This window comes from Acomys russatus, chromosome 2 (genome assembly GCF_903995435.1).
Source record: "Acomys russatus chromosome 2, mAcoRus1.1, whole genome shotgun sequence".
NCBI lineage: Eukaryota > Metazoa > Chordata > Mammalia > Rodentia > Muridae > Acomys > Acomys russatus.
Genome location: NC_067138.1, coordinates 22,991,885 through 23,128,381, shown reverse-complemented (window position 1 = coordinate 23,128,381; position 136,497 = coordinate 22,991,885). Strand labels below are relative to the sequence as shown.

At 40.6% G+C, this 136,497-nt stretch overlaps 2 protein-coding genes, 1 non-coding gene and 1 pseudogene across 25 annotated transcripts; 1 reads left to right on the top strand and 3 right to left on the bottom strand.

Moving 5' to 3' along the window:
- Positions 1-21,293: 21,293 nt before the first annotated feature.
- Positions 21,294-35,172, bottom strand: Cops5 (COP9 signalosome subunit 5). Of its 2 annotated transcripts, none has more exons than XM_051159299.1 (8): positions 34,821-35,172; positions 32,101-32,335; positions 30,949-31,077; positions 29,130-29,195; positions 28,084-28,169; positions 25,204-25,315; positions 23,790-23,938; positions 21,294-21,529 (listed from the first exon to the last, which is right to left on the bottom strand). In XM_051159299.1, the coding sequence occupies exons 1-8, from the start codon at positions 34,961-34,963 to the stop codon at positions 21,445-21,447; spliced, it is 1,005 nt and encodes a 334-aa protein (XP_051015256.1). In that variant the 5' UTR covers positions 34,964-35,172; the 3' UTR covers positions 21,294-21,444. The 2 variants fall into 2 exon arrangements, with proteins under 2 accessions (XP_051015256.1, XP_051015263.1); XM_051159306.1 differs by having other exon boundaries at positions 34,813-34,961.
- Positions 35,173-35,335: 163 nt separating this feature from the next.
- Cspp1 (centrosome and spindle pole associated protein 1) lies at positions 35,336-134,520 on the top strand. 22 transcript variants are annotated; one of them, XM_051159130.1, is made up of 32 exons: positions 35,336-35,485; positions 43,757-43,865; positions 46,590-46,689; positions 61,858-61,961; positions 62,993-63,016; positions 67,865-67,945; positions 69,032-69,130; positions 72,075-72,487; positions 80,735-80,833; positions 82,905-82,975; positions 87,304-87,397; positions 88,958-89,015; positions 89,481-89,522; positions 91,534-91,742; positions 93,918-94,030; positions 94,659-94,737; positions 96,943-97,072; positions 102,817-102,964; positions 110,439-110,588; positions 114,117-114,229; positions 118,219-118,368; positions 119,006-119,152; positions 119,996-120,100; positions 122,150-122,216; positions 122,696-122,813; positions 125,798-125,937; positions 126,869-127,009; positions 128,965-129,011; positions 129,683-129,746; positions 130,429-130,538; positions 132,292-132,427; positions 134,196-134,520. In XM_051159130.1, exons 2-32 carry the CDS (start codon positions 43,767-43,769, stop codon positions 134,405-134,407), a joined length of 3,663 nt encoding a protein of 1,220 aa, XP_051015087.1. In that variant the 5' UTR covers positions 35,336-35,485; positions 43,757-43,766; the 3' UTR covers positions 134,408-134,520. The 22 variants fall into 22 exon arrangements, with proteins under 22 accessions (XP_051015087.1, XP_051015070.1, XP_051015113.1 ...); XM_051159113.1 differs by having other exon boundaries at positions 43,757-43,874; XM_051159139.1 differs by lacking the exon at positions 35,336-35,485 and adding an exon at positions 37,509-37,610.
- LOC127200850 (40S ribosomal protein S12-like) lies at positions 49,413-49,906 on the bottom strand (annotated as a pseudogene).
- Positions 99,981-100,083, bottom strand: LOC127208204 (U6 spliceosomal RNA). Its single transcript, XR_007833080.1, has one exon. It is a non-coding gene; the product is annotated as a U6 spliceosomal RNA (small nuclear RNA).
- Positions 134,521-136,497: the final 1,977 nt, after the last annotated feature.

The window sequence follows — 136,497 nt, the reverse complement described above, 5'->3', positions numbered from 1 at the left end:
TCCCAGAGAGTAAATCCAGGCTCGCTGAAGTATCCGCTGAGAATGGAGCCAGGTGTCTCACTGTTCATAGTAACTGCCGCTGTCTCTCCAAATCAGAACTCACGCAGTGTGAAAACTGAGTTACACACAGGATGATACAAAACACTTGCGATGGATCAGGCCTACATATTGTACACCATGCCAGAAAGTGGCAATGTAACACAGTTTTTTCCAAACGCAGACCTCACAGTTCAAATATTAGCCTCAAAATGCACTGAAAAAGCAGTCTTGAAGTATCTTGTATAATAGAGTTAAGGCGGTGAGGTGCATTGATGGGGACCTGCATTTGATCCCTCGCGCCACAAAAATAAATAAATGCAAAGTCAGACCTGTGTGGTGCACATGTGCGTGCGTGATGTGTGTGTATGTGTGTGAGAGAGAGAGACCAGCTGCCACCTCCCCTGAGGATTTACAGGCAATTCATGGTGTCCGGAGGAGGGAGGGGCTTTTCTTTTCCAGTGGCATAACCACTGCAGTGATGCCCGCGCTCTTATAAATAATCTCTCACTTATGGCCCTGTAATTAACTGGACAAGACAGTAGAAGAGGGACCAGCTGGAAAGAGAAAGGGGCAAAGTGGAGTGGGAGGAGACAGACGTGAGAGGGTGACGAGGGGGGTGGATGTGCTCAAACTACATTACGTATGTTTGTGAAAATATAACGAAACACATTGTGTAGACTATATGACACTAAAAAAATAAAAATGAAAAACAAACTTTAAAATACGTGACTTTCACTGGTGATACGTAAACTAAAGACAGTGCTATTAGTTCAAAAGGCCAGTGTGGAAAGGCATGCTGGATGTCCACCTGTGGCCTGCAGCCTGGCCTGCGTGCTCCCAGGGGAGCTATGAATGTGGAGCTGCCCAAAAGGGCAAACTTACTTCAAACAGTGTCATTTCTTTTTTATTTTATATTCTTTTGTAATCTGACTGTGTTGTTCTCAAGTGTGAACTTTGTAGGTGACAGGCCATGTTGCACTATCAGAAGGTTAGCTGTGCCTGGATGTTCTGGGCAGTGTCTGACGGCGGCCCAAGGTATTTGCTACTGTCATCATTATGACTCCATTGCTGTTTAGTCAGATGCGCATCTAACTTCGCCCTTCGGCCCTGAAAGCACCCGGACTAGTGAACAGGGCACATGCTGTCAAATAGAATATTACTTTATATAAGTTACTATATGTTATCCATAAATGTTTTTCCTGTCATCCTAAAAATACAGACATTTAACTGACAAATATTCCTTGATTCCCAAATCGTGCTTTATATTTTTGAACTAAAAGGGTAATCAAAAGTCCAATGTTAGAATGCATTATTAATTATTTCACTGTATCTGAAATTTTACCAAACAACCATTTCAATTTACATAATATTCTAGGGATGTGAGTTCAGTGCTTAGAAGGAAAAGTGAATTTGATACATGGTAAGTAAGTGTCCTTACAGTAAGCACATTACCCATTATCAGACAATATAAATTACTCATAATAAACAAATCTGAAGGTGCAGATTGCTCGTTAGTTTTCAGAATGTAAAATGCAGAACCTTCAGGACAAAAGGACATCCTTTATTTCTACTACATAGAGTTTTGAACTTTGCTTATATTTTTTATTACTTTATAACAAAATTTGAAATTGTTTTTCATAATGTCACTAAAAATAGACCTAAGCTTAACGCAATGGCTAATAAGCCTAATGTCTGTGAAGTGGATGCAGGAGAAACCAGGAGCTCAAGGCCAGCCACAGCTCCATTGAATTTTAGGCCAGTCTGGAATACATGAAACTTTGCTTCAAAAAACGTGTGTGTGTGTGTGTGTGTGTGTGTGTGTGTGTGTGTGTGTGTGTGTGTGTATGTGTTTCAAGACAGAGTATCTCAGTGTAGCCTTGACTGTTCTGGATTTACTTTGTAGACCAGGCTGGCCTCAAACTCACAGAGATCTGCCTGCCTCTGCCTCCAGAGTGCTGGGATTACAGGTGTGTGCCATCACGCCCAGATCACTTTGGTTATTCTTGATCATTAATTCTTCTATATAAATATTTAAAACTACTTTCTTATGTTGCATCAAAAATCGATTTCAGGATTCTGTTAGAAATTGCACTATATTTTTAATGATCTGTGAGTCTTCATAAAGCTCAAGATACGTACTTCTATACTGGATTGGAAAAGGTCTCCCAGGGTGTGAAATGTGAAAGGGTTTGGACTAGAGGAGTTGACAAAAGTGAAGATAAGGGTTAGTATAAAAACGGGGCTGTTTTGTTTTTATTATTTCTTTTTTTTCCCCTCAAGAGACAGGGTTCTCTGTGTAGCTTTGGCTATTCTGAACTCCCTTTGTAGACTAGGCTGGCCTCGAACTCACTGTGATCTGCCTGCCTCTGCTTCTGGAGCGCCACCATGCCTGGCTGTCTTGATTTTATAGTTGACTTGGTGGTAAGAATAATTCTTTTTCCTTCTTGAATAGGAAAAGGCTTTTCACAAGGAAGCAGGCAGGCTGGCAGGTCACTCACTGATCTCACACCTCCTGTGAATTCTAGTGTCTTTAAAATAGTGTGCCAGAGCAGCATATTTCAGAGTGGCATGTTCTTAATTCTTTCACCACCACAAATGAATTCTGTGTCTAAAGTTGGTGCCTCTCGAAATTAATCAGATGTGAAAAGAAAGGAGGCAGCTGAGCTGGTGACACACTCATAACACCAAACTTTAGAGGTAGGAGGAGGAGGTTCAAGGGTAGCTTTGGCTCCAAGTGAGTGTTAGGGTAGCCTGGGCTACATGAGACTGTTTGGAAAAGAAACAAACGTAAAAATATTTTTAAATCAAGAGATGGCCAATGAATATAATCAATAAACTATAGGAAGAATTTCCAAGGGCTTGAGTACAGAAAGGGAGGGACTCTCACCAACCCACAACATAACATATTAAATAATCAACTGTTTGGCATCAGTTCATGAAAATTGTTTTGTCAAAACACCACCATTCATTTTATTAAGACAGCACACTCAAACTTTACTGGTATTGTAGTTTCATTGTTTTAGAGAAATAATAAGCCCCAGGGGCTTAAACTGAATTTAGTAGTTGAATTTGTATATATCTTAGGACATTATAATAAAAACTAAGGTCAACATTTGTGGAGGTGTCCTTGGTTTTCTCTGAAAGAAATCGTTTCCCATAATATCGCCCACTAGATACCTATTATTTCGGCTCAATTGCTAGAAAGCATCTTCCTAGAAGAGGGAATTGCTTAGGGCTGCTTCAGGGTGCTCTGGGAATCCATCTTGATGGACCCTGGGCTGGCTCACCCCCAGGCTCTTGCCTGCTGGGTAGGACAGACAGTTTTGGGGTTTGGTTTCTACCTACTTTCCCTCTTAGGGAGCCGTTGAGCCCAGTGGCTTCCAGATTCATTAAGTGGGGCTTCAGCCCTCAGAACTTCTAAAAGCCTGGGTCCTGATCCCTCACCCCCTCCGCCCAGCCTCGGGCCTCTTGAGAGCTTCCAGCCTTGCCTGCTGGTCCAAACTAATCTTCCAGATTGTGTCTGGGATTCTAGATGTTTAGGGACAGGGCCGAGGGACCTGCATTTTAACCTGAGTTAAAAGTCCGCGCTCAGGGAGTGTTCCTGGCTAGGGTTTCAGGGGCGTCTCACCGCTCCCGGGTCCAGTCCAGTATGTAACTGGTTTGGTCAGTGTCCTTGAGCCAGGCTCCTCCAAAGCCGCGGACGGTTGCCAGGCGACCAAATGCTCCGAAACGCCCGGCAGGGGGAAGTCTCGCGACTCGCGACTTCCACGAAGAGGGCAGGGCTAGCCCGGTGGTTAACACAAGTCTGCTTGTTTGTGACACCGGACAGCAGGAGAGTTGACGTTGTGCACCGGTGGTCTTGAGAAAAGGCCAGCTAGCTTGGAAAGAACAAATTTGCAGGCTAGCATTTCCCTTCCTATCGTCTTTGTTTATTTTAGTGTTCAGTAACCACACCTGCCCTAGTAATAGAACCAAAAAAGCAATAGCCTGAAGGTACAGCCAGCATTCCACCATTTTTAAGGATAAAACCCCCAAATTTAGAGTGATATTCAAGGCCATTTGTCATGACTCTCCTTACAGCTAGCCGCCTGCCATCTTCAGGTCAGGAACCTTGGTTATGCTCTGTTTCACTCTCCAGATTTTGGGGGAAGCAATAGCACGGGGTTTTCTTCCCTCTTTTGTTTGTTTTTGTCTTTTGAGACAGGGTTTCTCTGTGTAGCCCTTCCAGTCTGCCCTGGAACTAGCTCTGTTGAACCAGGCTGGTCTCGAATGCAGAGAACTACTTACCTCTGCCTCCCAAGTGCTGGGATTAAAGACATGTCACCACGGTGTGGCCTCCATCCTGCGTTCTTATTCCCCCTTTATCTCACTTTCATCAGTGCAAACTCTCAGAAAGCCAGCGGGGCTCAGTGGCACCAACCTGTGATCCCAGCACTGGAGAGGTAGAAGCAGGTGGATCACTCAGTGAGTTTGAGGCCAGCCTGGTCTACAAAGCGAGCCCAGGATAGCCCAAGATACACAGAGAGACCCTGGCTCATAAAGACTAAAAACAAAAAGCAAGCAAACAAACAATAACTTTCAGAAAGCCTTAATGTTGTATCTTGTTATTTTTCTATTTTCCTCAACAACTAATACAAAGTTCTTATGTTTTTGGTTGTGAGCTTAGCCTTTAAGGGCTGAGCTATCTCTCCAGCCCTAGTATGAAATTCTTTAGCATAATAAGGATCTGTGTTACTCATGTCTCCCCAAACAAACAAACAAGTTGAGAACAAACATTTTTTTTAACCTCACCATTGCCAGTGGGTAGCAAGTGCTATATAAACTAGTACCTATTTGATAAATGTTTGTAAAAATGAATAACCTAAATGAAAGACAAGAATAAGGAAGACACTAACACAAGGAACCATTATTCACAGTGGCAAGGAGTCACTGGAGATGTAGTGGGGTAAGGAGACTGAATTTAAAGGACAGTGCACACTGGGAAAATGGCCAGTGCCAGTTGTGGTAAGGTTGTCATTGCCACTTCCTTAGCAGGAAGCTTAGAGCCCACAGGACAGTTTAGTCATCTTTTTTTTTTTTTTTCCAGACAAGAAATTTCCTGGTTCTAGAAAGAGAAAAGAAGACTGTTGGGGTTATACCCAGTGCAGCAGCAGGCACGGAGAACTTACTCTTGCTATACTGACTTCAAAGCCAGCTCCCCTCCCACCATAGGAGTAGCTTAGGAAGAAGTGGATGGGGGCAGAGGGGCCTTCATTCACCACAGTGTTGTTTTATTCAAGTTCGTTTGCTTAGACAGTCTTGGCCCAGTTTAGCTGAAGACAAATTGAGTGAAAATACATGAACCTGGGACATATCTTTAAACAATGTTTTTGCATTTACTTATTATGTGCGCATATGTACATACACACTGGAGGTCAGAGGACAGATTGAGGAAGTTGGGGGATCAAACTCAAGTGAACAGGCTTGGTGGCAAATACCTGTAGCCACTGAGTCATTTAATAGAGGTCATTTAGGAGAAAGAGAGGGGAGAAGTCAGGGGAGATGTTAATTACCCTAACATCCCAAGTGTTAGGAAAAAGATATAGTACTAGAGAAAGAATGACAAAGAGTGGGGGGGGGGGGGGGGAGCCGGGCAGTGGTGGTGCACACCTTTAATCCCAGCACTTGGGAAGCAGAGGCAGGTGGATCGCTGTGAGTTCCAGGACAGCCTGGTCTACAAAGCAAGTCCAGGACAGCCAAGGCTACACAGAGAAACCCTGTCTCAGGGGGTGCGGGGGGGGGGGGGGGGAAGACTGTAGGGGGAACTGGGAATGTTTGGTTTGTACTCTGTGCAGTGAGAGATGTTTTAGTAAAATATCCCTTATAAAAACTCATTGTTGGTCTTGGGAGATGGCTCAGAGGTTAAGAGGACCTCTGTTTTTTCAGAGGTCCTGAGTTCAATTCCCAGCCACCACATGGTGGCTCAAAACCATCTATCATGGGATCTGATGCCCTCTTCTGGCCTGCAGGTAGATATGTGGGCAGAGCAATGTATACATAATAATAAATAAACAAATGTTAAAAAAAAAACAAAACAAAACTAAGTCATTATTAAGCCAGGGCTATGTTACAACAGACTGTGGCTTCTGTAGCTGATTCCTCACAGCATTTGTGAGTTGTACTCTTTGGTAAAGCAAGCTATAATTTGGAAAGACCCATTGACAAGGAAGGACCTGAGGAAAGACACCAGCTGATAGCTTGTGAAAATGTGAGATGTTTGGGCCAATGAGAAAAAGGCATTGACCCAGTTGAACTTCACCTCTGGCAAACACATGAATATAGTCTTGTAAAAGACCCTGAAGCCAAGGACCAGGATTTCTAGTTCATGAGATCTTTACAATGGAAAATGTGGGACTAGAGATATGGCTCAGTGGGTGAGAGCACCGCCTGCTTTTCCAGAGACCCTGAGTTCAATTCTCAGCAACCACATGGTGGCTCGTAACTATCTATAATGTGGTCTGACGCCCTCTTCTGGCACACAGGTATACATGCAAATAAAGCACTCATACATTAAATAAATAAATTAACAAATAAATCTTTAAAAAATTAAAAAATAAAAATGTGTTGATTTAATTCACTAGGTTTTGGGGGTGATTTGGAAATGAAAATGCTTTTAGGGAGAGAAAGTATAACTGGAGAGTTGGGTTTTGAGTCTCACCATACAGGGCATTGTGAGTGCATGTTTAGAGAAGAGAAATGCAACTAATTACAGGAGGTGGTAGCTTACTTTAAACAAAAGATTTCCCAGTGACAGAAGCTGGAGACTACAGAGTTTCTTTTGGCTATGGAGGATACAGTTTCTATTTTTGATTTCTGTAACCCCCAAGATGATCATGTATTTGAGAGTCTCTGCAGAAGCCAAGTGCCTTCTTTTGGCATTATGCACAGTAACAACTGATTTATAAAGAACTTGACTTTGTAACTGATTTACAACTTATGTCATTTTTATTTTTTAAAACATTTATTTTATGTATACGAGTGCTCTATTTTCTATTTTCTTTTGTTTTTTTTTTTTTTCCTGAGTGTACACCTAGTCACCAGAAGAGGGCACCAGATCTCATTATAGATGGTTATGAGCTATAATGTGGTTGTTGGGAATTGAACTGAGGACCTCTAGAAGAGCAAGACAGTGCTCTTAACCTCTGAGCCATCTCTCCAGCCTGAGTGCTTCATTTTCAAACACATCAGAAGAGGAAATTAGATTCCATTATAGATGGTTGTGAGTCACTAGGTAGTTGCTTGGAATTGAACTTGGGACCTCTGGAAGAGTAGCCGGTGCTCTTAACCATTGGACCTTTATGTTGTTATTATATAATACAATCTATAAACAATGAATACATAGGTCAATATATAAAAAATATATATTTTTTACTGCACAGTATTTTTACTCTGCTTCTGACCTATGCGTCCAATTGACTTCTAAACTGTCAGCCCACCTAGGCATGCATGTTGTAGAGGCACTGACAATCCAGTTTCTCAAAGCTGCAACTCTTCCTTCCTAACACAAATGTGTTATGCTTCTTCAAGCATCTCTCTTGCCCTGAGTCCACCCTATGTCACCCAGCAGCTCTGACAACTTCCCGCCAGGCTCACAGTTTAGCACCTCCGTCAGATGCAGTTACCAAATCACATCCACTTTACCTCAGAATGACTTGGTCATGCTCTGCATTTTGTTTTCCCTGAGACAAGGTCTTTCTGTGTACTCCATGTAGCCTTGATTGTCCTGTAACTCACTCTGTAGACCAGGCTGGCCTCAAACTCACAGAGATCCACCTGCCTCTGCCTCCTGAGTGGCTCCAGCACTCAGGAGTGGCTACCAGAACTCAGGAGTGGCTCCAGCACCCAGGAGTGGCTCCCAGAACTCAGGAGTGGCTCTAGAACTCAGTAGTGGCTCCAGCACTGAGGAGTGGCTCCAGAACTCAGGAGTGGCTCCAGCACTGAGGAGTGGCTCCAGTGCTGAGGAGTGGCTCCAGCACTCAGGAGTGGCTCTAGCACTGAGGAGTGGCTCCAGAACTCAGGAGTGGCTCCAGCACTGAGGAGTGGCTCTAGCACTGAGGAGTGGCTCCAGAACTCAGGAGTGGCTCCAGCACTGAGGAGTGGCTCCAGTGCTGAGGAGTGGCTCCAGCACTGAGGAGTGGCTCCAGCACTGAGGAGTGGCTCCAGCACTGAGGAGTGGCTCCAGCACTGAGGAGTGGCTCTAGCACTGAGGAGTGGCTCCAGTGCTGAGGAGTGGCTCCAGCACTCAGGAGTGGCTCTAGCACTGAGGAGTGGCTCCCAGCACTCAGGAGCGAGCCATCACTGCCTGGCCACATTCTGCTTTTTTAAAGTTCTACTAATTTGAGTTGATAAAGATTTTCTGAAGGTCTGTTATGCTTAATATACTAGATTGTTTTCTAGGCTGGTTCCCTCTCACCCTGGGTCAAGCAGTAACAAACATTTATTTAATAGTACGAGATGTGGCTATAATAAAGGGTCTCATCTCAAAATCAGTGTCATCAATAAAAGATGCATTTGTGAGTTTTATAGTAAAGAAAAGGGATTCATAATTTTAAAAAAAGGTTAAGTTTATAAAATAAGAGTAACTTTAGGTCAAGTTTCAGAACAGACTTTTGCTTGTGTTTTAAGAACTGAAAACAGCCGGGCATGGTGGCTCATGCCTGTAATCCCAGCACTCAGGAGGAAGAGGCAGTTGGATCTCTGTGAGTTTGAGGCCAGCCTGGTCTACAAAGTGAGTTCCAGGACAGCCAGGACTACACAGAGAAACCCTGTCTTGAAAACAAAACAAAAGGAAACCAAAACACAAAACCAAAATCCTGAAAACAGCCTTTTATGCCAGAGATGAGAACTTTGCCTTCAGTAGAGATGCAAAGCATTCCTTGGGTTTCTCAGGCCAATACAAGTGTACTCACTTGGAAGCTAACCCTGAAACTCAGCAACATAATGTGCTTTCTCCACACTTGGTCCCTAAAGCAGTGGTTGAAGTGAAGCTATGTTCCTGTGCACTGCTGTTGTATTGCTGTGTTCTTGTTTTTTTGGTCTGTTTTCTTCAAAAGAGTTACATTCTACCAAGCTTGATTTTGAAAATCACTGGTGTTTTTTTTTTTGTATTAGTGTGAATCCTTTTGCATATTTTATAGTAATCTTTTACTCAAAAATGTTTTTACTCCTATAAAGTTTTGGGAGACAACATCATTTTATAATGATTTTACGGTGTGACAAAAGTCACAGTTCCACAAAAGAGATAAATATACTCAGTTTCATCCTAAGAACACTTTATACCTTTGTTTCTTTTTTTAAAAATTGAAAATGCCTAGTGTTTTGTTTTTCCAATGAGCAAATATTTATCTGCTATGTGAGCACCATTCAGAGGATAGAAGAGTGAGTTAGGTCGGATCCTCCCCTCCACGGTGACTGCATTCTATGAAGAGAGGCAGAAGGCTAGGAAACAAACCTGTGAGCAGGACAGTTTCAGGCTGAGTCAAGCCCTGTGCATGTGTGGGAAGCAGGTGTGGATGCATGGGGTGTGTTCCTGGTGTAGTCGTTGGGAGGAGGGAGCCCAGTGGGGGAAAGGGAGCCCAGGGAGGTCAGAGTGCAGCACAATGATAGTGTGTGAAAAAAGTCTCATTTTGAAACATGTTGCTGAAGGCAAACAAAAAATTAATAATGACAAACATGATTAGGAACCAGAATTCTGAGCAAAAACTCCAAGGAACAGGGAGTCAATATTTTGAGTCTTGCGTACGCTTTTAATCCCAGCACTCAGGAGACAAAGGCAGGCAGATCGCTGCGTGCTCGAAGCCAGCCTGGTCTACAAAGGGAGTCTAGGACAGCCAAGGCTACACAGAGAAATCCTGTCTCTAAAAAACAAAAGACAAAAAACAAAAACAAAACCAAAAACAAAAAAACCAAAAACAAAAATTTTGAGTCTCAGGAGCAGCCAGTATGAGGGGAGGGGGAAGGAAAGACACCGAAGACACAACTGCGAGAACAGACTGAGCGCAAACAGGAAGCAGATCTTGAGGGCCCTTAGGCCACAAAGAGCAATCTGAATTTTATTTACTTGATATTGGGATAAACCTAGGGCCTTGTACACATTAAGCAAGTGTTCTGCCACTGAGTGATTTTCTGAACTCTTTACATGCTTAAAGAAAATCAAGAGTCAGGCTTGATAATTTGAGGCTAGCCTTCCAAGTGTCTGGGCTTAGAGCTCTGGGTCTAGGCTCAGGTAGAAAGACAGTTTTGGTGTCTAGCTATTTTTAACCTCATAAAGGAAAAGATAAGCTTCCCCTCTGTCAGAGGAAAAACAAATATTGTATTTAAAATCTGGAGAGTTGCGGGGAGGGAAAGAAGGAGGGGAGGGGAGAAAGATAGCGCCACTTTATTATAAGTTGAAACTCAGCGTCCTGATAGGCGGTAATGTTTTTTTACAGTGTGGTATTTATGTAATGAATAATTACTGATGATGTCCTCAGCACTCTAATGATGCCCTGAAAATTAAAAAAATATTTCATATTGTTTTAAAATTATCGGTATTGGGCTGGAGAGATGGCTGAGTGGTTAAGAGCACTGGCTGCTCGTCCAGAGGTCATGAGTTCAATTCCCAGCAACCACATGGTGGCTCACAACCATCTATGATGTGATCTGATGCCCTCTTCTGGCCTAAAGGTGTACATGCAGGCAGAGCACTGTATACATAATAATAAATAAATAAATCTTTTTTAAAAAGTATCGGTATTATCCGTAGGCCTGGCTAGCAATCAATTAAGACAGACACTTGTTATATTTTAAAATAGGCTTAGTTAACCTGGGGCAGGACAGACATTAATCCTCTAAACTACTTCCCATAGTGGGGCAGGTATGTGATACTTGCCTCAATCCTATGCCATCTGTTTCTACCAATTTCTATCAAGCTACCTCCCATCCATAATCCCAAATACTTGTTAATGTTCTTTATCTGGGCCAAATTCCCCATCCACGCCTGGCATGTGTTTCTTCTCCATCTAACCCATGGCAGCCTTCTCCTCCTCCGATCTTTTTCCTTCTTCTTCGTGACAGTCTCTCTTCTTCTTCCCAGGATTCCTCTCTCTCCTCTTTCTGGAACCTTAGCCACACCTCTAGCTCCTCTGCCCTGCCCAGGTGGGATGGCTTTTTATTAATTAGCATCAAAATACATCATACCATTCCCCAACAATTTCATTTTAACTTACTCTAAATTCCTATATTCAACGCAGCTTTTCTCTTTAGTGAAATAGGCTAGGCACTTATTATTTTTAGATTTTTGAGACAACTAAAAGTGTTGATGAAGTGCCATGCGAATAGTTCTTAGTGAGTTTTAACTTCTGTGCTGTCTATTTTTTCTTTTAATTACTTTTATTGATTAGGTGGGAATCTCACATCATGCTTCCTGATTGCACTCACCTCCCAGTTTTCCCATCTCCGACCGCCCTCCACCTCCCCCCCCAAAAAAACCCTAAGTCCATTTTGTGTGATTCGTATGTTCACTGGGACATGGTCAGATTCCTAGGGGCCAGCCCCACAAAGGGCAGAGTCTTTCTCTAACTGTATGTTCATCACCTGTGCCGCAGTGCTGTGGGCAGGGAGGGATAGGGCCAGCTGTCCTGAGCCCAGGGACATTAGCTTGGCTTCAGGCCACAGTCCTAACCTCCAGCATCTGCAGGGGCCTTGGTGGTAACACCAGCTGTCAACATCAACATGGCCCTTGGCCATATCAGGACAGATTATGGGCCTCAACATGGTCTCAGGTGGTTACACCCGCCATTCGCATTAGCATGGCTCCTGAGGCAGCAAAACCCGAGGGCATCACTAATGCATAGGGCAGCAGCATAGACTGCATGTCCACAGGGATGTCAGGCTTCATCTCAGCCTGGGGCAGCAGCATGGACCACTGACACCAATACGTCCTCTGATGATTTCCATCACCATCATGTCTCCAGTTCTACCTCTCCCGAGAGCACACGTAGCTCTGTTTTTCTATCTTTCCCACCTCGCCATCATATATTTGTTCATTGTAGAGGTGCTTGGGTGTCTTCTGCCTGTCTGGGGATGCTGTCTCTAAAAAAATTTTTTTTAAAATATAGGGCCTCATGTACCCCAGGCTGACCACAAATTCTCCATGTAGTTAAGAATGACCTTAAACTTCTGATTCTCTTGTTGGGGTTACAGGTATATTTGGCCACATCCAGATTATAAGGTATGGGGATGCAACCCATGGCTTTATGTGCACCTTACCAACTGGGCCACATCCCTGCCATTTTTATTGTTGTATGTCCCCCGCCCCCGCCACTTTGGGGGTATGTGTGCCTCATTCACTATGTATGTTGTATGTCCCCCTCACTTTGTGTGTGTGTGTGCCTCATTCACTATGTAGGCAAGCTGGTTTTGAACTCTTAATCCTTGTGCTTTCATCTCTCTAGTGTTGGGATTGTAGGCATGTGCTACTATACTTGGCTTACACTGAAAGCTAATATTTAGCTTGAAAATATTTCCCTTAAAAAGTGGTTCTTAGCCAGGCATGGTGGTGCAAGCCTGTAATCCCAGCACTCAGGGAGGCAGAAGCAGGTGGATCTCTGTGAGTTCGAGGCCAGCCTGGTCTACAAATCAATTCCAGGACAGCTGAGGCTACACAGAGAAACTACCTGTCTTTGAAAACAAAAGCAAAAGAAACCAAAAAGTGGTTCTTAGTAGGGCTGAAGAGATGGCCCAGAAATTAAACACACTTGCTGTCGTTGCAGAGAACATGCTTTTTGTTTGTTTGTTTGTTTTTGTCCAGCAAGCACATGGTGACTCAAAACACTTTGTAACTCCAGACTCAAGGGACCTGTTGTCATCTTCTGGTGTGTGGGCACCTGACACACACATGATACACGTAGGCATATAAACACTCATACACATAAAATCAAAGTACTTGTTCTGTGTTCTCTGTAGTTCCAACATCATTTGTGTATCAAGTTAACTTCTCTGAATCTGCAGAGCATTCCAGATGCCTGTAGTTACATTAGGTTGTGTGTCCTCATACATAAACCCACAAAGTAACTTTATAGCCAAATTTTATGTTGTCATAAGTCCAGAAACATATTACCTCAGTTGTGCTAAAAAAAATCATGCAAGAAGTGATAGATGAATTTCATAAAGGGTAAAGTAAAAAAAATAAAGATAACATACATATCTGTTTAAAGGACACATTGAACTGAACGTGAGCAGGACTTATGGAGTAGCCAGTCAAAAGGGCAAAAGGGAACCAGAAATTCGACATTTACTTGGAGGTGAGTTTATGTCAACTACTTAATAAATAGGTGCACTGTCAATGGCAGGCATATACAGGGTTTCATGACAGATATTGGCACTCCTCTAAGATCCAACATAAAACTCCCTATATACAATATACTTCTTTATGCATATGCCTTTCAGATTTTGAAAGTACAACTGTAGTTCATCAAAATATGCCCCAAGGCACAATACCATGTTACTCAGTCATTAGAAAGTATAGCGTAATTGCTTAGTGTAATCCAAAGAAAATACGGATGCTGACATCAGGGACTCTCCGATTTATTAGACAATAGTTCCGCAGTTTTTGGCACCAAGATAATCCACATGTTGAAAAAGCAATTAATCACTGGTGTTAGTTAACACGCTATGATTTTAACTGTTTCCTCCCAAATTTGATCTAAATAACAGGGTTCTTGGTTTTATTTACTTATTTATTTATATTTATTTTTGGGTTTTCAAGACAGGGTTTCATTGTTTAGCTTTGGCTGTCCTGAAACTTGCTCTGTAGAGCAGGCTGTCCTGAAACTCATAGATCCACCTGCCTCTGCCTCCTGAGGGCTGGGATTAAAGGCATGCGCCTCCACTGCGTGGCTCTTTTTTTTTTTTTTTTTTTTTTTTTTTTAATTAAATAATCTGATTTCTGTGATCAAAATTTAAATATGCCAGTCTGGTAAAAGTTGGCCCAAATTCCATATTTGTTTTCTAAAATAAGACTCTATGTTTCTGTTTACAAAGATGGATGCTGTATTTGCTAATATTTGGACAAAGGTGTAGTAACCTTAGGGACTTCTGGAGGGAGCCACTCAGAAGTTACCTGGAGCCCTTAAACTAGCACTGTGGTCCATAAGAAGGCACATCTATTTGCTGATGGAACTTAATGAAAATAGGCCAAAAATGAGAGAATGCCAAACTGGATTTCCAATTTCCTAACCATTATTTTGTAATATAGACATACCAATTATTAAACCGTGAATGACAGTCACTTCATCATAACTTGAATGATTATCTGTTACTTACATCCCAAGGATGAGAAAAAAAACAAGAGCCATCATTCTGTGTAGTAAATGTTCCTGTCTTCAAATCAAAACAAACAGCCATCTTTCTCACCAATACATGTCTTAGGCTGTAATGAAAACATTCCAGAAACGCAGGCAAGACCTTGCAAACTCAACAGCTCCTGTTCAGTGACGTTTATTCAGCTACACAATGGATACAGTGCAGACGCAGGCATATAAACGAACCTTTCCCGAATGCCTGACTTGTGCGCCTGTGCCTCGTCACCCGCAGAACTATTCTGGAAATGTTGAGCCCCAAACATGCAGCCCTCTGATTTCTATACAGTGTCTCTGACTGATGTAAAGTTACTTATATACTTTGTTTATTTTTAAGTGGCTGTTCCACTGTTTATTATTCTAGTGTGCCATACAGTACTTTTCTTGAAGTCCTGAATACCAGGGAGCCACACTAATCTTTGCCAACAGTGTTCATATCTCTCAGCAGCAGTGAGGGACATTTGGTCCTGGGGATTCTTTTTTTTGAAATCAGAAACAAGGAGGCACATAAACTTTTTCTCTTAATAGCTCGTTTGTTCCTGTGGGTAGCGCTCATTTCACCAGCTTGTGTGGTGTGCTGTTGTTAATGAAGAAACATCAGAGGACAGTGTCACGTGAAAATAGTTCCAAGTGCCAAAAACTCTTAGCTACGCACGCGCACACACACACAAGCCACTTGTGTGCGTGTATGTTTGTCCTTGGTTTGGAAGTTGGACCTTCAGCCTTTAAAACAAGCTGGAATTGAAAAGGCCCTGACCCTGAGATCCCGCCGGGCTCCTGCTGGCTCCAGCCCCCAACTCCCTGTCCACTGGCTTCTCTCCCTGGCCCGTTCCTGTTCTGCTCTGGCTCATTTTATTACTTGGACATTGGGATTAAGTTTTTGTGAAGATTGACATTTCCTGTGTATTATCACTAAAGAGTTAGAGAAATTATCTCTGAAAACTGTGACGCTGTACAAGAACCAGACCCCACTTAGGAAAAATGGCTCTTTCAGTTCTTGAACAGTTCATGGCTGTAAGACAATACTTGGCAGGAAACAGTGAAAACTTCCATCTCATGGCTTAGTTTATGAAGAATGCTTGCAAATTGAGTCTGGATTTCTAAAAGCTTTTATAAGTTGGAACGCTTATGTAAGAAATGTAATCATGAAAACACGTTGAAACCTACAGATAGGAAAAAATAAAACCTTACACATGTGGCTATGATGGCACATATTGGTAATTGCAGCACTTCCGTGGCTGACGCAGGTGTGAGTTTTAGAATAACCTGGGCTACATAGCAAGAGCCTATCTCAAAAAACAAAGACAAATACCAACCAACCAACCAACCAACCAACCAACCAAAATTCAACTCACCCTACAAATAAACAGAAAGCGGGGATTGGAGAGATGGCTCACAGGTTAAGAGTACTGCCTGCTCTTCCAAAAGGACTGAGTTGAATTCCTAGCAACCATATGGTGGCTCACAGCCATCTATAATAAGATCTGGTGCCCTCTTCTGGTGTGCAGATGTACATGCAGGCAGAGCACTGTATATACAATAATCTTTTAAAAACAAACAAATAGCAGAAAGCTTTAAGGATAGGCTTCAAAACATGGCTATCTCTGTGGCATCTAGTGTGTGTAATCATGCAGTTTTGGTTTCTGACCCCTCCCAGGTTTAGGGGTAACCTGTTGTATATAGTTCTAGGTATGGGGTCATGACCCAGGCTATGCCAATCAGAGTGAAGTCAGCAACTTATTTCGATTCCAAGGAATGGCTCTTCCACCCCGAAGTGGTACCATACATAGCCAGCCAGTTTGGGGGAAATTAGTTTGAGGTTTAGGTCAACATGTGGAGGGCTGAGCTAAGAACTCTGCCAGGAAGTCTAATGCACAATATCTAAAACCAAATAGGCTCTGCCCTCTGGAATTTAGTGAAGCAAACACACTTTTTATTTAAACAAGTTATTTTTTGTTTTCTTTTTGTTACCGCCAAGGTATATTTATTACCGAGATTTCTAAAAAAAAAAAAAAAAAAAAAGTCTAGTAAAGTTATTACTGAAAACTTCCTTGTGGTTCTTTCAGCATAGACATTTTCTATTAGGTGGCCATGGAAAGCTAAATGTCAAAACTGTTCCTAAGTCTTGGCATGTAAGTGGATTTAAAAGTATCTTATTAGTATGTAGTTATTGTACACTGAAGAATTTCATTGAGTGTATGATGCATGTTGACCATGCTCACTCCTTACTCTCTTGTAGCTCCTTCCCCTTTCCAAAAAGTCCCTCTTAACTTTCATACCATAATTCATGTCTCTATATATAGTTAGTCATACATGTAATTATATGTACATGAGAGGAACCTTGTGATAGTTATCTTTGAGTCACGGTAACTTCAATTCCTTGTTCTCTTGTATCAAATGTTAAAAGAAAGTTTATGTACGTTGTGTGTGTACATGCACAAGTCAAGATGTGTGTGTGTGTGAATCTGCGTTTGTGTGCACATGCCTACGAGCATGTTCACACATGCATAGGTAAGAAGGCATCACTCAGGAATGGGCTCCCTCCATCTACCGTGTGTGGTCCAGGGGCTCGAACTCAAGTCAGAAATTGTAACAGTAAACCCCTTTATTTGATGAGTCATCTAATTGGATCTTGTGTCAAAATCTTTATTCATTACATCTGAGAAACCTCAACTAACTTGTCAGTGTTCTTAGCAGGGTGACAACGTGGTACCCACGTGGCTGAAATTGTGTTACTAAATACACATTTTTGCTGTACAAAATTTTTAATGACATAACATGGTGTCGAGAAATGGCATGGTGGGGCACACCTTTAATCTGGGCAGTTGGGAGACAGAGGCAGGTGGCTCTCTGAGTTGGAGGCCAGCCTGGAGTACAATGAGTTCCAGGACTGCCAGCCCTAAACAGAGAAACCCTGTCTCAAAAAACCAAGTAAATAAATAAATAAAAATAAATAAAATTGGAGGTGAGGCTAAGCCATGAAGTTCCATCTACTTCAAGGCATTGTTTAAAAAAAACAACAACAAAGAAAGCAAAACAAAACAAAACAAAACAAAAAAACCTGGGGGCTGGAGAGATGGCTCAGAGGTTAAGAGTACTGCTGCTTTTCCAAAGGTCCTGAGTTCAATTCCCAGCAACCACATGATGGCTAACAGCCATCTAGAATGAAATCTGGTGTCTCTTCTGGCCTGTAGGTGTTACATGCAGGGAAAAAGGTGTGGTGGCACACACCTTTCATCCCAGCACTTGGGAAGCAGAGGCAGGCAGATCCCTGTGAGGTTGAGGACAGCCTGGTCTACAGAGTGAGTTCCAGGACAGTGAAAACTATATAGAGAAACCCTGTCTCAAAACAACAACAACAACAACAACACAAACAAACAAAACCCCAAAACTCAAACAAACAAAATCCAAAAAACAAAACAGAACTGAGGAGGTGTGTGGATAATAAGTGTTTTGGAAACTAAGTTAATCAAACACTGCCTCACCGCTAAGGGCACCAGAACACTTGTGTGCTCAGTTTTACATTTTACTTTTTTACGTGTGTGTGTGTAAGAGCATGAGTGCCACAGTATATGTGTAGTCCTTGGTGGTTTGGATGAGAATGGCTCCTATAGGATCATAGGATTCAATTCTTGGTTCCATTTGGGAAGGATTAGGAGATGTGGAGATGTGACCTTGTTGAAGGAGGTATGGCACTGGTGGGCAAGAGACTTTGAGATTTCCAAAGACTGGTGCCAATTTTCATGTCTTTCTCCCTCTTGCTCTCTGCCTCCCACTTGTAGGCCAAGATATAAGCTCTCTGCAATCAGTAGAAGCACAGAGGATAGGTACAGAGTAAGGCACTAGAGGGACTAGAGAGATCTCATTAGAAAAGGGAAATAGAATAGACAATTATAGATTAGGGGATGTAACTAGTCTTTTGCTGCTTTGTGGGTTCTTTTTTTTTCCACCTTTTATTCCCTTGGTTTTACCCTCTACCACTAGATAGGGGAGAAAGGGAGGGAGAGGGAGGGAGGGAGAGAGAGAAGAAAGGAGAGAGGAGAGAGGAGAGAGGAGAGAGAGAGAGAGTGTGTGAGAGAGAGAGAGGGGGGGGGTTGATTCTTAAATTTAATTTCTTTCATTTTGTTTCTTTTTTGAGTACCACTATTAACTAACTGCAACCACCCTACCCCAAATGACGAACAACCACCGACCACACCTCTCCAGGCCCTAACATTTATATACCCTCTGACAAGTTCTCAGAACTCTAGATGTCAGTCCCACAATCACCGAAACTATCTGGAGCTGCCAAAACCATGCCTCTGCTAGAGAGGAAGCAAGCCATAGTCAGCTGCTGCACACAGTCCAAAGTAGTCCATAGCCACACACTTGGGATTAAAAGAAAAACATAACATTTTTGTGCTTTTTAAAGAAAAAATCCAGAATTGTCACTATGAGTGTGTGTGTGGGGGGAAGGGCTGGAATAGGAGGGCCAAGTAGGGGTAAGGGGGGGGGGGGGTTGAGGGAGGGAATATGGAGAGAGACAGCTAAAATTAAGAGACATTATATATATGCAATCTAAATGAAATGTCAAATAATGGAGTCCCTACTGGCTGGCTCTTGTCAGTAAACGAATCTTCCAGTACCAGTATTGAGTATTCCAGTACCAGTACCAGTAATTGAACTGGCCAAAGAGGTCGGGAATCCCCTGAACAACCCAGGGAGTTGTTAAGACAATAGGTTGCTCTCTGACAGCAAGGCCCATTGCATAGCACAACACCTGCAGAAGTAACTGAACATGGAGAAGGAAAGGTGGTGCCGACAGAGCCTTCACCACTATCCTAGTGTCTTTGGTTCAGGAATGTACTCTGCATGCTACCAAGAGAAACACAAAGCCAGCCATAAGCCCTCTGGTCTACAGTGGTGTCCTGCCTGCAAGATATGCTAGTGCAACGGTGGCACAAAGCTTGTGGGAGTAACCAGTATCTGATTTGACTTCAGGCCTACTCCACAAGATGGAATCTATACCCAATATTGCTCAGGTTACCAAGAACCAGAGACTAGATAGTCCAGGCACTTATGGTAAAACCAAGCACTACCGGTCCAAAAAAATGCAGTGATAAAAATGGCTCCTAATGCTATTCTAGTATTATAGATCAGTTCCTTGCTCAGCCATAACCAAAGAAACTTCGTCCTGCAGCAGATGGAACAAATACAGAGACCCAGAGTCAGACATTATGTAGAGAGGGACCTTGGAACACATAGTTCTAAATGGCAAGTTGCCATCAAATCCCTGTCCTCAGAATTGAGGCAAGAGTAGGGGAACCAGAGAGGACGTAGGACCCCAGAACAAGGTCTTCTAAATTAACTGAGCACAGATCACATGAACTCATAGACTGAGGCAGCATGCACAGGTCAACACCAGGTCATCTATATATATTTTATGACTTCCAGTTTAGTGTTTTTATGGGACTGCGGCGTGTGTGTTTGTGATTCTTGTGCCTTCTCTTGGAATCTTTTCCTTCTGTTTGCTGTGTCTAACTTCAATGTGATTGAAAAAAAAATCTTATACTTGATTATAAGCTTTTTTTTTTTTTAAAAAATCAGATGTGAGAAAAGAGTGTATTTTACGTAAAAGGATACAAAAACCCTGCTGCGATGGACCCTCTCAAACCATTAAGCCCAATTTGACCCTTTAATGAGTTGCCTTGGGCATGGTGTCAGGGTTCTTCTGCACTCCTTCGTGTGGTTCCACTAAGCTCTCTCGGGGAGCCAGACCTCTGGAAGGAGCCTTTTTTACCCACTGAGCTATCTCACTGGCCTCTAAAGGGTTCCTTATAATTTTTTTCCCCATTAATTTACTCACTTTACATCCCGATTTCAGCCCCCGCTTTCCTTCCAGTTCCACCCTCACACCACCTACCCCCCATAAGGGAAGCCTCCCCCAACAGGGGTACCAATCATCCCTGGTACATCAAGTTGCACTTACCAGACAAGGCAGCCCAGCTATAGGAAAGGGACTCAAAGACAGGCAAGAGTCATAGACAGCCCCCGACTCTAATTGTCATGAGACCCACATGATGACCAAGCTGCACATGTGCTACATATGTGTAGGGGGGTCTAGATCTGGCCCGTGCATGCTCTAATTGGGTTATTTGGTTTGTTGGTGTTTAATTTCTTGAGTTCTTTATATATTTTGGATATCAGCCCTTTGTCGAATATAGGGTTGGTGAAGATCTTTTCCCAGTCTGTAGGCTGCCATTTTGTTCTGTTGACAGTGTCCTTTGCCTTACAGAAGCTTTCAGTTTCACGAGGTCTCATTTATTGTTGATCTTAGAGCCTGAGCTATTGGTGTTCTGTCAGGAAGGTGTCTCCTGGGCCAGTGAGTTCTAGGCTCTTCCTAACTTTCTCTTCTATTAGATTCAGTGTCTCCAGTTTAATGTTGAGGTCTTTGACCCACTTGGACTTGGGTTTTGTGCAGGGTTTTCAGGAAAAGAAAACAGGATAGGCTTTGGTGTTGCTCATAGGAATGTGAAAATGACAATGAGGAGCGGTGGCATGTGTCTGTGATCCCAGCATCTGAGAGGCTGAGCAGGGGACTGCTGTGGGTTTGTAACCTGTGCTACACACCGAGACTCAGGCTAGTCAGGGCTCTGTAGTAAGATCCTATTTTATTAATGTTATTTTTTAAGTTAAATTATATTTTTACTAATAATTTGTCAAAGAGAAGGTACAAGAAAAACTGAAAAGTTTATGAGCATTGTGTGACTAAACGCTGAGATTCTCTGATGACTTTGATAGGCAAGACTAGAAACACACACAGGTCTAGTAAGCCTTTTCCTCACATAAGCAAGAGCACCAAAGGCAACCCTGCCCACAAAACCACAGAAGGACAAGTTCGTGTGATACTTTATTACAGTGCTAACACTCAGGACACTGCACAGCACCTTAGTCTTCTAATCGGAATCTTGGTAACTGGGTTAAAAGTGTTACTTGAGCTTTTTTCCCTTCCACATACCAGCTTCCAGGAAAAAGTACTCAGTGGTAGCTAAGCGACGTTAATTTGATTAAACAGTTTATCCTTAATAACCTGAGACATCAATCCATGGATGGCTTCTATGGTAGTTTTACAGCTGGAGAGAAGAAACACATAATACAATGTTACCAACTGAAGGCTGCTTCAAACATCACACCGTTCCCCGCATGCTCACCCTCTACGTCCAAGAAGGACTTGGTTCTATTCATATTCTTCAAATCCCACCGATTTTTCCCTTGACTTTTAAACATTCTGCTTTGCATGTTATATGTTTTTTTCATTACTGACTAGAGACTCTATAAAAAGGAATAACTGTATACCTTAATATAATTCATAAGTTAATTTTGCTGCTCTGGCTCTGGGAAAAATTCTGTTTTTGAAGGCAACTAAAACTACATTCATTATGGAATACATTTTAGCAATGTTCAATAGTGACACACTAATTCCAGTATTATATAAAAATGTATTATTTCTGGGGCTGGCAAGATGGCTCAGATGGGTAAAGGCTCTTGCTAATAAGCCTGACGACTTGAGTTAGATCCTCAAAATCCACGTGGTAGAAGGAGAGAACAGATTCTACATACAAGCTGTCCTCTGAACTCCACATGCGTGCAAAACAACTCACACACATGGGCAAATGCACACACACACAGGCACAAGCCGGTCCACACACATGCACACCTACACACTCCCATGCACATACCACATGTATAACATTATTTTACACTGACGTGTGTTGTGTGTTTTTAAAATGTTACTCCTTAGAATAATTTAAGCAATTTTAAAGGATTCTATGGTTCTTGAAAATAACTAAACATCCTACAGAGTTGATAGTCATGTCAGTGGATGGAGATTCCAGAAATGATTAAAAAAAAAAAAAAAAAAAAAACAAAAAAAATTGACAAAACTCCAATATTGAGAAGAGTTAACTTTTTATTAAAGTAATTCTCAAGAGGAAATTGTCTATTTCTATTACTGTCTTTGACCTCCCTACTTATTTTTTTTAAATAAAATTGAGAAATCCTGTGAGGAAAAAGAAAACAACAAAACATATAAACAAGCAAAGTCCTAAATGAATTGACAAAAACAAAGCAAAACTCCCCTTCTAAACCATAAAATAAAACAAACAAAAGCCAAAACAAAGAAACAAATCCATGTGTCCTGATGCTATGCCCAGCACTGAGAAAATAAAAGTAGGTAACAGTATGAATTTTAGACAGGCAGGCCAGATGGACACAGCTGGGCCATTCTACCTGCTGGAAGCATACAAGATGTTTCTTGAATTGGTTTGTGGTGCTAGGGTGAAGGCAGAGCCTGTGCACAATAGGTCAGAGTTCAGCCACTGAGCTCCATCTCACCACCAGGATGAGGTATTTCTACCATAAGTCGCCAAGATAAAGTTCACCTTCCCCCGTCCCTTTCTTCCTATGGGAACCATCTTTTTAAAATTTATTTTTATTTTATTTTTTATTTATTCATGCTCAAAGGCAATTGTATTAGAGTTTAGGGGAAAAAGATATGACAGGTAGAAATCTTGGAAGAGATCGAGGGAAAGTCATGTTTTTCAAGTTTGGCAGGGAAGAGAAACAGAAAGAGTATGAAAAAAGGAAAAACAAAACAAAACAAAAAACACTCCCCAAAATGGAAATGGGCTAGTGGCTGAAGAAAGAATCCCCAAAGCCCTATGTCAAAACAGACACCAATGAGTCAGCTTTTAGCTGTCCAAATGTTCTCTCTTCCTTTTGCTTGTATCACATTAAAACTCAAGTTTTTGTGGAGTAAAGTTATTAGTCGTTGCAACCCTTTATAGTATATGTGTCAGAGAGCCACATTATCATCTAAGTTATCAGAGACCACATCCCAAGGAAATACTTAGGAAGTAAAATATGCGATAATAAAATACTGTAGAAAGAATACTTATAGCACAAAGACTTAAGAGAAAGAATCTCTCCCATGATACTCTGGAATCTGAAAATTGGCAAATTAATCTTAATTTAATTCTTCAGAAAATATTGAGTTGAAGAAAAGGGTAAGCACGCCTTTGTAAGCCTTTCCCTCCAAAGAAAAGATCTAGTAAGAGACCACTTTCCTTGTACACCATGTGGCTGAGCCTAGGGAGGGTGACTTGGCACTTTCTATGCTAGTCCTAGGTCTCTGCCTTGAGCTTTCTGTTTTGTGTAATGTCCTCTAGGATTTCAAACTATGAACTGAGAATTTACATGTGACTTCTTAAAAGGGCTCAGCAGATAATGTCAGGCATCATTGTAAGCTGTACCACAAGGAATCAGAATCTACCATCTTCAAGTTCTAAGAGAGAGAGAGAGAGTCGGGGCAGAACCCCGCACACGGATTCTTACCTGTCTCTAGTAGCTTTGGCAAGTTTGTCTTCTGACTTCCGGTCATGTGTTTCTAAACCCAACATGAAACTCCCACGTCCCAGTTGGGCTTCTGACTGCTCTAACTTTTCAGACAAGTCAAACACCTGGCCAGTGGTATAGTCAGCATTCTGTGGAGAAAACAGTATGTTGTCATTTTACCACAGAAGGTTACCATTAAAAACAAAAAACAAAAAACAAAAAACAGGGTTAAGACTGCCTTCAGGGACCATGTACATATGAAGCAAGCAAGCACTCCATACAGTTGTACTCTCAGCCCTTCATAGTTGTTTTGACAGAGTCTTGCCCAAGTTGGCCTTACTGTTCTGAGTAGCTGGAACTACAGATGCACCACCCACATGTTCTGTACATGTTCTGTATGTGTACAAACACACACAAACACACACACACACACACACACACACACGTTTGTTTTTGAGACAGGGCCTCACTATGTAGTTAGTCCTAGCGGGCTTTGAACTCAGAGATCTTCCTGGCTCTGCTTCCCAGGGTTGGTCTTGTCTTCCGAACACCATGAGATGGGAAGTGAAAGCTGCCATCTGTGTTCACATGAAGCCTGTAAAGAAGGCTGTGACTTCATAACTGCACTTGCATGAGAACCTAAGTGTGCTAAGGAAAGCTCTGCTGCTCGACTGACTGACCCACAGTGTCTGCCCTTCGTTTGGTACCCTGTTAGTTTTAACTAGAGCAGTGGTTCTCAACCTCCCTACTACTTTAACCCTTTAATATAGTTCCACATGCTGTGATGACGTCCAACCAAAACTTCTTTCATTGCCCTTTCATGCTGCAGCACTGCTACTGTTATGAGTCATGCTGTAAATATCTGACACGCAGGGTGTCTCATGTGTGGCCCCTGTGGGGGTTGCAATCTACAGGCTGAGAACCACTGACCTAGAGTGTCACATGTCAGAGACCTACTTGCTATCTGAGGCAACAAAAACGGTATTTTGTTTTTTCCTCTATTTATCTCTTTAAGGCACAAGGAGACCTTATCCCATTTGGATTGCCTAGCATCCTCGTCTAGTTTGGCCTTGATGTGCCTTACTGTGAAAGGAATTTCAATTATTAAACAGCGTTAGTAGCTTGGCTAAAATTCTTATTAGTCAGGTATAATGTCACTTGCCTGTGATCCCAACAACCAAGCACCTGAAACCAGGGACTGTTAAGGTGGCTCTGTGTGTAAAGGAGCTTGCTGCTAAGCCTAAGCACCTAAGTTTGATCCCTGGGACCCACATAAAACACTGCTGGGCTGTCCTTTGATCTTCTTGTGTTTGAGTTGACCTGAGTTTGAGTCCAGCTTGGGCTTCAGAGTAAGGCTATCTCAAAAACAAAACAAAACAAAACAAAATACAAATGGAACAAGCACAGTACTTACAGTAAGCAAGCTAGAGGAACTCAGGGTATTCACCCAGTATTTATTCCACAAAAGCTCAAGCAGTTTACGATCCAAAGAGGATTTGAAATATGAGACTTCTAAGGCATAATATCTACAAAACAAGAGCACACATTTGACAAGTGAAGTGAATGTACTGCTACATTGGATACAAGTCTTGGCTACACTTAAGCAAATTTATATATTTCCTCTGTCTTCAGGTAGTATGGCTCTAAATCTGTCTAACTTTACTTGTTTTATAAATCTGTTTTTCCTTTTGTAGTGCTTCCAAATTTCCAAGGAGCTAGTAGCAGAAGGAACTCCTAAACGACACGTGTATATCTGTGTTACTGAGCTTATCAATTCTAGAGAAGAGGCTGAGCTCAGTGAGCTGCCCTCTAGGCTCAGCCTTTGTGAAACCACTAGAAATGACACAGAGCTCCCACTCCTTCCTTCTGTGTTAGGCCCTTGTGGTTTTTGAAAAGCATACCTCAACTAGTTCCTAAGGTGCCTTTCTACTGCTTTGAAAAGGTAGTTCAATAATCACAGAGACTCAAGGGATATTTAGATACATGTCTGAACATTTATTATTATTATCATCATTATTATTATTACTACTACTATTATTATTATTATTGAAAAACAGGGTCTTGATATACAGTCCTGGCTAGCCTGGGCTTGCTTTGTAGGCCAGGCTGCCCTCGATCATACAGAGATCCCCCTACCTCTGCCTCTCAAGTGCTGCGATTAAAGGTGTGCATGACCATGATATTTAAATATCTTAGTGGGTTCCATAAACCAGTGGATATAAGGAAGCACAAGAAAATTTCTCACTGAGAAACTCATCATTCAGACCAAAGTTAAATACAATAAAATATGCTCACTAGTAGTGACTGGTGCTACAATATATATACAAACCAGCCACTTGCCCCTATACTAGAGATAACAAGTTCTCTTAAGAGTAGAACTTGGGCTGGAGAGATGGCTCAGTGTTTAAGAACACCATCTTCTCTTCCAGAGGTCCTGAGTTCAATTCCCAGCAACCACATGGTGGCTCAGAACCATCCATAATGTAATCTGATGCCCTCTTTGGCAGATAAAGCACTTGTATGCAATAAATGAAAGAAATAAATCTTAAAATAAAAAAGGATTTGAGAGTAGAAGAACTCAGCCGGGTGGTGGTGGCACGTGCCTTTAATTCCAGCACCTGGGAGGCAGAGGCAGGCATATCTCTCTGTGTTTGAGGCCAGCTTTGTCTATGAGTGAGTTCCAGGATGGCCGGAGCTGTTTCAGAGAAAGTCTGTCTTGAAAAAAAGAGTAGAAGAACTCAATTGGTCATTTTGGAGCTAGAACTGCCTGAGAAGCCCCAAGGTAACACTTTTCAAAGTCTTTAATGTGCTGGTGAGGTGGCCCAGGCAAAGCCTGGAGATCTGAGTTCGAGCCCTGGGACCCAATTAAAACATAAAGGCAGAAAAAGAACAGACTCCACCAAAGTTGTCCTGTTGTTCCTCTCTACACCTGTGCCATGGCGTGCACACACACATAGAGGAGAAAAGCACATCAGTTTGGCTGGGCAATTAGTGAGAGCAGAATGATGTGAGGAAAAGCCAGGAAGCTGTGCTGTGGTCTTGTTTGTGTAAAACACTTATTTTGTTAAAAGCTAGTACATTAAACAAGAAACCCTCTGGTTTCTTGGGACTCCTGGAAGGTGTTTGTGCAGAGCAGTGATATAGTGAGAGGAGAGTTTTAGAGATCTGGCTGTGGCAGTACAATTGGGTGTTCAGAGAAACGGGAGGATGGAGACCCAGAAAGAAAGCCCACGGAGCAGGCAGACAGGAAGAAAAAACGGCTCAGACTCTGAGGCCATTTCCCTGGGGCTGAGTGGAATATTTTGTCACATGGGCACAATGTGGCTCTGGACCAAGGTTCAGCAGTGAGGAATAAAAAGTTGAAATCAGGAGCTAGAGAGATGGCTCAGAGGTCAAGAGCAATGGCTACTCTTCTAGAGGTCCTGAGTTCAATTCCTAGCCACTACATGGTGGCTCACAACCATCTATAGTGAGATCTGGTGACCTCTTCAGGCATCGATAGCACAAACCTTATCCCAGTACTCAGGTAGGCAGAGGCAGGTGGATCTCTGTGAGTTCGAGGCCAGCCTGGTCTACAGAGTGAGTCCAGGACAGCCAAGGCTACACAGAGACACCCTGCTTGAAAAAGCCAAAGGCCAAAACAAAATAAAAACGTATATTTATTTATTGTCTGTGTATGAATACCACCACATGGATGAATGTACCATGTGGAAGTCAGGGAGCAACTGGCAGGAATTAATTCTTAATTTCCCCTCATACATTTTTGGGGATTGAGCTTAGGTTGTCAGATGCTCCAGTGGCACAATCAGGTGAGTGTGTTTGGTACTTATACAAGAGTGAATTTAGGCTGTCAGCCTTGGCATCAAGAGACCTTTATTCACTGAGCCATCTCGCCATACTAAAATTGTGTATGTTAAGGGCAGCAAACATGTTACTGTCAACTGTACTTGCGTATATGTTTCAACTATTAATTTTGTTATGGACTAAATATCCTGTGCAATGAAAAAATGTTTATGGTTATCTGAAAGACAATGAGCTAGATTAATAATTGAGGAATAAATATAAGTAAAAGAGAAACATTATCCTAAATTTGTTTTTTTTTAACTACTATTTCAAAGGTACTATATATTATGAAATGCATTTTGTTTGAGTCTTTCTCATGTGTGAAATAAGTCTCGGACTAAATGATTTCTGAGTTTTGGTGCTGGGGTTGAACCCAGGGCCTTGGGAGTTATGGCCAAGCATTCTGTTGTTGTGCTGCAACTGTGGCCCTGACGACTGGTCAATTACTCACTGTTTGCAGTGCACACCAAAATCTTCTATTTTATTAAGTGGTATAGTCTGGTACTCAGAAGGTCCTTCATCTGGAGGTTTGTAGCCCTAACAAAAACAAACAGAAAAGCATCAATAACAGCTGGGCCTGGTGGCTCACACAGGTTAATGCTAATTTCAGTACTTGGGAGGCAGAGACAAAAGGACTGCAGCCACTGTGAGGGCAGCACATAGCCAGCTCCAGGTGAGCCTGGGTTATACAGAATGGGATTCTATCTTAAAAACCAAACCAAACAACAAGCCTAAGAAAGAAAAGCACATTGCTCCTACTCAAGTCCAATGCTGTTAGCTGCTCTAGGCCGGGTTTGGTTTATGGCTTCGTTTCTCTTGTTCTTAGGTGCCGTGTACCTACGCTAATAATATCTATTGCTGACTAAAGGAAGGAAATGGATTCAGCTTGTTTCTCTAGTACTTATCAAATTGCCAGGGGCACACAAATGCTTCTTAATAAATAGAACCCTTTGTCTGGCATGATTAATATATAACATAATGTGCTATCTTTTGATTTGAACTGTAGCAGTTTGAAATTTTGTATCTGAAAATCCTTCTACATTAATAAGTACCATACAGGTTTCATATATAGCTCAGGGAGAGTGTGCTTGCCTGAGACCCGGGAAGTAAACACAAAAAGCCAAACACTTGTGTATAAATGTGAGGAGCTAAATTGGGACCCCAAAACCGGCACAAAGCAGGGCTGGTTGGTGCACATCTGCATTTCCAGCTGTCTATAGTCAGATGGGAGGTGGGGACAGAATCCACAGAAGCCCGCTATTCAAACCTGTTAGCTTGTACACAGTGAAAAGTAAAAGGTCCTGTCTCAAACAAGGTGGAAGGCAATGACTCACAGCCAAGGCTGTCTTCCGACCGGCACACTATTCAGTGCCTGCGCTCATTAGCACACACCACCCCTGTAGTGACACACATCTGTATTCACAGTACTTCAGAGGGAAGTAATTTTGAGGCTCCGATACCCGAGACTGCCCCTCACAGCCCCTCCATACAAATTACCTTTGGATACGTCCTAAAGGCGCCAAGATTCACTTTTCCTGCAGAGATTGTTCTGGTTGGGTCAATCTACAAGAGATATATGCCTAATATTGGTTGACATAAACCATTGGCTCCACTGAGTCAGCATCAGGAACCCAAAGCAGACAAGTAAATATAGCACTGCACACACATACATGAACTAGCAAACAATCTGAAAAGGATAATCAAAACAACTAGAAAAGTTCAATGAAACAGGAATACTTCAGTTAACTGACTTAAGTTACTCTATCACCAAAGAATATTTAATTAGTATTATTTAAACTGTGCATGCTACTTGGCAAGAACATGTCTTTAAAATAACAAACAACCTGAGAAGCTACCCTCTCCTACCTACCCTCTTTAATAAATGAAAGGCTATTAGCTTCCTCCTTTAAAAAAAAAAAAAAAAAGACCCAGATTACATCTAAAGCACTCTGGACATAAAGAAGACAGGTCCAGCCACTTCCGCTTCTTCAGTTCTGTCAATCCTGATTGAATTGCCAAGGAAGAGCTGAGAAGGTGACATGGGTTCTATCAATTACCTTCATCTCACATGAGTGCAGTGTGAGGTGCAGGTTGTGTGTGTGTGTGTGTGTGTGTGTGTGTGTGTGTGTGTGTGTGTGTGTAAGAACTCCCTAGGGAGACTGACACTAGAGCTTTATCCTTTACTACACTGTTTTAATTTTCCAGTATTCTTTCTTTAGCAAATCTTCTTGAAGAACTCAATAAGAACTGCCTATAACAAAACAAAACAAGCTGGGTGGCATATGCCATTAATCTCAGTACTGGGGAGGCAGAAGCAGGTGGCTCTCTAGGAGTTCAAGGACAGCCTGGTCTACAGACCCAGTTCTAGGACAGTCAGAGCTACACAATAGAGAGACCCTGTGTCAAAAACAACTACAAAACCAAACCAAAGAAAACTAAAACCAAAACCAAACTTATATGGGTTGGAGGGATAGCTCAGCAGTTAAAGAGTACTTGCTGTTCTGGCAGAAAGACCTGGGTTTGGTTCCCAGCACCCACATGGTGGTCTCCAATTCTCTAACTCCAGTTAATAGGGCATCCAACACCCTCCTTGGCACTAGGCACATGTGAGGTACACATAGACACATGCAAACACTCATAACAGATAAAATTTTGGAAGTATTTACTACAGCTGGAGGACTGAGGATATAGTGGTAGAGAGAATTCTCGCTCACCTAGCGTATGCTAGGCTAGAGCCCAGACACCATATAAACAAAAACGAAACACAACAAACAAAAACGGAGCTGCTAAGATGGTCCTGTGGGTGGAAGTGCTTGCTGCCGAGACTGAGGGCCTGAGTTTGATCCCTAAGACCCATGTGGTGGAGGAAGGAACTGACCCCAGCAAGTTGTCTTCTCACCTCTATACATGGTCATAGCATGTGCATATCTCTCCCCCAGCTCCAGAGACAAACACATAAAAACAAAGAGACACAAAATAGCAATGTAAAATAAAAAGAGGAGAAAACAGATGTGCTGGTGTACACTTATAATCCTAGCACTTAGAACACAGGGACAGGAGGTCAGGAGTTCAACTTGGTTACACAAGGAGGTAAAGGCCAGCCCGGGATGCACAAGCCCCCGCTTTGCACTGCCACTTATGACTGCCTCAGTGCATGTCTTGCTGAGGAGCACATCAGATACTCTGGACCTGGAGTTACAGATGGTTATGAACCTCCATGTCGGTAACAGGAATCAAAACAGGGTCCTTTGCTAAAGCAAAGACATGTTTCTTAAAAAAAAAAAAACAAAAAAACAAAAAAAAAACAAAAACTTACCACCACTGCTACGAACGGTTCCTGGAACTGCTGGTTGAGCATCTGTGTGCTAACGTCAATCCCAGAGAGCCAGCAGCCGTAACCAGGGTGGCTATGGTACCAGCCAATTGCATTTTCAAGGCGGCCAACCTAACACACCAAAGGAAAAGCTTGCCTGAGGTATGGTTTAATCTCAGATATTGTCATTTGCAGGTTTTATGAAGCACTGTGGTCCAGTAAGAGTGTGACACACATGATGCTTTGAAGTTAAGGAATTTCTGAATAGATGATACATGCATACAGTGTAAAATTATCAAGGTACAAGAACAAGGCTATCCAGGCTCCTCCTGTTTTCCCTCACCTATCTGTTTCTTAGCCCAGACACTATCGCTTACATCTTATACACCCTCACAGAGATACTCTGTAGATTAACAAACACATCTGCAGCAGCGAGTGGTAGCGCACACCTTTAATTCCAGCGCTTGGGAGGCAGAGGCAGGCAGATCTCTTGAGCTCCAGTCCAGCCTGGTCTATAGAGTGAGTCCAGGACAGCCAGGGATACACAGAAAAATCATATCTTAAAAAACCAGAAAAACTCCAAATACCTCAAAAAACACATCTGTGCATAGCTGCACACCACACACAACATTTTATACTTAAACAAAAAAATCTGAACAATCAATTCTGGAGCTTGTTCCATATAAGTAAATAAATAGGTAAGAAAAGAAGAAGAAGAAGAAACAGCACAAAAACAACCAAAAAAGACTGCCTATATTGTCCATTAACAGATGCACTCTATTCAGGAATAGTTAATTCCTAAATTCCTTCTTTTTTTTTTTCTGAGGGATGCTGGAGACTCTGAACTCTGGGCTTATGAATGCTAAGTGTGAGCTCTACCACAAACTTATATCTCCAGCCTATAATTTTTTGATTTTTAAACACAACAGTGACTATGACAATTTATTTGGGAAGGATCGCCCCCTCCTGCCACTCTAACACCATATCTCACAAGCCTTTTAATGCTTTACATAAAAACTGTTCAATTTAAAGTGTCAGATTTAATGTGAAAAGGGCAGTTTTAAGTTCAGAAACCCAGAAGGCATCCTGAGACTCTTAAGCGTTATTAAGCTTTAAGAAACAATGTAATAAAAGAAAAAGAACCAATGCTTTTACCTGTTTGGCATTTTCTATGTATGCAGCCATATACTCATAGGCGGCAGCCTGAGCATTTACTCGGGTTTCAGTGCCCTCTACAGGCAAAGCAAAGCTGTCCATGATGATCATGGTCTCACCATCCACTTTCCCCAGCATCAGACCCATCACTTCCAAGTTGCCACCTGATCTGGCATGCATCACCATTTTCAGTAGAGCCAACGCTGAGATTTTGCAGTATTTAAAGTAATGGTGACTACAAAACAAAATCACAGCATGATTAAGGTACACTTTCAAAAGACGTCTTCTTGTGAAAATAAATAAGTACCGAGGGCTTTAGGGTGATGAAAGGGGAGTGTAAGTGTGGGAAGAGAAAGAAAGCAGTAAGTACAAGGTGCTTGGAAATAACATCACAAGTCATTATGTGTCCCTTGGGGAAAGTGAAGAGTCTGAGGTAAATTTAATTATACTATTGAAGTGAAGTGGGGAAATAATATGACCAGCTCCATAGGTCTATTTTCTCTATTAACATGGAACTACCATTGCTCTGATTATCTTCTCAGTTCTAACTTTCTGACCTAAATTTATTGATTTGTTAAATAAGTTACTTATTGTATGTGGTACATGGTTATCAGTGTGAGATGACAGGGGGTTGTTGGGTGTCTTCCTCTTCTTTTTTTTTTTTTTTTTTTTTTTGATACAGGATTTTTCTGTATATCCATGGCTGTCCTGGAACTCTTATCTATACACAGGCTGGTCTCAGCACACCCACCTCACTCTCCTCTATGTTACTGGCACTTTAATCCCTTGAGACAGTCTCTCACTAACTGGGAACTTATTGTTTTGGCTAGGCTGGCTGACTAGCTTGCAGAAAGCTGTTTTCCTTCCATCTAATGCTGTTACACACACACACACACACAGACACACACAGATGCAGGGGATTTAAACTCAGGTCTACTTGCTTGATAGCAAGCACTCTTGCCCTCTGAGTCAGAGGACCTAATTTTACAAAGTGGCCTCTGAGATTGGCCTGCTCAGGTTTGCTTTTTGATACTGACACTGATATGCCCTAATTGAGGCATCAGGACCACTTAATGTCTATGCCAGATTACATTGCTATAAATAGGTATTTCACAGTTAGTATGAAAAAAATACATCAAGTGTTTAGCTCAGTCCCTGAATAACTAAAACCCAAGGTGCTGTTATGAGCTTTATTAACCTGCCTTTTAAGATACTCTCAAAGAAACAGCGTGTCAAAATGTGTTGCTTCCTTCTATTATCATCTTGCAAATTAGAAAGTAGATTTAATATCCTTACTTCTCCTGTGACGGAATCATTGTGTGTGATTAAACTCTTGAACATACACATTGGAAAAACACTGAGGTAGCCAATATGTCAGAACTAACATTAGAGCCGTATGGTGACAAAAGTGGACAGTTTACATCAACCTCAAAAGAGCAGCTTGCTTTAGGTACAGCCAGGTAATCTATGCAGGTCACTCAGTGTTTCGGGCGCCTGCCCACAGAAAGCAACCAAGTGCGACTCCCAGTTTTTGCTAAATTTCAACCACAAGCTGAAAGATACTGAGGCCGTCTTGGAAATCAAGACATAAATTAAAAATTTGGGTACTCTGTTTACTGGAGGAAAAGAGAAAGACAACCATCACTGTGCTCTCATTACATATGGTTCATCCAGAAGTTTAAAATTACTTCATCTAATCCCATGACATCATCAATAGCTAGGTTTACTCTTATCTTACAGATAAGCTTAGATATTTTAGTTTCCTAATGCTAGTCAATGTTTGTATTGTGAGACTTGCTTTTTCAGTCTGTTGCTCCTGAGTTCACTGCTGTAGTATGATCATGAGGTGACTTTCTGAAAGTATTTGCTCATTTTCCTATTTACAGGATAGGAATGAAAGTTCAGTACTGGATTGCCGTGATTATTAAATGACATGAAGATCTTCAAGCCAGTGCCAGGCCACAGTAACTACTCAAGAATATTATGAAAATTGAATACTGTCAGTTAAAGCCAGCTTTGCTAACAAAACAAAATACCTGAAAATAGTGAGGCAGATAAGACAGCATCCTTCTGTGATTTTTTTTTTTTCCTTCACCCTCCTTAACACAATCTGCTCTATAATCTTTTGACTTGTAGTCAGTCCCCAAGAAACATGGGTTTGGCTAGGGGGCAAATAGCACTTAAGCTCTATTTTTTAATAGGACTTACATGACTTGTAGTACTATTTTAGAGGACTAACGGTAAGACTTGGTATGTCTCTAAAATAGTTACAGGAAAATAAATCTCTTAAAGAGTTTTGTTTTGTTTTTGTTTTTTGTCAGTGGCCTGCTCATTCGCTTTCTGAAAATGTCCACACGCCTCAGTTTGGGATCCACTGAACCTGCCACAAGGTGCATGAAGCTACTAGGTTCAAGGCAGAGCGTGTGTGAATTATGAAAATAATCAGATTGAGAAAGTGACATCCTAAATCTGCCCCTTAGATTCCCTGGAGGCAAGTCGGCTAAAGAAATTTTCTGAAAGCGGAAAGGAAGCAGGCCCTAGAAGAGGGGTTAGGCTCTACCGACTCGGATAATGCAGACTAAAAAACCACTGTGGCCAGTATTCTGTCAAGGGCCCTCAGAAAGCGAAGCTCTCCACCCATTTCAACTCCCATCCCTCGAGGGTCTCTTAAACTCCCGCCATCCCTTCCCTCCCCTGCATCTCGCCAGGGACCTCCTCACTCCTTAGTCCAGGGTTTCGCTGCCAGGATTTCTTGCTGTTGTTTTTTGTCATATTTGTAGATTTCATCGATACTCTGGGCTTCCTGCATGTTGTTGGCCAATTCCCAGGTTTTCTGGGCCATACCGCTCCCGGAAGCTGCCATGGCCGAGGGACCGGAGAAGCTGTCGCCTCCACAATCAAGTTGCAACTTTACTTTGCTGGGGCTCCGCGTGCGGGCTTGCACCTTCCCCACCGCGGGCGCACACTCACTAGACTCTCAAGGCAGCCATGACACTTAAGACCGGAGGTGACGTTGGTCCAGACCATTCGCCTGCCTGGGGCGCGGCGGCGGCGGCACCGATATAGAAAGCACTTCCTAAGGGTCGGGTGAGCTAAGAATAGTCTTGCGGATGAAAAGAGAACATGCTGGCTCGGCAAGCTGTACGCGTGAACTGCGAGGGACGCAAAGTGTCGGTGTGAGAATGGTACAGCCTTTCGCGCCGGAAGGACTTGTTGACCTGCCAGAAAGGGATGAGCCGTCTCGGCTCGTTCTGCGCAGACTCGGACCCCGCCATATTGCGTGTAGGCGGAGACTCGGCTTGGGTACTATGTTTTTTTGTGAGCGTAGGTTCTTCAGATGAAGTAAATTATCTGCAATACTAAATGTCTCTAGAGAAACAGAGGCGTAAGTAGCTCTGGATATTGATTTTGGAGGGGAAGATCACGTGACAGACTCTTTTACGCTAATTCTTCGCGCAGCGTCAAGCCTCACGGGTTTGTGGTTGAGGTTTCGCTTTTGTGTTTTCGCTACTGTTGCGAGGAGGCAAGCAAAACTCACCGGTTGCTAAGGTTAACTTTTTCGAGGTGTTTAGAGGGTAACATTTATATAAGTGTTAGGAGCTATGAGTGCATTAGTGCTCTTTTTAAAGTTTGTCTTCAGTGCTGCGAACATAATTTGTTTCAGTGTAGAATTAATCTGGACAATGTTTCTTTTAGCAGTCAAGGCGAAACTTGTTTCAGTCCTCAGTGTTTTTAGGTTTTATCCCCTTTATTCTCATGCCCAGATGCTCACTAGATTGTAAAAGTTAAGCATGAAATTTATGTTTTTTTATTTAATACGAATATAAATTATATATATATTATATTGCTTGGGGGAAAAAGGATTATAGCTCTTCATAACACGATTCCTACAGATTTCTCCAGCTTCATCATCTCATTTGAGTAGTAGGAGTGTTTGAACAAGTGTATTAGCAGTTCTATATAGCCAAAGCTATCCTGACCCAGCTTTTCATTCTATTTGTACTTTTTCCTTGCCTTAGCAATATAATTAGTTGTTTAGCATCGCTTGAAAGGCACTTCGTGACATTTCTTGTTCAGAGCACACATTAGTATTTAAAGCCAGGCACAGTGGCGCGAGCCTGTAATCCCAGCGCTTGTGAGGCAAAGGCAGGTGGATCTCTGTGAGCTCGAGGCTAGCCTCGCCTACAAAGAGCGTTCAGGATAGCCAAGCCAGCCCGGTCTGTCTACAAAGCGAGTCCAGGATAGCCAAGGCTACACAAGAAACCGTGTCTTGGAAAAACAAAAAAATACAGCTCAGGGATGCCTTCCATTAACTCTTTGACAGTAACCTCTCCCTCCATAGGAAGGCTCTGTAACTGCTTTACATGGACGTTTTGTTTTTCCCAGTAAGCACGGTGATGTAACCTCCTATTATTATTTATTTATTTATTTTTGAGACAGGGTTTTGCTGTGTAGACCAAGCTGGCCTCAAACTCAAGAGATCTGCTTGTCCCCGCCTCCTAAATGCTGGGATTAAAGACTGTGCAAGACCACCACCAGGTGGCTGTATCCTCTTTTAAGGAGGTGCTTAGCAGACAAGTTAGCTAAAAACAAAAACATAATTTTAACTCTTAACCACAGCTGTTGTTTTTTGACATTGGTTTCAGAAGTTCCAAAAAAAAAAAAAAAAAAAAAAAATTGCCCTTTAACTACCTTATAAAGTTGAACCTGGTGACACTTGCCCTTAATCCTAGGAGTTAGGAGGTGGAGGCAGGAGGATGAATTCAAGGAAAGCCTCCCACACTTAGCGATTTGAGGTTAGCTTGGACTACTGGAGATCCTGTCTCAAAAAGTCTAGGACACAAAACAAAGCAAGAATCACACAAACTAGATGGGACCTTGCTCCACTTTTATAATTTTAGTACTTGGAAGGTGGAGGCTGGAGGATCAAGAGTTCGAACTGCCCCCGCTTCCCCCCACCCCGGAGTATTTGAGCCTCTGTGTCAAAATGAAATAAACAAACAACAAACCCCCAAATTAAAATAGAACCCTCATTACAGCCTAATTTAGGACACACTAGGCACCTTAGAGTATTCCTGAGGCACTCAGAACGTACACACGGTAGCATGTCATGGTAATGAAAGCCCGGGACACAGAGTTGACCAGACTGCTGGGCAGGGAGTAATTAAGGCCAGTGAGAGCGATGCTGAGAGTCCTCAGACAGCCTCACTACCATCCTTGCTTGGGTGGCTAGCATAGATTTAGCCCCGGAGAGTGGCAACCACATTACACCAATCCCCAATCCCTGGGGCGCTGGAGCTGGTGCACCGTGTGGCCTCCGGGTCTGCAGGGGGCGCCCTCGGCTGCGCAGCTCCGTCAGCTCCCCACGGGGGCGGGGCCGCGGTTGGCGGAGGGCGGGCGGAGGGCTGGGCTGAGAGGCGGAGTCCAGGGGCGGGCGACCGATAATTTGGTCTGCGCCGGGCGTCGCCTGCACCTCCGACTGTGGAGCCTGCGGGCGGCGTGACTCCCGGGTAAGTCGGTGAGCAGCGGGTGTGGGAGGCTGCGGGACGCGTCGGCGCGCCCGGGTCGCCGGGGCGGGGGATCGAGCCTGCCGGGCGGAGCTGGGGATCCTCAGGGTGTCACGGGGGGAAGTGCGGAGGTGCGGGGTGCGGGTCCCGGTTTGGGAGGCACGGGTCGCGAGGCGGTGGCCCGATTCGATCCGGGGCGCTGGTCTCGCGGCTGCCAGGCTGGGGGCGGTGCCCTGCACACGCGCGGCAGACTCCCGGGTGGCCTCCGGGCCTGTGGGTTGCCTGACAACGCGTTGACGCTTTCCTAGGCATTTGCTACTGGCATCTCCCGAGAGACCTTAGTGGCTCTCCCGCGCCTTCTCTGCTGCTGGCGCGCCAAGCTGCGCTAAGCCTCACTGCGTGCTTGCACCTGAGGGGTGGGGGGTTTCGTTAATGTTTTGCACTTTGCAAGTCAAGTTAATGTTCTCCATAGCCCTATGAAACCTCGTGTGTGTGTGTGTGTGTCACTGTAGTTGCTTGATGGGATAGACCCTTCCCTCTCTGTCTTGATTTTATTATTTTTATTTGGAATTTAAAATCTGGTTTGAGAAAATGTTGTGTATGTATGCACGTATATGAATACATGCGCAGGGCATAACATGCATACAGAGGTCAGAGGACGAAACTTGAATTTAGTTCTCTCTCTTTCCGCAGAGTCCAGGGTATCAAACTCGGTCATCAGGCATGGTTGCAAGTGCCTGTACTTTTTGAGCCATTTTGCCAGCTCGGAATCAAGTTTTCATTAAATGTTAGCAGTGGGACTCATCTTCCGAGCCCTAAAGATAATAGGATTAAGAAGCCCATCTAGGAGTTTTGTTAAGACCTAGTTTTCAAAGTTTGTACAATGTAAGGTCTTGTTCCCCCCCCCCCCCCACCCCCGAGACAGGGTTTCTCTGTGTAGCCTTGACTGTCCTAGACTCACTTTGTAGACCAGGCTGGCCTCGAACTCACTGCGATCCTCCCGCTTCTGCCTCCCGAGTGCTGGGATTAAAGGCCTGCGCCACCACGCCCGGCTGCAATGTAAGGTTTTAAAAGCAATCAATAGAAATTTATAGCTGAGTGTGACAGCACATGCATTTAATCCCAGCACTCTACAGACAGAGGCAGGCACATCTCTGAGTTCTAGGTCAACCAGGCCTACGTAGGGAGACTCTGTCTCTAGGGGAAAAAAAGCTTAAAAGAAAGCCAGTTATGGGCTGGAGAGATGGTTAAGAGCAGTGGCTGCTATTTCGAAAAGGTTGAGTTCAATTCCCAGCAATCACGTGGTGGCTCACAACCATCTATAATGAGATCTGGTGCCCTCTTCTGGTATGTGGGTGTACATGGAGGCAGAACACTATATATATAGTAAATAAATCTTAAAAAAAAAAAAAAAAAAAAGCCAGTTGTGCTAAGAAGCTGTTTTATGTGGAAGAATGGCTTGTCACATTAAGCAAAAAGGAGCCCCAAAAGAAAGTAGGGAGATGTTGTCTTTTCCCCCTTACTTTTCTGTGAACTTTCTGGTGTTGTATTTGCTGACATGTTCCTATAGAGAGGATCTTTTCCATCTACTGCCCAAGGATGGTCTGGGAAGGGAGCAGGCAGGGTTAGATGAGGCAGATGGGAAAGGGTGCTTTCAGGGTACTTTTTCTCATATGGTTTTCAGAAAAGTGTGGCTTAACAATTACAAAGTTAAGCAAATTCCACAGCCTTTTTGGTTGTGAGCCTAGCCTTTAATGGCTGAGCCATCTCACCAATTTTCAATACTATCTTTTAAACATCACTCAGAATGTGCTGTGCTGTGCTGTGCCTCCTGAGTGGTAGACAGAAGTGATTGAGCAAGTGTATTAGCACTTCTGCATAGACAAAGCACCTTAACCTCACGTATGCGTATGCCTGCCTTTTCTGTTAATGGTATGCTGATGATAGTTGCTCAGGCTTTAAATGCTTTCATATATGTTCACTCCCAATTTTGTACGCTGTTCTCCAACATCATGCTCTTACCTCAGCAACATAGTATATGTGCTTCTTAGCACAATTCACAGTGATTTGTCAAAATTTGGATGTACCCAGAGTCAGTTCCTCATGTGAGTGTCTTCTGTAAAGGAGAAAAAGCCTGTGCTACCCTTCCTGGGTGGATTACTGAGAAACTTCATCTTCCCCTCTGATGTCTACGGCTTCCTCAGGTGCCTGTCCTCACTTCCTGCCTACATCTTATCATTTCTCCCTGACAGTCTGTCTTTAGTCCTTTGTCTTGCTGTGGAGTAATTTTCTGCAGGCAGCTACCTCCTATAGTTTAACTTTTGGGGGGTATGATATTTTTGAGATAGGGTTTCGCTATGTAGCCTCAGCTGCCTCTGATGCTTCACTTTTCCAAGTACTGGGGTTATACGTATGAACCTCCATACTAAATAGAAATCAGCTCTTCCACCAGGTGTTTGGGATTGAATCTAGTGTTTCACACCTGCTAGGCAGTGATTTCCTACTAAGGTACAACCCCAACCCAATAACAAATAAACACACACATATATAGCCCTCTATATCCCAAGGTCAATGACAATAATATATTGCCATTTTTGAGACAGTGTCTTGCCATATAGTATGCTCAAGCTATCCTGGAACTTACTATCTATATAGTTGATGAAAGTCCTAGACATTTAAATTGTTGGTGACTTTACTGACTCCTTTAGAGCTATCTCATATTTCCCCCCGAATCCTAGACTGATTAGGTTGTCACTGTGGCAGGGGATATGGTCTAAATATTCAGGCAAGGATCATGTGCTATTTATCTACCCTCCTCGCAAGTCCTAGCACCCCTTGCAGTCTAGAATAATACTCTGGTTAACATGGAGAATCATGTTGCATTTCTCATTTTTCCGTATTGGCGAGAATATGTGCTCTGCCCTACTTGAGAGAGAAAAGGACAGAGGTAACATTTCCCCTTGTGCTGACTTGGATCATGACAGCCAAGTATCGATTAATGATTTAAATCTCAACACACTTTAAATCTAGAGGCTTTCCCACCATTCTTCTCTTACTCCCTCCCCCTTTAAAATTTTTTTCTTTTTCTTTTTCTTTACTTTTTTGTGTGTCTGGGGGCGGGGGTTAGAGTCAGTCTTTCTTTTATTTTGGAAATTGATTCAGAGTCTTATGCAGGTTAAGTACATGTTTTGTTTCTGAGATGTACCTCCAGCCTGGATGCTTTTAAGAAGTGAGTGTTAATTTATACAAAGACTATGAAAATACAGTGACAGTTAATAAAGTAACTGTTATTCTCTGTTACATATGTGATGCATTATTCTTAATAACTCTGTAGTAAGTAGTATTTCCATTTATAAATGAAGACTCCTAGACATAGATTAAAGAGCGTATTTTACATAAACTAGAATCAGAAAACAGTGGACAGTCAGGTCTTATGATAAAACTTTCCTTGAAAACTCTGATCTATATTCTCTGCTTGTAGCTACTAGGGAAAAGTACCTACCCGATAATAATACCATGAAAAATGTAATTGTATATTTTATAGAGTGTCCAGACAATGCAGAATCCCATTTAGCTTTCTTTCAGCTTATTTTGGGTGGGGCAATTTAATCCTTACATTGTAAACAGTCTTACTGTATTTGCATCTAGGCCTTGCCCATCGACCAGCCTTTATTATCCACTAAATAATTTGTGCATAATTTTGTGGTTGAAATGCTATTATGTAAACTGTTGCACACTTTTAGGAATAAAGAGAAAAGCAGCTATGACTACAAGTATTATATGGTTTATGCCTTTGTGTCTTGTTGACAATAAACAATTTTGAATATCAACGTCATATAACCTGCTTATGTGCATAAGAGCAAAACCATGCCTTGTAGAAACAGATCCCCAAGATTGGAATGAGTGTTGCTTCTTTACCTGAAACAGTAACTTTCATTTGCCTGTATCAGCTGTTGTCCTGGAAGCTTCTAGCCTCCGTACAATCTAACCTAGGCCTAGACTGTCTTCAGCCTCTGAGACTTACTGCTTAATAAGCTCACCCTTTCTAGTTCTTACTGAGCTCATAGCTGGCTGGTTCAGTTCAGGTGTTCTGGCTCAAACTCCTCTCAGCTAATTTATACAATCTGGCTTTTCTCTTGGTCCCTGAATTGCTTTGCCTGGCTTCAAACCAACTCCAGCAATCTTCTCTAATCTTCTGGCTCCTTTTCATTCTTTGGCTTGTTTTGTCTTCACCTGTGTCCAACTTATTCTCTCTTTCAGCCTCTCTGTAAAACTGTCCTTTCTCCTTTCATTGCTCTTTAAATAGCTTCCTTTTCCTCTCTCTTCTTTTAAGAGTTGGGCATAGCTTATTCTGTCAAAATTTTCTCTGATTTGTCACTTTTTCTGCTACTCAATTAAACATCACTTCCAAACATAGGTGCTTCCGTCTATGAACTTTTACCTTCATTGTTTAGGATTGAAAGTGTGTACCACCATGCCTGGGCCTAAGCTTTTCTTTACCTGATACTTGCTCAATACCAGGCTGGCCTTCAGCTCAAATCTGCTTGCCTCTGTCTCCTGGATTAAAGCCTTATTTGCATTCCAGTTACATCACACAGACCTAGAAGGTCTTTGGATGTGATTTCTTGCCAGAGCAGCCATGTTCTGAATTCAAGTTCCTCTACATTTACCAGTTGCATTTTTATCTCTTGCTATAGTTAAGATTTATTAAAATGTCCAGCCATAAAATTTTCCCACTTCCTGATGGCAAAGTTCTGTTTTCTTATACCCTCCTGTAAGTCACTGAGCTCAAGCTCCAGTCATATGATTCTTTTCTGATCCTCTCTTACTAAGAAGCTCAGGGGTTGCCTTTGGTGTTTCCATTTATGTGAAACTTCAAAGTTAGACAAAATTATAGAGACAGATAAGAGATGATTAGTTCTCTGGGCTCAGGGGAAGAATGACAGTAGAGGGGCATGGGAAAGCCTCCTGGACAGAGACATAGTGTTTCAGACACAGCTTGTTCTTATAGTTAAGCATAAGGGAGGCAGCCTGGGGGAAGCATAACTGATGCCAAGTCCAGAAAAACATACTCAGCTTTATAGCATCAGCAGGGACCTTTGCTTCCTGTTCTTATCGCACGGAGTTAGGTTAAGGCTCTCTTGCATCGTGACTCTTTTTTTTTTTTTTTTTTGGTGGTGTTTTTTTGTTTTTTGTTTTTTGTTTTTTGTTTTTTTGTGGGGATGGGAGGAGCTTCACCGTGTAACCTTGGCTGGCCTGGAACTCACTGTGCAATAGGCTGTTTGGTTGAACTTACAGAGATGACACTTACCTCTGCCTCCAAGTGTTGGGATCCAATGTTAGGTGTGCACTCACTCCTAGCCTTCATCAGGGTTGGTTTTTCCAGCAGTGTCTCATTACCATGTTAAGTCTATACCTGGGGCATGTGACTTTTTAGTATTTGAATAAGACAAATGTTATTCTGTGCCCATTTTATGCATGTATTTGCCCTTACTATCTGAGAAATCATTGTTTAGGGCAAGCTAAGCCAGTCAGATTTAGGGTATCAAATAAAGATTATACTATTATTTTTCATTAATATATAAATTATGTATAGTATTTCTTTTTTTATTTTTCAAGACAGGGTTTCTCTGTGTAATCCTGGCTGCCCTGGAACTCACTCTATAGACCAGGCTGGTCTTGAACTCACAGAGGTCCACCTGCCTGTGCCTCTAGAGTGCTGGAATTACAGGCATGTGCCACCATTGCCCAGCTCAAAATTAATTTCAAATAGTTTTTCAGAGAAAAATGTTTTAAAGATTTAAGTTTTTATTTCCTTTTTTTGTTTTTCGAATGTGTGAATATGGATTATGGTTGTGGCTGTTGATCTCATTTGTTGTAATGTCTTTTTGGTTATCATATAATTATATAGAATGTTTCATTGTGAGATTCCCAAGCATGCATATAAAGTACTTTGACCACTTTAACCTGTGTGAAAGACTTTTCTGGGGAATTGAAGAGGAAGAGACAGATGGTTCATGCTTAAGTGTGAAGTTAACAATGTGATAATTGAGATTAAATACTAAATGTGGACCAAGACTTTGTCTTAATACTTTAGCTAAAACCACTACAATATAGTTGTGCTCATTGAAGACTGTTCTTTTTTTCAGACTCTACAAAATGGCAGATAGCTTGGATGAATTTATTGAAGAGCAAAAAGCGAAACTGGCCAAAGACAAAGCACAATTGGCGAGTGACCCACCTTACATGGAGATGAAGGCAAGACTAGTAATTATTTTTCAACTTGCTTTATTAAATTGGATCTGGTGACACATGAGAGGCAGAGGCAGGTGGATTGCTGTGAGTTCAAGACCAGCCTGATCTATATAGCAAGAATTCCAGGCCAGTCAGAGCTACACAGTGAGACCCTGCCTAAAAACCAACCAACGAAACAGCCAACAACCAACCAATCAACAAACTGACCCAATCATCCCCTCCAGACCCTACCAAACACGTTTCACTGAGACTGTTCTGAGGATTACGCAGTGAGAATCTTCTGCTTCATACTTTAGTTTGATGGGGACACCCGTGTGCTGATTGTGAGAGCCTGACTCTAGACATGAATTGCCAGATTTTGAGTGCACTTTTAGTGGGGTCACGATCTCCTCTCTTGTTGGAGCTCTAATACTTGATAAAGTATTTAACACGATGAGGAGGGGTGAGAGGCCCGGAGGTTAAGCAGAACAGATAGAAAAGCAAGTTCTCAGATTAAATGAATAAAAAATGTTTTAAAAATATATTAGTAAATTTATTGGAATGATTTATTTTGTACTATTTGCTTTTTAGAACAAGTATTTTAATATATTTGTTTGTGAAAAGCAGTGTCTGGAAAGTTTTGTTAAATTGCTTTTATTTTGATGTAAGAGTGATTGATTTATTCCATTTAGCAAATATTGAGATTGTAATAGGAGCCATGCTGGGCTCTGGGAACAGTGCGCTGATGGAGACAGATGCCATCTTTCAGGCTCAGTGTGTGTTAACAAGACACAGTCTGTACCATATGTTCTACTATAATGAGATTATCTGTATACAATGGCTTGCACAAATCAATTTGGGCTTACCTGGTTCTCACTGTCTCATTTGGTTTAGCATCTGTCCCACACAGATAACAAAATTGTGATGATAATCATGACATTCTTTGTTTTTTTTTTTAAGATTTATTTATTACGTATACAGTGATCTCCCTGCATGTACACCCACTAGCCAGAAGAGGGCATCAGATTTCATTGTAGATGGTTGTGAGGCACCATGTGGTTGCTGGGAATTGAACTCAGGACCTTTGGAAGAGCAGCCAGTGCCCTTAATCTCTGAGCCATCTCTCCAGCCCACTCCCCACCCTCCACCCCCCTTTCTTTTTTCAAGACAGGGTGTCTCTGTGTAGCCTTGGCTGTCCTAGACTCACTTTGTAGACCAGGCTGGCCTCGAACTCACTGTGATCTGCCTGCCTCTGCCTCCCGAGTGCTGGGATTAAAGGTGTGTGCCATCACACCCACCTAATCCTGACATTCTAACCATACATTTTATTTATATAGCTAAACGTAGGAGTTCTTAAATGCAAGTAGAACATAACCTTAAAAGGCTATATTTCAATGCACCTCTTACTATAATTTTCAGGTAGTACAGTGAGGCATTGGGAAGTTAAATACTGAGACTAAGATGCCAGAGTTGGTGATAGGCTTTGATTCCTGACACTGGCTAAGTGCTTGTCTTTTTAAATATTGGCCATGGTTGTCTTCCTCCCAAACAGTCTGTGTAAAAGGAGTTATGGCCAGAGCTTTCTGTGTAGTGTTTCCTCTAGTCATAATATCTTTATGAAGTAGGGGCGTTTTGTTTTTTGTTTTATTTTAGAGATCAAGAAAATGAGACCCAAAGGAGTTAAGTAGTTTGTTCAAGTAGACACAGGGATGGATTCAGATTGATACTCTCATCCAGTGGCAGGGCATGCTCATAATTGCTTGATACCCAGGGTGAGTGTGCATGTTTGAGCGTATTACTGTATACAACTTTATGTTTCACCACTTAAGGATTCTCTGCTCACTGAGGCCTTGTAGTCCCTCCCTCACCATCTCTGGGTCTTTTAATCTTGCTCTATCTTTTGTCTTCCTAGTCCTTCCCTGTAAGTGTGTGTGTGTGTCTGTGTGTGTGTATTGTATATGTTCGTGTAGGTGTGTCCACAGGTGCATGTGGTTTGAGTATGTGTGGAAGGAAGCCTCATGTCTACATTAGGTGTCTTCCTTGATTGCTGCTACCTTCTTTTTTGAGGTGTGTGTGTGTGTATGTGAGTGTGTGAGATGTATATGTTCATATGGATGTGTCTACACATACATGTGGTTTATGTGTGTGTAAGGGAAGCCTGATGTCCACATTAGGTGTCTTCCTTGATGCCACCTTCTCTTTTGAGATCCTCTCACTCTCCTTGGAGTTTATAGGATTTGCTGTGCTACCTGGCCAGTGATCGTCACACTCTGTCTCTGATCCCTCAGAGCTTGGGTTACAGACACATGCTGCTGGGCCTGGCTTTTACATGGGTATTGGGAATCCAAACTCAGGTCCTCAAACTTGCCGAGGGTGCTTCATTGACTGAGCCACCTCATCTGCACTCTTTCCGTGTCATGCAAATGTAAATATTACATGTAAACAACATTATATAACTAAGAATTATATTTATTTTGTGTCCTCTAGCTGTGTATAAGCTCTATAGCAGAAGCTTCTCAATTTTTTATTTTACTTTTAGTTTCTAGTGTCTGGCACAATGCATTTAATAGAAACTCAATTATAAGGCGTCAGAAGAGCTGTTACAGTATGTAGCTGATTTGGTTAATTTCCGAAACTTTATACTAAAATCTGTGCCAAATTATTTAGTGTGTTAAATAAGTTTTGAGAAGAATTGTATATTTTATGGAGTTCTCCCCTTTGATTTGTAAATGTTCATGTCTTTTCCAGGGAAAGGCATCGGAAAAACTCTCTGAAAACAGTAAAATATTGATCTCTATGGCTAAGGAGAACATACCACCAAACAGCCAACAGCCCAAGGGGTCCTTAGGTATGGTACTACATGTGTGGAACTGACTTTAAGATCTCCTTTGCAGGGCATTGTGAAAGACGTTTGTTTCTTCTTTGATTTTTTTTTTTTTTTAAATTTATTTATTTTGTGTATATGAGTGCTCTATCTGCATGCCCACCAGAAGAGGGCGTTAGAGGGTATAGATGCTTGTGAGCCACTATGTAGTTGCTGGGAATTGAACTCAGGACCTCTGGAAGAGCAGAGAGTGCTCTTAACTGCTGAGCCATCTTAAGGTTTATTTCTTGAGGAAAGAAGAATTCTTTGGAACTTTACTTTGGAATCTTACATATGATATGTGGACTGCATATGAAATATAACTCGGAGAACTCTGTACTATTTCATTGATATTGTCTGAGTGTGGTTGATGGAATTAGACACTGTGTGACAGTAACATCCTGTAAGTGGTGGAGGAATGTATGTCTTTGTACAGTGACTAAAATAAATACCAGAAACTGGGTATGTGACACTTTGTGATCCATAGGTAAGCATAGTGGTGTGTGTCTGTAATCTCAGCACTCGAGAGCAGGACAGAAATGCCAAGCAGGGCTCAACCCAGGCGAGACAGCAACCCAGGCAAGAATCCTTTTTAGTTAAGACTGAGTGGAACGCTCATGCTTTGTCACTCCAAAACAGGGAGAAGATTTCAAATCTCCTTCAGCTTCCAGACACATGTGGTTTTGTACAGGTCCCACAGATTATCTTTCAGAACATGCACCAGGCTACTTTTATGATTACACTTAAGTAATTACTTGGTTATTCCAATATTTTTAGGGCTGACCAAAGTACCAGGCATGGTTTGAAGTACTTGGGACAGACCAGGGAAGAAATTGTACAAGTTACCATCTCCTTTTAAGTATATAATACACGAAACCCACCCTGGCAATTGATATTGTTCAACATATTTTTACGAGTTGGTCTCAGTGTTTGAAAACAGAAAACACTCCAGCTATGGCTAGTTTAGGTAGTCTGGGAGGGATCATTAGTGTCTTTGCCTGATGTCACTGAACATGTATGTTTCTCATAACGTGCTTACTCTCTGAGGATTCCTGGGACAAAATATGCGAAGGAAAATTGCTGTTGAGCCACTGTATATGCACAGCTCCATAGCAAGTTCTCTGTGGTGCTAATACCATATTAGTAGGTTAGGCTAATTATTTAGCGTGTGACATGGTATGAAGGAAAATTTAGAAAATTTAGAGTTAATATATGTGTTCCTATATAATAAAATTTGTCAGTTGTGTACCTCACAGAGGCAGTACCCACGTACTTTATTCACCTATAATATGATGGCTTGCTCTGCTGCAAGCTGTTTCTGAACTGCTGGCATTTATTATATAGCCAGACCATAACAGGGATCATAGAAATAAGGTATAACAGAGATAATTAACTTCAGAGATATGTGTGTAGTCATTAGAATATTAATATATTTTGGACTTAAAAAAAACCTGTGTGTGACATAACTAAAAATTAGTTACAAAAGAGCCCCCCCAACCCCCCACCCCCCCATTTTTTTCCCTTTGGTTTTTGAGACAGGGTTTCTATGTGTAGCCTTGGCTGCCCTGGACTCTGTTTGTAGACCAGGTTAGTCTCAAACTCACAGAGATCTGTCTGCCTCTGCCTCCCCGAGTGCTAGCAATAGGGGTGTGTGCCACCATGCCCAGCTTAATTTTAAAAGTTTTGAGTGTGTTTATGCATGTGTGTACATGAGAAAGCTTGTTTTTGTTTATTAAGAGCAGTAGATGTGCTCTTGTTTAAAATTCAAAGTGCCTGGCAAGATGGCTCAGCTAGTAAAGATGCTTGTCACCAAGCCGGAGGAGCTGAGCCTGATCCCCAGGACCCATGTGGTATACAAATACGTTCAACAAGAAGGAGTCAAGGATATAAAAAGTATATAAAGTATATACAAAGTTATTTTGGTAAGGACTTTTTTGTGTGTATGTGCATGCACATATGCACATGTGCATAGACATGTGGAGGCCAGAGGCTGTCCTTGGGTGTGGTTCCTCGGAGAGGCCCACTTTTTGTGACAGGGTCATCACTCCTTCACTGTTAGCTGATTTTGCCAGTTAGACTATGCTTGCCGTTGGTGCTGCAGAGGTTGGGTCCCCCTGTTTCTGTTACATGCCCAGTGTGTGCCAGCACACCCTGTCCTCTACATAGGTGCTGGGGACTGAGCACAGGCCTTGTTCTTATGGCAGCTCTTTACCTGTTGAGCTCTCCACAGCCCAGGGGCTGGCCTCCTATTGGAGCTATAAGGTTAATACTGCTGCCATACTGCTTGTTAAAATTATGTCTTAGTATGAAGATTTGGAAACCTTTCTAAGAACTACACACATGTATATTATCAATAGTATCTATCTTGTGTGACTCATTGATGGTGATTGAAATATTTTCACAAAAAGTAAGTCAAATATAATGAATCCTTTTGATTCAGTCATTGTTTTCACTGGACTAGTTAGTTCATGATCACAGGTATATTCTTTGTACCTGCTTTGCTTTTAATATATCAGTGGATCAGAAGGGAGGCTAGCTAAGAGATAGAATAGCTAATGGGTTTTTTACTTTCTTATTAGACAAACAGCCCAAAATGATTGCCCTACTATCAGTATCAGGTATAAAGATAACTCATTTTGATTCTTGCAAATAATAATAATAACAACAACAACAACAACAATATAGTGTTATATTATATATATTATTATTATTTTGAATTATCTTTCTTTTTTTTTTTAAATGAGCAAAAAATTTATTTATTCATTTCTTGCATTTGAAGTACTCCTCGATGACATCCTTGGCCTGAGATTCTTTGCCATAGTCCTTAACCACTACACAACTGCAACCAACCACTTTCCGTGGCTTTCCCTCTTGAGATTTTACAGAGGCCTACCCCTTCCCCCAGTTTCTTGTTGTCATCAACCTTAATCAGGTTGGTCTGGTGCTCAGCACACGGTGCCTCCACCAGCTTGACAAACACGGGTTCATTGCAGTAGGATGCCAGCACACAAAGGTGGGCCTGGTGCTTGTCTAAGGTTTTGGCAGCTTTGCGTAGGCCACGTGCTAGGCCATCGTGGATGAGGGCGGTCTTCAGCACCTCTTGAAGAGCAGTGTTGACGTCCATTACACCTCCAGCAGCAATGCCTTTCTCGGCCATGGCAGTGGATTACGGGTGAGGCCGAATCTTGAACACACCTGAGCCTCTGCCTCTGCACCACTTGCGGCGGCAGGGGAAAAAGCTATTTTGGATTTTCAAGACAGGGTTTTTCTGTGTGACAGTCCTGGCTGTCCTAGAAATGACTTTGTAGACCAGGCTGGCCTGGTCTGAACTCAGAGATCCATCTGCCTCTGCCTCCTGAGGCTGGGATTAAAGGTGTGTGCCCCACGCCTGGCAATACTTGCAAATTATTAGCTAATAATGCAACTTTAGGGAAATGAGATATTATATTTAGTAAAGTTTCTTAATCTCTAAACTCTTTAGTTTCTTTAACTATAAGATAAGTTAGATAGTACTGGGGACTGGCGAGATGGCTCAGCAGAGGACAAGGGTTCAATTCCCAAGACCCATACAGTAGCTTATAGCTGCCTGCCTGTAACACCCTTTTCAGGGGCTCTGATGACCTCTTCTGACATTCTTAGGGACCAAGTACACATGAGTTGAACAGATATATATGCAGGCAAAACATTCATATAATAAAAATAAAATATGCTAGATTATTTTTAATTTAAAATTTGTATGAATTAAAACTAATCCTAAGGGATAATTAAAAATTAATAATAGTAGATTCTTTTAGATACTAAGTCATTAAGTTTAGGTTAAATTACTGAAATTCTAGGGCTCACTTTGTCTTGGTTGGGTTGCCATGTCTTTGTGATGTGGCATGCTTGTTTTAAGTTTGTGTTAAAAGTAGTTGATGCTGAGCCATGCTTGAAATACCAGCATTCGGAGAGGCAGAGGCAGATGGATCTCTAAGTTTGAGGCTAGCCTGGTCTACATAGTAGGTTCCAGGACAGCCAAGACTACACAGAGAAACCCTGTCTCAAAACAAAACAAAAATTATCCTAAACAGTTTTCAACAGAAACTTTCATATTATATTTTTAAATGAATTGCATATGCACATATACCTTAAACAAGGGTTGAGTCATATATACAGTTTTGTTGTCAAATATAACCTTACATTTCTCTCAATATAAAAAAATACATACCATCTAAAATATTTGAGACTTGTTGCTTAGTTTAAAAGGAGATACAATAATTTATCCTTTTCCTATTAAGGAAATACAATAACCCATCCTTATTTGTCTTTACATTTCTATATTCCCCCTTTTCTCACCCCCCCCCCAGCACTAGATAGAGAAAGGATAGAGGGGAGAAAGGGAGAAAGAGAAAGATATCCCTGAATCTGGCCTTCTTTACTTTGTTCCCTCCCTAACCATGGCACATAACTATTTGTAGCCCCCCCCCCCCCCCCCGTGATGACAGCAATCCATAGCCCACTGAATGGCCACTAGCCACCCACCCCACCTCTGGGGAATGAGGGTGTTGTTATCTTAAATTGCTTCCTGCTGTCCGGGGCAATGGTGTTTTTTGGGGACCCTAAGAAAATTGAGATATTGGCCAAGTCCTGGGAGAGCTGGCTGTTTGACTTGCTGTCTAGTCTGTGTGATGGGAAGGTTCAGGGATTAACTCAAGTCGTGGCTGAAGGAGGCAGTGAGGCTGGACCATCTGAGGCCACCCACTTTGAAGCTGTCTTGGATGCACGTTTTGAAGAAACAGCAAATTAGGCAGTCTGGAGGTTGGATCACCTGGGCTACTTGTTTTGTCTTCACTGATGTTTGGTCCTTTTGCTCTGAAAACACATTAAAAAAAATAGGTACATTTCTGTATAAACATATGTGTAGAATGTGTGGTATGCACAGATCAGCTAAAGATTTTCTGCTCTATGTTTAAACAGATGAAAGGTATCTACCCACATCGTAAGTTTGTTTGAACTTGTTAACCAAACTCCATCCATGCCATATGAAAGAATGGCTTGAAATAATAAGTCATGAGGACCTGGTAGGCAACAAGATTTATTGGCTATGCAAAGACATGTCTCAGCCAGTTTCTTGAGCTGTTCCTATGTAGGGGGGATCAGCATTCCAATCACCTGCTTTTTAAATTTTAACTTTAATGTTTTCTGGGGTGGGGTGCTTCTTCCATGTCAGTAGCCAATATTTTCAGAAAGTCTTCCATGGTCAAATCTAATCTTTATCAACTTTGAAGGAATTGGAAGCTCTTCATTTCCTGTGGAAGTAAAAGCTTATCTATTCCCCAATCCAACACATTTCCTGATTTCCACTATGAAGTTTACATACCCTTAAAGTATATAGGTGGATTTAATTCAGCAGTCCCTTCTAAAATACAGTATTTTTCAGCAGCTGTGCTGCTTTTCTTATTGACATTTAAAAAATGTAAAGTTGTTAAGGCATTATGTAATCTCTCTCTGGGAGATCCATATTCCCCTTCTGTTTTATGAGTGTAAAGTACAGTTAGATATTTCCATAATCGCCTGACTTGTAGGATTGTAAGGTATACTTGTAACATGTTTTATGTTATACTATTTGAAATATTGTTGCATTTTATTGGATACATATGCTGGAGCATTATTAATTTTAATCTGTAAAGCTATTCCTAAGATAGCCATTATGTTTAATAAATGTGTAATTGTAGAATCAGCCTTTTCAGAATTCAAGTCAGAAGCTCATTGAAATTCTGAATAGTTATCAATTGTATGATGTACATAACTTTAATTTTCCAAACTCTGCAAAATGACATGCATCCATCTATCATTAAGTTTTTTTGGGTACCCTTACGGTTACTTCTGGCAGGTAGTGGAACTTGATGATACAAAGATAGAAAGAACATAACAAAGAGCAAGTAGGACAATTTTTATAATTTCTGTGATTTGTCATCAGGTATAGAACATTTTTCTTTATTATTCTACTACTTAAATGATGCCTTTTATGAAAAATTGAAGCTTCTAATACATTTCCTATTAATGATTGATCTATCTCCTTATTTCCTAGTCCAGTGTTCCTGGAAAACCTTTATGAGACTGAATATGGGTTATACATAATGGATGATCCCTGTTTTTAATTACCTGTGGCAATTTTATAAATAACAAAGTTAATTTTGTATCATTTGGAATAAGTTCAGTAATTTCTATATGCAAAACAACTCTTTCTGCATGTTGAAGGCAACTATATGAAGAGGTTCTGGAAAACCTAACAGAGCCACGAGATTAGCATATAGCTCTGATTTTTGGACCAAAGCATATGGGCTGTGAAGTGCTTTACTTACATTTCCTGACTTGTACCCTGCCGGTCCTGAATTATTGGCACCTGCATAAAAGGTAGGAACTTTAGAAATTGGTGTTCCTCTCAGTATATGAGGAAGGATCCAGTGAATTGTTTTTGTAAACTGAAGTAGCTTGCTTTTGGGGTATTTGTTATTAATTTCTCCCTCAAAAAAAAAAAAAAATCATTGCAAGTTCTTTGCCAGTGTTCACTGATTTCCCATAAAGAGGTAATTTCAGCATTAGTATAAGACACTATAATCTCTGCTGGATTTGTTTCTGTTAATTTACAAAGCTTTATTCATCCTTTCACAATTTTGAAACCTTTTCTATAGGTTTTATTTTTTACTGTTTATATGCTAAAAATAGCCATTCTAAGATATTATCTTCTCTTTGCATAAGAATTCCTGTAGGAGAATGAGTAGAAGGCAACATTAACTAAAATACAGTCAGGCTTGGGATCCAAGTGATCCAAATGTGCATCCTGTAATTGACTTTCTACCAGAGCCAATTGTTTTTCAGCTTTAGCTGATAATATTCTTGGATTATTTAAGTCTTAATTACCTTGTAAGGCATAAAATAAATTATTTAACTCTTGAGTAGTTAATCCAACTGTGGGCTGTAGCCAGTTAATATAATAAGTTATCTTCACTTTTAAGGAAAAACAAAACCAGAAAAATTTCTGATGATGGGGCCGTTAATATTGAGCTATTCCTTTTATTAGTTACAACAAAAAACATTCAAACAAAGATCAAGTGAAAAAACAACAAAATTCTAAGTTTTGGGCCAGCTGTGTTACCTCGTGCTGCAGCAGTGAAGCAGGTGTTGCCACTCTGTGCTGGCAGGCCCTAAGCACACACAGGCTCTCACAGCTAGAGAGATTTTGAGTTCCAGCTGCCATCAATTCCTTTTTTTTCTACTGGGAATAGTCTTTTTCCATCCTGTATTTCTATCACTTGTAATTTAGCATCCCATCTCTTGCTTCTCTCCTTATTTAAGTGCTTTGTTTGATCTTTCTTAGGAAATAGAAGACTATAGTCTTACCAAACAAATTATACTTATTTCTGTGCTGACAGTCATAACTATGTAGGGTCCAAGTGCCCTCTGCAGTAGTTTTTCCATATTTTAAGACAGAAAATATTTTCTTTTTTAATCTGTCTACCTCTTCATTATTTTGGAGACTTCACTTTATTATTTAAACAGTATTTCTTTCTGTGACTGTCTATATTCAATTTTTTTCCTTTCTTCAGTGTCTGTGCACATTTACAGAACATTTCTACTTATTTCTCCTTTTCTCACCTTCATTTGTTATTTAAAGTTAATATTTCTTTCTATGACTGCCTATACTTAGTTTCTTTCCTTACTGTGTACATTTCTGTCTGCCTGTGTGGGCATGAATTAACTGCAAAGAGCGGCAATATCTGTAAAACTTTCTGACCTTATTCAGTGACCAAAAGCTTTCCTGCTAGTTAAGTAGACAAGAGAACGATGTGTGTCTACCACGAGCAGAACAGCAGAACAGAGATTTGTTATGAGTTCTTCACAGCAAATAGGGGACAGCTCACGCTTGACAACAGAAGAAAGGATGGAAACTGTGTGTTCACACTGGGATATCGTGTAGTAATGCAAAGACAGGTCTGAGAGTAAAACTTGCGAGCTCTCTGTGGTTTGGGAGCAGATCAACTGGAGGCTGTGATGTGTCCCAGTTGGAACTTAACTTGTGTGAAGCCCTGGGTTTGATCCCAGCGCCATATAAACTGGCTGCCTTGGCACATACCTCCAATTCCAGCACCAAGAGGGTAGAGACAGGAGGGTTAGGAGTCCCGGTTGTCCTTGGCTATACAGCCTCAGCTCCATGAGACTTGGTCCTGAACAACCCAAAAAGTCAAGCATAGCATATTATTGTATTTGGGGTTTGTTTGTTTGTTTGTTTTTGTTTTTCAAGACAGGGTTTCTCTGTGTATCCCTGGCTGTCCTGGACTCAGTTTGTAGACCAGGCTGGCGTTGAACTCACAGCAATCTGCCTGCCTCTGCCTCCTGAGTGCTGGGATTAAAGGCGTATGCTACCATGCACGTTGTATTTGTTAGTTTTGTTTTGTTGTTTTATTTTACACAGGGTTTCTCTGTGTAGCCCTGGCTGACCTGAACTCTTCATAGACCAGGCTGGCCACAAACTCATAGAAATCCACCTGCCTCCACCTCCCTGAGTGCTGGGATTACAGGCATGCGCCACCGATGCTGGCTAGGCTTGTTAGTTTTTACTGTTAACTTTACACAACCTGGAGTTCACCTGGGATGGGGGAACTTCAGTTGAGGAACTGCCTTGATTAGATTTGTCTGTGCCCAATGCCTGAGGAACTGCCTATTTTGACATAGCTGAGGGAAGTCGCAGCCCGCTGTGGTTATACCTCCCAGGCAGGAGGGCCTGGGCTGTGTAAGAAAGCTAGCTGAACACGTCAGTAAGCAGCATACTCCATGCTTTCTTTCTTTTTTTTAATAATATATTTTATTAATTTATTCATCTTACATCTCAATGGTTATCCAATCCCTTGTATCCTCCCATTCCTCCCTCCCTCCCATTTTCCCCTTACTCCCCTCCCCTATGACTGTGACTGAGGGGGACCTCCTCCCCCTGTATATGCTCATAGGGTATCAAGTCTCTTCTTGGTAGCCAGCTATCCTTCCTCAGAGTGCCACCAGGTCTCCCCATCCAGGGGATGTGGTCAAATATGGGACACTAGAATTCCTGTGAAAGTCAGACCCCACTCTCCCCTCAACTGTGGAGAATGTCCTGTCCATTGGGTAGATCTGGGTAGGGGTTCGAAGTTTACTGCATGTATTGTCCTTGGCTGGTGCCATAGTTTGACCTCCATGGTTTCTGCTTTAGTTCCTGTTAAGAGTTTCTGCACTGACTTCCTTTGCTTACAGACTGTTACCTTGAAGTATAAACCAAAACAAACCATTTCCTCTCCCAAGTTGCTCTTGGTCATGGTGGTGACACATTCTAAAACAACGTAATCCTATGATCCATCATTAACTCCCTTATAGTAAGCATTTAGCAAAATCCCTTCTAGTGAAATCCAATTCTGTGTCTCTTGTGTGTGACACCTATATAGCTGAATTTGGGTGAATAAAACATAAGCACCATGGAATTATTAAAAATGTGAAACTTTCCCCTCTTAACTATGTGTAAGAGCACTGAGTCTACTTAGTGCTGCTTCTCTATGCATGGCTGTAGGACAGCATAGCCTCTGAGGGGGCCACATCCGAGGAAAAAGCCAGCACTATCCTCTCTCACCTGCCAGCTGCCAGTAACTCCTTAGCCAGGGTGGATCTCTGTGTGGTCCTCCTGTCTGTTTTGGTGTTTGGATCTTGGTTTTGTGCTTGCAGTTGTAGCTGCTGTGGGGCTGTAGTCTTGACGGTGGTACTGCTGTGTCCAGCAAGCACTATTTTGCTGTAGTTGTCTCTGTCGGGATGAAGTTGAAGCATATTCCATTTTTTCTCCTCTAACAGGGAAGGCGTCTGGTCTTCTGGAGTTGAAGTTCCTTTACAGGCAAACTTAAAAGAGTTGTCTGTTTTCTGTCTCTAATTCCCCTCTCTTCAACTTTAATTATGCTTCCTCTTTTACTGAATACCCACAGAGTTCAAGGTCACCAATAATCCAAGCACATCTACATTAAATGGTTGTTTCTGAATTTTCATTATTTATTTATTTGGTTTTTTGAGACAGGGTTTCTCCGTGTAGCCTTGGCTGTCTTGGACTCACTCTGTAGGCCAGACTGGTCTTGAACTCAGGTCCACCTGCCTCTGCCTCCCAAGTGCTGGGATTAAAGGCGTGTGTCATCACGCCTGGTAAACTTCCATTTTCAAAAATTTCTTTATGCAGCATTTTCTCACTTTTTTTGTGATTTGTTGTCTTCATTGGGTTTGGGAGCCTCACTTGGGCTCCCATGTCTCAGGATGCCTTTCCATTGGGACAGTGTACCACCTCAGAGCTGTGTGGTTCCTTGGCTCCTGTGTCTCAAGGTACTCTTACCTTGGGACACTGTCTTTCTTACCTCAGAGCTGTGTGGTTCCTGGCTCCCAGGATACCTTTCTGTCCAAGCAGGAAGGCTAACAATTACTTCCTGTACTTTATCTCGGTTGTTACATAACTTTCTCATGGAAGTATCTTATGAAAAGAAGTAAATGCGCTATAGGAATTTGTTTCACACAGTGTTTCTTATGAGTACTTTCTCAGGAGGCATATTAATTTAAAAATGACTGTATGCTTTAGGTTTAAATAGTTTTTTATCCCACAGTTTTTACAAAAGCCTAATACTTCTTGATTGCTGGTCCTGAAATATGATGTCAACTGTAGTGTCACTGATGCATATTTGAAGTGACATCACTTTAAATGACACTAGGGCCTTTCTTGCCATTAGTATCATCAAGGACAACAGCTAAGTAGGTCTCACTTTTTCTTAGCTCAAGTTTAGGTGAGTAGAATATTTGTTCTGTACAGTTAATTTTATTTGTTTAATTTTTACTTTACTGTGATATGTGTATGATGTGTGTGTGAATGTGAGGTGCAGTACTGTAGAAGGCTGTGGAGCTCAGACAGCTTGCTGGAGTAGGTTCCCTCCTGCTGTGGGTTCCAGAGATTGAGTTCAGGGCAGGCCAGTGAGACATGCGCTTTCATCTACAGAGGCATTGCACCATTGCACCAGATTTTTCTTTTTGGTTTTCGAGGCAGGTTTTTCAAGAGACTCACTTTGTAGACCAGACTAGCCTTGAACTCAGAGATCCACCTGCCTCTGCCTCCTGTGTGCTGGGATTACAGGCATGCACCACCACATCTGGTTGACCCTTTTGTTTTTATGACCCACTTCTAGGTTTTAGTGCTGGATGATAAAATAACAATTATGTTGACTAAACATTTTTTTTTTTTGACAAGATCTCACTATGTAGCTTTACCTGGCTTAGAACTTGGCAATAAGACCAGGCTGCCCTCAAATTTACAGAGATCAACTGCTGTGCCTCTTTAATGCTGGAATTAAAGGGGCACACCACCATTCCCATCTGATTATAGATTCATAATAGAGGAGACTGTATAAGCACCTATTAAGACAGTGTTACAAATAGTATTTGAATCAGCAGTAGAAACCAAAATGCCCTCCCTTTGCATACTGGGGATTGGCTTTGTGCTCTCTATGAGGAGTTATATATGTAAGGCTCTTTACTTCTGAAGCAGCATCTTATTAAGTTCCCAGACTGGGCTCAGGCTCACTCTAGTCCAGCCAAACCTAAACTTACAGTCTGTTTCAAATTTGGAGTAGCTGGATTTGTAAAGATGGAATACTCTAAGTAAAGTTGCACTTAATAGGGTCAGTAATTATAGATGAACATGTTTCATTTTTCCCTTCCAGTTCTTCCAGAGAGGCCTACAAATTAGAATTAAAAATTGTAGTGAGAAACACCATAAGAATATGACTTTTCAGAAAGCAGCAAGTTGCTTGGTTTCGGCCTGGAAAGGTTGGGCTTTCACCCACTCAGCATTGTTGTCATTTACTCCTTGACATCATAGAATGCCCATTGTGACCTCATGTCACAGACATGTAACTGGTATTTCATGTATATAAATTGTATGTTGGGTGTTCGAAGTTGAGTGCAGCATGAGATTTGTTGATCTTGTCCTTTGGTTCCATATACATACTTCCGTGTGAATGAGATGGAATGTATGTGTGAAGATGTCATAATGAAGCCATTATTTTGTATTAAATTAAAAAACTAAAAACTAACCATAACAAAAAAGTAAAGCCAGTAGTGCCTTAGCAGGTAGAAGAATTGCTCGCACCTAGGCCTAATGACGCAAGTTATCCCTGGAATCACCAGTGTAGCAGGAGAGAAATTGACTCCTGAGAGTTGGCCTCTGACTGCCATGCATGTCCTATGGCATATGTATGTGCATTTGTGTGAGCTCACACACCCACACATGTATACACACACAGACAAAAAAAACCCTATTACTATTCCTCTCTTTTGGCTTAAATTCTTTATTTAAAAATGTAACACTTGGGCTGGAGAGATGGCTAAGAGGTTAAGAGTACTCTCTGCTCCTCGAGAGGTCCTGAGTTCAATTCCCAGCAACCACATGGCTCACAACCATCTGTAATGTGATCTGATGCCCTCTTCTGACATGCAGGTGTCCATGCAGATCATGCTCATATACATAAAAATAAATATTAAAAAAAAAAAACTTCTTTGGGAGGGAAGAGTCCCCTTTCAGGATGGTACAAAGTCAAGACATAAGGAATGCTTTAGATGCCTTTTATGTGATTTGGGGGAACATGTGGTGAGATGTCCTGCCTGTTAAAATCTTTATCACCAAGCAACTAAATAGGGCATATATACACGTATATACACACACAATATACACACATCTACGTGTTTTGAGACAGGGTTTCTCTGTATAGCCTTGGCTGTCCTGGAGCTCTTTGTAGACCAGGCTGGCCTTAAACTCACAGAAATCAGCCTATGAGTACTGGGATTAAAGGCATGTGCCATCACGCCCAGCAGGCCACAAATTTTTATCAAGAGAATTTCACAGTGTTTATAGTGTAAAGCTAAACTTAGTGTTTTATAAAACAGCAGTCCAGCACTTGAGGAGGCAGAGGCAGGCAGATCTTTGTGAGTTTGAGGCCAGCCTGGTCTACAAAGCAAGTCCAGGACAGCCAGGGCCACACAGAGAAACCCTGTCTTGAAAAAAACCAAGGGGGTAGGGACCAACAAAAACAAAAACAAAACCCACAGCAGGCATCCATTTATACACACATAGTTTGGTTTTTCTGAGTTCAGTGATATAAAACAAACAGAAACAGATAACACATGATTTCTTGAATTCTAAGGAATGAAAGAAAAATGAATATTTTCATGACAATTTATAAATTTAACTATTTCTTCCGTTGTATTTGAATATAAACTTTTTCTTTTAGAAGTTATAATTTTTATTTTCTTGTTCACAATTTACTTACTTTAGGCAGGATCTTATGTGCCTTGGGCTGGCTTCAAAGGCTTGGTAGCCAACGATGATCTTAGACTTCTGATACTCCTGCCTCTACCTCCCACGTTCAGGACTACAGATTTGTAGCACTGCACTGTTTTATGCAGTGCTAAGGAGCTGGAGCCAACTCAGGGTTTTGTGTGTGCTAGGTAAATACTTGGCCAATTGAGTCATCTCCAGCCTTAGAAATGATTATTTTCCCTAAAGATTTAAAGATTACATTTGCTTGTTTATTTAGTGTGTGTGCATATGCCACGGTTCCTGTGTGGGAGCTAGTTTTCTCCTTCCTCCGTGTGGGTCTGGGGAATTGAACTCAGGCTGTCAGGTTTGGTGGCAAGTCTTGCTCATCAGTCTCCTGGCCCAGATGTGATGAATTTTAAATACACATTGTACAGTGATTACTGTTGTCAATATCCCAAAATAAAACTTAAAAATTTGAATTGTCCATAAGTAAACAGCACTCAGAATTGAAGTTTTCTTTAAAAATTAACATCCATTTACAGTGTTTATGTAGAACTTGCATGAACAGATAATAGTAATGGCTATAAAACATTGTGAATATGCATTGTAATGCCACTGAACTGTATTTTAAGGGATTTAAAAGATATTTAGAATGGCAAATTTCAAGCTAGCATTGTGGTGTATCCTGTAAGGCAACACTTAGTGGAGGCAGCAGGGTCAGGAGTTCAGGCCAGTCCTTTTCTACATAGAGTAATGCCAGCCAAGGCTCTATGGAACTTTATCTTAAAAAATAAAAATGAGAAAATAAAATGGCAAATTTTAATTATTTGTTGTTGATATAGGGTTTTACAATCTAGCCCTGGCTGTCTTGGATCTCACTTTGTAGATCAGGCTAGCCTCAAACTCACAGAGACACACCTGCCTCTACTTCCTGAGTGCTGGGATTAAAGGCGTTTACCACCATACCTGGCTTTTTGTTTTTGTTTTTATAAACATTATATTCTACATATTTTGTCACACACATAAGCTAACTGTTAAATGAAGTCAGAGTTGATGGATGGGGTTTTTGGGATTGTCATCTCAGTAACTTCTGACCGTAATAAACATTTGTAAGAATACTGTTGTTTACTAAAAAAGAATATTATTATTATTAGCAGTCTGAAAAAGCAAATACAAGAACATGCATTTGTTTTTGTTGAAGTTAAAGTAAAATTAAAGGAAACAAATGTAATTGAATTTCTTGGTTTGATTTTGCTGTCTGCTAGAAAACTAGATAGCTGGGCTGGTGATGTAGCTCCGTTGGCAGAGTGCTTGCCTAGCATACACAAATCCCTGTGTTCTGTACCCTTAGCATCATATAAAGTGGGCCATCTCAGGACTTGGGCGATAGAGGCAGGAGAATCAGAAGTTCAAGGCCAGCCTGGGCTACAAGAGGTTCAGGCTAGTCTCAAAACAACAGCAACAACAAAAATGAAGAGAATTAAAGCCAGATGCCAAATGATGATTTGTCTAAACAGGGAGGAAAATGATAATACACGTATACATATCCTTGCATATATAGTAAGCTGAAATTATTTTAATATTCGTACATAGAAGACTCTCTGAACGAGACATAAGAAGCAGTGTTCTGGGCACAGGACAGGATGTCTGGGTTCACAGTGGAATGATATTTACGCTGCATCTGTGTATCACACACGGAAGCGTTCATAATAGGAAGCCTGATCCCAGTCCTTCTGTGCTTTGGTACAGCAGGGAAACATTTGAAGTTGCTTTGAAATGGGATCTACAACCTAAGCGCTTTTCTTTTTCAGGAATTGATTATGGATTAAGTTTACCCCTTGGAGAAGACTATGAACGGAAGAAGCATAAGTTAAAAGAAGAACTGAGGCAAGATTACAGACGCTATCTCACTCAGGTAAGTTGTCCTGTTCATGAGCTGTGTTTTGTCTGCCCGAATTTGCCCCTAAAATTTACTTTTGGAAAGTGTTGATCATATGTGCTATCTGGCCAACTATTATGGTCAACATTAATTAACTCCTGGTGGGAAAAAATGTGAAAATTTGTAATGTGGAATAATAGACTCTTCCTGGATTTTTGCAGTTCATCAAGGTCCTGGCTTTAGTCTCCATCACAGGAGGGTTTTCACTAGAAAATGGGTTTTAATATGCAATGAGATTGCCCACTGTTAGCAGTGGTTGTTATCTGTAAAGCTGTTCCTGTCTGAAGGAGCATATTCAGTATTCCCTACAAATTACACAAAAGGTTCTAGTTACTAAACTTTCTATTTAATAAGCTAATAAATATCTTGTTAACAGGTGTACTTAGTGCTATGTTCAGTCATGGTTTTTCATCACTGTGACAAAGTATCTGAGGGAAGCAGTGTAAGAGAAAGGATTTTAGAGGTTCAGTCTGTGGTCAGCCGACTCTGTTGCTGTGGGCCTGTGGTAGGATGTGCAACAGAGCAAAGTCCACATATCATGGTGGGCAGGAAGCCATGGCTAGACAGGAAGGATCTGGGGATAGAGTACAGCTTCTCAGTGACGCGTCTCAAGTGACCTGTTTGCTCCAGCAAGGCTGGGCTTACCAGAGTGTTCCCATAGCCGAAGGCTAGCCTGCAGCAGGAGCCTCTGGGCCATGTCATATTCAGATGTTAACACTCACTGACAGTCTTGCTTTATTATTTAATATTGTATCTAGTGGACTGTTTTGCAATTATCAAATTCTCTAATCGTTAAATTATTGGTTTACTGTAAGTTTGCAATGTGGTTTCCTTTTTATGTTATGAAAAAATTTGAAGCAGTCATGTGTCTAGTCTCCCACAATACTCTTGGTGTCTCCCTTGTGTTCTAAATACTTGTTCTGAACTGTCTCGAATTGACTTGCAATTGGAAAGAACAGATCGCCACTGAGGACATCTTATCAATGGTTTGTTTCTCTTGACTTTAGGGCATTACACAAGCAAAAAGAAAGGTAGGGTTGCCTGCACAGTGTTCTCTTTTAGTTATTTTAAAAAGGTGTAATAGCTTATTATAATCATTTGCACTTACGTGACTCAAATCAAGTAGAAAACAGCTTCATTTGTGTTTTGAAGCTTTTGAGTGATACCTTTCTGTGTCTTTGCTTTTGCCAAGATGACTATCACACATTGTAGTTTTTTATTGGTTTAGTCATTGCTTTGATTTCTGCTTTGCATTTGTTTTTGTTGCTTTCTTTTCTTTCTTTCTTTTTTTTTTTTTTTCTCAGAGCTGAGGACTGAACCCAGGCCCTTGTGCTTGCTAGGCAAGCGCTCTACCACTGAATTAAATCCCCATCCCCTTTGTTGGTTTCTTTATAAATATCCTGGAACTGTTGTGTGCTTGCTTTTAGCTTGTCAATTTTTGTTCCACAATTTTTATTGGTCACAAGATAAATAGTCAGGATCCTTAAAAATGTTTTGAACTATGTATTGTCATGATTTGAATTACTTGATATTTTTTCACCAAGTCAAGCTGATCACATTTGTTAATTTATGTTAGAAAACAGAGCACCAGTTAATAGTTACAAACTATTTGAAAGTAATCCCACAAGGCTGGAGATGTGGCTCAGTGGTTAAGAGCACTGGTGGTTCTTCACAGGTCCTGAGTTCAATTCCCAGCAACCACATGGTGGCTCACAACCATCTGTAATAGGATCTGATGCCCTCTTCTGTCATCCAGATGTAGAGGAAGACAGAACACTGATATATATATATATATATATATATATATATATATATATATATATATATATAAAATCCTGTATGTCCTTTGATCACTCAACTAATGTTTAAAAAACACCAGTAGTTTTAAATTTTTAAAAATTTATTCAGATCACAACTCAATTGTTATCCCATCACTTGTATCCTCCCATTCCTCCCTCCCTCCCACTTTCACCCTATTCCCCTCCCCTAGATCTATGACTGAGGGGGACCTCCTCCCCCACTATATGGTCATAGGCTATCAATTCTCATCTTGGTAGCCTGCTTATTCTTTCTGTGAGTGCCACCAGGCCTCCTCACCAAGGGGAGGTGGTCAAATATGGAGCACCAGAGTTAATGTTAGAGTCAGTCCCCACTCTCCACATAACTGTGGAGAATGTCCTGTCCATTGGGGAGAACAGAGTAGGGGCTCGATGTTTACTATTATATTGTCCTTGGTTAGTGCAAACAAAACAAAATGAACAAAACAAAACAAAACCAAGCCAAACAAAACAACAACAACAAACACCAGTAGTTTTAATACAGTATAGATCCTGTGTTTAAAAGGTTTAGGATTTAGCTATGGAATAATATTTCATCAAGATAAAAAAAATGTTAACTACTGAAAGATATCCATTGGTTAGTGGGAGGTGTTATTTTGTAAGGTATCACAGAGTAGGTAGAATTTGGGTATTCAAAAGGCAAAATAGAGGAGAGAAAGCTTTTCCAATGGAGAACATAGACTGAAGGAAGATGTCCACCATAGGCTTTTGGTTCATTTGAATGAGACATTTGCCAGCTTGACTAGCTGGATGACAGCCCATTACAGAGGGTCAAGAAATAATGATGTAGATAGATAGGACTGTGTTGTTGAAAGGCAGTCCATGTGATGGGCTGTGTGAATGTCCATGAACAAATAACTGTACTTGTTAGAGACTCGTTTACATCTTAACTGAACCTGTACTAATTACACTTAAATATTTAGGTGTCTCCACACTAAGATCTGAATAAAAGTTCTAATTCCTTAGTGTGTCACACCTCTCCTGTTCTAGCTTGACTTCCTAGGCCTGTACCTCACACCTTCCCTCTCTGCCTCTTTCTTATTCATAAGTGTAAGATGAGAAAAAAGATAATGGGGGTGCTGGGTATGTCTCATAAGAACATGGTTTCAGCTTGTGAGACTTGGATACAAAAGGTATAAGGTACTGAAAGGTTGAAGAATGAAAAGCAGATCTAGGATTATGCAAAATGTGTTCTATTAGACAGAAGGAAAGGCTTTCTCTCTGGGCCATCCAAAGGTGGACTGTGGCTAACCGGCCTTTCTCAAAAATAGCTGCCATGCCCAATATCAGTTAAAAAAAGCAACCTGGGGGCTAGAGCTGTAGGTTCGGGGTTCAAGGCCCAGGGTTCAAGCCCTACTACCACAAAACGAAAAACAGTCTGGGTGGTGGCTGACAGAACACTCTGCTTGAGATGCTCACCAAGTTGGCATCACAGCAGTGATGGCTGTGGTCATGTCAAGTTGGATAGTCATGAGCAGGCATGAAAAGAAAGAAAAGGAAAAGTGATGAAGGGAGCACACATCTTTACATTGCCCTGGAGGAGTTGTTTTTGTGGTGGATTATTAAGGTACAGGTAGTGGTATTCTCATTCTATGCCTTTCTCTAGTTTTTTTTTTTTTTTTTCTTCCCAAGACATGGTTTCTCTATATAGCCTTGGCTGTCCTGGAACTTGCTCTGTAGACCAGGCTAGCCTCGAACTCACAGAGATCCTCCTGCCATTAAAGGGTTGACACTCCCTCCTCCCCCAGCTCCTACTTGAAGCCCAAATTTGGATGGTGTCTGAGGAGGTAGGAGTTGAAAGCAATAAATTTACACAGGATATGGAGAAGAAGCTATGGTTTCTTTAGTGCTTGGGGTAGCTATGATGTCCAAGTCTGCTCTTGGGTCTCTTGTAGCTTCCAGACTTATAAGTTGCATGAAAGTAATAATAAAGAAGCTAAGCACAGTGGTGCAGGACTGTAATCCAGTATTCAGGAGGTGGAGGTAGAAGGATCAGTAATTCGAAGCTAACCTTAGATCCATAGCAACATTGAGGCTAACTTCAGCTGCATGAAACCCTGCAAAAAATAATAAAGACAAAGGAAATAGGGAGGGGAAGAGAGAAAGGAAAGAATGAAAGAACATCAGGCATGCTTGTACACACTTGTAATCTTAGCACTAGGAAAACTGAGATTGAGGATTACTGCAGGTTTGAGGTCAGCCTGAACTACAGAAGGAAACTTTGTCTCAAAAACAAAACAAGGAGCCAGGTGTGGTGGTGCTCTCCTTTAATCCCAGACTCCTGAGGCAGAGGCAGGTGGATCTCTGTGAGTTCAAGGCCAGCCTGGTCTACAAAGTGAGTCTAGGACAGCCTTGGCTGCTACTCACACAGAGAAACCCTGTCTTGAAAAACCAAACCAAACTAAACCAAACCAAATCAAACAATGAGCCTGCATTGATGGTGCACAACTTTCACCCAGCACTTGGCATGCAGAGGCCAGCCTGGTCTACAGAGTGAATTCCAGGGCAGCCAGGGCTACCCAGAGAAATCCTGTTTAAAAAAAAAAAAAGAAAAAAAAAGGAAAGAAACAAAACAATGCAAAAAGATCAATTTAACCATTGCTAGGTTGAGCCACTAAGCAACAAATACTACCTTTTCCCCGTTAGTTTTTAAAATAAAAGATGCTTAGTGTTCTTACTGAGTAGACAGAACAGTTTTTTAAATTGAGTCAGTAAATTAATTTCATTTGTTCATAGATGTTTCTTGACCCTTAATCTTTTCTATCTGGCTGTCTATTTGGTGTTTTCACTTTGAAGTAATGCCCATCTGTTGTATGCTAAGAACATCTTAGAACTTGTCCAAAAAGCAGCTCAGAATTACCAGTTTTTCATTCTTATGCTGCAGATGCTTACACTCTCCATAGCCTGCTCTTTTTATTTATCTAGTAATTTTTGATTATAGCACTTAGGTCCTGCTGGATCCCAATGTATGAAAGGGCTATAGTAGTCACTGAGTATTTACCGAACACACAACATTCAAGTTCTTGTGGCCAGATAAGGTGGCACATGTCAGGGGTGCCGGTGGGGTAGGGGTGGGGGCATTCTACCCTGTTGTGGAATTACATACAGCTGTCATTTGAGGTTTGGGATTTTTTGTTTTTGTGTTCATTTATAATTTTTGAAATGATTAGGTTTATAGTGTACTTCAACATGGTGGTGAGCAATGTTGGGATCCAGTCAGTCCTTTGTCTTACTGGTTTTTTTGCTAGAGAAGCTTATTGGAGTTCCATATTCAATTTTAAAATTAGTTTTTGTAACTTTAGATTTATTGAAACTTTATTAAGGCTTGATTTAATTATATATATATATACACACACATACATATATGTATACACACACATATGTATTTTTTCCATATAGTCAGTTTGTTCTCAGACATTCTATATATGAGAACATTAAGCACATAGTGCAGTGTATTGCAGTTGTTTGTTTGCTTTGTTACTAGGTAGGTGATTAGAGGGAACATAAGCTTATTATCATGGTCTTCTTGACATTTCACATTAGTAACTGGAAAGAATTAAATGGTCAATAAATGTTTAATGACTTTATGAATGCAAGAAACCTGATAGGCCAACAGATACTGACTTGACTTACTCTTACGATATAGTGTTTTAGATGATATTGCCCATTTTATAAGTAAAGAAACTGAAGCAAAGAAGCTTAGTGACAGTGGGGTGCAGTGGCACACGCCTGTAGTCCCAGCACTCAGGGAGGCAGAGGCAGATGGATCTTTGTGAGTTTGAGGCCAGCCTGGTCTACAAAGTAAATCCAGGACAGCCAGAGCTACACACAGAGAAACCCTGTGTACACAAACAAAAACAAACAAACAAACAAAAACAAAAACAAAAAAGAAGCAGTGACGTGTTTCTAGATTTGTACTCTCTACCTTCATCTCCCTCCCATCCTCCTGCTGTGTACTATGTAGTGGTTTACATTATAGAATGTAAAGTTTTCAAACAAAATCAAGTAGCTAACATATATTTTTAATGTGCATATATACAGAAAAATTTTCTATCTACTGGTGAAACAGACCCATCTACTCTGGGAGTTTCTCTTCCTATTGATGAACGGTTATCTGCCAAGGTAGGTGCATAGGATAGAGTTTCCTGAGGCTTCAAAATATGAGAGAATATATTTCTAATTATATCATTTCTTTCTACTTAAATATAATTGTTTTAAAAGTCTATAGAATTTCTAGTTGAGTCATTTAAAAAATTTAAAGATTAATGGTGTAATGTACATTAAGCATATTCTTTTGTTGTATTTTTTTTACTTAATTAAATGTTCAGTTTATTTTTTCATCATTGATATTTGAGCCACAAAATTTGTGCTGTGTGATACAGTTATCAGTGACATGAGTAGATGTGAAAGGACAGTGTTGCTGAGCTGTCTGTGTTTGTGTCACTCCACTAATAAAAATCTTTATGTTTTTAAGACATGGTAGCAATAGTAAGTAATATGTGAGACAAAATGGACAGTTATCATAAAGCAGACAAGTGGGGTGCAGTGACGCACACCTTTAATCCCAGCATTTGGGAGGCAGAGGCAGGCGAATGTCTGTTGAGTTCGAGGCCAGCCTGGTGTACAAAGAGAGTCCAGGACAATCAAGGCTGTACAGGGAAATGCTGTTTTGGAAAACATGGAAACAAACAAAAAGCAAATCTAATTTCTAAATAGTCTTTTAGATTGTGTTCTTTCGGTGACATTAAACATGTTGGGATTTAAGAGAACGTCCTAACGCAGTATATTTGCATTTCAGCAGAGCGGTTCCATTGTAGTATTTTAATGTCTATATAAGTTTTATCATTTTGTGTTTAGGAGCCCACCTTTAACTTAGGGAGTAAAGTGGTTAGTGTCAAGTATTGTGGTGTAGTCTGGGATTACAGGAGGCAGATGGCCCTGTGCAGCACTGGGGGAAGGAGAACCAAGCTGTTCTGCAACTGAAGTGGTTCCATTCTGTTAGTGACTTCACGCACCATGAGCAGAAAGCACATGGCAAGAGACTGGGAGCCGCAGGGTTCATCAGTCCTTTTCCTTCTCATCTTAAAATCACTAGAAAAGCTTGACTTAGGCTCCGAGCTCTAATTTGGGCTATGATTCTGATTTGATAGTAAGGGCTTTCTCCCCTGAAGTTGAAGTTAACATTTGCCTTTCAATTTCTTTGTAAAGGAAAGGTTGAAACTTGAACGCAACCGAGATTACAATCAATTTCTCAGGGGTAAGGAAGAATCCATAGAAAAAGTCAGACAGGTAGAAAAGAATATTGAGGTATGTTTTGCTTTACTTTTATAAAGTGATTTTTAATATCATATGCATGAGGGGAGTGCTTGGGGGAGGTTCATGTTTGCTCCACCATCTCTGACTTTATTTTTACTTTAAGTGATGTATGTATGTATGTATGTATGTATGGTCAGTGTGTGTGTGTGTTGTATTCATGTAATACATATCAAGACTAGAATAATTGAATGATGATGGAAGATTTTATTTTTCAAAAATTATTTAAAAATACATTTCCTCTCCTCCCATGTTGCTTTCCTATTTCCTTTCACATCTATGGCCTCATTTTCTTTAATTTTTGCATATATGTATGATGTATAAATATATAAATATAAATCCATTGAGTCCACTTAATGTTCTCTGCATATATATGATGCAGGGCTGACCACTTGGTGTTGGATAACCAGTTAGGGGGCTCATTCTTGGAGAAGAGAAATTCTCCCTCAGTTGTCTGTAGTTGTTTGTCGAGGTGTGGGACCCTTTGAGGTTTCCTCTGTCTGCATTACTGTGGTGGTTGGTGATGTCACTGTTCAGGCCATATTTAGGCAGCTGGATTGTTGAGGTATCATGGGTTTAGTTTCCCTTCTCACATTTCTTGGCCCTTTGCTCTTATAATCTCGCTGTCTTCTCTTGCAAGATGTTCCCTGAGCTCTGGGTGTAGGAGTTGTGTATTAGATATAGCCACTGGGGCTGAGCTGTGAGCAAAACTATCAGTAGTTCTCTGCATTTTGACCAGTTGTGGTTTTCTATCATGGTCTCCCCATCTGCTTCAAAGAGAAGCTGCTTTGATGCTAAGTAAAAGTTAACCCTGATCTGTGAGTAGGATATGTATTTAGAATCCTTAGGAATGAATGGTGCTGGTTTAGAAGTGTGGTGATAATAGATTCTCCGCTAAGATCTCTGACTTCATCAGCCTAGGGCAGTTAGTTGTTTAGGTTTCTAGTACCAGGCATGTTTGATTTCTTTCTTGTTGAGGGAGCTCAAGACCAACTAGACAGCTGTTCGGTGGCCCCAGGATATAAGTGCCATGGTTGCATCTTTAAGGATATGGCCATGCTCGTCATTATTGTGGCATTACAGCCCCAATATCACAGCTGGATAGGTGTCTTAGTTAGCGTGACTATTGCTGTGCTAAAACACCGTGACCAAAAGCATATTGGGAAGGAAAGGGTTTAGTTGGCTTACACTTCTACATCTCAGTTCATCCTTAAGTGCAGTGAGGGCAGGAGCTCAAGGAGGGCAGGGACCTAAGCAGAGGCAGGAGCTGATGCAGAAGTCACTGAGGAGTGCTGCTTAATGGCTTCCGCAACTTGCTTTCTTACAGAGCCCAGGACCAGGGATGACCCCACCCACAATGGGCTGGGCCCTCCCGCATCAATCACTAGTTAAGAAAATGCTCTACAAGCTTGCCTACAGCCTGATGTTGTAGGGGCATTTTTTCTCTCTGATGACTTAAGCTTGTGCCAACTGTCCAGCACAGTAGGACTTACTGGGACTTCCCTCCCTGGGCAGCTTGTGTAGCACGTTTTGGTACTATGAGAAATAGTCACCAGGGAGGAGGCTTTCAGGCTAGATCCAGCTCCAGTCTTCTGAGTCCTGTGTCCAAAGTGCATGGTGTCTTCAAGAAGTTCTTACCTTAATCTCAGGGAGGCAACCAAGGGCAACAGGAGTAGCCTATAATGTGGGGAGTCTCTTGGACTTCCCAAACAACAGTCCAAAAGAAAATATTTCATGCCTAGTATTGAGGTTTTTGTTAGATAATGTATGGCTCTTGGGGGACATTGTCAGCCCAAGTGGCATACTTTGATTCTTTCCCTCCTCAGAGACAGGGTCTCACTATGTAGCCCTGGCTATCCTGGAGCTTTCTCTGTAGACCAGGCTGCCCTCCATCTCACAGAGATCCGCCTGCCTCTGTTTTGATTAAAGGTATGTGGCACTATGCCTGGCTGATAGAACTTCATTTAGCACACACATATATGTAATTTTAGGTAAATATAACTTAATATGATTCTCTATGGCTTTTTTTTTAAAGATTCACTTATTTTTCTCTTACGTCTTTTGGTGTCTTGCCTACATGTTATGACTATGTACCACATGGTTTCAGTGCCCTTGGAGGCCAGAGTTAACAGTTGTGAGCTTCTATGTGGATCCAGGGAACTGAACCCAGATCCTCTGGAAGATCTGCCAGTGCTCTTAACCACTAAGCCAGTACTCCTTATGGCTTTTCAAACATCCCTAGTGTTATTTGTCCCTCTTTCATCCCTTTTCTTCTGAACTGACTTCCCTCTACTCACTTCAATTAAAGTCTCCCCCACGTTTTTCTTATTCCCCCTTCATAGCACCTGTATTTTGCGATTCCCTTCTCTAGTGCTCCTCCTGATGAAGGAATTTGTAGTACACACACACACACACACACACACACACACACACACACACACACACACACACTTTCCCCCTAAATTTAAGGATGGTTAATGCTCTTATAGTCAAAGCTTACTACATTTTTTTGTTGTTGTCATTCCCCTGCCTGCCTTATGCCTTCTAAGTGCTAAGATTAAAGGCATGTGCCACCACCAACTGGAAAGCTTACCACATTTATTGAGGAAGAATTTGATTTGTAGTATGATGTAAATATTAAGATATGTTTACTATGCCTAAGGATAAGAATTTACATTTAGTTGTCAGGTTTTCATAGCCACTTACCGTTTTACTATTGCTTGTTTTTGCTATAATCAATTTTATTGCAAAGTAATTCTTGGAAGTATTTTTTTCTCAACAAATACACTATAATGCCTTTTTTGATTAAATATCAAAGGTGAGATATATATTAGTGTATTTTAAGGATAGTTATTTTACTTTTATGTAATAAAGACTTAGTACGACTTAACTTTAATTCCTTTATATGATAAAGCTTTTTTCTTTTTAAATTCTACAGTCTAAGAATCAAAGACATAAAAACCCTGTTAGTCCAAGTAAATCAGATCTACCTCCACAAATACAGACTGCATACACACATTCAGAGAGACCTACATACGAAGAGCTTCTAAACCAGAGACGGCGAGAGGAGGGCAGATACAGACAGCTGGATGATGAAATTGAACTAAGGAATAGAAGACTTCTTAAACAGACAAATGAAGAAGTAGGCATTTCTAGTGCAAAACACCAAAGCTTTGCCAGTAAGGCTGCTGTTTCGGAGAGAAGAGCTCGCAGGTTTAATGAGGAACGCGTGCTTGACAGACAATACTATCGAGATGACCGAGATCCTGACATAAGTGAAGAAATGGACGAGAGGTTTAGATTTGAAAGTAATTTCGATAGAAGACCTTTGAGAGTGTATACAGATGACAGGTATGTTCATCTCCACTTTTACTCTTTATTTACTTAAGGTTGACATTAGTTTTATAGTCATATTAGGGGGAAGCAGTTTTACTTGATTTACTGTATTTGATTAATTCATTCATATTATCTGTTTTGTGAAGCACCACTATTTTATGTGTCACTGAAGGATATAGAAAACACTCAAAGTGAGGACGCCTAGGGAAAGCTAGAAAGTGCAAAGTGTATACGCTTAATCTAAAAGTCAGTGGAAACATTTTCATATAGGGAATTTCTTGTCTCAGCCATGACCAAGCAGGGGAGTAAAAAAGAACTAAAATCTTGCATATGAATTTGAATTCTAAAGCAACAATTCATTTAGACTCACAGTCTGGATTTCTGTTGCCAGTGACATCCAAAGAAAACCCAAGGTAAGAACTCAGGTTGTTTTGGTTCATAGTTTCCCAGATAACTGACAGGGAAAAACCCCGCTTCTCTCTGTAGTAAGTTAAAGTTAGGTTTGACAGCCACCTCAGTTTCAGATGTTAAAATATAGGGTAAAATGGACGTTTTAATACAGATGACATGCAGTGTGCACATTTAATGCTTATACATATTAAGTAGAATCTTTATCAATGTGTTCTAAAGACTTACTGGACTCTGATGTTATTGAGATAACTTTTCACAGTCAGATTTTCAAATGTTTCTCACTTCCTTTGAACTACTGCTTTTGTGATATTGTTTGGAATTTCCTAACTATAGACCTTTGCTTTCATTTGCCTTAACATGTAACTTGACATATATTTCCCCAGCCATTATAAATAGAAATGTTACAGGGCTGTGCTTGTCGTGGACCTGTTAACATGAAGGACTACATGAAGAGTTACATGTAAATGTTGGATCCTGTTTTGTTTAATACTCTAAATATTTTAGAACTAGTATTTTTTTTTTTTTTTTAGTATTTTAGAAAATATTCTCAAGAAGTAATGTGGCATTGCCAGTATTTTAATTACTAATAGCAGTATAAAGCTGTCATCTGTCTATTCTGTATCTGAATTAACAGGTATTTGAGGTCAAATTTAATATCTTGAGAATTAGAGATGTGGGTTGTGCACTCAGTTTCTTTGAGCTGAATCTAATTGTTTGTACTTCAGAAAATGCTTCAAATCCTATAATATCTTAATTAAAAGACCTCTCAATTTGGAAACTGCAGGTACTCCTGGAATCTTGATGATGTGTTCTCTGTACCTGACAGCTTTCTAGAACTTTTACTTCCTCTTTATGATATTTAGCTCCAGAGTATAATGAAAACATAACTTTAAAGTTTGGAATTTTAAGAAACTTATATACCAGTTGATACTTTTTTTTTCACATAGGAACCAACAAATCAATTAGTTCCATTCTAGTCATTAGAGGACTGCATTATTATCTCGTGTACCTCATAGATGAAATGACCTTTCTCTATCAAATCCCTTAAATCATACTTTAAGGATATTTTACTTAAGGTTGAATTTTTACTTATGATCTCAATTCCGAATACTTTTGTTAAACTAGAAGTCAGTGTTATATTTTGTTAATGTATTAGCTGTCATATCTCCTTATGTTAAGCTATTTCTCATCTTTCTTGATGATAATTGGGGTTATATCTGTTGCTTCTCTTTGGAAAAGAGAATTCACATTAATCATTCCATAGTTTATATTTAATGGGTATAGTTGTTAGTAAAAGAAATAACCCAATTTGTTATCTTCAAGATTTCCTTGTTCCCTCACTTTTTTTTTCTTTCACTTCTTAAAGGCACTTTTTTTTCTTCTTTTTCTTTCACTTCTTAAAGGCAAGTTTAAAAAAAAAAGGTTTATTTATTTATGTGTGTATAAGCACTCTATTGTAGGCATGCCTGCATGACAGAAGAGAGCATCAGACAGAAGAGGGCATCAGATTCCATTATAGACGGTTGTGAGCCACCATGTGGTTGCTGGATATTGAACTCAGAATCTTTGGAAGCACAGCCCTCTTAACCTCTGAGCCATCTCTTCAGCCCTCTCAATTCTACTTTTATAGTGATGTTTTATTTTTTATTTTTTATAACTTTGGTATTACTTTCTTTAAATTTATCTTATACCTTCTTAACGTACCTGATGTATAAGGAATGCTGTGTGTGTGTGTGTATTAATACTTTTTTTTTTTTTTGGTTTTACACAGGGTTTCTCTGTGTAGCCTTGGCTGTCCTGGACTCACTTTGTAGACCAGACTGGCCTCAAACTCACAGAGATCCTCCTGCCTCTGCCTCCTGAGTGCTGGGATTACAGGAGTGTTCCACTGTGCCCAGCTGGTATATTTTTTCTTAAAGATGAGGCAGTGAAAGCTCTTCAGGAAATGCTATTTTCCTAAAGTCAAACCATGAACATAACAGTGTTCTAAATAATTAACAAAGTGGGCTCTCACTGTGACTAATGATTTGTATTCTGTGTTTGTGTGTATCTTTTATGTATGCATAATAATGAGTACAATTGATGTTTACGAGCTCTTTGAAATTGAATAGTTTTTTAATGATTCTTTGAATTATAGATTCTTAAAATGTAGCTCGTGCTAGTCTTTTATTTATTAACTGAGCAATAGAAGTTAATATGTCGTCTTATAATGTTTAACTCTAGTATTAACTAGTCAAAGAAGTTTTCAGTATTGGAAATGCTGTTTGGTGATTTTTCCATGTATTAATGTGGTTATTAGCATTTCCATTCTATTTAAATCTTGTTATTTGCACATTTATAGTTAATAGACATTCAGTAAAATTCTGAAATAACATTTCCTCTGAGGCTGGAGTCTGTATAGGCCACATAGATTAAGTGCCTATTTAGTATAGTATGATTTATTATATAAGACAGAATGAGAAGACTAGCTACAAGTTATCCACCGCTGTTGGCTTCTCACTTAGTACCTTTAATTCTTCCTCAGAAAGGTCATTTTAGCAATTTTCAAAATGATTGATTAAAAATGCATCCCTGCCTAAGCCTATTGTGTACAATGTACATGCACTTTTATGGAGGCCAGAGGGTTTCAGATTCCCTGGAACTGGTATTTCAGGCCATTGTTAGCCATTTGATATGGTTCTGAAACAGAGCCAGGGTCTTCCAGGAGAGCAGTATGTGCTCTGAATCGCTGTGCCATCTCTCCACCTCCATTGTAACAGATTTTTACCTTTACATTAAAGATATAGTTGAGAATAGGAAATATTTATTAGCTACACAATTTGGAAAAGAACTGGAAATGATGGATAGTGTTGGCTTGCAGGTAGCATTTCAGAAGGCCCTGGAAGCAGAACTCAGTAGCAAGGTACATCACTCATGTACATGGATGCATGTAAACTTGCATAGCTCAGTAGCAAGCCACATGATTCACCTGCATGGATGCATGTTAACTTGCACACTATAGCTCAGGTTGCCCTCTTAACTCATGACTGTCTTTGTGCCTCAGCCTAGTCTACACAGAGAAACCCTGTCTCAGAGAGAGAGAGAGAGAGAGAGAGAGAGAGAGAGAGAGAGAGAGAGAGAGAGAGAGAGAGAGGAGAGAGAGAGAGAGAGGAGAGAGAGAGAGAGAGAGAGAGAGAGAGAAGTTATGTGTGCTATATCAGTGTGTGAAGTTACAGGTGGTATTTTATTTATTTCATTTCATTTTATATTTTATTTCATTTTATTTTATATTTTATTTTATTATTTTATTTTGCTATTTTTGAGACAGGCTTGTCCTGGTCTGTAGACTAGGCTGGTTTTGAATTCATAGAGATCTGCCTGCCTCTGCCTCTCAAGTGCTGGGATTAAGGGTGGGGCGCAACCCCTCCCCCCAGTCCTGGTATTTTATTTTTATAATTTGTTCTTTGTAAGTCTAAACATTATAGACTCACTTCTGAAGTAGGGTAGCTTAAGGAAAAAAGGAACAAGTATTGTTATGTAGGAGCTATTCATCATGTTGAAGTTAGTTGAAAATATCTGTGCTTTTAAACAGGTTCCCTTTGAAGACTCCCAATTCTTTAAAGAGCATTAACATATATTAATTTTTAGTGCAAACATGTCTTCTGGTGTGAACTTTGTTTCTTTGGGCATTATGATTTTTAAAATAGATTTATTTTTATTTATATGTGTGCATGTGATGTGCATATCTGTAAGTCCCTTTGGAGACCAGAAGAGGGTGTTGGGTTCCCCTCCTTGTAAGCGCCTGACTTAGGTTCTGACAGCCCATTGTAAGAGCAGTAGGTGTTCAAGCGGAGAGAGAGGGGAGGAGAAGGCTTTTCTGTTAACATTTCTCTCTTTTCTTTTGGGAGTAGGATGATGAAATTTTGCAGTTATTTCAGTCTCTGAACCACATTTTGAATTGTAAATTAGAGGAAGCAAATATTTTCTTTTATGCAGGCAATTTCTTTTTGACAAAAGAGTTTGACAAAATGAGTTTGGGTCTAAGCACTTTATTTCTTCAAAATGTAAATCCAATTATATGTTATTTCTATTTTAATGAATTAACTCCTGTCTCTGAATATTAAGCACAATACTGATGGATTAAGGTATGGTGTGTGAGCCTGTATATGTAATACCTTAGACAGGTTTAGGCCTTTGTACAGATCACTCCATAATAAAGACAGTTTTCTCTGATGTAATTGCTAATCAGAAAGCTTTTCAGGCACGGATCTGAGCAGTCTTGGACATCAGTGCACTGCTGCTGGGAAGCATCTTGGGGCAGCTCAGGCTGAGAGGCTGAGAGACAGCAACAGTAAGCCACCGCTGAGCATCACCATCTCCTACTGGCCCCAAGAACACTTACTAAAAGAGCCTGTTAAACCACCATAAAAATTCTCATTGTAAATTGGAGAAATAAGATGAAATTTTATTAAAGTAAACTTTTTTTTTTTTTTTTTTGAGAGACAGGGTTTATTTTGTAGTCGTGGCTGTCCTGGACTCGCTTTGTAGACCAGGCTGTACTCGAATTTACAGACAAAGATCTGCCTGCCTCTGCCTCCTGAGTGCTGGGATTAAAGGCATGTGCCACCACTGCCAGGCAGGTAAATTTCTTAAATGACAGGAAAGTTTATAAATGAAATAAATTCTATAAAAGTTTTTTGTTTTGTTTTTAAACAGAATCAGGTGGCTGTGATGTAGCTTACTGATATTTTCTTTTTGGGATTTTCCATAGGGTTTCTCTGTGTAGACTTGGCTGTCTTGGAAACTAGCTCTGTAGAACAGGCTGGCCTTGAACTCACAGAGATCTGCTTGCCTGTGCCTCCCTGAGTGCTGGGATTATAGGCGTGCACTACCACCATCCAGTATACCCAGTATTTTCAAGGCCCTGGGTTTGATACCCACTCCTGCAAAAGGTGAAGTGTATGGGTTCAATATGGCTATTGAATTCTCAGTCTCAAATTTATTAGGAATAAAAAGTTGGCTAAGATTTTAAACTATAATTTAGTTTCATGGCTTTCTATCTGAAGCCTTTTTTTTTTTTAAGGTCTTATATTAGTAACTTAGTTTTGTTTTTTCTATTTGGTCTTCCTATATAGCAATTCACAAACTTGAACAGGATGCCTTATGATTTTGTAGTTCTTCTTAGTAAAGTGTGTAAAGCCTCACCCCTGCTCTTAATTATTTCTGTAGTATTTATTTTATTATTGTTATAAGTGATAGGTGAATTTTACAGTCTTGTGAGTGAGCTTTGTTTTTTTATTGGAAGTATACTTGAGAATTTTTTTTATATGTACTGTTCCTGGGAAAGTTTTGTAATTTTACTTATTAGCAACATCCTTGATTTTAAACATAAATAATTTGTTAAACTTTCTAAGTTTAGTATGGTTCAAAATAACCTTTTGGGAATATAGTGCTTGCTGGTATGATCTGTATGTGAAGAACCTATGAGCTATATTCTCGTGTGGGTACTTGGCTGTAGCTATTACAATCTTAAGCATATTAAGATTATAAATACAAATATTGTTTTTAGATAAGTTAGCTGAAAATGCAGAAAGCTATAGTTCTTTGGTTAATTTTAGAAAAAATTCCGTTTTTATTGTCTTTTAATTTTGGGTCACAAAGGTATGCTTTAAAAATGGTAAGTTTATTTTTCTCTGTATAACTATTAAATATATTTTTGCTGAAGTAGGTACCTCTTAACCACACCAGTGAGTTTACTTTTGTGTGTCATGTCAGGTTCCTAAGACCGTTCCTGAGCCGCTGCACCCAGCTGACAGCAGCGATTACTGTAGCTGTAGGACAAAAAGGCAGAGCAGCACAGGGGAAGGGGCACTGGACAGCAGTAGAGGCAAACAAATGCTTTCTTTTGGAACGTCAGTGAAGAGACACAGAAGATACAATTCCTGCAGCGCTGAATTGGGTCTTGGTGCTAAAGATTTTCTTGAGGGATCTTATATGTATGCCCTTTCCTAGCATAAGCTAACATTCAGGCTCCTTATAAGAAAGTAAGCGTTCATAGCCTATATTGTCTGTGAAAAACAGAGTGATGCACTCATTAATTAGTTCCTAGACTGAGGGGAACCTCCTAAAATCCTATGTTGTCAGGTGACATCCAAGAGCTACCTATGTAAGCAGTCTTTTCTAAGTGTAGGCATGTTCAAGCCTGGTGCATTAAATTTTCTGCACATGTGTATTATATTGATGAACGAAGCGCCTTTTTAATTAAAAACTGGATTTTATGTTTGTATTTACCTTTGCTTTAATTGGTAGAAATAGGGATGTCACTAGATTGATGTGCCAGTTTAAAAGTGAGCTGAGCATGTACACTTCAGTTTAAATAAAGCTAGCTTTAAAAAAAGTTAAATTGAAGTAAATTTAAAATTTAAATATGGGTAAAAAATGGAAGCAATTCCTATTTTCATGTCAGCGTCACAGTGTTATTAATATATGAGCACATTTTCTAGAGCTCTGTAATCACGGTTCTGCTGTGGGAACAGGTGGCGACTGTGACTGGCAGGCTCTTTGGAGAGTGCGGCTCGTTTCCTGTACAGCTAAGTGTGGCCAGTATTGCTAATCTGATCATCAACCTTATGTTAAATATCGTATTACTTTCTCAACCATATTTCTTTTCATCATCTTCGGAAGGAAAATATAATCTCTTAACAGCACATAAAGAAATATGACATGTAAAATGCTAATAAATGTTTATGTAAAAGGTTATGCTGTTTCTCTGGCATGAGAAATTATACTTCAAAAAACAAATCAGTGTTTGCCAAATGGAAAAAAAAAAGGAGTTGAAAACATTTTCCACTGTTTTAAATGACTGCTTTTCAAAAGAAGAAAACAAACCCTAAACTTTGTTTTTCTTCTTTACGAACTTATAGTAAAATGAAGGCTTCTCAGGTCTGTTTTGCATCAGACTGTTTTAAATGGTGTTTTGTGGCTTTTGGTAGCATTCTGTCATGGGGTTTACTGTGCCAGTTTTTATATTAAAAGCCTTGGTTTTATGCATAGTGAAATCATTCCCAGAATGTATACATCTTAATAAAAAAACCAATTTTGTTTTGAGTTCTGTCTGTAAATTTCAGAGACAGAGTAGGATGGCCTGCAAAAGGTGCCCTGTAATTCCCATATTAGCCAATTGCTAAAAATGTTTTAGTGTGTTATCTTAAAAAAAAAAAACCCCTCTATTTCTGTCTGTCTGTCTGTCTGTCTGTCTGTCTATCTGTCTATGACTGGGGTGGTGGCTCACAGGTTAAGAACACTGGCTGCTCTTCCAGAGGACCTGAGTTCAGTTCCCAGCACTTAAGTTGAATGACTTGCTGCTTCCTCAACTTTAATTTAAGTGGATCTGACACCCTCTTCTGGCCTCCTCAGCACTGGCAAAGACATGGCTTGTATGCACACATGAGGGTACACACATACATACACAAACACACACACAAAAGTAAAAATTAAATATTTAAATATAAAATTAAAATAAAATATTCTATAAGTTATAGAAATAGTTTACAGTAATCTCAGTTAAGACAGAGAGTATTAGGGATGGAGGTTGTCGCATTGTAGAGTATTTTCCTAGTATATTCTTGTCCACTCAAACAACAACAAACAAATTTGGATGTAAACTCTTAATACCTCTTGTTAACTAGCAGATCATACTTGAGGCAAATCTAATTTGAATTAACTTGGAATGTGTTTACAGTAAAATGTCAGCACAATCCTTTGTTCCTCTTAATGCTAATACACAAAACACATGAGATTGTAGAGCCCTAGAGAGATATAAGAAGATCCATTGTGTGTGGGGCATGCTCTATGAGGTAATGTGTTTTTAAGGCCACATGGAAACAGACAAAGGCATGTGCCTCCTCCGGAGAACGAGGATGATGCCATGAAACAGCCGAACACACAGATGCCATCTGCTGGAAATAAAAGGTACGTGATAGCACTTCTGTCCTTTAGTCTTCACACTCTGAAAGAGCACCTGCCTGAAACTGGCTTAAGGAACAAGTGGAAAAGATAGTATATTAACAATTATCCTTTACTAGTGGAAGGAGTTCACTGGGGAAAAGAGGAGGCGATCATAGGGAGTGAATATTTGTGACTTATTTTTCAGCATTCTTTCTGTCCCTTTCCCTGCTCCCTCTCTTGTCTGTCTGCTCTGGGATTGAACATCAGTCTTGAGTGAGACAAGCACTTTACACTGAGTTATCCTACAGCTACAGCATTCTTCTGAAGAATGATCTTTTTTATAAAGCTTGGCAGGGCATGCAGAGCAAGCTCCTCTCATTATAAAAGCATATAAATTAGTTTGAAATAATGAAGGAGAGGTGAACACAGTGGAATGGTGTCATAGTGAGTGGCTGGAGAGATGCTCAGGGTCTGAGTTCCAGTACCATATCTGGTGGCTCACAACTCTCTGTAACTCCAGTGCCAGAGGCACCTGCTACCTCAACAGGCACATGCACATAGTTAAAAGTAAATCTATAAAAAAATATCTTGAAGTCCTGGTACTGCAGTTGGAATGAAAATGGATTGTTAATGTCCCTGTAGTGTGAGTTTTCACTTTATTTTTGATTTATTTATTTTTTTATTGGTAGTACTCAAGTTTCTTTTGATAAGAAGGTAAATAACCTTATAGTTTTATTGTGGTGCTTTTCTGTGTCATCTAAGGATGAATAGTTCTTTTAGAAAACAAAGCCTGAAGAAAACACATGTGCCAGTGGGATGTCTCAGGAGGTGAAGGTGCTTGCCACAGGCCTAATGACCCGAGTTGATCCTTGGAGTCCACGTCATGCAGGAGAGAACCAATCACAAGGCTGTCCTCTGACCGCCACACGCATGGCAAACACAAACAAAATTTAAAAATGATGAAAACGTAAAGCAAAGCCACATGAGGTCTAAGGATGCTGCTCAGTTGCTCAGAGCTTGCCCCTTATGGACAAAGCCTGGGATTTAATCCCAGCAGTGTAACCGTATGGGGTGGTGCACAGCTGTAATCCTAGCACTAAGAGGCAGGGGCCAGAAGTTCAAGGTACTTCTCCTAGGCTTTAGAAGGAGTTCAAGGCCAGCCTAGGGTGCATGAGACCCCATCTCCTCTTCCCCCTACCCCCCAAAGGAGGAAAAGGATCAGGAATTGGTGGGACAGGAGCACGAGGGTAAATGGGGAACTACATTAAATGCATGTGTGAGTATATCACAGTGAAGTTTGTACAGTCGTATATGTTGATAAGGAGAACAGAATAAATGATTCTAACGTAGGATCATAATGAAGGTAGTGTGGTGTGTTTTGAGCACCGTCCTTTCTTAGAAGAGATACAAAGTATAAATTACCCTTGACAGTAAGAGCACTTGCTCTTTGTTCCAAGAAAGTACTCTTTGAGGGTCCTACTTTTTCTTTGTTCTTTCCTTTCAAGAAAGTTTAAAAAAAAAAAAAAAGCTGGGTGGTGGTGGCGAATGCCGTAATCCCAGCACTTAAGAGGCAGAGGCAGGTGGATCTCTGTGAGTTCGAGACCAGCCTGGCCTACAAAGCGAGTCCAGGACAGCCAGTGCTATACAGAGAAACCCTGTCTTGAAAAACAAAAAACAAACAAACAAAAAAAGAGTTTGTTTTTTAAATTTTTTATGATTTCCCCCAAAAGAGATAATTTTCTCTTCTAAATGGGAATATAATTAGGAGGTGTGTGTGTGTGTGTGTGTGTGTGTGTGTGTGTGTGTGTGTGTGTGTACCTGTGTGTAATTCGGTGATTTCATATAAAGAAAGATTTGTAATCTGTGGACTTAATGAAGGAAGCTGAAGAAAAGTTATGTGTACTGGGGTCCTTTGGAACAAAGAAATAAAATACCATAGTTTTGACTAGCACTTTGAAAGAGGATAATTCATCTCACACCTCATTTGTTTTCTTCAAGGGTACATGCATGTGCATGTGTTTGTGGAGGCTACAAGTGAAAGGTGATATCCTAACAATACCTGGATTTTAATGTTTGCTCTCTCATGTTGTTTTAGTGCTCAAGATAACGAACCACCCAAATCTGCTAATGGCGGTATCTGTAGTCCCTTTGCAGGGATGCTGTTTGGTATGTCCAGCACTTCTTTGCAGAGTGTTGAATTAAATGTCCTTAGTGAGAACTCAGTGTTGTAAGTAATGATGCCTTTACAAATAACAGCAGACATTTATTGAGGCTTACTTTATGATGGGTACCGTGCTAAGCATTTAGCGTGCATTGTATAGAACTATTGATACTGTAAAGCTAGATAACCTCGTTAGCTATATGGCCTATAGATGACAGATGAAATCAGTTTGTATAATAAGTTTTTTTATTTCTTTTTTTTAAACTAGAATTTTGTTGTCCATGAATGTTTGTTTGTATTCTGTTTTATATGTGACCCTTGATTCTTTGCTTGATTCTTAGTGCGAATTTGTCTTGTATTTTAGTTCACTTTTTTTGAACATTTTATTCCACCACCCTTGTTGTCTTAATCACTATTTTGTGTGTGTGTGTGTGTGTGTGTGTGTGTCTGAGGGAGGGAGGGAGGGAGAGAGAGAGAGAGAGAGAGAGAGAGAGAGAGAGAGAGAGAGAGGAGAGAGAGAGAGGAGAGAGTGCGCATTTGAAACCTAAAAAGCCCATCCTTAGGGACAGACTTCCTCCAACTAGGTCACACTTCCTCTCCTAATCCTTCTAATCCTATCAAAGAATTCCTCCCCCTAGAGACTAAGCATTCCAATATATGAGCCAGTGGAAGTCATTTATATTAAAACTACCACACTTGCTCTTTCTATATAGTTTCTGAACAGTCTTTTTCTTTTTCAAAATCATTATGATGATCCAGATTTTCTTTTCTTTAATCAAAGGTCAAGGTCATTACTGAATATAATCCTTTTGGTTTGCTACATTATCTTTGTCCTCATTTCAGAAATGGTGTGGTCAGCCTTGTTTTTTGCTTATAGCTTTGTATAGAAAAGAAATTGTTCTTTTGTATGTATTTGTTGTTTTAATGGACACTTTGAATGCTTAGCTAAAAATTTGGTTTTAGTAAGGTACATGAGTAAATTGAATATCGTATTAATTTCATCTAGCCTAGATGCTGTCAGTAATTTAAATTATGGTTTGAGATATAGTCACATGGTATTTTCAGACTTTTATTTCCTTGAATTGAATATTGTGAAAAGAATAGTATATTCACAAAAACTTAGCTCTTGTTGCCTATAGGGTTTGACCAATTTGATCTTTTAGATCAAAGGCACATATTTATTCTGTATTTTGTAACAAATGGGAAAAAGGAGAAATGGTAAGCTTCGAGTTGACTCAAAAAATAATTTTATCAGCAGGAAGATGAGTCTGCCATATGAATATGAATGGACTGAGTTTACTAGTATGCTGTCAGGAGCTATGAGTGACACAATAGACTAGTGTTTGCAAGAAACCATGGAAGTCATTTAAACCAGTGCTTCATCTTACATTTGAGTCTTGCTGTGTGTCCCTGAGCAGGTGTGCGTACACAGGGAGCCTAACTCTCTCTGAAGGGGGTGTGTTTCACTTCCTTCTCAAGGTGGTTTCATTTCATCTAACGACTGTGCCCGTCATTAATGTTCTCTAACTTCAGGCGTACTAAAATTTATTTTCCTAGTGTTTTGCTTCATATTGTTCATTTGAAACCTTTACTTTAATTAAAAACAAAAACAAAAACAAAGCTGAACATGGTGTTACACACCTTTAATCCCTGCACTTGGAGGCAGAGGCAAAGGCAGGCAGATCTCTGTTTGGGGTTAGCCTGGTCTACATAGTAAGCTCCAGGAGCCAGGGCTACATAAACCAGTGACCCTCAACCTATTGGTCTCAACCCCAACAGGAGTTGCATATCGGATATCATGCATATCAGATATTTAAATTATGATTTATAGCTAGCTAAATTGCAATTGTGAAATAGCAATGAAATAATCCTATGGTTGGGGATCACCACAACATGTGGAACTGTATTAAAGGGTCACAGTGTTAGGCATGCTGAAAACAACTGACACAGATCTTTTCTGAGAGAGATGGGGAGAGGGGGGCAGAGGGGACGAGAGGGGTGAGGGTGCGAGCTGTTTGGAGGGAGGTAACAATGAACAGAGCCATGAACCACTTAAAAGTATATACTTGAATTTCCACAATTGAAGGCTTCTTTCTGTTGCAGTTGTTACTGCTTGTTTGTATCTCAGTGCTAGGGATTGACTCCAGCACCCTGTGCCTACCAACTAAGAGCCATACCTCACAGCCACATCCATGACCCTTCATGCTTGCTTAGGTCTCTGGAAGCATAATTCACATTCTCTTTATTATTTCAAGTGTGTGGGATTTACCAGAGGATGTAAAAAAAAAGCATTTACTTTTTTTGTTTCATATAGTCGAGGCAGGATCTCACTGAGTAGCCCTGGTTGGACTAGAACTAGCTTTGTAGCTTAGGCTGGTTGTGTGTTCACAGCCCTGTGTACCTACTTAGTGCAGAAATGGCAGGTGCGTGCTAATACATATGGGCTGTTTTTTTCTTTTTCCTTAGTGTTCTGAGATACTGTCTCAAAAAGTTGCTCTAGTTCAGCTTGGACATGAGCTTGAGCTCTGCTGAGGTTACAGGCCTGAGCCACCATGCCTGGGTAAATAATACTGATGAGCTTCTTGCCCATAGATGGGAATTGTAGGGATTTCTTTGAATATCTTGTTCCTTTTCCAGGTTTCAGCAAGACCTTTGTGCACCCGAGGAAGAGGATGGGTTGTTGTTGCTGTTTGGTGTGGGGCTGTCTCTGTCTGTCTCAGGAATGTGTCTTTTTCAGTGTTCCTCTCTTTCCCCACAGTGGTGGCTTCTGTTTGCAGAGGGTTTGAGAGTAGGATGTTGGGTCCAAAGTAGTTCCCTGTTTCTCACCAGCAGATGACAGCTGTCAACTTGTATGACTTGTATGATAGACATTTGAAAAGCAGGAAATAGTATATGCTTAAGACCCATGAAAAGGGTCTCTTTCAGGACTATGGTATTGCTTCTCTTTCTGATGAACATCTGGCAGAGACCAGCAGATGATGAGAATCCTTTTGTTCTGGGACTTCCGGGACTCAGTATTTTACTCTAATGCGCATATAGCCTTTTAAAAAAAAGTTTTTATTTTTGTTTTTATTTTTTTTTTAAGTTTTTCGAGACAAGGTCTATAAGAGCTGGGTACCGTGGTGCACGCCTGTAATCCCAGCACTTGGGAGGCAGAGGCAGGTGGATCTCTTGTGAGCTTGAGGCCAGCTTGGTCTATGAAGCAAGTCCAAGACCGCTGAGCTACACAGAGAAAACCTGTCTTGAAAAAAAAAAAAGGAAAATCTGTTGAAGGATCAGCTGGTTTCTTTTCTGTGCTGTATGGTGGCTGCCTCTTCCCCATAGTCTGCTAGCTTTATGATGCTTGGGTATGGATTGCCGACTTACTCCTTGATGTTTATTAAGCTCATTGATTTATTGATAACCTCGGCATTCTGATGAGCTTTTACGAAGTCATAGTTTTGTAGATGATGGGACCTTTTCTCAGTGTAGAGACAGAATAACGTTCTTTTTGTGGCTTTTTATCTTCTATGCAGAAGGCCTCCTCGTTTTTTCTTTTTTGCAATAGCTTCCATTTTCTTCTTAATTGTATTTATAGGAATCCCAGCTATTTTAATACTTTCTTTTACATTTTGTCATGTGTGTGTGTGTGTGTGTGTGTGTGTGTGTGTGTGTGTGTGTGTGTATGTATGTATGTATGTATAAATGACTAGAAGAAAATAAGGGCCTGTTTCCACTTTGGATGGGCTTGTTAAATTTAAGAAGTTGATAGAAGCTATTAAGGTATCTTCCGTTGCTTTGATGAAACACTTGTGACCAAGGCGACTTTTATAGAAGAGTTTATTTGTGCTTATAGTGCGAGAGGGTTAGACTCTTTTATGGTGGGGACAACATGGAAGCAGGTGACAGGCAGCATGGCAGGAGAGGAAAGCTGAGAGTTTACAAGCATGAAGCAGAGAGAACAAACTGGAAGTAAGGCAAGGCCTTAAGCTCTCAAAGCCCACCCCAGTGACATACTTCCTCTGGTAAGGCCACACACACCTAAGCCTCCCAAACAGTGTCACCAAATCAGACCAAGTCTCCAAACCCCAGGACTGTGAGGAATATTTCTTATTCAAACCACCATGTAAGGGCCTGGAATGAGTCTTCTGTTACTCAGAGGACGGTTTTGGAATTATTAATGCATGCTATGTTTGACCCATGATAAGAACTCATAAATTAAGAAAGTAATTGACATATTGATGTGGTTCCTGCTTCTTTCTTCCATACTAATTAGCTAAATACTGAAGTTTCTTAAGCTTGAGTTTTAATTGTGTGTGACCTAAGAGTTAAGGACTTTATCTTTCTTATCTAGGAGGTAATGAACGAGAAATTCTCCAGAGAAAGAAAGAGAAATACAGGCAAGAACTCCTGGAGCAGATAGCAGAGCAACAGAAAAACAAGAGACGGTAAATGGAAGGCTTGCCTTCAGCAGAATGCTCTTGTGTAGGGTGGCCTTGTGTAAAGACTAAGCGTTTGGAGGTTTTTCTAATGTAACTTGATTGCAGCTCACCCAACCATGTCTGCTAGATTATTGCTCATATACTAACAAATTGAAAATTATCTTATGTTTGAAAGCAAAACTAGTAAGCATACACTCGTGTAGTATAAAATATAGTAAATCAGTGTTTATATTGTATTCAACTGTGTCTATAATCTTTTTTATTTTTTGATTAATTTTCCTTTGACAATTTGAGAAATGTAACTAATGAATTTTTTTATTTAATTAATTTATTCAGATTACATCTCAGTTGTTTTCTTCTCACTTGTATCCTCCTGTTCCTCCCTCCCTCCCTCCTGCTTTCACCCTATTCCCCTCCCCTATGTCTGTGACTGAGGGGGACCTCCTCCTCCACCGTGTGGTCACAGACTATCAATTCTCATCCTGGTAGCCTGCTTATCCTTTCTCTGAGTGCCATCAAGCCTCCCCCCGCAAGGGGAAGTGGTCAAACATGGGCACCATAGTTCATATAAATTTTCATCCTTTTGACCCTCTTTTACCCTCTCACGATTTTCTTAAATAATCTGTGAGACATTAATTAACAGTAGAAATAAAAATCCTAGTTCTGAAAAATTTGACAGTTACCTTATTATCATTTTCCTTACCTCTAAGAGGAAGCTAATACCTTAATATCTACTATTAGCTATATTTAAAAAAATTATTTTTTATAGTTTTGGCCTTCAGACCCAGAGCCTTGTGCTTTGTAATTAGGCAAGCCCTCTACTGTCAAGACTTTCTTTTCCTTAAAGGTTTATTTTTATATTATGTGTATGGGTGTTTTGCCTGCACGTAAGTGTGTACACTGTGCATGTGGCTGGTTCCCTTGGAGGCCAGAAGAGGGTGTCTGAATCCGTAGAACTGAAGTTACAGGTGGCTGTGACCTGCCGTGTAGGTGCTGAGAACTCAGCCTGGGTCCTCTGCTCTTTGCTCCAGTGTTACTGAGACACTCTTTAAAAATCATTACAGAAAGAATCTTAACTTTTTGGCATGAGAATATACACATTTTAATGTTTTCATAAACTATTTTGTTTTGGTTTTTCCTTTTATTCTTTGTAAATTATTTTGCCTCTGAAGTACCTCCAGTCTTCATTTTGAATATGTATCCTAAGTCACTTGACCTGTAAATCATAATTTCCTGTGCACTATGATTAAATATGACTTTGGATTTTAAAATTGTATTATCAAATAAGAGAATTTTTTATGTTTGGAGACCTCATCCCCCACCCCCTAAGACAGGGTTCTCTGTGTAGCCTTGGCTGTCCTGAACTCACTTTGTAGACGAGGCTGGCTTCAAACTCACAGAGATCCGCCTGTCTCTGCCTCCCTGGGGTTAAAGACGTGCACCACTATGCCTGGCTTGGAGATATACCATATAGACTTTAAATACAAATCTATTTCATTGATGACTATAATTTTGGTTGTGTGCTTACTATAATTTTTGAATTTATAAAATCTTAATTTTGTTTAGAGAGAAAGATTTAGGACTCCCAGTTGCAGCTTCTGGAGTACAAGACCCTGAGAAATCGGTAAGAGTTGTTAGCATCTTTGATTCAAATAATCCTCGAGTGTGTTAGTGGCAGGGGAGGCTCATCATGGAGGGATACTGTGGAGACAACGCAGTTTAGTTGTAACAGTAGTGAGCCAAATTTCATTTTCATAAATGTCAATCATAACTACTGTGATATAGAAATGGTAACTGCAAATGTAGTTCTATTCTTCCGTGTTACCACTGTTAGTATTAAAGATGCTCTTCCGTGTTCACTGTAATCACTCTTTAGAGTTTGTTTTGCCTTCTGTTTACATGGGCACGCCCATAGGAAAGACTAAGATTGATGTAAATACTATTCTCAAGTATGTCTTGACAATTTATTTTTCTTTATAAAAGTAATTTTTAAAAACCTGTAACTTGTGTCTTTCATTTTGTTACTGTGAAACTAGAAGGATAATCATACTCTTTTTACTTCAATTTTGCAATTCTCAACATCTTTAAGTGGAATGAATCACATACATCATTGCAGTTAAGTAAGGAGGAGGTAATAATTTATTGCTTTCCCCACAATGTACTTTTTTTTTGTTGTTGGATGTGTAATGTTTACTCACTTCAAGTTTTTGTTTCTTTTGATAATGATGGTTAAGACCTAATTTTATTAAAAAGTTCAGTCTTTAAAAAGGATCTAGCAAGAACAAGGTGTGGTGGTGCACGCCTTTAATCCCAGCACTTGGGAGACAGAGGCAGGTGGATTGCTGTGAGTTCGAGGCCAGCCTGGTCTACAAAGTGAGTCCAGGACAGCCAAGGCTACACAGAGAAACCTTGTCTCGAAAAACAAAACAAAAACAAGACAAAATAAAGGATCTAGCAAATCCTTAAAGTTACTGTTGTCTTAATTATTATTCAGCTATAGGCAACTTATTGATTTACTTAAATATATGCTTGTTGGGTTATCTGCTTTAATATTTCATGCGAGGACTGAATATTCAGAGGTTGAATATTCTTAGGTTGTGCAACGTCCTGGTTCACTCTTCAGCAGGCTGCTGGCCCTAGTGTTTTATATTGCTCCAGTATCGCCCCATTTTTGTGTTTCTGACTATTCTTATACTAAGCATTTTAGCCTTAGAAATCATTCCTGAACCAGACTTGATCACATTCTTACAGCCACTTGAGAGGCCAAAGCAAGTTCAAGGCTTCTGTGCAGGGTAGAGTAAGTTTATAACTAGCCGGGCAATTTAAAAAGATTTACAAAGTAAAGTAAAAAAAACAAAACACGAAAACTAAAAGATCAGTGGGAGAGCTGCTGCCTAGCATGTATGAAGCCCTAGGTTCAATCCCTGGTCCCCAGTGATGGGGAGAAAAAGCACCCTGGTAATATAGTCTTGCAGAAAAAAAGGGGGGGGGGAGGGTTTGTCCAGAGGTAAACCATTTTTGTTTCTCATTAAATACCTTTAAAATACCTATTGCAATAAAAATATTAGCTTTTAGAAACTCTAGCTTTTTAATGTAATATGTTGGCATGTTAAATTTTATCGTATGTCATAATCTTATTTATTTTGGAATTGAATCACCTAAAAGTGTCAAGTGGAGCAAATATGTATTAGAAGCAGTAATTAAAGGTTATTTATTAAATTATAAGGTATAAATTTAATAATTATATACAATAAAATTTTATAAGAATTATATATTATTTTTATAGATTATGTTATTTTTATAAATTATAAATACACAAATACTCATAAATATATAAATTATATATTTTCTAAATTATATTTATACAATAAATATGACTATTATATGTTATATTAAACTTATATGACAATTATAATGAATTAAGAATTGGAGCTTAATAAATTTATTAAATTTATAAATTACTGAATTTTATAGTGTGTCATAGATCTTATATATTCTGAATTAAATCACCTAAAGAGTATCAAGTTGAATAAATATATATTAGAGGCAATAGTTAAGCATTATTTAATAAATATTTAAAGTATTTATTTTAAATGCACAAATGATATTCTTGAGTAGAGATTAGTAAACAACCTGGCACATGCAGTTGCAGCTCTTTTTGTGAATAAGTTTTTATTGCGGCACAGCTGTTACTTCACTGCTCGCATGTTGCCTGTGCTGCTTTGGCACCATGGTTGAGTCAGGCACTTGTAAGGAGACATGTGGCCTGCGAAGCCTTCCTATGGTCTCACAAGGGGCAGTGAGTAGAGAAGTGGCGCGGTGCCGATGTGTAACAGTGCACAAGGAGAGGTAACGCTACACTGAGACTAACGCCAGGCTGTGGGCTGTAGTTGCTGTGTGTTTATTTACTATTCGTGAGCCTTTAGGTGATTTATGTGCTGCTCAGGAAGCCTCAGTTACCTGCTTATAAAATAAAAATGAGATCTTTTTTTAGCTCTAAAATTCTACTTTTCTGTGACTGTCTTAAGTGCCTGCTGGGGTAGAGGGTCCTTGGAGGTCCTTGTCACCTTTAAACTTACGATTCTATGTAACAAACAGGTTGTTTTTTTGTTTTTTGTTTTTTGTCTTTTTCTTTATTTTAGCCTGATAGACTAAAGCAGTTTAGTTTGACACCAAGACACTTTGAAGAGCTGATACCACCTGAGAGACCCAGAGTAGCTTTCCAGACACCTCCCCCTCCTTTATCTGCCCCGCCTGCCCCACCCGCCCCATCAGTTCATCCTGCCCCTTCTCAAAATGAAGACTTGCACAGTGGACTCAGCAGCACCTTTGCTGACATGGTGCATCCCAGGTGCTTGTTTCAAATGTTTTGTATTTGGGAATTAGGGACGGCCTTGTTATGTTCTACGTTTAGAAGGGTATGCCGCCGCAGAGGGTGACATCTTTCAGGCATTTCCTGTAATCAGTAACGCTTGCCAGATAATTTCTTTTTATTGTTATTGATATTCTTTTTCTCTGCTATTAGAAAGTTGAGACATCATTAATGTTTCTATTATTTAAAGTGGATTCATGTTTTGAGATGTATTAATAAGTGCATGTCAGCATTTTTAGGTCATTTTTTAATATCCTTTAACATGCAAAAGTTATGCATTGTTCAATTATTTCCACTTGGCAATCACTGAATTGTTTCTTCAACTTTATTCAAAAAAATCTTGTAACATGGCAATATCTGTATGGCTTAACGTTAGTTTTGTTTCAGTTCTCTCTGGGCTTACTCTAGGGCTGTTGGGATTATAACCATGAAATACATATTGAGCATGTCATTTCTACAGGAAAACACGCTATACTGCTCTATACCCAAAGAAAACTCTGCAAGGAGATTTTCTGGCCTATACTTATTAATATACTAATTGTAGGAATATGTTTAAATTTGTAGATGATTTTCTTAACCTTTTAACACATATTTCTGAGATGTCCTTCCTTTCAGCAGGACTTGGTCTTTTATTTGAAACTAACAGATTGTAAGGAATTTCTTACAGCATTTATCAGGCACTTTCTGTTTCCTTTAATGACTTCCCTAATTCAAACACTGAGAGACTGGAATTACAGAGCCGGAAGTGGTTTCTGTTTTGGATTGAAGGTTGGCATGGCCACCAGCTTCCCGGCACTTCATTCAGAAGTGTCTCCTTCGTGAATGATGGTAGCAGGACTTGTCACAGTTAGAGGGCAATGGGGACATGAGTCTTCTGTATGTAGAGAACATTTAAGTGTTGCTGATAATAATAGATCCCTTTCATGACAGTTATGTGTTTATTTTTCCTGAAGTATCTAGGTTGATGATGATGAAGTCAGACATACTAAGTGACTAAAGTGTGTAATTTCCATTAAGTGTGCAATTGCTCACCATTGGGGAGACCTTTGGTGTGACTTAGCCCTCCAGATTCTTTAGGGGGACTTGGCTAGTACTTGAGTAAAAATCTAGAATGTTCCCTTTTTCTTTCTATTTATCTAAAGTAATTTGCCCTCACCCTTTATAGTATTGAAGAAGATTATCCTGGTAGAAACATGCACTCACTCCTACCCAGTAAAGAAACGGGGATGTACAAGTTTTCATACATTTTAAATTTATGAACTATTGAAGATTATATCAGTACTGTATTGATTTTCAAGTTACCACATTATGGTTGACTTTCTGTGAAAAAGCAGTAAGTCTTACATATAAAACCTATGCTCTTTGTTCTGGGGAGATAGAGTTCAGTCAGTGAAAAGGCTGGGTGATGTGGGTGAATTTGTGGTCCCAGTGCTGGGAGGTTGCTGGCCAGCAGTTTGCCAGTTCATGGCCAGTGAACAACGCTGTCTCAAAACACAGAGTGGACAAGCTCCCAAGAATTGGCGTGCAAGGATGACTTGTAGTGCTGCACGTGCGCATTGTCTGCCACATGCATGAGTTTCTACACCCATCAGGGACACTTGAGCACCCACATGGCCATGTGCACAGGTGCAGACACGCACAAACATGTCCAGTCTATACATTGGCCCACACAGAACCATTTGTAGAACTGAAGTTGTGGTGAGCTTTGTCCTGTCTGTGACTTTCCTATCACATAACATTTCCTTCCCTGGGACTCTTCAAGCTTTCCTCCTGTCTCTTTAGAGCCTGCATGGCCCTGCTCTGTATTCCTTTAACATTCTTCGTCACTTGCTTTATTTTACTGGATGCTGTTCTGTTGTAATTGTTCATCCATTTCTGTATTATTACTGAGGGGCAGGGAGCATACCTTTGTTTGCTATGGCACATAATGGCTATTAATTATTACTTAACTACTTGTTTTCATCTTGCTGAAATGTTCCTGAAGTAAAATTTGTTACTATTTGTTTTTTGATTCCTAATTATTCTTGAGCAATTAGTATAAAGTTGATTTTTAATTTCTGTGATACCTTTTTGGCAAAAGATTAAAATATCTTAATTAAAACTAACAAAATATGAGAATGCTTGTTTATTTTTAATTTTTATTTTTTGCTATAGGATTCTGCCTCTACCTCCACCTCCTCTACTACCACCCAACTATAGAACTCCTTATGATGATGCGTACTATTTCTACGGTGCCAGAAACCCACTGGATCCCAATATTGCTTATTGTGAGTTTTCTATATAGTAAACTTATTTTTCTGATGATTTAGGAAGGATATTTGCTTTTATGGAAGCAACAATATGCAAATAAAAAGGTACAGCTTCACTTAATCCAATTATTATATATTTATTGGAAAAAATTCATACCTAACATCAAGTCCAATTTTATTAGTTTGGCATAATACCTGATAAGGGTATTTTATGAAGAATAGAGATTTGTTTTAGAGACAGAATATGCCTGAATAACACATGTAGGACAGATGTATATGTGCATCTCTCCTTGGGTTTCTTTATTCTCTTTGTAAGTTCACCACAATTCAGTCACAGGGCTACAACTTCTACTGTCGAATTTGTTACCACAATACTTTATGAGCTGGGCATGGTGGCACACGCCTTTGATCCCAGCATTCGGAAGGCAGAGGCAGGTGGTTCGCTGTGAGTTTGAGGCCAGCCTGGTCTACAAAGTGAGTCCAGGATGGCCAAGGCTACACAGAGAAACCCTGTCTTAGGGGGTGGGGGATGAGGTCTCCAAACATAAATAATTTCCTTAATTGAAAAACCACCACCAACAAACAAACAAAAATAAACAATACATATTCTGAAATAAATGTGTTCTTATTTTCTTTCCCCATTAAGATGGTTCAGGAATGATTGGAGGACAGCCTGCTCCTCATGTCTCTGTCCCTGTCACTCATCAAGTGGCACAGCCTGTTGTGTAAGTCTTCAGTTAAAATAATTTTTCTCTCCTTTTCTTAAAAATGTGCTATTACATGCATCTTGTAGCCTAACTGCTTTAAGGAGTACTTGCTGCAGTAGTATTAAGTGTATTCATAACGTTATGTATCCGCCTCCAGAACACTTGTCAGTAATGCTGCAGCTTCATTTCCTCTTGTGACATGCCCTGGCGGCCGCTGTTCTGTTGTTTGTCCGTGCTTCTGACTCCCAATACCTCCTAGGGTCAGCCAGCTTTTGCCATGACTGGCTTATTTCTCGTAGCACAGGGTCCTTAGGTTTCATCTGTATTGTAACTTAGGTTAGAATTTCTTCAAGGCTGAATAATAGGCATTGTGTGCCTACACCACTAGTTTTATTTATTTATTTATCCACTGGCAGACATTGGAGTTGCTTCATAATTTTAGTTGTAAATGTGCTGCTTTTAGAATCATTATATAAGGATCTTTCCAAGTTCCTACGTGTATAATATACCCAGAACTCCAATTTTTGGATCACATGGTAGCTGAGAAATACTAAGGAGGAACTACCATATTACTTTAACAGTGATGTATTATCTTGTATTCCTACTGCCGGTGCACAGAGGTTCTAGTTTCCGTGCATATTCCACAGCAGTTATTTTCTGCCTAGCTGTCTTTAGTGTGAGCTGGTACTTCTGTGTGTGTTCATGTGTGTGTGGAGGGCAAAGGTTAGTATTGCTCCTACCTTGTTTATTGAGACAAGAGTTATCACAAGACCTGGGGCCAGTGAGCTCCAGGAGCCTTCGCGTCTCTGCCTCCTCACCCCTGCTGGTGTTATAGCTCTGCTCCAACACACCTAGCTTTTGTGTGGGTGCTAGGGCTCAAACTCGGGTACACATGCTCATGTGGTGTCTTAGTTACTTTCCTTATTGCTGAAAAACCATGGGAAAGTTCACCATGGCGGGGAAGAAGACATAGTGGCTGGCCAGGAAAATATGGTGGGTGGGAGCAGACGCTCGCTGCTCAGTGTAACCACACCAGGGAAGCAGAAAGAGATCAACTCCTGTGCTCACTTCACATTCTGCTTTTTATACAATCGAGGATCTTAGCCCAGACACTGTGGCCTTCCACAGTGGGTAGCTTCTTCCTGACCTCACTCTACTAAGGAAGCCCACAGCCTGCCTGGAGGCTGGTCTCCTAGGTGACTGTAGATCTCCTTACACTTGGCAAACGTTTCACTGAAGGAACTCATCCTTTCATTGTAGATTGTCATGCCCGTGTTGTGTCTCCCCCCCTCCCCGACCCCTGCACCTCTTCCCCGCCCCCGCCTCCAGTGCTGGGGATTGAACATAGGTCCTAATAAATGCCATGCAAGCATTCTGTTATTGATTGTATAGCACACTTCCAACCCTCACTGTAGTTTTGATTGTGTTTCCTTTTTGATTTAGTGAGAGGAGAGGAGAGGAGAGCATATTTTCATATGATGTTGGCTGGTTGTATATCTACTTTAGGGAAATGTTTATTAATCATTTGTTTGTGATTGATTTGTTGTCATTTTGTATTATGTAGTTACTTTGTATTATTATATATATTTAATAATATAGTACTAAAATATTGTGGGTTGCCTTTTCTGTTGATATTGTCTTTTAATATACAAAATCAAACTTTTTGTGAGACCAGTTGCTTTTTAGTTTTTATATATTTACGTGTGTGTGTGTGTGTGTGTGTGTGTGTGTGTGTGTGTGTGTGTGTGTGTTGGGGACAGAGGTGTTGGATTTCCTGAAGCTGGAGCTATAGGTGGTTCTGAGTGCTGGGAGTTAAACCTATGTCATTATCACTTAGTTAAAGATACAGATTGGGTAATTTGAAAGTTCCATGCAGAGATGAGAGGATTTTATGAAGGAGTCACTTGATTAAGGATTTCTTCCTCTTTCTTTAAAACATTTTTTAACCTTCTATTTATTTCTTTTGTGCATATGTGTGCATGTGCACAGACCTGCCACAACATGCATGTAGGAGGACAGAGGATCACTTGTAGGAGCTGCTGTTCTGTTTGTACCCTGTGGTCCTGGGCACAGAACAGCAGTTGCCAGGCCTGTTGACCCACTGGTGGCTTTTTCTTAAAAGATGGTTTATATGCCAGGCAATTTCAAAGAATTGCTCTTGTTTTCTTTTAGAATTTGCTTGTTCTTATAATAAATTGATTCAAATTGTTTATTTGATATTAGGAATACTATTGGACAGAATGAACAAAAAATTCTGAGTGATCAACTGATGAATTCCGGACTTATCTTTGAGGATAAACCAAAACCTTCCAAACAGTCACTTCAGTCTTACCAAGAAGCTCTGCAGGAGCAGGTATTCATTTAAGCAGCACCCCTTAGATCTTGGGGAAAACAACAGCAGGCACTGTGACACGCTTTGACGCGGGTGTGCTGGAATTGCTGCAGGAAGCAGTAGGCTTGCCTCGGACAGTTGGGGCTTTTTAAGTGGTTGGTGTTTGAGCTGCACATTAGTTCATAGACATTCCTGGTGTGTTTAGGGAGCTTTGTTTATTTTGTTTTTGTATTTCCTTCTGTCTTTTAGGAAGTTGTATGTTTCTTTCCTCCTCCATATGGTTTTTGATGGTCAAACTCGGTAGTCAGGGTTGGTAGTGGGTTCTGTGACCTTCAGAGCCAACTCGCTGACCCAAGAGAAACCCTGAGTGAACTATTGATCACTTCAGCTAGGAGGTGCTGAGGTGCTGCCCCATATGGGGAGAAAGGGAGGATGTCTGAGACACGGTTCTGATCTTTCATGCACAGAGCATGGGTGAGGGGATGAGGAAGAGAGAGAGGGCATACACATGGTATGTAGTGGTCAAACATAAGGAGACTGATGAGGCCACAAGCCAGTAGGGAATATGCTAGTGGAGTGCCTACAAGAAGCACAGTGGCGCCCCCTGTAGTTTATACTGGTTAAAGAAAACCTACCTAAGAGTTTTTAAGGGTTTTCCAGGGGCAGATTCAGGTTGTAGGTCCATATCTGAATTGAGAACTTTTCTGGGGAATTATACTTAGATTTCTTTATAAAGTGTGGACTTTGTTGTTTTGTTTTCTTGAGGTAGGGTGTACCAGGCTGGTCTTGAGCTCACTGTGTGGCAAAGAAAGGGCTCCTTAAATCCTAGTTGTCTTGTGTGCTGGAAACCCTGTGCCATGTGGTGCAGAGGATGACTGAGGGCTTCCTAGGCAAGGGCGTCATATTCCTAGCCCCTTCGTAAATTTTTTATGAATAGATTTCTCATTTTTATGTGTTTGTTTGTCTTTGCACATGAGTGCTGTGGCTACAGAGCCATCAGGTCTCCCTGGAGCTGGAGTTAGAGGCAGTTGTGAGCCAACCTATGTGGGAATCAAACTTAAGTCTTTGCAAGAGCAGTATTCACTCTTATAACTTCCCCAGCTCCTTGGAAAATACTTTTATTCATCTTTTACGTAACAAAACATCTAGAAAGAATCACTGCCATCTTTTATGAATGTAAAGGTTCTACAGAAAAAAAAGAGTGGATTTTGAAAACCAGAATCTGGTTTTGAGTGAGCACATTCAAATGTTACCAGTAAAGTTTAGATTTTCCAATTCAAGAAATTAAGCTTTTTTCCCTTGTAGTGCTGGCCCAGCCAGAACTCTACTGCTGAGTCATAGATCTGGCCCCAGGATTCTTAGTTTATGTACACAATGAGTTCTGCAGGTGTACTGGAGTGAGAGAAATTGCTGTGGATGGGCTGGAGAGGTGGCTCATGGTTAGGAGCACTTGTTGCTTTTGTGGAGATTGCAGAATGATCTTTTGGTTCTGTTCTTGAGTTGGCTTTACAGATATTTTATCGAAGTGTTTTTCATCTGTCTTAGTCACTGCTTTTTTGCAGTGAAGAGACAATGACCAATGCAACTGTCACAAAATAAAGCATTTACCTGAAGACTGCTTACAGTTTCAGAGGGTCAGTCCATGGTCATCTATAGCAAGGGCATGTTGGATGCATGGCAGCCTTTATGGTGCTGGGGCAGTAGCTGAGAGCTGTGTCCTGATCTGCAGGGGTGCAGGGAGTAAAAGAGGAGAGAGAGAAGAGCAGAGTGAGAGAGGGAGAGGATGAGAGAATGAGAACTGGGCTTGGCATGGGCATTTGAAACCTCAGAGCCCACCCCCAATGATACATTTCCTCCAACAAGGCCACTTTTCCTAGTCCTTCTTCAAACAGGTCCACTCCCTGGTGACCAGGCATTCACATAAGTGAGCATACAGGGGCCATTCTCACACAAATCACCACAGCATCTGTTCATCAGGGAGATTGGCTTGTGCTTTTCTTTTTTATGTTGATCTTTGTCTGGTTTTGATACCAGGATAATACTGGCTTTGCAAAACAAATTTGGAAATACCCCTTCCCTTCTTATTTTACAGAGTTATGCTGGGTGGGTATTGCTTTAAGTTCTTTGAAAATTTGGTAGAGTTTTGTGCTGAATCTGTCTCGTTAGCGAGGCAGTTTTTAGTTAGTAAATTATTCTTTATTTGACCTCATTGGTTATGGGCCTATATTAATTATTTGCTTTATCTTTTTTCATCCATTTCTTTAAGATTTTTCATTTTAGTGGCATATTTGTTTTATTTTATTTTTTTTGAGACAGGGTTTAATTGTCTGGCTGTTTCCAGCTGGCCTGGAAACCTTGTGGATCAGTCTGACCATGCTGACCAGAAAGCCATCTGCTTTCTGAGTCCTAGGATACACATTTTTACATTATGTTCTTCGGATTCTCTGAATTGCCTCATTAACCTTTGTAATTTTCCACTTTCATCTCTGAGTTTTAAAATTCAGACCAACTCAGCCTCCCAACTCCCCCTCATCTCTCTTTCAGGTTGGCTAAAGGTTTGCCAGTCTTAATTCTGTCAAAAAACCAACTCTTCATTCCATTTATTCTTTGTGTTTTGTTTTGTTTTGTTTTCTGATAATTTTTTGATAGCTTTATTCCTTACTTGGATCAATCTCTTCTTGACTATTCTTTTGGGTGTTAATTGTTCTTGTTTTCCCAAGGTCTTCAGTTATTGATAAGATCTTCCGAGTCATTTGATGTAGGTACTTAATGCCATACATGAGCTGCCTTCATTATGTCCATAGATTTTGGTATATTGTTTCTATATTTTCATTAATTCTAGAAGTTAAAACATTTTTCATGCTGATTTTTTTCTGTGTGTGTGAAACATGGACCAGAAAGTATTTTTAATTTTTTTTTCACATTTTCAAAAAACATGGACTGTTTCACAAATTTATGTGTCATCCTTGCACAGGGGCCATGCTAATCTTCTCTGAATCTTTCCAATTTTAGTATATGTGCTGCTGAAGTGAGTCTATCTTAATTTCTTTTGTGATCCAATTTTCATTCAATAGGTTATTTATAGGCATTTAATGCCATACACTTTCCTCCTAGGGCTGCCTTCCTTATATCCATAGATTTTGGTGTGTTGTGTTTTTATTTTCATTAATTCTAGAAATTTAAAAACTTAATATCTTAATTTCTTTTTTGATCTAATTTTTAATCCAGTTGGGAATTATTTAATTTACATGAGTGTGTGTCTCTTTTCCCAGTTCTATTGTTGCTATTCAGCTTTATGCTTTTGCAGTCAGATGAAATGCAACATGTTATTTCACTTTATCTAGATTTGTTGATGCTTACTTTATGTCCCAATATGTGGCCAGTTTTAGAGAAAGTTCCATGGGCTGCTGAGAAGAGCATGTATTCTTTAGTGTTTGGGTCGAATGTTCCACTGTAAATGTCTGTTATGTCTATTTGCTTTATGGTGTCATCTAACTCCAGAGTTTTGCTTTTATCTAGATGAGTTGATTATTTAAAGTGGAATTTTGAAGTTATCCACTCTCCCCACTTTGTGTTCAGTCTGGGATTTTAGATTTAATAGTGTTTCTATGAGTTTGGATGCCCTTGAGCTTAGTAAGTGTTTAGAATTGTGATTGCCTCTAAGTATATTTTTCCTTTAATGAGTATGAAATGTCTCTCTCTCCTGACTAGATTTGGTCTGGAACTTATTTTGTCAGATATTAGTGTAGTTAAACTTGCTTGTTTTTTTGTCCCATTTATTTGAAACAATGCATTCTTCAATATTTTCATCAAAAAATGCTGTCCATGGTTGATTGTGAGGTGTGTTTCTTGTAACAAGCAAAAAGATGAATCCAGTTTTCTAATCTAGTTTGTAAATCTGTGTCTTTTTGTTGAGGGAATTTAGATATTTATTATTGGGAGTTATTTTTGTTCAGTGTTTATTAATTTCTGTTATTTTGTTATGTTGTTTTCTTAGACCTCTTATGGTCAGCAGTACTGGGATTATTTATTCCCTGTACTCTCTTGGGTGTGTTTAATGTGCTCTTCAGACTGCATGATGCCTTCTAGTATCCTCTGTAGAGATGACTTCGTGGACATTCATTAAGTCTTGAAATGTTTTTCTCCTCTGATTATGAGTGGTAGTTTTGCTGCATGTAGTAGTCTGGGTTAGGAAATGCAGTCTTTCAGAACTTTCTATCCAGGGCCTTCTTGGTTTCAAACTCTCTATTGAGATTTCAGATGTTATTCTGATGGGCCTGCTGTTTGTTGTGTGCAACTTGGCCTTTCTGTCTTGCAGCCTCCACTATCCTTTCTCTTTCCTGGGGACTCTTTATGCCTCTCATCCCTTGACCAGAACCTCGGTCCTCAGGTTTGAGAAACTTTCTCGTATAATTTTGTGGAAAATACTTTCTGTGCTTTGGACCTGGGTTTGTTCTTTGATACCTATATGATTTGTGTGTTTGGTCTTTTTATAGTGTTTCAGTGTGTTCTGTTCCTATTTTAGTTTTTCAGATGAAACATTTGACCAGACGATTTTATTTTCTCTACCTAGCCTTTCAGATCTGATGGTCTCTCCCCTTAATCCAGACTGTTGGTGAGGTTTTGCTCTGAGCTTTTTGTTGGGCTTCCTGAATTTTTCTTTTCTTCAGAGATTCTATCTTTATATTAAGTTCTGTTTTCATTATTTCCTTCAGGTGTTCATTTGTGCTTTTTCAGTCTTCATCTGGCATTTGTTCATAAACCTCTTTGAGTTCCTTGAACATGTTTATTATTTCTCTTTTGAAATCATTGTCTGGTTTATCAATGAAGTTGCTTTTCTCAGGGATTATGATGGAGGGCTAGTTTTAAGAGAAGACATGTTGTCTAGGTTGTTCATGTTTGTTTTTGTGATGAGATCTAGGCATCAGGAGTTAGGTGGTTGATGGTGTTTCTTGGTATAGATGTCTGTTTTTAGCCTTTATTGGGCACGTGTTTGAATCTTTGCTGTTGCCCCCTTTTGTCACATTATGGGCCAGCTGAATGGTGCTTTGTGCAGGCCCTTTGGGGGCCCGCTGTGTTGATATGCAAATGGAGTCTTAGATGGGGGGGGGGGGGGGGGCAGGGGGGGGATGATGCAACTTCTGGGCCAAGGTTTAAGCTTTGTGCAGGGTTAGGGGAGTCTTTCTGCTGAGCTCAGATGCATATGGAGAGTTTTCTGGATTCTACAGGTGGTGCAGGGGTGGTGGGGCTGGAGTCACAGTGGCTGTGGGTGGTGCTTGTGGTGCTCTGTGGGGTCTCAGTACTGTGTGGTGTGGTGGGTTGACGGGTGGGCGTGGAGCTTGGTCTAGGAATACCTACTGAGACTGCAGGTCCCAGTTCTCCAGGCGGCCAGAGTGGTGGGATAGGCTGAGAGTGGGTGCACAGACTTGATAGGCAGGTAGATCTGGGAGTCTGGTCTCTACCTGGGGTGCTGGGTCAATCTCTGTTTGGTCCTGGAGCAGCACAGTGTGGTGTCTAAGGGGCAGGAGGTCAGGTGGACCGGGTCTGTGGGGTTGGGTTAGAGTTCTCCTTCAAGTTCCAGGTCAGGCTCCTGAACTCCCAGATCAGCATTCTTATTTGTGATTCTTAACTTTATAGTGAAGAAGTGAACTTAAAAAAAAATCGGTATATTTTTCTTACCAGAAAAAATTAAGTAGTAGTATTGCTAGTCTCTTGTCTTAGCCTCCTGTAAGTCAATATTTACTTTAAGCATATCTTATTTCTAGATTCGGGAAAGAGAAGCAAGAAGGAAGAAAGAACGTTTAGAAAAAGAGGAATATGAAGCTAAATTGGAAGCTGAAATGAAGATTTACAACCCCTGGGGGAAGGGCGGAGGCGGTGCTCCTCTCAGAGATGCCAAAGGAAATCTGATAAGTATGAATGTCCATGAACTTGCTTTTAAATGAATTATTTACAGTGCTTTAAGAGTAGAGAGTAGAAACATGTGGGATTCAGACTGTATAAGGTTTCATTTTGTGATTTAATGCAAAGATGCCCTCCTGATTATGAATAGAGTACATGTTAGAGAGGTTCTTTTCTACAGAATAATGCACGTCTCATTCTCTGATGAGAGTCGCCAAACTGCAAAGAATAACTCAAGATACTTGGTACTCATCCAGACTAGTATTTGGAGTGTATTTTTTATTTTGTTTTACCGAAAACAATAAAACTCACATTGCAAGTTTATTTTAGACTAATATAAATTACAAATAAAAACTGGAGTAAGTGTGGGAAGGGATCTGCTTTTAGTTTGTGTATGGACTATTCTTGTTCAGCCCGTGGCTGCTGTTGTACTTGGGGGTGGGGTGTCTTCATTTCGGAAACTGGCAGGTTGCAGAGTTATAGTCCTTCAGCTCTGTGCTTTTATTTATTCTTCTGTGCTTGCTTGGTGTGGTAGCGCAAGCCTTTAATCCTAGCACTTGGGAGGCGGAGATAGGTGGGTCTCTGTGAGTTAGAGATAGCCTGGACTACATAGCGAGATTCAGGACAGCCAGGGTTATATAATGTAGTCCTGAATCAAACAAACAAAACCCAAACCACACAGAAAAAAATCCACAAAACCTTTTTTTCTGATGTAGTAATCATACAAAAGCTATTTTCTATACTTTGTTAACCTATATTAAAATAGTTTTGGCTAGCTGTAGCTAAGTAGAATAGGGAGTAAAGATAGTGTGGGGTTCAGTTCCAAGTCTATTAAAATGCTAAAAGTGGCCTCAGGATGGTGGGTGTGGAGTATTTAGGATTTTTGTGGATTATGCCTGTTGTCCATTGTTACGTATATTTCAAGGTGTGTTTGAACCCACGTAATAAGCTGACTCTTCCTCCCCCAGATTAGTTTTTCCTTTTGTGTCTGCGCGTAGGTGACTGCAAGTGCTGCCAGGTGGATATTTTTTTTTGAAGTGTGTATTTGAATATATTAGAAAAATAGTTTTCATTTACTTACTCATGGTACTGCAATAGTTTCTTGTTACTTCCTGAGGCAGTTAATTAAATTTTCATTAATTAAATTCATTCATTAATAAAAGCCCTGTGCCAAGCCTACCAGAGGCATATGTTGATGAGTCTCCTTCCCAAGTGTGCCACATTTATTGTGGTTGCTGCTTCTTTAAGAGAGGAGGAGCCTTCTTCCACTGTGCAACTGCTCCATTTCAGAATCCTTTCCTTCTTGGCTGAACAGGTTGGGGCCAGGTGCAGTGAGGATGCGTGGAGGACTCTGTTGTGTCCTGGCTGAGAACTTAGGGTTAATCGGTTCTGCCTTCATTCTGCTGTTCCAGCTGCTCCCAAGAGCTCCTAGCATAATTGCTCAGGGACAACAAAGTTTAGGTTTCCTGTTTGTGCCTGGGAGGAGGCCTGGGACTGATGAGTTTGTGGCTAGTGGTAGCTTAAGGAGTTGTCAGAAATGCCCAAGCTGCTCTGAAGGAGGCGCTCAGTGCCCAGACTTTGGGAACAGAGGAATTCCCAGAACTTTTTAGGAGCCCTTAAGCAATATAACCATAGGATAGGTTTGTAGTAAAGTGTGGATTCTTGAGTTGTAAGATACTGCTTTAGAAAAAAAAAAAAAAAAAAAAAAAAAGGTACTGCTTTAGAATTGCTTGCCTTGGAGGAAATGCCTCTGAGGTTTCTATTTTGTAGTAGCAATGTTTAGTTTGTTTACTTCATGTTGCAATCATCACATGAAAGAGAAAGTGTAGTATTTTATCAAGGACAGTGAAATTCTTTTTAAATACTACATTCAAAATAACTAGAGCCCTAAAAAGCATCAGTTTTTGTATGTGGGCTTTATATCTTAGAGATGGGGAAACACAAGTTTGGTTTTATTATGCTGAGATGTTTATGGAGATGCATTGTGATGACCAAGGTGTGCCCTGTGCACTTGGAGCTCACTCTCATCCTGCTGTGCATACATGGGCTTAACTGCTTCTGTTTGCTTCTCATCTTCTGAGGGACAGAAACCGAAGGATGTGAGTCTTCACTTCTCACTCTTAAATCGTTTTAAGAGGGAATACTTATTAATGAATAAGGCAGACAACTCATTTAAAAATAAACACTTGTTTTAATTGTATGTATCATAAATAATTAACTCAGTGCTCTTTATTTATTAGAACTTTATATTTAAGGTCCAATAAAAGCTAAGATACTGTAAAATGTTTGAGTAGGTGAATGGATAAGCTTATTTACCCATTGTGTGTGGGGCTAACAAAGGGATGAATTGTTGCACATAATTTGGAAAATGCAAAAATTCTGCTAAATAAAAGATCCATTTTGAAAATTACCTTTGTACATTTCCATCAGGTGACACTCTCAAAAGTTATAAAGAACTTGCTTCACGGTTGTAGGCTGAAAATATGAATAATTAGAGATAAAGATGGATGTGTTTTGGTGGTGGAGTTTTGCAAAAAATTAATTATAGTGATGTTACTTGAAACTACACGTGTTAAAATGTTAACTATATAGCAGTGGTTCTCAGCCTTCCTAATGCTGTGACCCTTTCATGCAGTTCCTCATGCTGTGGTGACCCCCCAACCGTAAAGTTATTTTGTTGCTGCTTCATAACTAATTTTGCTACTGTTATGAATTGTAATGTAAATATCCAATATACAGAATATCTAATATAGGGTTGAGACCCATAAGTTGAGAACCGATGCTACAACACACACACACACACACACACACACATACACACACACACACGCAAATATGTGGATAGAAGGAAAATTAAAAGTTTGACCATTTGAAAATGTCTGGCAATCTCTCATAGGCCTGGCAAGAGATATAGCTAAACATACATTCATATATATATATGAATTTGATCAAATATATTTATTAATGCATTTTTAAAAATTAGATTTAGCTTTTTATGTATTTCTATTGAGGTAAAATTTGCATATAATAAAAGTTCTCTTAAAGTTTAGTGAGGTTTGACAGCTGTTTTTAAAATCATCTCTACCACACTCAAAAAGAACTTTTTCCAGAATTGTTAAAAGGACAGTCCCCGCTGTTGTTTTATGGGCAGTCCTCTTACAGTCCTTGTAACCTGTAATCTGTTTCCTGGGTCCAGATAATTTTGATAATTTCCTTTCAGTGTAACATTTGTGAGATACTTTTTTTCTGTTACTGAATGACATTGCATTGTTTTGTGGTACCACCATTGCATGTCTGTACAGTTGATAGGCATTAAGTAATTTCCAGCTTAAGGTCATTAAGAATAGAATTGTTGTAAGCCAATGTCTCTTTGAGGGGTCTAAGACCATCAGAAAACACAGATATTTACACTACAGTTCATAACAGTAGCAAAGTTACAGTTATGAAGTAGCAGTGACAATACATTTGTAGTCGCGAAGCTCACCACAACACAAGGAACTGTGCTGGAGGGCTGCAGCATTAGTAAGGCTGGGAACCACGGCTGGAAGTGCTCATGCACAGGCCGGAGGGAAGTGTGCTTTTAGTTCTCTTGGGTAATGCTTAGGAGTAGTCAGTTTGCTTTTTTTCTTAAAAATAGTTTTGTTAGAAACTGCCCAACTGTTTTCATTCTCTCTAGAAAAGCTCAAAATCTACAAATTCTCTGAACTCTATCAGCACTTGACTTTGTAGGTCAAGGTTTAGCCATTCTATGGAGTGTATAGCTACTTCAATATTTCAAACAACCTTTATTGTGAAATAACTTTAATGCTTACACAAAAGACAGCACAGTGAGAGTACCTTTGAGCGTGTTTCCTTCCCAGTTGACATTTATGTAATCATGGCACAAGTGTATAAACTACAAATAACTTCAGTACTGTACTGTCAATGAAATTATAGAGAACTCCTAGATTTTGCCATTTCCACCTACTGTCTTTTTCCTGTTTCAAATGCTGTAATACATTTAGTTGCCGATCTTGTTTCTTGGATTATTTATTCATTGTTGGTGTGAATGGGTGCTGGATGTGTAAGTGTGCTGGATGACTCTGGCATGTCACAGGGTGTCACGCCACAGGCCAAACCATCCTGGGAGTCAGTCTTCTCCTTCCATCACAGTGTTTGACAGGGACTCCAACCGAGGGGCAAGGAAGGCTTGTATAACACTTGCTTTTACCTGATGAACCTCTATAGGCCGGCCGAGCTTTTAACCTGCAATCTGTGACAATTGTCTGTGTATTTAGCTATTTAAATCTGTTTGTCCACGCGTAAGCTTTTATGCATTTCCTATACCAATCAGTCCGTCCATCCAAAGTGTCTCACTTAATGGGTTTTTTTTTTATTATACACGGTTATACCAAAAAGCAATCAGTTTCAGAACATGTTCCACATTGAATTATGTTGGTACTGCAGTGACATACCAGCCAGCTCTGCATGTCTGACTTTTATGCTTACATCATCCATTTTTCTAACAATGTAGTAAGTTTTGAAATTTAGATGTTGAAGTCTATTTTTCTTTTTTCTTTTGTGTTTTGAGACATGGCCTCTCTGTGTAGTTGTGGATGGTGTCCTCTGTGCCAGCCTCCAAAGTGCTGGGTTATATCATGACCCCTCCAACTTTGTGCTACTTTTTAAAATTGTTTTGACAATTCAGTTTTAAAAAAACAAAACAAAAAACCAAACCTTTATCCAAATGTAGTACAATTTTCTTTGGAATTGTATTGATCCCACAGGTAACTTTGGTATGGGCAACATCTTAACAATCTTGAATTTTCTGGTGTATCTGGTGTATCTATCCACTTACTGCTTTTAGTTAATTTTTATTATCAGTGTTTTATAGTTTTAAATATCAAATACTGTATATATTTTGCTAATTGTATTATCAAGTTTTTCATGTTTTGATGGCATTTAGATGCTATTGTAAAAATTGCCCTTTTCCTCCCCTATGTGTATACCTGTGTGTGTAGGCTAGATGTTGACATTGGGAGTTTTCTTGAATTATTCTCCACATTTTCACTGAGGCAAGGTCGACCCAGAGCTCACCAGTATGGCTAGTAAAGCTAGCCAGCTTTTTCCAGGAGTCTTGTTATTACAACTTGTGAGTGCTGGAATTAGAGCAGGTCTCCATTGCTTGCCCAGTATCTTTGTGTGCTCTGATGATCTGAACTCTAGTCCTCCCAACTGCTGCATGCTTGGCCCCCATTCCCAGCCTTTTTCCTTTTTCCTTGGCATGTTTTGTATAAAGAATGGGTTTTGTTGTGACATTTACAAACGTGTCCATTAGGTACTTTATGTTTAGCTCCCCTCAGCCCCATTATCCACCTGATACATGGTGGCTGTGCATGTTGCCACAGGTGAGAGGACGGCTTGTGGGGGTGGGTGATTTCTCTTCACCACCTGAGACCTGGGTATTGAACTGAGGTGTAGCAGTGAGTGACTTAACTGCTGCCCCATTTCTTTTTCTTTTCTGCTTTTTTTTTTTTTTTTTTTAAAGATTGTGTGTGTGTGTGACATTAGATCCTTTGAGGCTGAAGGAACAGGTGTCTGTGAGCTGCCAATGTGGGTACTGGGATCTGAACTCTGGTCCTATGATAGAGTGGTGCAAGTTTTTAACTGCTGAGCCAGCTCCTCTCTCTTTCTTTTATTTGTCTGTGTGAGAGAGAGTATGTGGGTATACACATGTCATGGTGCACACATGGTGGTCAGAGAATAACTCGGCCTTACTGACGTGGATCTCATATGTAGCTTTGCATATTCCAGACTAGCTGGCTTCCAGAAGCTTCTGAGCTTTCTGGCAATTTTCCTGTGTCTTGCTGTAGGAGAGCTAGGATTACAATGTGAATCCCACCTCTGCATGTTTTCTATGTGTGTGTTCCAGTGATTGGACTCAGGTTGCCGGGTTTGTGCTGCAGGCACCTTTGTAACCAATAGATACACCTTGTGGGCCCAAGTTTCTACTTACTATTCTTTTTCACTCATGACTTTTGAAGCATTTATCCATTTTCTAAGCCCAAGATGGCCTAGTGTAACATGAGGATGTAAACTGTCATTATTCTGAGCTTTGTTTTCTGTGTATGTCCCACAGTGTTTGGACTGTATTCTAGACATGGGTCACATTCGAAATACATCCTTGAATGTGATGTCCTGGTAGATAATTTTTATATCTATGTTTAGGTTCACTTGTATTATTAGTATCCTAGTGTTTTGGGATGAATAGGTAGAGAGGCATTTCTCTCTCTATATATGTGCTTTATAAAAGATTTATGTGCAATGATATTTTGCCTGCATGTGTGTCTGTGTGAAGGTCTCAGAGCCTCTGGAACTGGAGTTACAGACAGTGTGAGCTGCCATGTGGATGCTGAGAATTGAGCTTGGGTCCTCCCGTACTCTCAACTACAGAGCCCCTATTTATGCCCTTTTGTTTTGTTTTTCTGAGATGGGTTTCTCTGTGTAACCTTGGCTGACTTGGACTCCCTTTGTAGAGCAGGCTGGCCTCTGGCCTCACAGAGAAGCACCTGCCTCTGCCTCCAGAGTGCTGAGATTATAGTTGTGCGCCACCATGCCTGGTTTACTTATGCACTTTAAAAACTTGAATTCTATAAGCATACAGGGTTGTTTCTGGGACTGGTGGTTTGACCCAGTTTACACATGCTAGACAAACACTCTACCAACTGAACTAGGTATTAGATATTTAACAGACACAGCGTCTATTGCTAGGCAATAAACTGACACAAAGGAAGTGTCTTAAATAAGAAGTTCATACTATTTTGCAGTTCTTTAGATAGTAACTTTTGAGTGGTTTTGCTGGTTGTTTCTGCCTGGCGCTTTTGTGTGAGATTGTAACACGTTCCCCTGAGACGTCTGTGTACAGCTCAAGATTTAGATGTCTCCATAGCACCCTTCAGTGTCGTTGTGATGTGTCCAACGATCGCAAGATAAAACTCAATGACTTTTGTGAGTCAGCCCTAGAAGTCATTTGTTGTGTCCCTGCAGTATCGTGCTGTAAGGTGAGGTAATAAATAGACCACAGTAACGAAGAGACTTGAGTTCCACATTTCGAGGAAGGTTTGCTAAAGGATTTGTGGATGCATTTTAACACTCCACATGAACATGCTTTTTTCTTGGTTTTTAGGAAAGCTGATGGTTTGGGGTAACTTTCACTCTGACTTGTGTTTCACTCTGTTCTATACTAAAGAAATTCTGATTTCTTAGTGGGTATGTTAGTATGCCTGTGATAGAATGTCAGAGATTTATATATCCTTAATTTCTGTACCAGTTTTGATTGATTTCATAGTCCCTTTACAGTTTTTGTGAGGGTGTTTCAGAGCTGCAGCCATCACCCAAGACTCCCATTCTTGTCCCGTTTTCCTTCCTGATTTCCTATTTAAAAATGTATTAAGAGTAATTATAGAAATGTGTTTATTGAAATAAATGGATTATTTTTCCCTCTCAGCTGATTTGAATAGGATGCACAGACAGAATATAGATGCCTACCATAACCCAGATGCAAGAACACATGAAGATAAAAGGGCTGTTGTATCTATAGACCAAAATTTAGCCACTTCAGCTGAGAACCTAGAAGATGCTGCAAATAAAAACTCAGGTTTTTAATCACGTTCTATATTTTAAAAAAATTTCTAATGCTGTTCAGTAACATTTCACTTCTGTTCTTTGATAAAATTCTTACTGTGATTTTGAGAATTTGGTTTCTATGAACTAGGAAGCATAATGTATTTTCTTTCTTTAAATAATTACTTTGAAAAAAAAAAAAGGTATGGAAAGGTTGCTTCTAACAGTGGGTGTGTCTTCCCAGCTCTGTAACTTGCTGCGCACAGGTAGCTGCTGCTAACATGCTCTTTCCATACTTGAGGGACCCTTCTTTGCACATATACACAGTTTGCTTCACATACCGTGACTGCACTGCTGAGAAAGTATTTGGTCTGTTACAGTAAATTATACAAGAAGTTAACTTTTTGTTCAAGCGATCCACATTGTACAGAAAGTGAAGTGACTAGAAGTTTAGTGTCAGGTCACATCTGGTGATGAGTAAGGCTGACACACTGTTCAGCAGCATTCTTCATCAAAGCTGCTGTGAGCTAAAGTTACTCAGTATCTTACCATATATGCATGAATATATGATATACATTTAAAAATCAAAGCAAATGTAAAGAATATATATCTGAATACATTTGAAACTATGTATGGGTGCTGATAAAAGACTTTATTTACTATAAAATTTTGCTTTTGCACGTTCGCAGTTTTTATTGTAGTTTTAAGTCTGCTTTTACACTTTCATAGAACTGATTATCAGGAAGAATTTTACAGTAGGAAGTTGTTTTGAAACACACCTGACTAATCAAACAGTCAAGTTTTACAACTCACAGGCCTTACTGGACCCATGCAGGCCCGTGGGGGCTGCGATGATGCTCTCAGGCTCGCTGGGGCCGGCTCTCTGAGGATGCTGGTTTGCTGTTGGTGCCGGCATCCCCATCCACTGTTATGTGAAGAACGGTTTTCATTGGAACCTTTTATTTTGATAAAATTATTAATTTCTTTTTTTAAAAAAGAATTTTAAATTTAGTTTGTATATAGTGCTCTGCCTGCATTTCAGAAGAAGGCATCGGATGATATTATAGATGGTCATGAGCCACCATGTGGTTGCTGGGGATTGAACTCAGGACCTCAGGAAGAGCAGTCAGTGCTCCTAACCTCTGAGCCATCTCTCCAGCCCAATTATTAATTTAATATGGGATGGTTCATTCAGTGTACAGTAGGAACAACAAATACTTTTTCATATTAATTGCTGCTGGGAGAGAACCTTAGCTCTGCTGTTTATTGCTGCTGTCTGTGGCTGCTGCTTCTGCGAACCCTTATGCTGTGGTCCATTTTCCTGTTTCTTGATACAGCGCCTGCAGTTCTAAGGAGGTTAAGACTTACACTTTCTTAGGCGTTGCCTACTAGGCACAGACACTGGGAAAAAAAACAATTCCGTGACTCTGGCCGATGGTTTCTGTAGTATGTATGCCAGATTCTCCTCTCGTTGGTACTTGCGATGCATTATTTTCAAGATGTTAAAAGTATCCTAAAATGTTTAGTTTCCTTATTTTATGTGACTTAAAATTTCCTAGTCTTTCTTTCTCTAACCATTAACTGAACTAAACTTTATAATAACTAAGCAACATAAGAAGCTATCCAAAGCCACCTGATTTGTGCTGTGCCATATGTGTGTGTGTGTGAATTAGTGCATGCACATGTGCTGCTTAATATTTTTAGAAGGCTTTGGGAAACTTGAATGCATCTGAAATTTTTGGCAATTTTTGCTTTCAAGTTTCATTGTCCTTGACAGCGTCTCACACATATAGTCCTGGTTGGCCTGGAACTCACCATGTCTCCAAGCTCATCTTAAACTCATAGAGATCTTCCAGTCTCTTTCTCCCCAGTGCTAGGATTAAAAGTGTGTGCCTGCTTTTGGCCTGCTTTCGAGTCCTTCATAATGACCTTTTTTAGTAACATGATCTCAGTATGAGGCCGCAGCTTCCCCAGTGCTGGGATCCAGGTGTGTCTCACTCTGCCTGGCTTATGCTGGGAAGGTTCCCGCCCCCCCCCCCCCCCTTTACTTTATGGTTAAGTGAACTGCTATGAAATCCAATGACTTATTTTTGTGGTTACTATGGAAGTTAGTTACATGTCTATTTTCTAATAATGCCAGCTCCCTATAGTTTTGAAAAAGGTCACCACCCAAAGGATTTATTTCATCTAATATTTTTCCCTTTAATTGTTACAAAATTCAAATTAAGGTAAAAGACAACAGTCATGTTTCTTTTACTATCAGCTTTCTATAATGCCCAAGAGTTAAAGGAACTTTTATATTTTCAGTTTGTTTTTCATAGAACAGTTTTCAGGGGAGAGGTTGTGGTTTTCAAGACTTGGTTTGACTTTGTTAATTCAGTCATCTGAATGTTAGTGAGTGTTAATAGAGAGGCAAAGTGACGAAATTGTAACTGACCAAGCGGTCTATATAGACTGACAGGAGAAAGGGAGAGAAACGCTTTAAGTTGATAGTGGTGAGAGTGAGTGAGTAACTGGGCATAAAGACACATGCCTATAGTTCTAACCCTTGGGAGGCAGAGGCAGGAGGATTGCTGTGAATTTGAGGCTAGCTTAGTCTACATAGTGATTTCATATCAGCCGTGGGTACATAATAAGATTTTGTTTCAAATAAACAAAACCAACCAAACAAAAAAGATTAAGTCTGTCATTTAAGAATACAATAAAAAGTTGTGTGAGACTTGTCATATTTTTTTCTTTTTACATTCAAGAGAGATTCTTAGGGAATGATTGTTTATCAAATAGCTTTTCTGAAGCAATCTTTCCCTTCGAGAATATACCATGATATTAAAAAGGAACATATACTGGAGTAAACTACTGTCACTTTTATATTCCTTTAAAAGAGATTCTGTGTGTGCTACCAATAGAACCCAAGGCTTTGTGCATGCTAGTTAAGCATTGACTTCAGCAGTTTAAAAAGTAAAACCTATTACAGTTATTTAGACTTAATTTAAATTTATTAATTATTTAATAGCTGACTTTCTCCTAGTCTGTATTTAAGCTATGGATGTAAAGAATTTTGGACTTAGTTATTTAAAATAATTTTTGGAATTTTTTGTTATGTGTATAGATTAAGAGCTATTTTTCTTTTCCTCTCTTTTTTTTAACCCTGGGGATTGAATCCAGGGCCTTCCAGTGCTAAGCAGATACCCTGCCACTGAGCCATATCTCTAGTCCCTAAGAACGTATCTCAAGTAAAGGATATTCATGTACACTTTTTTTTCCATTATGAACTCTACTTGGCAGCTTGTGCTGAGAAGCTTGTTTAGGCTGTTAGCTTGCACATCCCCTCGGTATTTTTAGCTGCCATTGACAGTACTTCCAGTCCCTCACTTTAACCTGATGTTTGTTTTCTCTTGCTGCCCTTCTTGCCCCCTCACACTCTTACCTTGCCTTTCATCCTGACCTTAATCTCAAGACTTCTGGTTATAATACTTTATATATATATTTTTCTTTCATAATGTGGGTTTATTATCAGATTGTTCCTTTGCTAATAGTGTGTTTTTGCAAACTGTCTTTCAAGGTCCTGTGCAAACACAAAGCTCTCCCTTTGCCCGGGGAAACACATTCGGCGAGCCACCCACAGAGCTTCAAATTAAACAGCAAGAATTATACAAGAATTTTCTTCGTTTTCAGGTGAAAGGCTTATTTGGTTATAGTCCCAGTGCTTAATAAATATAATAATAAACTAAACTTACAGGTATTTTATCCACTGCACTAAATTCTAAAATGTGCTATGTCGTTACCCACAATGTCTAGTTTATATCAGGTACAGCTAATACCAAATCACATTGTTCGGTCATATCTGAGTTTTTCCTAAACTTCATTAGAAGATCAATAGTTGTTAAATCAGTGAATGTTGAGATTCATAAAAGTCATTTTAATGATAGAGAGTGAATCTCTCTATATGCCTGTCAGAGGAGAAATCAAGTCCTGTCACCCCCCCCATGGATGTGATGTCATTGGCTCAGCACAGACTATAAATAAACAGAAGTTATATTTCAGTTGAGTTTGGTACATATGTGTAATTTCAACAGGAGGATTGAACATTCAAGGCCAGTCAGGGTTATATAAAAAGATTTCGTATCAGGAAACAAAGGAGTTGCATGTAATTTTATAATGACATATTGCAGTTATATGCCTCTCTGTGTATGGAGGCAGGTACCATTTAAAGTAGTGAAATTTTCACAGTATTCTCAAAGAAGACATATAAGCATCTAGTGTTTACTAAGTAGTGAGTTTGGGGAATTCATGGTATTGGCTTAATACTGAATAGAAGACGGAGTCCAGCTGACTGAGATGTCTGCGCACAAGGGACTCGGGTTTCTCTCCCTCCCTCCCTTCCCTCTACACACTTACATCTCAAAGTGACTCTGATGAATTTTTCTTTGGTAGGAATGTTTTTAAATGTTGTTCTTTCTTATTTAAAATCTGGTATAACTGCTTTTCTTTGCTTACAGAAAACATCTAGACCCCTTAGGCTGACATTTAAGGCTTTCTAATCTAATCCCAGTCTGCCAATCAGCTCCCTCCTAAGAGCATATTTCAACACGTTCTCACCCTAGGTGTTGTGGCCTCTGCCTGTAGCAGTGGCATTAAGGTTGGAATGTACTCACGGAGGGTTGGCTAGAGCAGAAGCATGGGCATTGTATCAGCAGTGACAGTGCATGTGTGGAAATGCGTGACAAAGAGAATGGTAGATACAGACGCCCAGAGCTGCCTGGCTCTCAGGTCAACAGGCTGAGGGTGGTGCAGAGCTAGCTGTTGAACGTGAAGGAGCGTGTGGTGCTGTCACCATGACAACGGCAACTCAGAATGTAAGTTATTCTCTGAGTTTATTTAGCACGTCTACCATAGAGTAAGGTATAATTATGAAACATTACAGTTTTTAAATCACTTTGTTGTTCACAAAATGCTTTTAGATGTGTAGTATCTTATTAAATGTCAGATTTGCTAGAGATAAAGTATTTGTACTTTAGGATGTGCAGCTACAGCACAGACTGAGTGGTTTGTCCACATCCCCAGAGTTAGTAACTTGCAGAGCCCGTCTGGGTGTACTGCTGTGACATGTGTGCGGCCGCGAGGAAGTCTTTCCCTCTGAAAGTCACTAATGAGAGAGGAGGCTTTGACTGCTGTTTTGATCCCTCTGCATTCCACCTCGTAAATCTCAGTGCATTTGAGTAAATGATTACTTTGTGTGTGTGTGTTGGGGGAGGTGGGGCCTGTTTTCAAGACAAGGTTTCTCTGTGTAGCCTTGGCTGTCCTGGACTTACTCTGTAGACCAGGCTGGCTTCGAACTCACAGAGACCTGCTTACCTCTGCCTCCCCAATGCAGGGATTACAGACATGTGCCACCAACGCCTGGCTGAATAGATTACTCTTGAGTGCTGATTTTTCAATTTTTATTTTAGCGGTCACAATATCCTTCAATCAAAATTAACACAGAATTCTAAACAGATATCAGCAAGATCTCACAAGACAAAAACATTCAAAACTTAGTAATTGAAATATATGTTTTATTTTATTTTATGGCAATAATTTGTTTTATTTTATGTGCATTGGTGTGAGGGTGTCAGATTCATTGAAACTGGAATTATAAACAGTTGTAAGCTGCCATGTGGGTGCTGGGAACTGAACTCCGGTCCTTTGGAAGAGCTGACAGTGCTCTTAACCATTGAGCCATCTCCTCAGCCCTGAAATATGTTTTAAAACATACAAATTTGTTCATAAAGGCAAGAAAAGCTTTAGCCAAGGATTTGCACAAATAAGTAATACAGTTAGATAATGCATTGGAAGCCTTGCTGCTATTAAAATTGAGGAAATAACATTTGTGAGTGATTTTTGTTTTTAAGTACAATAAAAATAAATCATTTTAACAATTGAAAAATTTAATTAAAAATTAGTGTTATGTAGTTTGAAAGTTGACCTAGTTTAAAAAATTAATTAGCATTTCTGTTGGTATTAGCCTGTTTATTGATGTGTGATCTGTTAATGCCATACATATTGGCCTGCTTGATTTTAGTGTAGTAGCTATCTTCTGTAATTTTGTGGGTTTTGTTTTGTTTTGTTTTGTTCTTTGGAAGAGGAAGAAGGAGATGCAAGTCTGAGTGTAAGGTTAGGTTGTGGCACATCACCAGCGTCTGCTCTGGGCTTGCTGTGCTTGTTCTGCTCATCGCTTGATGCTGAATATTAGGCTACACATCCAACTGCGTGTGATACGGATAAGGAAAGACCACAGTTGGCAACTCACAGTTCCAGAATCAACATGGCCTCCTAAGCAAGACCTGGACAAGGACAGCACCAGTGGACAGACAAGGACAGACATACTGACACAGAAGGGCAGAATCCCAGGGGGCCTCAACCCTAGACAAAGAAATGCAGTTAATTAAGGAATATTAAAAGCAGGAGAAAGTGTGTTCCTCAGGGGAGAGCATACCAGTTGCTTATCCAATGCCAAGGGGTCACATACAAGCAGTTATGTGGGCTGAGTATGGTGTGTGTGTGTGTGTGCGCGCACGCACGTATCTATATATATTCTTTGTGTGTGTGTGTGTGTGTGTGTGTGTGTGTATAGTGAATTTGAGAGAGAACAAGGGGGGTTGGAGGGAGGAAAGGGAAAATGCTATAATTGCATATTAATTTCAAAAAATAAAAACATTTGAACAGAAGCTCTATAAAATGTTAGTAATCATAATGTGTAAGGATAACCTTAAGCATAAGTACCAGTACTAGAGGGGCTTGGTGACACACACCTACAATCCTAGCAACTCAAAAGGCTAAGGCAGGAAGATCACCTAAGTTTGAGGCCATTCTAGGGTTATTTAGGGATTTCAAGGGCAACCTCAAAGTGAGACCTTGTCTGAGAACACCAGAAAATTAAAACTTAAAAAAGAAGAAAGAAAAAATCCATTCTGTCATCTTTCCTGCCCCATCCATAGAGGGTATGCACCATTTCTTAGGGCTTCCTTCCGCTCATATGCTGTGCTGTAGAATAGTCTCAGAGGAATATTAAAGGAAAACGTAATGTTGACACCCTGTGTCCGGTCTCCATCCTCTGCGCACACCTGGGACTGAGCCCAGGACCTGCCTGCGCTGAGTGTAGACTCCACTCCCGAGTTGTTGCCCAACACAGGGATTTTTGGTTCTTCATGGCCAGTAGGGAGAAAAGCGTTGTGAGGAAACAATTCCTCCATTAAAAGGCTAACTTACTCAGGTCACTCTTGTACGGGCATTCTCTTCATGTTCAGGCGCACGGCGGACGGCGCACAGTGGTGATTACTGTAGCGTAAGACAACCACGGCTAGTTACTAACACTTCTGTACAGGAGGAATTAATATGTCTTTACCTTATCTCACTTATTCTTTGGACACTTTTGAGAGTGAACATTAATAACTCTTATTAGCTGAGAAAACTGAGGACAAATCCATTTCTTCAGCCCACACTGTTTCAGGTGAACGGAGATGAAATCTGACTAGCAGCTTGCCACAGTATCGCGTGTCCTTCCTAGGAAAATCGAGGCAGTTGCAAGTAGAAGGTGTGCTTGCTGAATCTGTGAGAATCCAGAAAGAGTGATATTCTAATTTGTCAGTATTTTAACAGAATAATCACTGAGCCCAATATTTTAGATTGAGGAAAAGAAACAAAGAGAAGAAGCAGAGCGCGAGCGGCTGCGGGTCGCTGAGGAGAAGGAAGAAAAGCGGCTTGCAGAGCAGAGGGCACGCATTCAGCAGGAGTACGAGGAGGAGCAGGAGAGGCGGCGGGAGAAGGAGGAGGAGGTGCGTCAGTCCGTCCATCTGTCCATCCGTCCGCTTCCGCGGTTCAAGGGAAACACTCGTTATTGTATGAGAGTGCTGCTGACTTGAAATCCATTTTTAAAGTACCCTATTGCTATCTCTTTGTATAGTATTTTAACTTAAGAGACAAATTGTTTTTAATTCTAGATTGATAAAAAATGTCTACTATTTTATTAAGTGGATGGTATCTTCAGTTTTTAGAACACGGTATTTTTTTCTTTTTCACCTTTTAAAATTATTTATTGAAATGCTATTTTAAAAAAATTGATTCTTTTTAATTTCTTTTATTTTTAATTTGTTCACTTTACATCCCGATTGTAGCCACCCCCCCCAACACTGTATCTTTATATAGTCAGTTTTACTTTTGGGGGGGGGTGTTTGTTTTGTTTTTTGTTTTTGTTTTTTGAGACAGGGTTTCTCTGTGCAGCCTTGGCTGTCCTGGACTCACTTTGTAGACCAGGCTGGCCTTGAACTCACAGCGATCCTTCTGCCTCAGCCTCCCAAGTGCTGAGATTAAAGGCGTGCGCCACCCAGTTTTACTTCTTTTAGACAAATGAAGTAACACATTTTAAAATGTACTGCAAATTTTTGTAAGAAGTTTCTTTTTTACATTTTAAAGCAACGGCTAAAAAACGAAGAACTTATTCGGTTAGCTGAAGAGAGGCGAAAAGAAGCAGAAAGAAAAAAGAAAGAAGAAGAAGAAAAACATAACTTGCAACTTCAGCACTACTATGATAGAGAAAATAAGACTGGAGAGGAAACAAAGGTACGTCTGAGGCAGAGGTGGTGCCGAGCTGAGCTCGAGCCTGGTGGCCTTGGAGCAGTTAGAAAAGGGGAAAGGAGGGTTGCTTGTCGTCCCTGGGCTTTCACTGAGTGCAGACACTGCACTGACCTTCACTTGTGAGGTGCTGCGCAATTGGAGGTTTATTTTTCTATTTTTCTATTTAAGTAATTTATTCAGATTACAGCTTAATTGTCTGCTCACTTGTATCCTCCCGTTCCCCCCTCCCTCCCGCTTTCACCCTATTCCTCTCCCCTAGGTCTGTGACAGAAGGGGACCTCCTCCCCCACCAAGGGGAAGTGGTCAAGTAGGGGGCACCAGAGCTCATGTCAGGGGAAACAGAAGGATCCAGAGGGTCCTAGAAACCTACAAGCAGTTGGAATTTTCAACCTTATTAGCAGCGTTGTCAGTCTTGTTACTGGATCCAGCGGTCAGCTGTGCTGCCTAAGACGCAGTCTGTTGGCCAGACCATGTGGATGTGGCCCAGGTTCACAGCAGCTCGCCAGCGTAATTAACAGACATCAGGCCTCAATTATATATCTAGTGAGGCGTTTTTTGGGAATTACGTGTAACTCACCAAAAAGACTGCTTTGGAGTCACTGTTTTTTGGTATTAGGAGTTGGGTACATGAATCACAATTATTAGACAGGATTTTCTTCTCCAGAAACCTAATTTGATCTCACACAACTGAAAGAATTTGATGGTTTTGTTATGCATATTTTATTAAAACAATAGTAGTCTAAACTTCTTAAATGTTTTGTGATTATTGAATAGTGTATGTGTGTATGTATATGCATGCATATGTATATATAAATAATTTTCTTCCAGCACTTGAGACAGCCTTCTCCTGTAGTTCCTGCTCTTCAGAACAAACTTGCAAGCAAACTCCAAAGACCTCCTTCAGTTGACACCATCATAAGCTCCTTCATTCATGTACGTGCTTTTTTCTTAAAGTTAATCCTCAGGTGTTTGGGGTACGTACTTTATGAGACTTTCTAATGTTGTCATTCGTTTGCCTGTTGCTAGAGTTGTAACTGATAGCACTTGTTGTCCTAAAGCTTAACTCCTAAGTAAGCAATAGTCTGTCACAGCAAATGCATTCGTTTCTCCCAGCTCCTTAAGAAAGCCCCTTTAGTTTGTTGTTGTTATTTGTTTTTGAGACAAGGTCTCATCCTATACCCCTGGATGTCTTAGAATTTGCTGTCTAAACCAGGCTGGACTCCAGCCCCAGAGATCTGCTCGCCTCTGCCTCCCAATGTGTTGGGACTAAAGTTGTTGACCACCACGCCTGGCTGAGAAAGCCTTCATGGAAAAATACGTTCTAAGTAGCTGTAGTTATGCTTGTGGCTTCCCTTATGTTTAGTCTGACCTACAGTCAAAAGGAAGCCAGGAACGTCGGCCTTTAAGTTGGGGCTTAAGCAACCATCAGGAATTTGCTATGTAAAACACAGAGGGAATGGACTTTGAGTATCTACAACTGTGGAAAAGCTTCTGTGGTTCGGTTTGGCTTGGCCTGATGTTGTCTTTGTGCAAGGGCAGCAGGGAGTGGAGACCTGTGGTGTGTTGTGTGGGCTGTTATGGGCCTTGACCTTGTACCATGGGCTTGTGCAGTGTAGACAGAACCACTGGAATAAGCATGGAAGTCTGTTGGAAAACATTTTCTTGAATTGTTCTTTTGAGAGTCTGATTCATTTGTTCTGCGGTAGAAACTGCATGGGGATCTTTGTGAGATTTAAGTGGAATGGTGTGGACCCTTGTGCCTGTGTAATGTTCTCGTGGGCAGGGAAGACTAAACACAGAGGCAAGGTACTTCTGAGGATGGTCAGATGTGAGACTGAGGACTTAAAACAAGAGCAATGACATGGAACCCAGAAGGACTGGCAACTCCAGGAAATAATTTAGGTACACAGGTGTGTGGTGCTAAAGGGGTCAGGGATAGTTTTCAGGTTTCTGGTGATGGTTATACAGACTTTGATTTGAAAATTGAGTGGTGGCCGAGGAAGGCACTTTGAATTAGATTTGTTGTTTGTGAAGCAATTAACATATTGGCTTGTTAAATGAATGTGACAGTGCAGGGTAAGTATATAGAGGGGCAGTGAAAAGGGCGGAGGACAGAAATGTGAGATGAACAGTAAACAGCGGAGGTGAGCTACAGACAGAAAGTGTCAGTGATGTTACACCAAGGGCATTCAGGATGGAGCTGCCAATGGACTGTGTGACTTGGGGCTCACTGAAGGTACCAGAATCTGTACAAGACACCCCAAGACCAAGTTCTCAGCACAAAGGAGATTTACCATATTTTTTGGACTATAAGACACACCTGACCATAAGATGTACCCAGTTTTTAGAGCAGTGAAAACAGCAGTCGGACCATAAAGGGCACCGTAATTCCCCACCCGACTTGTGTGTGTGTGGGGGAAGTGTGTCTTATGGTCCAAAAAGTATGGTATATGTCTCTGAAGGACAAAGAGCAGAGAATAAGAGACAAAGACGGGAGACAGAGGAGAAGGAATTGGGGAGAAGGGCAAGGCCTCCCAGAGCCATGTTTGCCGTGCTTGAGCTGGCCAGGGTCCTTCAGTCCCTGGCTTGGTAAAGGCAATCCTGCTGAAGTGGTGGGTGTGGAAGCAGACACTAGCTGCGTAGTAGGGAGTGAATGGGGGTAGGGAACTAGACCTCAGAAATGTGCGTTTATTATTCTTTTTTTCTAAAGAACAAACAGTAAGTGCTCTTAACTGCTGAGCCATCTCTCCAGCCGATGAGCAGTTGATAGTGAGTGAAGAAGTGGGGGCTCTGTGCGCAGGCTGAGAGGAAGACTGAGAAGACGGTGGAGAAATGAGAGTAGCGGTAGGAGGCAGGAGGCACTGCACAGGTGCAGCACACACACGGGGCTTGTCACTCTGTCTTACAGTGTAGAGTTTGCCTTCCCGCTACACTTAGGATAGGAGAGAGCACTGACTGTGTCTTGTCTGTCGTTATTCATAGGAAAGCTCCCTGTCCCGGGCGCAGTCTCCTCCAGTCCCTGCAAGGAAGAACCAGCTCCGTGCAGAAGGTAGCTAGCACGCCTATCATCCAGAGGCGATTTCCTTAATAACAGAGCTTTAGAAAGCTGCAAAAATGGTGGGAAAGTGCTGTGTGTACTCCCTCTGCCCTCCTTGCATCCTGCACAAGCTGCATTGGAGAAGACTTCTGTAGACAGACTGCCAGTAGATTTTCATGAGCTCACTTGCATTTTTGTTTTTTTGTGTTCTTATCCTGTGTAATTTGTACAGTCAGCCTTCAGAGGGCAAACCACTCCTGTGTTATGCCCTGTATAGTTGCCCTCTGTAGACCCAGGAATATCTCCCTAACTTGGATTGTGGATCTTAATGATACTCATTATGATTTATAAATATGTATAGATGTAAACATATTTATCTTCCATAAAACTTTTCTGAGCATTTTACCTTTAGGATAAGCCAGATTGTGTTTAGGTAATTAATCTTTTGTTCTTTAATTTAATTTTTTTTTACTTCTCAATGGCATTTGCAGAGGAGAAAAAAAATGTAATTATGGAGTTATCAGAAATGAGGAAGCAGCTCCGAAGTGAAGAGAGGCGTTTGCAAGGGCGGCTGCTGCACCTGGACAGCGATGACGAGACCCCCATCAGGTGCTCCTATCCGCAGCTTCTCGTAATGGGACTGGCTGTTAGAGCCTCTGGCTCCCTTCTGTGTGTTTTCTAACAGTCAGATGTCCAAATGTAGTCCCCTGAGGGAAACAATGACACAGCGATGGGCAATTCTAAGATTGGGATGACAGCACACAGCTGTGGTTGACGATTATTTGCAGTAGTTCTTGCTGGATGCTTGTTTCCTAGCCAAGTACAGCTGCTGGTTTTGCTGGAGGGCTTTTGCACTGTAGGATAGTCTTAAAGATCATTCCTGGGCTACATTCTTTCTTTTAAAAATGAGCTTTGTGTTTGGGGACAATCTGATAGAAAAGTTGGAGACATCATCCTCACAGCTAGGCACCTGCCACCCAGTTTTCTGCACATCACTATCTTAACGTTATGACATAGTGTATGTTTGAGGCTGGCACTTGTTGTGGGACAAAACTCTTCCTGGGAGACACTGCAGACACGTGTCTTCTTACTCCAGAGAGAGAACCCATGACAGATCAAAGTACTAATACCACCAAAGTCCAGCTCAGTGACCCTGTGAGTTCTGTTGGGGTCACTTATGGGAGTATGGGTGAGGGGCCACTCACAGGCGCAGAAATGACTCCCAGACAGTGCCTCACCAAGGCCCATCCCAGCATGGGAACCTGCACCACAGCATTGGGCATGTGGAGCGCACTGCACAGCCTGCGGGCAGCTCGGCAGGTTGGAGAGTGTCCTTTCCAAGTGTTTGAGTTGCTCTAAGCCTCTTCCAGGCGGCTCAGCTCCTTCTGCATCTGTGTGGTCTCAGTATTGCCTTTGTCCCATGGCTTCTGTGAGGCTCTTCTTTGCACCTGGACCTCTTATCTGAGGGGGACTCTGAGCTTTTATTGTTTGCTCTGGCAGGGCAGGGCCTAGTGATTCAGGGGTCAATTTCAGGGATTTCCTGGAGCTATCTTGAATTGTTCACCTTCCCGTTTAAGGAATCTCCCTTCAGGATGGACTGTTTTGATTTTGGAGGAAACCGTTACACAGCAACACTGAAATGCTGCTGTTATTTAAATCTACACTTCCTGGATTTCTTTCTTTATGCCCTGCCTCTGTTCTGGTGTCAAACAAGTTTCCACATTGTGTTTACTTGTCATGGCTTCAGTCAGCGTTGGTCTGGGATTTTCTCAGCCCTTGTTTTATGACTTGAGAGTTTCTCTGTCCTCACCAAGGGTTCCTTGTGCTCCAGTCAGCATGTGATGGAGCTTCCCAGTGGCTAGAACTGGGTAAATAGCCGGGGTGCTATTCTCCCATGGCACACCATCAGAGGTGCACACAGTGCCCAGGATCATTGATGTCACTTCCACCACATGGTTCCAGTATTGCCAGGTAGCTCCACCAGAAAGCAGCTATGGTTTAGTCGTATTCACTAAATCTAGCACAGCCCTTATAAGAGCAAAGACAGGCAGGGGTTAAGTACTTGTGAACCCTGAATTTTAACTTTGGAGTTAGAATTATAACTTTAACAAGGATCTGTTAAACATATTACCGGTGGGATTTGTCATTTGTATCGTAGAGACACGTAAGGTTTGGCTCTTAATTCTCATCTCATGGAACAAATTTCTTTCCTGTTTCACTGCATTATTGAGCAAATCAGCTTATTATTATAATTATGGAAGCTAGCCAAGGTAATGAGTGAGGGTGCCGTCCCTCAGAAGTCAGAAGAGTGTGGCATGCCTTACAGTGTAGGCTTTTGGTGAATGTTTCAATGAGTTTTTGTAGATTTTCTCTTGTCAATGCAAAAAGTACAGCTTTCATCTTAAAAGGAATAAAGATAATTTATTCTAGAGCTATTTCTGAGCCTGGGAGAACAGATGTAGGTTGCCTCAAATTCCTTATTCCCATGTGGAAGCAGTCTCATAAACTTTTTATAGTTTTACAGAACAAAGAAAGTCACACATCAAGGCAAATTTAAAATTCATTGGTGTGCACATCCAGGGAGGCAGGTACAGCAGGATGAGGTGGTTTTTCTATAGGCCCAAGGAGTCATCTGATGGGATTTAACTTTTGGGTTGGCAGCAGCTAGGGGTCTACTAAGTTAATTCATTCCAAAGGCTTTTATTTATTGCCACAAGATGTTCCAACACAGAGCGGGGAAAGGAATGGCTTTCCAGAGGGCCGGAACTTAGCCCGAGAGAGGTATCCAGCCTCTGGACTCAGAGCGCTCCAGCCGCTCCTCAGCTATTCTTCAGAAGTCTTTATTCAAACTATCATCCTACATGCATGGGAGAGATCTGTGCCAGCCTTGAGAGGCCATGCTGCTGAGAGAAAAGGGAGCCCCACAAGAGGACCCTAGGTGTTCCTAATTATTTATGGCTGTAGCCTAGAGTGCAGTTTTTAAAAGAGGAGGGATGCTAGGTTTGTTGGCACACACCTTTAATCCCTGCACTGGGAGGCAGAGGCAGGCAATGTCTTATGAATTCGAGACCAGCTTGGTCTACATAGTGAGTTCCAGGCCAGATAGAAACATATACAGAGATGCCGTCCCACAGAGAGAGGGGGACTGGGGGGACAGGGAGAGGGAGATAGGAAGATAGGGGAAGGTGAGAGTGGGACGGGGGACAGGGAGAAAGAGAGCAGAGGCAAAAAGCAGAGAAGGATAAGGGGGGGGGGATACGCTGTAAGGTATGCCACACTCTTCTGACTTCTGAGGAATGGCACCCTCACTCATGTGTATATGACACACACACACACACACACACACACACACACACACACACACACATACACACACACAATTAAAATGAAGGAAGCATTAATTCCTTTTTTTTTCAGAATTAGAATTTGCATTCTCTATCCATTTTCCTTGGAGATTGACAGAGTAGGGCAGGTAGAGTTTGTGTAATAACTGTGCTGAAAGATGCCAAGTTGGTTTTGCAGTGAATTGAAAGTGAACTCGTTTCATACCCACAAAGCACATTGGTCGTTTATAAATGACTTGTTATTTACAGGAAAAGAGAACGGAACCCCATGGATATATTTGACATGGCTAGACATCGGGTCCAAGCTCCTGTCAGAAGACCGTCACCTAAGGGCTTAGATGCTACTACTTTTCAGAATATTCATGACTTTAATGAGCTGAAAGACAGAGGTGAGCATAAACTGCCGTAACTGCTCTGCTGGGCTCTGGCTGCCATCTTGGGTTAGCAGGTAGAAACCCTATCAGTGCAAGCAGCTGCTTGTTCTGGGGACTCGGTTGTACCTGCTGAGAGCGGATAAAGGTAAAGCTTTTCACTAAGGAATGTCGGGTTTGTGTCTAATTTCATAGCTGTTGTGATGTCTTTTGACTGAGGTTATAATTCACAATTAAGGTTGTTTAACACCCCCCCCCCCCTTTTTTTTTTCAATGCTGGTGATCAAACTCAGGGTCTTGTGAAGTGCTGAGCTGTCTCCTTAACCAAGTCCAGAGTTTCTGTGCTCTCCCTTTGGTGACGCCCAACCTTCTGCATTACAGAAACCTGCTCCTCAGAGGTGTACAGAGTTAGGGGTACACATTATCTCTCAAAGCTCATGGTTTGCATTGGGCCTCATTTTTTATGCACATTCTGTCAGCTTGGATAGAAGTCTGATGACATACAGGCATCATCATGAGAGCATACAGAGCTGTGCGGCCCTAAAAGGCCTTTATCCCCGAAGCTTCCCACGGTTTTTACCTCTTGCAATAGTCATAGTTGGAATCACGAGCTCCAGCCTTCTACACTGGTGCCTGTCATTTAGTGACACACTCACTCTCTTCAGGACCTCTCTAGGGCTTGATAGCTCATTTCTTTCCCTGTCTACCCTCCCACCCTCGTCAGAAAACTGCTACCTTAAACTGGTAGCAGTCCTCCTAGAACCACAGGCAAAAGTCTGGCTTAATCTTATTCATTGTTTAATTATACCACAGCTAACCTGCTCATTTTCTTAAGAACATCTTGGATGCTTGCTTCCATATTTTACAGTTATGAACGTGTGTACAGATTTTCCTGTCTAAAGTCTCAGTTGAAAATAAGATCTAACTTAGTTATGTAATTTTGCACCAGATTCAGAGACACGAGTGGATCTGAAACTAATGTACCCAGACCCCCCACGAGATCATCACACCTTGGAGATCCAGCAGCAGGCCCTGCTAAGAGAGCAGCAGAAGAGGCTGAACAGAATCAAAATGCGGGGAGGTGCGGGAGGTAGGTGAGGCCCCGCTGCTTCAGCTCTTAAGTGGTTGGTTTTGTTTGTATGTTTGTTTACAAAGATTTGTTTTTAATGTGTGTGTGTGTGTGTGTGTGTGTGCACACGCGCGTGTGTGCGCGCGCACGCACGCGTGGTTTTTTTTTTTGGGGGGTCATATACACATGAGTGAGGGTGCCATCCCTCAGACGACAGAAGAGTGTGGGATCCTTAAAGCTGAAGTTATAGGTGGTGGTGGCCTCTAGGTGGGTGTCAGGAACCAAACTCCTGTCCTGAAATATCAAGATCAGCTAGTGCTCTTAATTGATGAATCATCTCTCCAGGCCACCCAACTGCCCCCTCCCCCCTTTATTTTTTTGAGACCGTCTCCTCTGGCCTGGAATTCACTGTGTTGATAGGCTGGCTTTGAACTTGGAGCAGTCATCCTATCCCTACTCCCTGAGAGCTAGCAGTATGGGCACTTAGCACTCCTGCATTGGTTTTAATCCCAAGCAGGCCATTGCACTGGCAGCTCCATATCATTTCAGAAAGGACCGTGTTCCACAGAGGGCTCTGATAGCCCCATAGGGATCATGAATCCATGTTTGGGAGTTCAACTGTTCATTATTGCTAGAGCGGTTGGCACTTTGATCAGGCCAGCTGACTTTCACACTAGGAACTACCAGCCAAGGCCAGGAATGCCCAGCAAATGCATTTGATCCTAGAGCACATTTCTCTTCTGGGTTAGGGGTATTCTTTATGTTCTTGTGTGTGTGTGTGTGTGTGTGTGTGTGTGTGTGTGTGTGTGTGTGTGTGTGTGTGTGTTCTATAATGTATCAGATTTGGGTGTATGTTTTTTTTATAATTACTGGTTACCTAGATCTAATCTGATGCTATGAATGTACAGGTGAGGAGCACAGAGCCTGATGCACTAACATAATGCGGTGGGCAACAAGCTAGGCTGCTGCTGCCCTCAGGGGGTAAACAAGGGCAATATGAACACTGCAAAGGGATCTGTGTCTACAGGCACATGTCACCAGGGTGCACAATGTGAGTGGGGTCAGAGGTAGGGTGGAGGGGTCTCAGGGAGCGTTTGTGGCCTTATTGAGCCTCAGGTAGCATTGTGACCCTGCCTGCATCCCACTTGCTTTGCCAGCCACAGGGAGTGGCAAAGATGATGATGTTATTTGTAGGAAAGTCAAGACCCTATCTTGGCAGGCTGATACAGCTTGCAGAATGTGAGGAAGGTTTCTGACCTCAAGAGGTAGAACAGAAATAAATGATGCAACACTGTGGGCTGAGTTTATAGATGAAGGCTTGGATATATATACACTTGTGTGGAGACATCTTCCCTCCCCATGGTATGGAATGCTAAGTGTCAAACAATCTGATCTTTAGATTTTATCAGTTTAGGCACGGCAAGACTAACCTAGCCCCCAGATGGGTGGAGATACTTTTCACTGGGAGCAAATGCTGATGAGTTATCTCAATTATTAGATACAGTTTAACAATGTTAAGTCTCAGAGAAAGGATGCAGGCTGTCATTGTGTCGTGTGAGGAGGCTGCCATGCCGCAGATGGTGCTGGGGTACCTGACTTTGGCCCCTGGGCTTGGCTACCTACAGTTTACTCATTCCAATATCTTACTTAACTCTGCTCAGTGGCTTTGTGCAGACACTGCAGGGGCAAGATAGAAGAAGGTTAAAAAAACAAAACAAAACAAAAAAACGACACCCTTAAACCCAAAATGACACTCAAAACCAGTGTTAATTTTTTCTTAGATATCAAAGTTCACAAAAACTATACTACTAAGTCATTTAACCAGGATGGATACAGGATTTAATGAGAAAGTAGCATGGTTTCTAAGACTGTTCTGATGTGTGATAGTGAAGGTAATTTTCAGTAGAAGCTTGTAACAGAAGAGGGGAAGTGTAATTCATCGGTAACCTTCTGCCTGTGCCCTGTTGTGTTTGCAGGTGACTTAGATGCTGCCTCCAGTGGTAACGGACAAGGGCGCAGGATGGTAAGCAACCGCTTCACACTTTCAAGTTGGACTTTGGGGCTATGTTAAATAAGTAGTCCAAATTTTGAATATGTCCGTAATATTAATATTTATTTTTAAAACAATTTAAATTGTAAGGGCAGTGTCTAGAGATGTGTGGAGAAAATTGGCTGTAATGACATCCTAGTGGCTTGAGCTGGTTTTTTTAGCTGTGTAATTCTGGGGAGGTAGGCAGAGTATTTTAATTTTTATGCTTCCATTTCCCAGTATTTACAGAATGAAGTCAATTGTACTTACTGCTGAGTATCACTACAAAGATCAATTCATATTTTTAAGGCCTAGATAGGTTTGGCAGATGTGTTTTGTATACAGATGTGTGCAGGAGTTAGTTACCATGAGGGTGAGATAAGACACTTAATTTACAATCGGTTCGAGTAGGGCCTGGCCACGCTGATTGCAGTTGTTAGCAGTCACTAACATTAGCAGTAGCAGACGCGTGTTTAGTAGTGTAGACGATGAGTGAGAATGGCATCTTACACTTACCCTGCAGTAACTTAGATGAAGACTGTATTCAGCAAATCTTTATGTACAGTGGGTGAGAAACTGCCAGTGTGCTTAGGGTAGAGGAGCCATCGAGAGTATTAAAACAGCCATTAACATATGCTTATTGTTTTTATGTTTTTTCAATTTAGCCCTGTAATGACACTAGTGATTTTTTGAAAAATTCATTACTGGAATCTGATAGTGCTTTTATTGGTGAGTGTATTTAATTTACTGATGTTATATGGATTTTTAAGCTGTATGTGTGGCTATGCCTACTTTAGACCTTTAAGAGAGGATACCACTTTGTAGCCCAAGCTGAACTGGAATGCTCTGTGGCTCAGGGTGACCTCAAACATCGATTCTCTTGCCTCTTTGAGTACTGGGATTATGGCTGTGCACTGCTGGATCTCAGGCTGCTATAGCTGCTTTTGAAAGTAGTTTGGTAGCTACACAAAATGCTGGGTGGTCACCGTAACACCTGGCAATAATTCCAAGTTTCTCTCCATCTCACAGAGATGTACATGAATATTAATCAAGTGCTATCATTCAAGTGCCACTAGCTGGCAGTATTCACCAAATGGCAAGTGCAGAGGCAAAGTGTGATGAAGTAGGACTCAGCGATGAAATGATCCACGAGCCTCAGACTCATGCCAAGTTCCATGTTGTACAGTTCCATGTGTGTGGAGCCTTAGTGAGAGTGCTCGACTGGTTGCCAGTGAGCACATGGCAGCTCTCTGAAGTGATAGAAACTCTACATAGTAATGACTGTACAACTGCAAATTCACCAGTGAAACCACTGAACTTGTAAATAACATCTTCATAGAACAGAGAAAAAGACATCAAGCTCTTGCCTGAGCTGAGTAAAACTGACGCTTTTTTTGTGTGGCTTCTTTAGGTGCTTATGGTGAGACATACCCTGCCATTGAAGAGGACGCCTTCCCTCCACCATCACAGCTGCCCTCTGCAAGGGAGCGCAGGAGGAATAAGTTAAAAGGACTAGATTTTGTATGTATGATCTTCTCAGTTTAGGAGATTGAGTTTAACCTCAGTTTATGTAGTCCAATTTCAAAAACAAAAGAGGAGGCATGCGTCAAGAACCAAGTGGGCATGGCCTGAATCTAGGTTCTGCTATCCGATGTTTTGGTGATCTCATAGCTCTTCTAATGACAATATGTAGCTCTGTAAATGTCCTATAAATGGTAAATGTATTGCCTCAGTCTTTATCTTAGTTGCTATATAGTATACGAGCTTTAGAGAAGCCAGAAAAGCAACTGGCAGCATTTATCAAAAGCCTATTTATCCTGCTAATCACAGGATGTGGTGGCAGGTGAGTTAACCAAGGTCACTAGGATCAGAGACTAGGGTTCAAACTCAAGTTGTTCTTTTCCATAGCTTTACAGTGTAGTCAGTAAAAGGCTTTGGAGCTTCAACAACCATGTTCTGATGGTACCCTTCCTCTTTGGGTCAGCTCCTTCAGCATTCTTTCCCACTTAAGAGGACATGTACTGGTACCCAGGAATGTTTAACAACTGTCAGTCTGTAGCACTGTCACCCGGCCAGCTCTACCAGGCTGCAAACTATGTTGCCCTAGGTAACTACTGGTCTGATTTGGTCTGTGAACTTTGTCTTTTCTGCATATTTGAATGACTAGCTTCTTGTTCTTTCTCATGGGCCATTCATCCAATAGCTTGTGTCAATACCTGGTTCCTCTTTATTATATGTAGACACTAAAGTTTGCCTAGTCATTCAGCAGGTGAGGAATATCTGAGTTATTGCCACATTTTTTGCGTTATGACTAATGAAGTTTCATGCGGGCTTTTGTTGTTTTACCCATTTCTTTTGAGTATGCACCAAACAGAATGAATTTAACATTTTGAAGGATTTTTTGACTGTTTTCTAAAACACGTTCACCATTTTAGTTTTCAATTTTACATTTATAGTAATACATAGATTTCCTACTTCTTCATAGTATGTCCAGTAGTGGTTATCACCCATGGTCTTGCTTACAGCTGAAGTGTCCATTATACCACAGAGTATCTCATGCACTTCCTTCCTAGCCAGTTGTGATCTGCTTTGTCCATTTTAAAATTGTGTTTTGTATTTTCAGGTGAAGCTTAAGGCTTCTCTATACATTCTGTCAGATGTTAGATTTGCAAGTGTTTTCTATTAAAGATTGCCCTTTTTATCTTCTTGATAGGTTTTAAAGCACAGAAGCTTAGCTTTCAAGGAGGTTCTTTCACCTCCTTGAATTTTAAGGATTTTGGAGGGTTTAATATAAATTAAATGTGTGATACAGCTTGAGATGAATTTTAAGGATTTTGGAGGGTTTAATATAAATTTAATGTGTGATACAGCTTGAGGTACAGGGTCTGAATTCCTTTAGCATGTGGAAATTCTGTAGCACCATTCACTGAAAAAGCTGTTTTTCTTTCTATTGTACTGATTCACTCTTAATACTTTTTAAATTTAAAATCTGAAACACCAGGACTAGTTTTGGGATTTTCCTCTTCCATTGTTTTGTGCATCTGTCCTGCCAGTGACACAGTTTGCTGTTTGTGTTTTCCTTTTGTGCCCTATTTCCCAACCCTCATGCCAGCATTTGTGTGTCATCACACTGCTCTCTCTTAGCCCTGACAAAGTCACCTGAACCTGCAGACATCCATATGTTCCTGTTTTGCTTTTCAGTGTACACTGACACAGTGTAAAGCCATGCTGATTGACTGTTGGAGTGTTTCTACATTCTTTCTCTTAACTATAGGATAGTAGTCGACTCTACACACCACCAGATGGTCTCTCCTTAAAGTCTGTCTCCAGTGTAAATGTCGATCAGGTTAGAATGAGAAATGAAGACAGAATGAGAAGACTGACTGAGTACAAGAAACCCACCAACACAGGTAACACGCGAGGTGCTCACTGGCTGATGCACAGCTGGAAGGAATAGAATTTAAGTCTTTTGAGTTTTATAAAGTAGTGTGCAAATCCAGGGCTTGGGATTAATTCTGCAGCAGATTTTTTCATACTAGGTTTTTAAAGAGCGGATCCTAAACAGTTACAGGAGACACATGTGTATGAAATATATTCAAGCTGTTTTCAGCATGGAAAATTCTAACTAGTGTGTTAAGTAATTACTGTTTTTAAGTAATGCATCTTATTGTAAGTTTGTAGTATTAAGAAAAATTTACCTTTATTTGGCTTTCTGTGCCATGAAGAAAAACTTTTCTGTTAATATTGTAAGCCAACAAGCCAGTCTTCTCATGATGAGTGGTCTTCAGTGAAACTTTCCATGAAGCACAGGGCAGCTTCAGACTTCCTTTTCCAGTCTGTGCCATGCTCTTTTTTATTGTTTTATTATTTTTTTTAAATCAGGCTGTTAATAATCCCTGGGATCATGAGCTAGATTGTTTTAGTAAAGTGGCTTGTTTACAGAATACTCTTTGGCTTAAGCTGCATTTCACTTCTTTTGTTGTGGCAACTTTTTCTTGAATGTTTTTCAGTGCTACTTTTAAACTGAATTCATTTCTCTAGTCCAAGAGTAATGGGTTCTGATGGTAAATACATGATAAAAATTAAGAGAATAGTACTTTTCATTTCTATCATACTTGGAAAACATGGACTAGTTAGATGTCTTAAAGGGCATTTTACTGGCGAGGCGAGGCGAGGCGGTGGTGGTGCACTCCTTTAATTCCAGCACTTGTGAGGCAGGGGCAGGTGGATCTCTGGGTTTGAGGCCAGCCTGGTTTACAGAGCTAGTTGCAGGATAAGCCAGGGCTACACAGAGAAACCCTGTCACAAAAAAGAAAAAATCCCAATGCCCCCACCAGCCCCACCCCCCAAAATTTCCCTTCATGTATACCTAGACCAAGTCTGCTGGTTCTGAAACAAAGGGTAAATCTAATACCTAAGAAGGACATATTTGAGAGAAGATAGAAAAAATTAAGAGTCTTTTCAGATTTTCAATGTCTTAACTATTTTGTTTTAACACTGTCCTTTCAAACAGGAGCTTTTTGGTATGTGGACTGATTGCTTATTAAACTGGTTGCACACACCCCTTTCCAGAGCTAATCCAGACCAGGAGATGTAGTTTTTTTTTTTAGAAAAAGAAATTGACATCACAGGGTAGGAAGACAGATTTTTTTCCCCTCTATTTTATACTTAAGTCAAATACAGATGTAGAATTTGAGTAAAATCAAAATGTAATTAATGAATGAACACATAACCTCCTAATGGGCCATCTCAGACTTGCACACATGGTCAGTTGTTTCCTCAGGATGACTTTCAGTGTGCCTGTATCCTCAAACTCTGCTAAGGTCTTGTGCCATGTCTGTTGTTTTTCCTAATGGTAACAGACACAAACTAAGATAGTCTAGTCTATTACCAGTCAACTTTTAATATTTGGTAGTCTCTTTGGTACAGTGAAGAGTTCCTGTAGCTGCCAGTACCATGGAGTCAACTTATTTCTCTCCGACCCCCACTGCAGTCCCTTTCTAGGCATGCTTTCCTACTTCCAAAGGGGTGGGTAGTTAGTTTGCTGGGGAGGGTGGTGGGGTGGGGTAGGGGTGGTGTTTGTAATTGTGTGAAGAGATGCAGAGCTTTATAATGGGCTGGACTGTAGGTAACCTGTGTATGTCACCTGTCACCCGACTTGTATTTTGCTTCCTGTAGATGATGAGAGCTCACTAGTTGATCCTGATGACATCATGAGATCCTTGGGTGATGACAGATGCAACTCCGTGGCAACTGAGCCCTGGCTCCGCCCTGGCACTTCCGAAACTTTGAAACGGTTCATGGCAGAGCAGCTGAATGAGGAGCGGCAGCAGGTTCCTGGGAAACCAGGGACTTTTACTTGGCAGGGCCTGTCTACTGCACATGCTTAAAATAAACCCTCTCTGGACCCAGTAGTGCCTTTAACAGTAGAAGGAATGTTCAATCTGTGTCTTGAATGTTTTGCTGGTAGCCCTAATATATATATAAAGTGTATTTTCCCATGATGATACATTATATATATATTATGTATATAAAAGTCTTGATTATTGATTTCTAATATAATTGTATAAATTTATTTTTGAAGTTTTGCCATGAAGTGGTAATGAACTCTTGATTCAACTACCATATGTGCATTAAATTTGCTTGTCATTAAGAGGTGATGAATTAAGTGTTAATAGCACTGTGAAACAGAAAAATTGTTACTAGCACACTTGCCACTGTTAGCTTTGTGTTGAAGCAATTCATAGTGAATACACCTGCTGGAGCTGTGCCTATGCCAGTTGCTATGTAATGAGGGACTTAAAACAAGCTGCTGATTTTCATATTTGTAGCTACAGGTTCCATAGGAGCAAAGGGAGATGTGACCACCTTACCTCCATGAGCCATGACTAAATGTTACATACATTTTTCTGCCTCCATTTTATTTTTGTGCTGATAAAAGCACACACACTCAGTTACTAATTTATCTGATTTCACTATTTCTTGATACAAATAAAGTTCTATTTTTATTAACTATCAGTGTCAGTTTCTTGAAGTGGAATTATGGTTTCTAGAATTTAAAAAGCGCCCATCCAGAGAGAAGGCTAGAGGTAGTGGTCTTCTGTCCCACTACCTGAGACCCTTGCGTAAGTGAGCCTTTCTAATCAGTAAATGATACTTCACAGAGACTCATTCAACTCATACCATGATGACAGCTGAAGACAACCCAGGCACTGCTGTACTGGTATTTCCAGGAACAAAAATCAGTAGCCGGTAAGGACAGAGAGCTTACCAAAGTAGTATTTTCAGGTATTCTTTCTTGTTTTGGGCTACGTGTAATTTTATTCTGCCAGTGTTCGAAATGGAGAGCTGAACTACAGCACTGAACCACCACCAGTTTCGGGAGGAAATGGCTGAGATCAGACGACACCAAAGCAACTTAGTTCTGGTATTTACCCTGGCTTGAACAGAGCTGGGTCTTGTCATAAATACGACACACCAACTTCTCATTACCTAAGAGAGATGACGTAAAGACTAACACAGTTATGTTTTTTAATGCTATGCACCACCGGAACTGACTCATTTACAAAATGCCATATTATTAAACTGCTCTCCTACCTTTAGGGTAGTTTTCAGTCTCAAATAATATAGACTTATCACCTAGTAGTAAATACACTTTGGGTATCCTAGGGTTAAGAAAGAGAATTTAAGGATCCAATGCAGAGACTGCAAAGAAGTGTCTTTGTACCAAAAACAAACAACCCCCCCCCCTTTTTTATAGTTTGGCCTTTAATTAAAAAAAAAAAAAAATCAGCGAAAACAGGGCTGTGGGCTTTACAGGTTTTAACTGCACTGATGAAATAATTCAAAAACTTTATTGACCTATAACCTGATTAGATATGCCAGATGAGAATCAATATTGTACAGAAAGTTGTACAGAATTTTTTACATAGAAAACTTTACATCTGTACCATATACATTTTATCCACCTGAAAAAATTTTCTACATCCACTGTTAATATGGAATGCTTGACAAGCTTTTCATTTTAACCATCAGAGCACAATTCACAGTATGAATACATTTCCAGTAAATCTAACCTCCCCAAACCATGCCAGATTTGTTATTTTAATATATTCAACATGAAATTCTGTACACAGAATAAAGTCTACATCAAGCCCCGCCACCCAAAAGAAAAAGTGACAGCAACCTATATTCATTTTGCAGTGATTTCAAGTTTCGGTCTGTGAAAGGTCATCTATTTTAATGGCTCACCTTGAAAAGCCCTAAGAGTATGTTACAGGTAGCTCTTGTCAGCAGGGGTGTTTTCTACGTTGGTGGTTGCCCCCTCCTGTTGTGATCTTGACAAGCAATGGCCACAATAGATTGAGACCACCACTCCTCCAAAGACAAAAATTCTACCCAAATGTTTTAGTGCATTTGACAAAATAGTATGGGCATTTAGCAAGTAGATAAGAAAATAAAGAAATAAAACAGTGCAGGA

What these genes read in the sequence shown, in the direction of transcription:
- Cops5 (XM_051159299.1), bottom strand. Translation starts at nt 34,963, where the DNA reads ATGGCAGCTTCCGGGAGCGGTATGGCCCAGAAAACCTGGGAATTGGCC. An exon ending in TTTGGTGTGCACTGCAAACA is followed by an intron (nt 25,316 to 28,083) that starts GTGAGTAATTGA and finishes CTTGTTTTGTAG; the next exon opens with ATATTATGCCTTAGAAGTCT. An exon ending in GTTCCTCTAGCTTGCTTACT is followed by an intron (nt 23,939 to 25,203) that starts GTAAGTACTGTG and finishes TTTTCTCCACAG; the next exon opens with AATGCTGACTATACCACTGG.
- Cspp1 (XM_051159113.1), top strand. Translation starts at nt 43,767, where the DNA reads ATGGCAGATAGCTTGGATGAATTTATTGAAGAGCAAAAAGCGAAACTG. An exon ending in GGCGGGAGAAGGAGGAGGAG is followed by an intron (nt 118,369 to 119,005) that starts GTGCGTCAGTCC and finishes TACATTTTAAAG; the next exon opens with CAACGGCTAAAAAACGAAGA. An exon ending in AGTTAAAAGGACTAGATTTT is followed by an intron (nt 130,539 to 132,291) that starts GTATGTATGATC and finishes TCTTAACTATAG; the next exon opens with GATAGTAGTCGACTCTACAC.